This window comes from Schistocerca gregaria, chromosome 2 (assembly GCF_023897955.1).
Source record: "Schistocerca gregaria isolate iqSchGreg1 chromosome 2, iqSchGreg1.2, whole genome shotgun sequence".
NCBI classification, from domain to species: domain Eukaryota; kingdom Metazoa; phylum Arthropoda; class Insecta; order Orthoptera; family Acrididae; genus Schistocerca; species Schistocerca gregaria.
In genome coordinates, this window is record NC_064921.1 from 198,915,037 (window position 1) to 199,059,215 (window position 144,179).

The window sequence follows — 144,179 nt, forward strand, 5'->3', positions numbered from 1 at the left end:
CACAGCGGACACACCAGGAACCGCGGTGTTGGCCGTCGAATGGCGCTAGCTGCGCAGCATTTGTGCACCGCCGTCAGTGTCAGCCAGTTTGCCGTGGCATACGGAGCTCCATCGCAGTCTTTAACACTGGTAGCATGCCGCGACAGCGTGGACGTGAACCGTATGTGCAGTTGACGGAATTTGAGCGAGGGCGTATAGTGGGCATGCGGGAGGCCGGGTAAACGTACCGCAGAATTACTCAACACGTGGGGCGTGAGGTCTCCACAGTACATCGATGTTGTCGCCAGTGGTCGGCGGAAGGTGCACGTGCCCGTCGACCTGGGACCGGACCGCAGCGACGCACGGATGCACGCCAAGACCGTAGGATCCTACGCAGTGCCGTAGGGGACCACACCTCCACTTCCCAGCAAATTAGGGACACTGTTGCTCCTGGGGTATCGGCGAGGACCATTCGCAACCGTCTCCATGAAGCTGGGCTACGGTCCCACACACCGCTAGGCCGTCTTCCGCTCACGCCCCAACATCGTGCAGCCGGCCTCCAGTGGTGTCGCGACAGGCGTGAATGGAGGGACGAATGGAGACGTGTTGTCTTCAGCGATGAGAGTCGCTTCTGCCTTGGTGCCAATGATGGTCGTATGCGTGTTTGGCGCCGTGCAGGTGAGCGCCACAATCAGGACTGCATACGACCGAGGCACACAGGGCCAACACCCGGCATCATGGTGTGGGGAGCGATCTCCTACACTGGCCGTACACCTCTGGTGATCGTCGAGGGGACACTGAATAGTGCACGGTACATCCAGACCGTCATCGAACCCATCGTTCTACCATTCCTAGACCGGCAAGGGAACTTGCTGTTCCAACAGGACAATGCACGTCCGCATGCATCCCGTGCCACCCAACGTGCTCTCGAAGGTGTAAGTCAACTACCCTGGCCAGCAAGATCTCCGGATCTGTCCCCCATTGAGCATGTTTGGGACTGGATGAAGCGTCGTCTCACGCGGTCTGCACGTCCAGCACGAACGCTGGTCCAACTGAGGCGCCAGGTGAAAATGGCATGGCAAGCCGTTCCACAGGACTACATCCAGCATCTCTACGATCGTCTCCATGGGAGAATAGCAGCCTGCATTGCTGCGAAAGGTGGATATACACTGTACTAGTGCCGACATTGTGTATGCCCTGTTGCCTGTGTCTATGTACCTGTGGTTCTGTCAGTGTGATCATGTGATGTATCTGACCCCAGGAATGTGTCAACAAAGTTTCCCTTTCCTGGGACAATGAATTCACGGTGTTCTTATTTCAATTTCCAGGAGTGTACTAAAACGCTATAAAATTCCTTCTCCAATTACCGTTACTGGTTAGTACCAGTTTGTTAACTTCAAAAACATTCCTTTGTACATAAATAGAAGTAACTTACATTCCTTTACATCGTGTTACTGTATGTGCATTTAATGCTTCTGCATTTTATTTTCCAGTCATGCATACATCAGTTATGAGAGTTTAACATTTTCGTAGGGAGAAACAAAGAAAAACATTTACATCAGGATTTTGCGTAGGTGGTTAACTTCGCTTTGGCGGCGCCTCCTGGGTTACGGAGGGAATAAGGGATACTATTCTATTGGGTTATGGATTACTAAAGAAATGCTATTCGTCCTTTCTTAAGTCACTTATCAGGGAACTCCCTTTTAATTGAACCGAAACGTATTAACGACTACTGTACTATATACCATTGTGTTGCTTGTAATGGTTTACGTGTAGTTTCGCGTTCGTAACGCAAAAGTTTTTGCATTACATCATGCTTACCTCTTTACGAGTATGTGGAAATGTCGTTTATATTCGCATGTGACGCGATATGAGTTGGTTAGTTTTATTTCATGCCACATGCCTCCGTGTTTATGTGCACTCTGTAGTCGGTAGGTACGTGTAAATGTTTTGTAGCTGCACTGCGACGATGTATATTCTTATTCATTTGCTTGATGACCAAAATATACACATAGACATACTAATAACTAAATCATTTCTTTGAGGTGCGGCCCGTTTTTTCATTTGGTGCGTATAATGCCCGTCGTAAATCTCTTCTTCTGCGCCGTGTCGATGCACTGGTCGCTGCAATATAAAAAACTTACAACTAACAAAAAACTAATTGTTTTGTAGTTCATAGGCCACGCATATACTCGGTCATCACATTCGTTTGCAGACGTTTTCCGTATTTCATTCTTATTTGTTCATATATTTATCTACTTGAATTTGTATTCCTTTTATTCTTGTACCCTGCAAAGAAAGTTACTTTGACATTTGCTACGTATCTTATCCTTTTGTCAGCTAACACGTCCTGTATGTTTCGTTGTAATGATTTCTTTTAATTCTAGTTACAATGTATATATTTCAGTATTGACGCAACTTCGCATGTTGATATAAACGTAACATTATAGTTCCTCGTTACCTGATAGTAAATATAGTTCTTACGTGTTATTATTTATTTTGAAATTCGGCTTAATACTTGAGCAGCTTCGCGTTTCTATTTTGTTGCCCCGCGAGTTAGCCTGTTGCGCTTGCACAAGGTCAATGTCTTTTCCCTAGTACTGACGTAAGCATACATTGTTGAGCGCGCACCGTTGAGTCGTACGGTGCTCCGGTTTGCATTTCGCTTCGTGTGAAGCTGTGTTTTTACACTTCTTCCCAAACAAATGTTTGTCTTTGCTTACAAAACAAGAAAATAACTTGAGTTTATACACATTTCATTGAAAAATACACTTAATGAAACTATGACATTACTTATAAATATGTTTTATGACAAGAAAACTGCTATGACATTGTGTCACTACTCGTGAAAAGCTTTTAAGTCTTTGTGCGGGTGGAGACCTTTGTCTCTCCCTGTTCCTTCATATACCAACCTATAAGTTCCAGGATAAGGAATTTTTGCAATAATATAGACCACTGAGTATAGTAATTGCCATTTTTTTGTTCAACTTACCGATCTTTATCGATTTGGGATGTGTTCTCAAAAGCGCTTATTGCCCTTCAAAAAAAGTGTAACTCTTTTTAATTTTTTGTTGTATATTCTCTTTCCGTATTCTGCTCTCTTCTCTAGTATAATTACTGCTTGTTTGATTTTATCTTGTAAAGTTAAATCTTTAGTAGGTAATTTTGGTATGTGTGATTCCCATTCGGCAGTTTGCTTTGTGTTAAACATAAGTTCATTAGGAGTGAAACCTGTGGAAGAGTGGGGGAGATTGGTTACTATTTGCATAAATGGAGTCACGTATTCGGTCCATCGTGAATGTTTATTATGAGCCTAAGTCCTTATAAGTCTATTGAATTCTTTAAACACTCTTTCCACATAAATTGCTTCTGGGTGGAAAAACTTACCAAGGTGTGTTTAATGCCCTGTGTAATCATTAATTGTTTCCATTTTCTTCCTACCAGATAGGCTGCATTGTCTGTTAATATGACTGGGTTTCCCTACTCTTCGTAAATAATCCTCTTCAATTCTCCTTATGATGCTACTGGCTGTTGTGGTTTTGAGAACATAAAGTTTGATGTATTTTGTGAAAATATCAGAAAGAGCTATTATGTATTTGGCACCACCTTTTGCTCTAGGATATGGCCCTGCGATATCCAGAGAAACCATTTCCAGTGGAGCTTTGGTTAATATGGGGTGTAGTGCTGTAAACTTCGACATATTAAGTACTATGCAGTTTAGGGAGTACATTTTTGAAGGAAACGCTTATTTCTGAAGATATAAACATATATATGCACGGAATACCAAAAAAGTAATTATTTTCATATGGATGGAAAAAAAGATAAATTAACTGTTTGCTTTCACCAACTTATTCATGTTGCGATGCCAGTATGCTGCAGACACTTTAATATATTTCTTCACAGAGTTCTTTACCCCTAGGTAACGCTTACAGTTTCATTCATACATCCTAACCATGATAGCTATTGTTGGCTTTGCATATTGTTGCATATGGTATATGACCTAGTTGCTCACAGTTATGTATCTTCATCAGTGCGCCCAACAACCTATATTTTTCTGTTGAGGCTGTCTGTTTTGAAGTATCGTATGTTACTGTGTGTGCCAAAATGGCGTGAAATTTTCCAGATTTGAGTGACTTTGTAATGGAAGATATGTACCATGTTACGGAGAACACCCAAAACTCTATACAATGGGCTAGGCAACAAGGTCTTTTGAAGAACGGTATGGTGTGTGAAAATGAGGCACTTACACAGTTTAGGATATATGCTTATATCTTCAGAAATACGGGTTTCTTTCAAAAATAGGTTCTTTTCTCGTGATTAGCGCATGTACCCCCTAAACTGCGTAAGTGCCACATATTGGATGCTTTTGTTCTTGGGCAAATAGCACACTTTTTCAGTATTTGCGAAACACGTCGTCGTACATTAGGGAAGTAACGAAGTTTGGATATCTTGTCTGTACATTTTGTTACTCCGTAGTGTCCCCATACTTCGTATGTGTGTTTGATAAATTCGTCGATATATTCCTCTGGAAGGCATACACACAAATGGTTGAAACTTTCGTGCTTCCGGTGAAACAAAACGCCTTTGTATAACTGATACCATTTACTTACCTTGTGGTTTGCATTCTGGTTAAGATTTTGTATTACCTTCTTCCACTTGTTGTCTCGGTGTTGTATCATTCCCATCTGTTTACAAAATTTTTTGTAGTCTGATTTTTCTGTACTACTTTGCATCAATAATGTACGGATTTCTGAACCGTGTTCAGACAATTCACTGAACTCTTCTAGTCCCTGCGGTAATCTGGATAATGCATCTGCAAAATATTCTGACTGCCCTTTATGTATATTATTTCAAAATTGAATTCCTGCAGTTACAAACACCGCCTCGCTAGTCTTCGGTGTAACAGTTTACATGTTAAGAGAAAAGATAATGATTGGTGATCATAATAGACTTTAGTGTTTTTACCCTAAAGAAAATATTCGAATTTCTTAAACGCCCAAATTACTGCTAAACTTTCCAGTTCTGATACGGAATTTAATCTTTCTGCCTCTGATAAAGTTCTGCTAGCAGAGCTGTATTGTTTTTCCTTCTTCTTGTATTTCGAACAAATATGCCCCCACCCTTGCTTAAGCTGCTGTGGTATAAATTTTCGGATAAAGGAAGTTAGTCCTAGATAAAAAATTTCACTTGTTCTTTGCCAAAGTTAGTGAATCTCTGAAATACCTTTTCTATTATACTGATATGTTCTGCCCAAGTTGATGTGGCTATTAACATTTCGTCATTATAAATGGCAACTGAGCAATTCAGGTCCTAAAACCTTGTCAAAGGCTGATATAAATACGACTGCGCTAATGTTTAAGCCAAACGGTAGAACTTCAAATTCATTAACTCCTGCCATTGCAGACAAATGCTGTGTATTTTCTACTCTCATGTAACTTTATTTGCCAGTAAGATTTTTTCAGGTCAAGGGTGCTGAAATATTTGGTGTTACGAAATTCTAGCAATTGTTCATTTAAATTATCTGGTTTTGTTCTTACCGGTACTAGGATTTTGTTTATGCCTCTAGCATCTGAAACTAGTCATACTGATCCATCAGGTTTGCTAACTGGTAGTATTTGGCTGCAGTATGGAGAAAATGATGGCTGTATGATTCCCCATTCGCACATTCGATTGATTTCCTGCTTAACTGCTTCACGCTTTGCCCACAGTATAGGGTATGACATTACACAAAATCTTTCGTAGGGATAGACATAAGGTTTATGTTCTCAATTTTTGATCACTCCTGGAGTCTTATTAAAAACATTTGCATATTTAAAAAGTAAGTCAGAAAGCTCTTGTCGTTGTGTAGCATCTAGAATATTTGATTCGTTCAATTTTTGTTCTACTAATTCCTGGTTAGCTTCAGTGTCGGTCTCGTGTTCGTTATCACATTTGTTCACAAAATACACGGTGGGATGTGAATACTGTACAGTGACATGGGGTTCTGGGTTTACTTTGTCATACCTCTCCGGTGTGGTAATCAGGCTGATAGAAAATCTTTGGTCCTTCACAAAGAAATGGCACTTACCATTACCTATGTCTATTTGAGTTTTGTAGGTTCTAAATGTGTCCATACCTATCAAGCAGTTGACTATAAGTTTGCCTACTATTAAAAAATCACTCTGCACAAAAAATTGTTCGATGTTCACGAAGAGAAGAGCTTGGTGTTTTACTAATTTGGTTTTGCCGCCTGTAGCAGTTTGTACTTTGCAGTTTTGCACTGGCAGAACAGGAAATTAAGTCTTTTTAATTCAGTGAAAAATGCTTCAGACATTAAATTAGTAGTGGACCCTGTATCAAGTATTAACTGTGTGTCTATACCAAAAATTTTCACTCTGATTACTGCTTGCGCTTGTTCTTCCAGTGTATTTTTCGCCGATTTTGGTTCATGTTGGTAAAGATCGTCCTTTGTCTCCTTGTTCATCGAATCGTACCAAACATGTTTGCAAATCTGGTTTGCCCCATCGCTAAGGTCTATAGTAAGGGGCTCAACTATGCCCGATTCGGGTTTTCCTGCGGTGTAGTCTGATCTACTTCGGTACACGGGACAACTTCTGTCAGTTGTACTGGGTGATTGTTTCTCCAGTGTGTATCATTTCCAGTTCGCAACATGCTTTCTTGTGTGTTCATAACGCTATTGTGAAATGTTGCCGTATTGTGATTTTGCTCCGCAAAGGTTGGCTTCGGTACGGCGTGTTGTGTGTTATTGTTTCCGCGCGCCGGCCACCGATGCAGCCGCTGATTTCATTTACACGCGGTGCATAATTTTGAGAGGAGTGATTGCAATTAGTTTGTGGATGGTAATTATTCCCATTAGACGGAAAGTTTTGTTTAAATCTCTTGTTCCCACCATTTCCATTCCCGTATCCAAGACCACGATTAACGTATCCTTGCGGTTGCGCGTACCAGCTTTGCCGTGTGTTCGTGTCTGGCTTTTTGTATTGACCATTCAAGTTACGCTGTTGTGGTGTTTGACTGTCTGACGCCCTATTTGTTACTACTTTCTCTTCATATATTAGGTCGATTGAATCAAAAATGGGTAGAAAATATTCTGTGCCGTGCTCGGGTGTAGTAATTATTAATTTTTCACGAATGTGTGATGGCAAACGACTTTTTAAAATTTTTAAAACATCCACGTGAGAAATAGGATACGTTCAATAATGTGTTTTGTTGAGATACCATATTTGCTATTAAAAGGGGCGGGCTAAAAACCTCTCGCTTCTGACCAATATTTGTCAAGAAATGCCCGTTCAAATTATAAATATGTGGTACAACGCTCAGCTACCTCGGTCGCCCACAAAAGTACATCGCCTTGCGTGTACACAACAACAAACCTGATCTTTTGTGCTTCCGTCCAATTTCTAGGAAATACATGTCGAAAAGACCTTATACACAAAACAGGATTCATCTTCTGAACTTTTATCGTAAATGCTGGACATTGACGGTGCCTTAATAGACCTTAGTCAAGCAAATATAGAGGACAAGCTGTTTGCATTTTGTTCAGTGTTTACATAGCTGTCACATTTTATAGGGTTTGCAACGATCTGTGTGCATATATTACTTTAGTTTGTTGTGGCTGGCTGTCACTTTATTTATGTGTACAACTTGTGTCTCTGTATCAGTTTCACATAAGTAGTTGCGTATCCTGTACTCTGTAGCCTGCAAATTGGTGTTCACTTTGTCGATAATGTCATTTTCCTTTTGTTGGATAACCCTTTCAACTACATCACTGATTAATTTACACTCCTTCACTGCCTCTTCCTCGCCGGCCGCGGTGGCCGAGCGGTTCTAGGCGCTCCACTCCGGAGCCGCGCTGCTGCTACGGTCGCAGGTTCGAATCCTGCCTCGGGCATGGATGTGTGTGGTGTCCTTAGGTTAATTAGGTTTAAGTAGTTCTAAGTTATAGGGGACTGATGACCTCAGATGTTAAGTCCCATAGTGCTCAGAGCCATTTGAACCATTTTTGCCTCTTCCTCTGCGGTACTGGTTTTGTCTAAAGTTCCTGCTTCAGCTTGTGAAATTATGTCCGATAAATTTTCATTAATTTTGTCTCTTTCGTTTTTGGCTCCCTTTAAAATGAGTTCATCGATAGCTGTTGGTATATTTTCGTAATCCTTGTGCAGTTTGTTTACTACGGTAGAGATGTTCTTTACTGTCGAAGTTAATTATGTTTGTGTAGCTTCCAGGTTCATGTGTGTGTCTTTCATCGCTTTTATTTGCTGCTCTACTGTATCATTCTGCTCGTTAATAGTGTCTAATTTCTGTTTTATACCCGTAACGTCATTGTTTACTTCGGAAAGAACATCTTGTTTTAGATGTTTTTTCATGTCTTTAAATTTTACATTCATCTCCTCGCGAAAATTCTTATTGAAATCACTGATCTGTTGAATGACTGTATACTGAAAATCTCCTAAAACTTGTTTTTGTTCTTGTTTTATGTGGTTCATGTCTTGTGTTACTAAGGTAAGGTTTTGCGACAAACTGTCAAATCTTGTATTTATGTCCGTTCTCAAATTGGTGTTTTTTATTTTGTATTTCTGCACGCAAACTGGTATTTGTATTTTGTATGTCTGCACGCAAACTGGTGTAATTGGTGTTCATACTATCCAGTTTTTGAAATATTACCGCAAGTGCCTTATTTTGATTGCTATTTAATGTACTTTGGTTGGTGACAACTATACTCTGCAAATCAACATTTGAATTTCGTGTGATGAGTGGCGGTAAAGCGTCGTCAAAAAACATGTTATGTGCGCTTACTGTTTTACTGTGGGAACAGAATGTTGGTCGCGGAGATAACGTGATGTAGTTTCATCTATTGTCATCAACGTATCATCAAAGTTAAAGCTCTGTGAAAGCTCACTAGCACTTGTCATTTCGGTCATGTTCACCTCTGAACTATTTAATACGACTAACTGTGGAAGACATGGCGCTGCTACTTTATTATTATTATTATCTTTAATTCCCCATTAAGGAGAGCGTTAAAACACAATCAATATTCACAACGACAATATGGTACGTAAATTGGTACATTTCAAATTCATGGCACTTTTTTCTGTCTCTTTCTTTTCTCTTCCCAAAAACCTCTCATAAATTCACTGTGTTTCTTCTTCCTCTCTTCTGTCCACTTCTTTCCTGCTTTCTTCTCTTTTGGAGTTTCTTCGAATTTCTGTTTGTTGATTTTTTCTCTGTATTTTCCTCTGTTTGATATTTCTTCTGCAGAGATGTTTAGATTTTTAAGGTCTTCCATGGTTTCCTTTACCCAGTTAGTTTTCACCTTATTCGTCACCACTGTGTTAAAAATCTTCTTGGTCAGCCTATTTTCATTCATCCTATGAATGTGCCCATAGAATTTTGCCCTTCTTTTTCTGATATTGTCTGTAATTGTCTCTGCCTGTTTGTACAATTCCTTTGTTGGTCTCTTTATCCAGATCCCCTGTCTCTGAACTGGCCCATAGATCTTTCTCAGAATTTTCCTCTCTTGCTTTTCCATTTCCTTGATTTTAGTTCTTCCTCTGATTACTGTTGTTCCTGAGGCATACAAGGCCTCAGGTAAGACTACTGTTTTGTAATGTCTTAATTTGGCATTAATGGAAATATTTCTTTTATTGTAATGGTTCCATGTAAAACTGTATACTTTTTGTAGTTTTGTAGCCCTTTCTTCATTGACTGTTGAATTCAGTCCTGTTTTCTGCATAATCTCTCCCAGGTATTTGAAACTTTCTACTTGTGTTATTTTTCCGTACTTTGTTATCAATGGGCTTCTGTCTGCAGATTTTGTGTCCACGTACTGTGTTTTTTCATATATTTGTAGTCCTGTTCTGGCTGCGATTTCATGCAATATCTCTAGGGCTTCTCTGGCTTCTTTTCTGTCATTTGTAATGATGGCTATATCGTCGGCAAAGGCCAGACATTTTATGTTGACGGGTCTATTTTTCTCTCTCCCCATCCCTACCCCATTGACTCCTTTGTCCCACGTCCTGATTATTTTCTCTAAACCAGCGTTAAATAAAATGGGTGACAGGCCATCTCCCTGTCTCACTCCTGTCTTGATTTCGAAAGATACTGAGATCTTGCCCATGAACTTCACTTTTGACTTTGTATTTGTTAATGTTTCCATACGCTGGTACTTCAGATGTTCTATCCTGCAATTGTACGCCATCTTGGTTCACTGCACTTTCGCCATTGTCAACAATAATGAAAACTGATTTTTGTGCCATTTTGTTTGAATATTACAATTAAAATTTTTGGAAAACAGAAAATTGAAATATATTATTTTGTGAATTTAAACATACGATTTACGTGTCGTCAAGCGTTATTTATCTACTGTTATGACACACGAAATGCTGTAACACAAAAGAACTTCAAACTTTCCTCTCGTTACTCATTACGAAAAATTTCCGTTAAGTTCACTGCAATGCATTTAGTAAAGTTACTTCTAATTATTACGCAGGAGACGCTACCAAGCATAGCTAAGCAAGCGGTTGCGTAGCGGTCCTACCTGTGTTGCAATGAAACAAACAGCGTATTTCTAAAATTTTCCGTGAATTCCCGTTTCACTCTTGATTCCCTTTTGAGCTGGTTTTCTCCACAAGAATTTTTGATTCTGATTATTTTGCTCCCAGTGGTAATTAGTACATGCAAAAGACCTCATACAATGTAATAAATAATTTTGAATAATTTACACAACTGGTTTCATGGATTTCTCAATGTCATGTCACCAGGTCGCCAGTTGTGCAGATTTATAATAATAAAGGTTACATAAATAAAGAGATCACTAGAAATCAATTATTTTCAATTAATGCCAAAATTTTGAATTTTTAATGTTCTTTCCTGAGAGTCCGTTTAACGTGAACTTACTTCTGATGTACGTGGCTATACTCATCTTCTTTCGCCATGAATGTGGTCCATTCATAGTGACCGGGCCAAATATCCCACGAAATAAGCGTCAAACGAAGAAACTACAAAGAACGAAACTTGACTACCTTGAAGGGGGAAACCAGATGGCGCTATGGTTGGCCCGCTAGATTGCGCTGCCATACGTCAAACGGATATCAACTGCGTTTTTTAAAATAGGAACCCCCATTTTTTATTACATATTCGTGTAGTACGTAAAGAAATAGGAATGTTTTAGTTGGACTTCTTTTTTCGCTTTGTGATACTTGGCGCAGTAATAGTCACAAACATATGGCTCACAATTTTAGACGAACAGTTCGTAACAGGTAGGCTTTTTAAATTAAAATACAGAACGTAGGTACGTTTGAACATTTTATTTCGGTTGTTCCAATGTGATACATTTACCTTTGTGAACTTATCATTTCTGAGAACGCATGCTGTTACAGCGTGATTACCTGTAAATAACACATTAATGCAATAAATGCTCAAACTGATGTCCGTCAACCTCAATGCATTTGGCAATACGCGTAACGACATTCCTCTGAGCAGCGAGTAGTTCACCTTCCGTAATGTTCGCATATGCATTGACAATGCGCTGACGCATGTTGGCAGGCGTTATCGGTGGATCATGATAGCAAATATCCTTCAACTCTCCCCAGAGAAAGAAATCTGGGGACGTGAGATCCGGTGAACTTGCGGGCCAATCCACCTGTCATGAAATATGCTGTTCAATACCGCTTCAACCGCACGCGAGCTATGTGCCGAACATCCATCATGTTGGAAGTACATCGCCACTCTATCATGCAGCGAAACATCTTGTAGTAACATCGGTAGAACATTACGTAGGAAATCAGCATACATTGCACCATTTAGAGTGCCATCGATAAAATGGGGGCCAATTATCCTTCCTCCCGTAATGCCTCACCATACATTAACCCGCCAAGGTCGCTGATGTTCCACTTGCCGCAGCCATCGTGGATTTTTCCGTTGCCCAATACTGCATATTATGCCGGTTTACGTTACCATTGTTGGTGAGTGACGCTTCGTCGCTAAATAGAACGCGTGCAAAAAATGTCATCGTCCCGTAATTTCTTTTGTACCCAGCGGCAGAACTGTACACGTCGTTCAAAGTCGTCGCCATGCAATTCCTGGGGCATAGAAATATGGTACGGGTGCAATTAATATTGATGTAGCATTCTCAGCACCGACGTTTTTGAGATTCCCGATTCTCGCGCAATTTGTTTGCTACTGATGTGCGGATCAGCCGCAACTGCAGCTAAAACACCTACTTGGGCATCATCATTTGTTGCAGGCCGTGGTTGACGTTTCACATGTGGCTGAACACTTCCTGTTTCCTTAAATAACGTAACTATCCGGCGAACGGTCCGGACACCTGAAAGATGTCCATCAGGATACCGGACAGTATACATACCACACGCCCGTTGGACATTTTGATCACGATAGCCACACATCGACACGATATCGACCTTTTCTGCAATTGGTAAACGGTCCATTTTAACACGGATAGTGTATCACGAAGCAAATACCGTCCGCACTGGCGGAGTGTTACGTGATACCACGTACTCATACGTTTGTGACTGTTATAGTGCCATCTATCATAAAGCGAAAAAACTGGTCCAACTAAAACATTCATATTTCTTCACGTACTCCACGAATATGTAATTAAAAAAGGGAGTTCCTATTTAAAAAACGCAGTTAACATCCGTTTGACCTATGGCAGCGCCATCTAGCGGGCCAACCATGGCGCCATCTGGGTTCCCCCTTCAAGCTAGACGAGTCTCGTTCTTTGTAGTTTTTCCGTTTGATGCTTACTTCATGAAATATTTGGCCCGATCACTATCAATGGCCGTGCTGTTTCCATATTGCACCACATTTAAACGTGAGAGTCCTCGAATTACGCTTACGTGATCGTTCTATTTACGTGAGGTATTTCTACAATAGCAGATAATCAGCACAAAGATTGAGTTGAGTTGTTAGTGCTGTACGAGACGCTGTGTGTGCGCTAATCCTCGCCCGAAAGTATTCTTTCCCATACAATGTATTCTGTCCTATTTAGATAGGCAGACTATATACTCCAGTCAGTATTTTACCTAGTCTCGTGGTCACGAACAGAATTTTGATCAGTTAAGTTACTCATATGCATATGGGTGTCACCCCCCATATAGGTGGCACCCTGGGCGCCCCCTCCCCCCCCCCCCCCCTAGCTACGTCATTGCCAGGCAGTCTATTATTCTGATTCTCACATTACTAATCTTTACTCCATTACCCTATTAAATCATCATGTAAAAAACCAATACCTTAAAATTACAAAAACTCTTTCTCAAAGGCAATGCATTCCAGAAGAAGATGGTTCCATTTAGTTATTTCCTGTGTTCAACATCTTGCTTTGCTTATCAAGAGGCTTGTTGTTTCAATAAATCACCCGGAAGTTTGTCTTTGAAACAGAGGTTTCCATTAAGTTTCCTCAGAACATGCATCCTTAGAATTATGCTTACACGATAAGTATTTACAGTACAAGCACATTCACACTGGTCGGTAGTTGCATATTTCCTTTACAGATTGTTACAGATTGTCTACGCCTTGTAAGACCATGCTTTCTCCTACCTTTCCTTTCTACAAACAACTTCCTTGTGCCCTTCAGCACTTCACCGTGTGTATCGAATTTTAGTGAAGCCATACATAGTTTTGGTAATTCTATTTCATGATAATAGACCCTATTGATGATGTAATAAATACAGCTGTCTCTTTTACATGAAAAAATACATCGCTGAGTTTGACTGTGCAATTAAGAACAATTACATGACATTTTCTTTACCATCATTACCTATAACTAGGGCCCATATTAATATGTAAATACATATTTTCATTTTAACTATATTTCATTCACTTTATAGTTTTCTTAAAAAATCATCGCATTTTGAGTCTGAAAATGTAACTTCCATTTTCCGTATTCCATAGTTTAGTCCATATTTTTCCATATTTCAAAGTTTAGTTCATATTTTATTTAAAAATTCCATAAATCCATATTTGCAACATTACGTTATGTAAAACTGATCTTTTTAAAGCGTAACAGCATTTAAAAAATTCGTTAATTGGCCATTCAAATTGCTATGCCTGGCTTCAGAATGGAGAAGCCGAAAACAAATTGCTTCATCTGGAGCAGCCTTGAGGTTTAGATAGCCTGCAAGCCTGTGTTGCTTCCCAGGGATTATGGGAAGAGGGAAACAAGCAAAATCTCTTACGGGGCGTGAACCAGCGAAATGATGATTTCGAGTGGTGCGGAGCAGTTTTTGACTTGGTGTCCACTGCTGTCAACATACCCTTCCATACTAGTCATCTCCTGTGGTGAAAATGTCTCACCAACGTTACAAGCTTTCGTGAAAGCACATTTATAAACACGCTGTTATCAAATGTCGTTTGTAGTAATGAACATTATATTAATTGAGGCAGCTAGAACGCAATTTCTTTCGATGGCTGAGGTTGTCGGTACCCTCGCCGCCCTTAAAATCTACCAGTCGAAACTAGGCTGCAAGGGCTCACTAAGAAGTTTACAAACAGTAGCTTATATGCCGTCTTAATCGCAGGTATGTTACTTGATTTCTCTTGCTGCACGCTTACTGTTTCGTCATTCGATTGTCTTTCGCTTGGAACGCAAAGCAATTAGGCCTTACAATCAAGTGGGCTAGTTCATGCCAGCTATGCGAACAATAAGGTTGCAGCATTAAACGCTTACTCAGTGTTATACTCGAGTGTTTCGTCCAACGCGCAACCTCTGACGCGCACCTCCAGAAGTAGTACACTAAGAGCCGTACGTATAACTTTGCGTCCATGTCATTCACGATTGATAAGGCTGCTGTTTGCTGCTATGCGCCGTTGTGTTATTTGTGCATCTACGTCCTTTCAAGTATAAAAGTTGCGTATCTCTGTCTGTGTGCGTGTGGTTTTATATGCATATACATAAAAATGCCGAAGGATAAGCTACCGTTGTTTCAAATTGCAAAAATATATTGAAGGTTTTCCAAATCAGTCTTAGAGTACAGATGGTAAAGTACTGTTTTGTGATGCTTGTGAAAAATCCGTGTCGACTGAGCAATGGTTTCTAATACTACAAAACATGAGGTATATATTACAAGGGGTAATAAAATCAAACAACATTTTTTTGTTATCTAACAGCCAGTGGCTCCCAAAGCTCTACCTTCTCTAAAGATTTTTGTTATCATAATTTGTGCAGATACAGCTTTATGGAAATTAAATAATACAGTGTTTAACAGCCTCCTAGAGAAATATTCAGGCAAACATATTGCTTATGAATCTAAAAAAAACTATGCCTGCAGCATTGACAAGGATTGTTTGGCACCGATACCAGGCGTAATTCAATATGATCCTATATAGGTTGCAGTCGAAGAGACTGCGGGAACCCAAGGGCGGTGCATTGGTAATGTAATAATTTGCCGAACTCCCCCGAATGGGGCCTCCCGGCCAACAATGCCATACGATCATTTCCATTTGGACGAGTGCTTGAAGATAAATGGAGCAAATCCTTTCTGTCGGCGTGTGAAGAACTTCCTAAATGTGACCACAAACAATCAGCAAAGCTCTTTAATGAAGCTATGAGTGTTTAATGGCCTAACAGTGTAAAACACAAACAAGTTTTCTTGTTAGTTACCGATGCTGCTCTTTATATGGTAAATAAAATGTCGTGGGACTAGGGTCTCCCGTCAGGTAGATGGTTAAAGCTGCAGGTGTCCTCAATGTTTTATATCCTAAAATGATGCATGTATCGCGCTTGGCACACGGACTAGATGGATTAGTTGAATGCAGAAGGATAAATTACAAAAATGTTGATAGAGTAATATCATATATGACAAAAATATTTTTGAGAGCTCCCAGTAGGATCTTAAAATTTAAAGAGATGTATCCCGATATTATTTTGCCACCAGAACCAGTATTGAATCGTTGGGGTACATGGCTATAAGCAGTTGAATGCTACGTTGAGCATTTCGGTGACATTAAAAAAATAATTTTTAATTTGAAGGTGAGTCTGCTTGTATTTTCAATGCAAAAGAACTTTTTGAAAATGATACTCTAGAGAATGATTTAGTCTACATCAAAAGCAATTAATGTTTTTCCTTGCGTCAGATGAAGGCACTGGAAAACCCTTCAACATCATTGAAAAACGATGTAAAGATTATCGAAGGCATAAAAGTGAAAATTAGTAAATCAGGAGGACCTGTTGCTGAGTTCTTCAAGCAAAAATTGAACTAGTTACAGGAGAAGCATAATTGGTATAATAAAGTGCAGTTTATTTGAAAGAAGTAGATTTTTGTTTCCATATTTTTTCAACGTTTTACATTTTGAAGCCGTTATTGTATGAACATATTTTGTCATTTTTAATATGTACTTACCTGAACCCTTTCTATAACATTGCATGTATCATCGACTTTACTTGGATCCTCAGACACACAACCTGAAAAGATCGTGTCTTGTCAGTTTGATCATTAACATTACAATCATTTATACTCTTTTTTTCTTTTCTTCTCACTTTCCTTAGGAGTAGGAAGCACCACCCCCAATTCGTGACGAATCTGCATCCTACAGAAATAAACTTATCTCTCCTACTCCATTATCTACAATATTTGCAGCACAATTAATATTATTGATAGCTTTATGTGCACTCTCTGTAGTATCCATAATAAAATTACCATCAGTACTGCACAAAAACAGCGCCACATGTACTTCTGTGTACAACTGGCCAATGCTCCTTGGCCACAAAGTAACAACCATTATCACCCAATGGCATCGTTGTCATCCATGTTGCTAGTCGCACACTCACTTACTTTAGTGCAGCCAACACGTACTTTGTCTGGTACTACACCTACTGCAGACTTCACATTTGTACAAGATGTTGGAACGGATAATTCTACATTACTCTCCTTAATTCCAGCAATGTTAGTATTGAGTAATCTCACAGGCACTTGCACAATAGCATTACTCTCTTCAGAAATTACCTTAATTTTCCCATTCATGAGATGGCCCCACCAGTCATCAAATTTTGTCCTATTCTCACAGGCTTGACAGGTTTAACTGCACTAACAGTAGCTAGATGTATCGCAGGAACAAGCGAACTAGACATAGGTGTGTTCTTCGTGTCTTAATTCTTTTGAGCGACCAGTTGTGTTGATATTTCGTGTGGGCTTATTTTTGAAGTTTTAGTAAGTGTTAAGTACGCTGTCTATATTTTATTAGGTTTAATTGCGTTCAGTAGTGTAATAACTGTTTGGGGAAGTGAAGATTTTATGTTCAGTGCCTCATTTTTACAGAAACGCTTAACAGCCGTTTTTAGGCCTAAATTTTGTGCGCAAAAGTTAAGTGATTCGAAGTGTAATTAAGAAAGTACATGAATATTATATTTATAGTCCAGCACTATAGAGCATAGTAAATAGGAAATTACCTTTATTTAGCGAAAGCTTAAAAAGTTGGCCTATATTGTAAACAATCATGAGTGTGAAGTGTTTTAGCTGCCGTAGGAAAGTTAGTTCTGGGGTGCTATGCAGTTGTTGTGACAGATCGTTTCACTGGGGAGAATGTAGGGGCATGGAAACTGGGGAACAAAATGAGACTCCTCATAGGTACAATAGTGTGTGTTCACGGGATATGAAAATAGCAGAACTAGAGGGGAAGATTAGAGCCCTTCAGGCTGAATTAGATTTAGCCAGGGAGGAACTAATTAGGTTTGGTGGGGAGAAGAATGAAGAGAAGTGGGAAATGGTAGCAGGGAACAGAGGCCACAGAATGAGCACAGTATCTGACAGTTTCATTGTTGGCGCAAAAAATAGATTTGCCCTGCTGCCACAGTTAAGTAATGAAGAGCCTAATGCAGATGTAGGTGTAGCTGATGCACAGCAGAATTCAGTTAGGAGGCCTGTTGCTTCAAAAAAAGTAGGAAGAAACTTCTGCTGTTAGGTAGCAGTCATGGAAGATGTGTGGGCCAACTTCTGCAGGGAAAATTAGTTGACAGCTACCAGGTCACAAACTATTTCAAGCCAAGTGCATCTCTCAGCCAAGTGATAGAGGGCATAGGATCTTTGTGTAAAGGTTTCACCAAGGTGGATCATGTTGTAATAGTGGGTAGAGCAGGGAACAGTATCTATGGGGACCAGGGCTACAAGGCTGTTAAAAATAGCATCAGCAATGAATCATACTAATGTTGAGTTTGTGCCTGTTTTCAAGCGGTACGATCGACCCCGGTTGATATGCTCTGCCAAGAGGGTCAATATGGAGTTGGATCGACTGCTTCGGGCTGGTGCTGGGTCAGGGATTGATTTGGTTCCTGTGGACACTATTGGTAGGTGGGGCTTTACTTCTCATGGCCTGCATCTCAATAGAGTAGGGAAGGATATACTGGCTAGGCTGGTAAATTCTTTAAGGGGGGACACTGCTACTCGTGGTTGTAGTTATTTTTTAGGTTAAGCTCATTACGTACACATTCAATACTGAAACAAGATGTATCTGAAAATGTTAAGCATAATACTTGCGAAGACAAAAAAAGTAACAGGAAATTTACTACATCAAAATATCAGAGGTTTAAAAAACAGAATTAGTGAATTTCAGATCTGTTTAGATGAGCTACAGTCTACAAATCCTGTTGATATTATTTGTATTTCTGAACATCATTTAGCTAGTGAAATTGAAATGCTTAATATGGAAGGGTATACCTTAGCTTCAAAGTATTGTAGAAAAGAGATGTAGAGAGGAGGAGTTACCATTTACATTAGAAAGGATCTCAATTATAAAAACATTGAAATTCTTAAATAATGTAGTGGTCAGCATTTTGAAGCATGTGCCACATAAGTAGAAATACACATAAAAAAATTATAGTCACAATATACAGGGCTAAAACTGCAGACACATTAAACAACTTTATCCTTTCAGTAGCAGACAGCTTAGGTTTGTTTAGTTCCTCAGAAGACAGCTTAAAATATTTAAAAAATGCATTTCCACATAAGTTTGACAAAATTCAACTCCATCCTAATTAACTAAAAGAGATTTCTAATATTATTAGCTCTTTTAAAAAGAAATGTTCCAGTGGTTATGATGAAATGTTGCTCCTCAGAACTTTGCATTATACTAAGTTACTTATGTAATGAATCCCTCCACAGTGGCACTTTTCCAGATAGGCTTACATATACTATTGTCAAACCATTAAACAGAAGAGGAGACAAATCATCAATGGAAAACTTCTGTCCCATTTCTTTATTGGCAATATTTTCAAAAGTGTTTGAAAGGGTTACGTACAATAGACTTTATAAACACTTAAGCCAGAAAAATATTCTCATTTGCAATCAGTTTGGATTTCAGAGAGGACTGTCATATGATCAAGCTATATTCACTTTTACAGATGATGTATTAGAATCAATAAATCAAAAGTTATTACACATGGAATATTCTTTGATCTGGCTAAAGCATTTGATTGTGTTAAGCATGATATCCTTATACAAAAGTTAAAATATCATGGGATAATAGGAGTAGCAGGCTCATGGTTCTCATCCTACCTTTTCAGTAGAAAACAATGTGTGTCTGTATCAGGCTTACCACATAACAGTCATTCAAAATATGAAACCATCAGACAAGGGGTGCCCTAGGGCCCTATTTTAGGTCCATTGTTGTTACTGTTACATATTAATGACCTTCCATATGCAGTGTCACAAAATGCAAATTTTGTCTTATTTGCAGATGATACAAGTATTGGTATAAAAACAGTACCTGTGACCTCACTAAGCAATTAGCTAATTAAATATTTGTAAGTATCAATGAGTAGTTCACAGCAAATGGATTGTCACTGGATTTTGACAAGACCCAGTACATACAGTTTAGTACCTCACAAAGAATACGTGACCCTATAAGTATAACGTATTGAAACAATGAAATTAAAGCTGTTGACAGTGTCAAATTTTTAGGGCTACAAATTGACCACAACCTCAATTGGAAAACTCAAACTCTAGACTTAATGAAACGTCTTAGTCCAGCTACATTTGCAGTATGCATGATAGAAGAAATAGGTGATTTAAAAATGAAGAAGTTAGCTTATTCGGCCTACTTCCATTCACTGATGAGTTATGGAATCATCTTTTGGGGAAAACTCCTCTCACAAAGAGAACATTTTCAAAATTCGGAAATGAGTCATTAAAATTATATCTGGTGTCAGTCCTGGATCGTCATGCAAAGACCTCTTTAAGAAACTTGGTATTCTAACTACTACTTCTCAGTACATACACGCATTGATGTCCTTTCTAATTTACAACATGTCTCTTTTTATGCAAAATAGTGCAAAACATGATTCTAATACCAGCACCAAAAACAATCTGTATAAGGACTATAAAAGCTTAACTTTAGTACAAAAAGGAGTCAAATACATGGGTACTTATACACTCCTGGAAATTGAAATAAGAACACCGCGAATTCATTGTCCCAGGAAGGGGAAACTTTATTGACACATTCCTGGGGTCAGATACATCACATGATCTCACTGACAGAACCACAGGCACATAGACACAGGCAACAGAGCATGCACAATGTCGGCACTAGTACAGTGTATATCCACCTTTCGCAGCAATGCAGGCTGCTATTCTCCCATGGAGACGATCGTAGAGATGCTGGATGTAGTCCTGTGGAACGGCTTGCCATGCCATTTCCACCTGGCGCCTCAGTTGGACCAGCGTTCGTGCTGGACGTGCAGACCGCGTGAGACGACGATCCATCCAGTCCCAAATATGCTCAGTGGGGGACAGATCCGGAGATCTTGCTGGCCAGGGTAGTTGACTTACACCTTCTAGAGCACGTTGGGTGGCACGGGATACATGCGGACGTGCATTGTCCTGTTGGAACAGCAAGTCCCCTTGCCGGTCTAGGAATGGTAGAACGATGGGTTCGATGATGGTTGGATGTACCGTGCACTATTCAGTGTCCCATCAACGATCACCAGAGGTGTACGGCCAGTGTAGGAGATCGCTCCCCACACCATGATGGCGGGTGTTGGCCCTGTGTGCCTCGGTCGTATGCAGTCCTGATTGTGGCGCTCACCTGCACGGCGCCAAACACGCATACGACCATCATTGGTACCAAGGCAGAAGCGACTCTCATCGCTGAAGACGACACGTCTCCATTCGTCCCTCCATTCACGCCTGTCGCGACACCACTGGAGGCGGGCTGCATGATGTTGGGGCGTGAGCGGAAGACGGCCCAACGGTGTGCGGGACCGTAGCCCAGCTTCATGGAGACGGTTGCGAATGGTCCTCGCCGATACCCCAGGAGCAACAGTGTCCCTAATTTGCTGGGAAGTGGCGGTGCGGTCCCCGACGGCACTGCGTAGGATCCTACGGTCTTGGCGTGCATCCGTGCGTCGCTGCGGTTCGGTCCCAGGTCGACGGGCACGTGCACCTTCCTCCGACCACTGGCGACAACATCGATGTACTGTGGAGACCTCACGCCCCACGTGTTGAGCAATTCGGCGGTATGTCCACCCGGCCTCCCGCATGCCCACTATACACCCTCGCTCAAAGTCCGTCAACTGCACATACGGTTCACGTCCACGCTGTCGCGGCATGCTACCAGTGTTAAAGACTGCGATGGAGCTCCGTATGCCATGGCAAACTGGCTGACACTGACGGCAGCGGTGCACGAATGCTGCGCAGCTAGCGCCATTCGACGGCCAACACCGCGGTTCCTGGTGTGTCCGCTGTGCCGTGCGTGTGATCATTGCTTGTACAGCCCTCTCGCAGTGTCCGGAGCAAGTATGGTGGGGCTGACATACCGGTGTCAATGTGTTCTTTTTTCTATTTCCAGGAGTGTATATTCAGTAACTTACCATAGCATATCAGAGGTCTTGTAAGTGATAAAGATCGGTTTCAGAGTGAATTAAAGAACTTCCTGTTGGCCAACTCCTCTACCCCATCGATGAATATCTTCACAAGGACTGTAGCTCATAACTGTGTCTGCATTAGAATTGTTCAATATATATGTATCTGAAAAAAAAATTTTGTGTCTTTCGACATCCCAGATATTCCTCTCCAAGGGGTCCATGGGAAACGATAAATGTAATGTAATAGTGATTGCTGGGTCAAAATGATGTCTCTTCCTTGGCCTGTGCCCGAAAGAACAAATACCAAATTTATACTGTTCCTCTCTGTGTCAACTTTTTCCTTCTCCCTCCTCTCAGCTTCCTTTCTTTTTATTCTTCCCCTTCTTACCTCATTCCTTGCTGCTTCAATTCTCCTTCGCAAATCCTCTTCATAGCCTGGAGAATTGCGAAAAACTATTTCCTTCTTCCTGGCCAGAAGTGCTTCTTGTCTCTTAGAGGACTTTACACTGTGTGCTCATATCTTATCTACTCCACCTGGTACAATTTTCAATACCTCCTTCATGATAGCCTCCTGAGGTTTTGAAAACGGCTGAGCCTCTAATAATTACATAACTTGCAACAAGCAAAAAGAGAAGAAAATAAAATGACATTATGGACACCTAAATATACCGCCAGCAAAATAATGACCAACATTCGTCTGAATCTCTGCTTATGTCTCCCACTACTCCACATTGAAATACTATCAGCCATACCATTTGCTCAAACGAAAATGCGTAGTCCATTCCAAAATGCCACAAAATAACACGCATAATCCCAGAATATCATTTGTGTTCACTCCATTCATGCTATACATGCAGTTATAATTACAGTTAAACACATGCCATAATACACATTGCAACCCTCTGTAGTCGAACCACCTTTTCCAGAGCTGGTGGTAGTCGATGTTGCTGCTAATACTTCTGACGCCAGATATAACGACCAGGTTAGTGGGACATTATGTTGCACGGCGGTTAAGGGAAGGTCGAGGTCAAGATGCTGTGGACCATTTGCAGAACATGAGCGAATGATCCCATAGACAATGGCGTCAGCTGCAGTGATGCCACGGGGCCATCAGCCTCACAAAGCCAACATGTGGCTTTCATCTACATCTACATGATTACTCTGCAATTCACATTTAAGTGCTTGGCAGAGGGTACATCGAACCACAATCATACTATCTCTCTACCATTCCACTCCCGAACAGCGCGCGGGAAAAACGAACACCTAAACCTTTCTGTTCCAGCTCTGATTGCTTTTATTTTATTTTGATGGTCATTCCTACCTATGTAGGTTGGGCTCAGCAAAATTTTTCGCATTCGGAAGAGAAAGTTTGTGACTGAAATTTCGTAAATAGATCTCTCCGCGACGAAAAACTTCTTTGCTTTAATGACTTCCATTCCAACTCGCGTATCATATCTGCCACACTCTCTCCCCTATTACGTGATAATACAAAACGAGCTGCCCCCTTTTTTTTTGCGCCCTTTCGATGTCCTCCGTCAATCCCACCTGGTAAGGATCCCACACTACGCAGCAATATTCTAACAGAGTTGGGTGACCAGAGCACACATGATCATGCTGTAGAATGCACATGCCGAAGGAAGCCACTGGGAGCAGAGTCTGTCCTCAGAAACAAGAGGTGGGTAGCTGAGACTGCGTGTCCCCACAATGATGGAAGACCAGCGGGTGGATGGTGGCAGCAGTCTTAGTAGGGCCTTCAAATGGACCACCAGTTGAAGGCTCCTACATTCTTCTCATCGGCCTCCTCATGGATGACAGTGCAGTGGCTAACAGCTCAAAGTCCCCAGCGTGGGACTTACATAGACTGACATAGATTTCTCCTTGAGGCCAGTCGCCTGTAGACTAGAATACTACCACTGGAAAAGACCAATATTTATACTGGTCTAGCATGCATCCTTATTCTACTGTGAGGCAACAATGACATCACCTCACCTGTATTTCTTGTCTGATCCGCTTTCCTGAAAACCGCATGAGGTCCTAAGTTTACACTTCAGATGCTTTGGCTGGTGTATATTGCAGCATCAGTGTACTGAATAGTTACACGTGCGTCCAACGGAAACTTTCTCACTTAATCATGCGTGATCTCTATAATGATGATACCTCTCATCCTGTGATGCCGTTTTGCTGCATTCGCAGCTCTGGCTATTCAGCACTTTCTCACTTAATCATGCGTGATCTCTATAATGATGATACCTCTCATCCTGTGATGCAATTTTGCTGCATTCGCAGCTCTGGTTATTCAGCACTTTCTCACTTAATCATGCGTGATCTCTATAATGATGATACCTCTCATTCTGTGATGCCGTTACGCTGCATTCGCAGCTCTGGCTATTCAGCTCATGCAGTGTGTAGAAGTTGGCTCAGAAGTGTGGCCATAATATCTGAGGTATCAATTGTCTCCCGATGTTGAAACTCCTTTCAGCTCTTACAGCTTGACCTGCTTTGCTTTTTCTATTGCTTTTCGAGGTACAGTGTCTTGAATTTTCGCTAGGCAGCACCAATACACTATTTCATGGCACAACACAGATAAACATTGTTAACGATGCCTCTTAAAATTCGTTCCATCATGTCAACAGTGGTAAGGGCCATAACACAGTTTACTTGCTCAAATAATTATCGACATTTAGCGTATTATCAAAAACTTTGGAAGTTCACTTGCATTAAGGAACATTCCAGATTTTTACCCGATCCTTAAGTTACTGACATTATCCTCGAATTTGTACAAATAATCCCCGAAATTGATTTCCCTAGTACAAAAAGTAACTTTACTACTGCTGGCAGCCATGTTTTTGGCACTCACCTTGGTTAACGTGCACACATCCAGACAAAGTTGCCATTAGTGACAGGTCCTGATCTAGGGTGGGAGGGGGGCGGGGATGACGAGAGGGTGTAAAACGGGGGTATCTGCCCCGGGCGGCCATTTTCATACGCTCGAAGAAACAAAACCTTGTTTCACAAAATGCCTAATATCCAGCGCACATTGGTCTATTGATTACACAGGCCACCGAAAAATTTTCTTTGGAAAACTTTTTTTACTTTGATAGGTGATCTTTATAGATTTTTATGAGCTGAATCCAAATCTAGCCTTAGCTTTTTGTATCACCCATAGTTTTCGAGCAATATGCTTTTTATTATGTAGTATAAAAATCCAATGCTGTACAGTAAATGGGGAAATTAACGAGATACTTTGTTACAACATAAACATTGTTTTTATTTACAGTAAGCTACTTGAAACAATGATATGTGTTAATAGAGGTTTCACTTGTCAGCTGGAATGGGTTTGTATTTTCTGTCTCTTTTTTTCCTTTGAAGCTTCTTGTGTAGCTTTTTCTAAGATGAGTCGCTTACTGACCTTCTCGGAGAGGTGACCAACAGTAGTCCCCCATCATGTTGGTGTTCCAGCGGCCTTGGTACCGGTTTTTCCATCACTTTAATGTCCTGGTGAAAACGCTCTCCTTACTCCTCACTAACATCTCCCCTATTGTCTGGGAAGTAATCAAGGTGACTGTTCAAAAATTGAACTTTCATGCTCATTAAACACCCTTAAGTTTTAAACTTCTTTAACATTTTAGCTATAATAGAAACATATGCTGGGTCGTTTTACTGTCCTAAGAACTTTGTAAAGACTTGCTTGAATGATACCCATGCTTCTTCCTCATTTAAGGTCATTGTGGATTCAAAGTTAACATCAAACATAGATTTGCTAATGTCAGGTCCGACAAAGAAGCCTTCTTTTAGCTTAGCTTCTAAAGGATGTGGAAACTTTTGGCAGAGATAGTTAAAACATGGCCCATCTTAGGCAAATCCCTTACAAACTGTTTCATTAGACCTAACTTTATATGTAGACTTGGTAGGAGTACGTTTTTTGGATCTACAAGGTTTTTGTGTAGAATGTCCTTCTCTCCAGGTTTTAAAGACTCCCTCACAGGCCTGTTCTTTCTGCACCAGAGTTGATCTCTAGTGCTACTGTCCCATTAACACAAGAAACATGGAAATTTGGTAAAGCCACCTTGCTGCATGTTAGTTTATGATCGCCACATATCATCCAACCTTGAGCAGAATAGCCTATTTTATTTTGTACTATTCTAGGCTTTCATAGCTTTCTTTCGTTTGTACAAGAGGTATAGATCCATGTTACCATGGTGTAATAAAACAGCCTTTAAACTAGTTTTGGATGAATCAATAAACAGCTTCTAGTCTTCCTTTTTGTATTCAATACAAAACTCATTCATCAAAGTGAGAATGTCTGAGCAGTACACTAAATCACTTTTTGTTGAAAAAACTTGGAAAATTGCTGCTCTCTCTCTCTTTCTATACATATGTATGCTGGTTCCAAGTGCCAGTAAGTTCTTTTCTTTTAATCTAGAGCCAAACAGTTCAGCTTTTTCTTTTGTTAAGCCCAGATCCCTAACCAAGTCGTTACAATCGATCTGAGTAAACAATTTGGGCTCTAGACTTTCTGTATTACAATGGGATTCATCATCATCATCTAGTTCATCTAAATCAGACTGTACATCAGAAAATACTTCTGTAAGAATAGAATTTAAATCTGGTGGTTCAGGAGCCGGCAAATCTACACGATGCCCTACTGGTCAGATGATGGATGGAAGGTTAGGGTAGCTTATTAGCTTCTTGTTTTTTCGGATTATGTCCGTTAACATCAACACTGCAAAAGTAGCAATCATTGGAATGATTTCTTGGGTCCCTCCATATCATAGGAACAGCAAATCAAAAGACTTTTTTTCTCCTTTTTGGACCTTTTTCTCAAATCTTCAACACAAACATAACATACCTTACGTGGCGCCCAAGATTTATCTTGATCACCAAGTTTATATCCAAAGTATGATAGGTAAACCTTTTTCAGAAAGTTTGTAATGTTTCTTTGGTGTTCTTAATCACAAATTCGCCACAAATGTAACAAAAACTCTCAGGAGAGCTTTTACAACCACGATTAGACATTGTGCTGAGCACATGTACAGGAAATGGGAAGGTGAGGTTAGGTTGACAGTAAACAAAACACCATCTGTTAACACAAAAATAGAATCGACCTTTTTTGCTGGCAAATGTTTTTCAGTAGTGCTACCAATGTCATCTACATTCATTACACCTCCTTTTTAGATTATTTTAACTATATAAAAGCTGTTAAATTCTTTAAAAATAGCTTAATTTAATAATTTTAACTGAAAATGTGAAGAAATGGTGGATGATACAGTTTTTTAAGTATCATATTTGGATTTCCCACACTAAAGAACATAAGAATAAGGTATTTTCAGCTAAAATGTTTTTCCGTCGTTGGCCTGTGTTATTCATATGATTGTGAAACGCATTCACGATGGTTTTTGAACATTTTTGAACACATTCTAAGTTGATTTCTGAACGAATCGTAAGTTGATTTTTGAATGCTTAATGTACGTTATATCTATGCCAGGGGAGGCATCTAGAAATAAAAAACTTTCCTGCTGACAAAAGGTGACGGGGATATACGAGCTGAGCCGAATAGATCTGAATGGTTGAATGCTAATCGCTGTTTGTGTGGTTGACTGGGTTTGCGAATGATCAGCATTGTTATAATTATTAGCGAAATCCATAGATTGGGACTACCAGAGTGGAAATAAACGGCTAACAGGAATAACAGGTAAGAAAGATTATGTATTATCTTCTTGGTGTATCCAAGAATATATAATTTTGACCATATCGCTGCTACTAAGGGAAAGTTGTACAGTCCCTGGTTTTCAGCCTCTTAAGTTCAGTTCTTCGAACAGCGCGGAAAACGCGTTTTACGAACACATAATAACGACTAACTGGAGAATAAACGCGGGATAATTAAACCGGTATTTCTGGTAGGGTTAGTGGAGTTAATCAGAGAATAAGTTTCTACGATAGCAGGAATAGTTACAGAATTAGTGATGACAAGATTGTTTGTTAGAATGAGAAAGGAGAAGAAATGGGGACATCACACAAATAGTATGGAAAAATATGACGTTTCCAAATTTATGCAAAAATTTCGCACTACTGCTTTTCGATCTCATGCATGAGAAACTGGACCGTATGAATGAAATGTGAAACTCTTTTCTAACATAAAACGTTTTGCTTGTAGTAGGCCTAATAAGCATTTGATATTGGTACTTTGTGAATTATATACTGTCATGTTATTTATGTAAATGAGGTACATTAAAATGGCCATTTGTGCTGAAACAGCCCCGTTTATTTGGCGTGTGTAACATTGCTGCAATATTAGAAATGCCTATTTCATTTTATCTAACAGACAGTGACAAAATAGACGTAATCAAATCGAGAAACCACAGCAGTCTTGGGTACTATTCGTATTAGGCAACGACATCTTTATTTTTTATGTAGCAAAACGTTTGACTAATTTGACGAGGTAATAGATTCTTTCATGAGAAAGGAAAGCACGACGTGTAAAGCTATAGCAAGATTAGACAGAAAAATATGTTGGGATCTACGGAGTGAAGAAATGTGTACTGTCTTGCTTGCCTCTTGTCTTTACTGGTTTTATGTTTCCTATATTTAATTTTATGTCACACAGAAGAGAGAGTTATTAGCTAATAGGCAACAAGGAGTGCAAATTTTCTGAAGAGTTTTTATTGTCCTGGTTACAAATAATCCCACTTGAAATTAATTGTGTTTAAAGGGGGTAGAATGTCAAACCGACCGACTGGGAGAAGGAGGGGCATCAGCGGACGTTTTATTTGCCATTGTCCTGATTATAGGTTTGATGGCTCCCATTATGTATTTGAATTCCACAGAGCACCACACTTTGGCATACTTAAGACCAAATAACATGTCTTATATTTTCTTGAACATATATATTTTATATATATCAAATTCTTTAGAAACACGTGCGCTGCAAAATGAATATATTTTTGAAAAATCGATTTCTTAAAATTTTTGACTTTATCTGAAATTCTCGAGGGAGGAGGGGTCGCCACTATCAAGTTTTTGCCCCCATTCGGAAATATCGTAGATCTGAGGATAGTTAGTGGAAATATGGAAATAGAAACAGAACTGTGATTTCTCGGTTTATCCAGGACCTATCAACTAATATGAAGAAAGCACATCAACTAAGTCCATAGTTTAACATAATAACTCTGTTACTTGTTGATCATGCCTTACCACTGTTTACAGCCGACGTCTTCAAACTAAAGGTACAGCTACCGCTTCTCGCTTTGTTGTGTAGCTATCAACTAATTTGAACAAGACACATGAGATACAGTGCCATACAATATTTACATGCAATAACGCTGTCCTCGTTGACTGGCACTTGCGAGAGTTTACAGCTGAGGTCCTGATATAGCATCCATAAAGGCCTAAATTTCATTCGGTTAGCCATAAATAGTATCGAAATTCTTCTTTTACGAATTGAGAAAAATGTTACTTTGTATGTAGAAATCCGGTGATTTTTTGGCAAGATCAGTCAGTATCATACCAGTATCAGTTTCTTGTTTCACTATCGACGTCAATGGATGCTAGGAATTAATACAGAATCTAAATTACGAGAAACTGGAAAAAATTATATTGTGTGCATTTTGGTAGTATGGTTGAAAAGTAATGACATTAAGAGCAACATCTACAATACATAGTTTGTTTTATTAAATTAAGAAATACAGCATAGAAGGTACATTAAACACCAGGTTTGACATCAGATTTTTCACTTGTACTGATAGCAAATACAAAAATCACATAAAACATAGATGAACCACATATAAAACGGTGTGTTGTTTTTTTAAATACTACATACTACACTGAGTGAAATAGTTAACATAAAAATTGATAATAGCACGAGGTAGATACGAATCCATAGTACCTGCAGAGTTACGAGAAACATTTTTGTTTGTTGCGTCCTGTTGCTCTATTTGCAGAATTAAATACTGATGTCCATTAAGTTTAAAGGCAGTATAGTGAGTCATTCAGGTAGGAAACTGCTACAGAAAAGTTAACAGGGACAATAAAAGATACTTCGTAAATGATTCTGCAAGAAATGAAGAAATAATCAATGATTAAATGACTGGATGCTAATATGGGTATGAGTACCAAGTGATGACATTTTTACTGTGTTAAGATGGTCTCTTATATGTTTCTAGGATCTGTACATCAGAAAGATATCACAGTATTTCAACTCCGTAAATTGTGTAATATGATGTAAAACAAAAAGTGTTAGCAGTAATGTACTCAATGTTTCACATTATTTGCTCTTTATTCCTGGAAGACACTTGATCTTTATATAATTGGAAGTCCCATGAAGAAGATTAGCTAGCTGATCATATTATGCTCTAGAAAGTCTTATTTCATTTATGTTCGTATAGGAGGGTTCAGTGTTTGACACTAGGATAGAGTTACTCTTCTAGCACTTAATCGTAGCTTATCATGACCACCTACTTCTAATTTGGATACAAGGAAGCACTTCAGCCTGCAAATGTATGCATCGTTCTCTTAATTCACCTTCTCCCAAAGAGTGTACAGAATGCTTCCGAATGTTCCACCAGTTACTGAATTCTCCTGTAAGTTTCACGTGGACTGTACCCTGACAGTGTCTTGTTCGACAGCAGTAAATTTGGGTATTAGGTCTATATTTAAGTCTGAAAAGGAACAGCTAAATCAGTTGCAAACGTGTGTTTGGATGCTTTACCTCCAATGGTGGACTGATAGAGATGTCACTACCATCCCAGATACTTTCACTGGAAAAGCTACCTACACATAGGCGTACCAAATTTAAGCCTTGGTTTTCTGTTTTATTTCTAGGAGCTGCCGCAATAAAATCTGATGAAGCTCTTTGGGTGTTTGTACAGTATCGACATTCTTGTAACATATTTCTTATCAGCGATGAAAGAGGATTGACGTGCTGCTGTTGAATGATCCAGGTGATGCTGGCGGTGGGATCGATGCTGGTCAACCGTTAGGAAATAGGCAGAACTGGCATGGGCCTGGGACCCAGTTTAGGCTTCGTAGTCATTGACCGGAGGCCGCTGTGGTACATAGTCGGGCACCCTGTTCCCTGTATTACAGACTTCTGGGTCTACTGGGATTCCCCAGCGGGTGTGATTCAGCCCAGCCTCCTTCATCCGCCTGTGCACCTGCAACAAGTTATCAGTTATTTATATCGTTTTGACCAGATCTGGAAGCTCTTGCTCCAAGTTTTTTACTTTAAAAAAATCTCACAGTATATCATATTTACAAACCTATATTGCAAAAGAATGTGTTATAATAATAGTAGCGATAATGATAGTAACATGCCTCTTTATTGTTTGAAACTCTGAAATAAGTAATTTATTGTAATTTTTGTTGACTTACAGATGGCCTACGACTCAACTGATCGAGATACTCTTTATCAACATTATGTAGGAACCAAGTTTCGCCAATAAGACCAAAGGAATCACTCAACAGATGCAGATGAACACAGTTTCCAAAACGCAGCTGGAAAACAACTTTTAGACAGATTTGATATTAGTGAGAGGGTGAGGGAAGAAAAAAGATTTTTACCTCTGCTCTTTAACTATGCTCTGAAGAACAGTTATTTGCAAATGGCGTGAAGAATTAACTAGGCAGTGTGTGCAGAAATGAGTCACATAAGGCAAAATGGGAACGAAACTGACATGTTTAGCTTCGCAGATGATCGTGCAACCTTTTCAAATTACTAGCATCTTCGGATGAAATTACTAAAGGATGGACTTTGGATCTCATTCGACAACAAACAGCCGTGCGGGATTAGCCGAGCGGTCTGACGCGCTGCAGTCATGAACTGTGCGGCTGGTTCGGGCGGAGGTTCGAGTCCTCCCTCGGGCATGGGTGTGTGTGTTTGTCCTTACGACAATTTAGGTTAAGTAGTGTGTAAGCTTAGGGACTGATGACCTTAGCAGTTAAGTCCCATAAGATTTCACACACGTTTGAACATTTGACAATGAACATCGACTGGTAAACAATGAGAAAAAGACAAAACGAGAAGTTGAAGTATCTGAGAGAATGGATATAAGAGCAACATCTCTTAGAAATCAGGGCCATCAAAACAGAAATGCCATACCACCTTCGCAAAGATATTGAAACAAACCCCAGTCTCTATTATTATCCAAGCCTAACATTAACGTACACTGGTTCGAGCAGGAGAAATATATGCAGAAAAATTTGTTGTGATGTATTAGAAAGTTCTGGTAGAACGATTAGAAACTGAAGAAGGAAAGATTATAGGAAAGATCTTGGATGTAGCAAAAACGTAGTGAATAGTCCTCCATGTCCACATACGAAGAAAACTATGGAGGTCATTCAGAAAAGTAGTTTTCTTTTAATGGTCAACTGCAGCTAGTAAGATCAAAAGTAAAGGAGTCGGATTGAAAGAAGTGGAAAATGATCTCAAGAAGACACTTGAGGGATGATGAACTTTCCAGCCAAAATCCAATCAAAGGACAGCAAAATATCCGCCAAAGATGTAAAGGAAGTCCTGTAGAAGAATGTAGGACAACTCACCGAAAGGTAAAGCTCAAAGAAAAAAATTGGCAAGAGTGATGCGGTCTACAGGTGGCCGAAACCTAAAAAAAGGAAGAAAAGATATTATTTTAAGGACTACACGGTTGAAGTTACTGACAGCACACCATCCAGTGGAAGTAATCACTTCGTATTGCGAGAGAAGATCTCTGACAGTTAAAATGGGTTTTCACGGCTGCTTCGGGCTCCTATTGTGGACACTCACGTTATGCGACTTTTTTTACTTTTCTATGACAAGGCCTCAGTTTTGCCTCAGTAAAAGAAGACTGTGGCTTTCAGGGACCGTACTGACGGCAGCCTTTTACATCTCGCGCTAGAAAGCTGGCTACAGCTCTGTTATCAGTCAAGAATCTTTTCTCGCCCTACATATTTAATACAATGGTTGTCTTGTTTGCACAACTGACTAACGCTCAAAACAGTTTACTGCCATTTCAAAGCTGCCTGAGCTGCCACCTTATCATATTCTCACCTGAAGCTAGTGTGACCGATCTGGTAAGGAGGCCTGCGTGCCTTAACGACGCACATGGCCGTACCATAGGTGCAGCCACACCACAGGAGAGGCCAGCCAAACGTTTGGCCCCAGAAAAGCTTTTTCAGTAGTTGTAGCTGTAACATTCCGGATGATTGAATGATCTGACCTTGTAATACCAGTCGACGAACAGTTGAAAGTACCCGTCACTTTTCGCGAGGACATGCAGCTCCACCGTAAGGTTAAATGATGGGGCCATTCTCCTGTGTAAAATATTATGGAAGTAAAATAGTACACCATTCAGATCTCTGGGGAGGGGGGGGGGGGGGCTTCTCAGAAGGATGTCATCAACAAGAAAAACAAAATTGATATTCTACGGATTGGAGCGTGGAATGGTGCATTCCTTAATTAGGTAGGTAGGTTATAAAAATTCAAGAAGGGAAATTAATAGGGTGAAGTTAGATGTAGTTGGGGTTTAGTGAAGTTAGTGGTAGGATGAGCAGGCTCTCTGGTCAGCTGAGTACAAGGGTAACAAATGTGAGGGTCATTTGGAAAGTAAAAAATGTTTTTTTTTTACCTACCGAAATTATCTGATACAATTAAACGAAGCTGTATTTTACACACAATTTGACATCCAAGCTACCTTTCTACATAGTCACCGTTCAAATTTAGACAATTTTTGTACTGATTTATCAGCTTTTCTATGCCTTCTCCACACTGAGTTGCCACAAAGCTCTTAACTGCTTCTTTAAGTTCATGAGCACTTCTGTAGCGTCGCCCACTCAAAAAATTTTTTCAATTTGGGTAATAAGTCTAATCACTTGGGGTTAAGTCCGGACTGGATGGCGGATGTTGAAACAGTTCCCACTGAACCCTCTGAAGCAAGTCCTGTGTCACGCCCTCTGCATGAAGGCATGCATTATCGTGAAAGAAGATGGCTCCACTTGTTAACATTCCATGACGCTTATTTGTAATGGCGCTATGAAGTCGTTAAAGCGTCCGACAACAGGCTGCTACGGTCCAATAATAGTGAAACGTCTGTATTCCTTGATTTTTGTTTCAATCCTTGTTTTTAGAACGTCCGTGACCAATGAGGAACCGGCCCGAGTGATCTTCGTCATGACCATTCTTTGTCCATCATTAAACGTGATACTCCACTCCCGAATTGACATTTCGTTCATAACATTACCATATAATTTCGATGAGTCCGACTTTTTGCGGGTTTAAAAAACGGATAACAGTGAACACCTCACACTTGTCAGAATTGTTATTTTTGTCACCTTTTGAAGTCGCACAGCTAAGCATAACCATAGTATTGGATCGTAGTTGCCGCCATACTGGAGCGATGAGTACCAAGGTCAGTTGTCGGTCGCCGGTAGTTGTGGGGGAACTCGGGTCACGTGTCGAAACAAAACGTTGTTTACCTTCCGAATGACGCTCGTACAAAATCAATTAGGGGTGATGCAGGAGTAGGTCTAATAATGAAGAAGAAAACAGGAACTCGTGTGAATTACTATGATCAGCATAGTGAACGCGTTATCGTAGCCAAGAGAGACACAAAGCCAACACCCACCACAGTAGTAAAAGTTTGTACGCCAACTAGCTCCGTAGACGTTGAAGAGGTTGAATGAATGTATGAAGAGATAAAAGAAATTATTCAGATAATAAAGAGAGAGGAAAATTTAATTCTGATGGGCGACTGAAATCCAAAAGTAGGAAAAGGAAGAGAAGAAAAAATAGTAGATGAATATAGATTGGGGGAAAGGGATGAAATAGGAAGCCATCTGGTATAATTCTGCACAGACTGTAATTTAGTCATCGCTAACACTTGGCTGAAGAATCATAAAATAAGATTGTACACATGGAAGAGACCTGGAGACACTGGAAGGTTTCAGATTGATTATGTAATGGTAAGACAGAGATTTTGGAACCAGATTTTAAATTGTAAGACATTTCCAGGCGCAGATGTAGACTCCAACCATAATTTATTGGTTATGAACTGTGGATAAAATTTCAAGAAGCTCTAAAAGTGTAATAAATTAAGGAGATGTACCTGGATAAGTTAAAATAACAAGAGGTTGTTGAAAGTTCAAAGGGAACATTAGGCAATGATTGACTGTAGCAAGGGGAAGGAATACCGTAGAAGACGCATGGATAGCTTTGAGAGATGAAATAGTAAAGGCAGCAGAGGATCAAATAGGTAAAAAGCCAAGGCGTAAGAGAAATCCCTGGATATCGAAGGAGACATTTTATTTAATTGATGAAAGAGGAACATATAAAAATGAGGCAAATGAAGCAGGCGAAAGGGAAAGTAGACGTTAAATTTGAGATTGATAGAAAGTGCAAAATGGTTAAGCAGGAATGTGTAGAAGGCTATAGAAGGACGTATAACTAAAGGAAAGACAGAAACCGCCTGTAGGAAACTCAAAGGCTTCTTTGGAGAAAAAAGAAACAGTTGTACTAATACTAAGAGCTCAGATGGAAAACCAGTATTAAGCAAAGAGGAGAAAGTTGAAGGATGGAAGGAGCATAAAGATGTTCTACACAAAGGAGATAAATTGAAGGCTATATTATAGAAAGGGTTGTTGTTGTGGTCTTCAGCCCTGAGACTGGTTTGATGCAGCTCTCCATGCTACTCTATCCTGTGCAAGCTTCTTCATCTCCCAGTACCTACTGTAGCCTACATCCTTCTGAATCTGCTTAGTGTATTCATCTCTTGGTCTCCCTCTACGATTTTTACCCTCCACGCTGCCCTCCAATACTAAATTGGTGATCCCTTGATGCCTCAGAACAAGTCCTACCAACCGATCCCTTCTTCTATTCAAGTTGTGCCACAAACTCCTCCTCAATCCTATTCAGTACCTCCTCATTAGTTACGTGATCTACCCATCTAATCTTCAGCATTCTTCTGTAGCATCACATTTCGAAAGCTTCTATTCTCTTCTTGTCCAAACTATTAATCGTCCATATTTCACTTCCATACATGGCTACACTCCATACAAATACTTTCAGAAACGCCTTCCTTACACTTAAATCCATACTCGATGTTAACAAATTTCTCTTCTTCAAAAATGCTTTCCTTGCCATTTCCAGTCTACATTTTATATCCTCTCTACTTCGACCATCATCAGTTATTTAGCTCCCCAAATAGCAAAACTCCTTTACTACTTTAAGTGTCTCATTTCCTAATCTAAATCCCTCAGCATCATCTGACTTAATTCGACTATATTCCATTATCCTCGTTTTGCTTTTGTTGATGTTCATCTTATACCCTCCTTTCAAGACACTGTCGATTCCGCTCAACTGATCTTCCAAGTCCTGTCTCTCACAGAATTACAATGTCATCTGCAATCCTTAAAGTTTTTATTTCTTCTCCATGGATTTTAATACCTACTCCGAATTTTTCTTTTGTTTCCTTTACTGCTTGCTCAATATACAGATTGAAAAACATTGTGGAGAGGCACAACCCTGTGCCACTCCCTTCCCAACCACTGCTTCTCTTTCATGCCCCTCGACTGTTATAACTGCCATCTGGTTTCTGTACAAATTGTAAATATCCTTTCGCTCTCTGTATTTTACCCCTGCCACTTCCAGCATCTGAAAGAGAGTATCCAGTCAACATTGTCAAAAGCGTTCTCTAAGTCTACAAATGATACAAAAGTAGGTTTGCCATTTCTTAATCTAGCTTCTAAAATAAGTCATAGGGTCAGTATTGCCTTACGTGTTCCCATATTTCTACGGAATCCAAACTGATCTTCCCCGAGGTCGGGTTCTACCAGTTTTTCCGTTCGTCTGTAAAGAATTCGCGTTATAGTATTTTGCAACCGTGACTTATTAAACTGATAGTTCGGTAATTTTCACATCTGTCAACACCTGCTTTCTTAGGGTTTGGAATTATTATATTCTTCTTGAAGTCTGAGGGTATTTCGCCTGTCTCATACATTTTGCTCACCAGATGTAACGTATCCATTAGAATAGTGAGGCGAAATTTGGCGTTAATGGGCTATGGCCCCCCACGAGCGATGAGAGTGCCTTTGTTTTCAGCACTACGTCGCCTGCAGCGCCTTTCCTGGACTCGTGACCATATCGGTTAGACGCTAGAGGCCTGGAAAACCACGGCCCTGTCAGTTAAGTCGTGGTGATGGTGGTTAGAGTGTGGCGCGGACCGACAAAGCCGTGGATCCAAGTTGTCAACAAGGCACTGCGCCAGCTGTGGATCCATGACAGTGTGGGCTGTGTTTGCATGAAATCCTCTGGTCCAAATGAACCGATCCTTGTCTGGAAATGGTTATGTTCGACTACTTGGAGACCATTTGCAGCCTTTCATGGATTTCAAGTTCCCAAACAACGACGGAATTTTGATGGATGAAAATGCGCTGTCGCTGGACCACAAATGTCCGTGATTGGTACGAAGAACATTTTGAATAACTCAAGCGAATGATTTGAGCACTTAAATCCCCCGACTTGAATGTGATCGAACATTAATGGGACATAATTGAGAGGTCAGTTCGTGCACGAAATCCTACACTGGCGACACTTCTGCAATTATGGACGGCTATAGAGGCAGCGTGGCTCAATATTTATGCAGGGGACTTCCAAGTCGAGTTGCTGCACAACGCCGGGCAAAAAGAGGTCGGACACGATTTTGGGAGGTATGCTATGATTTTCGTCACTTCAGTGTAGATCAGCAGTGTGGACAGCGGCGTGTAGATCAGCAGTGTTGACAGCGGCTGGACAGAAACATTAGCAAACCAAAGTTGAGCGACTTCTGCCGGAGTCTGACGATCCAGAAATAGGGAGGCGTGGTTCAGGAGGTTGTGAACAAATCAGAATAGCCAACCTGCAGCATCTCGGAGCGGCGGTCGCACGCCAATAGGTCCCTGGAGAGCACGTAGCCGAAGCACATGTAACTGCGTGGGCAGACAGCCAGCGACATCACGTCGTGCTCCAGATCCAGCACAGCCAGCTCGCCGCCCCCGGTACCTGCGCACCACAACACAGGATACTTAGAAAGGCGTCAGCAAATAGGCGCCCGCAAGCGGAGCACTGGCCTCCTTCTACAATCTGGGATACAGACACTTTATTCGTTACAGAACTGTCATGCATTTTTTGGATTGGTTGCGATGCTCATGGCGGTCTAAAACTACGCGGGGGCCCACAGCACTGCTGGAGTGCCGGGACCCTATTCAGAAATTTCATGTTATTTAATTTTAAAATCTGTCGGGCTTCCTGCATTTCTGCATTTAAAATTAAAGAACATGAAAGCAAAGATCGATAGAAGAATGCAGCAAACGGTACGTTTATTGTGAACGCAATAACAATTTTATACAATTTCGTAGTAGTTACAAAAGTTGCTAACAGATAGCGCTATAATCACAGTACATAGTACCTACACTTAGTACTTCGAAGTGCACAACCATCAGTTGCATCGCTGAAACGTGTAAAGAGGTTAGTGTACTACCGAAGGAAGAGCTTATATTCTTCTATGCAACTGAACAGAATGTGTTTCCGGTACCGTAAAATTGGGCAACTTTATGTATTAGCAGTTTTTGTAACACAGCTTTTCACAAATATGTACTACTGCATTTAATTTGCACGTGTATGTGGAATATCATAACAAACATCTTTTAATTTTGATAGAAATAAAGTTTTTATGTGCGATAAGGTACACTCCGGAAAAAATTAGTACACGCTTTTAGATGTTACCAATTCACTCAAGATTTATGGTTTCAACAGTGCATATGGACTGCATGAAATGATTACATTTGCAGGTCAATAGGACAAGCGGTTCTGAGGTACCCTTCTTGCAGCTGTGTACCCTAGGTCTCTAGAAGAGCGTAGCGTTCCAAAGGATTGGAAAAGGGCACAGGTCATGCCCGTTTTCAAGAAGGTACGTCGAACAGATGTGCAAAACTATAGACCTATATCTCTAACGTCGATCAGTTGTAGAATTTTGGAACACGTATTATGTTCGAGTATAATGACTTTTCTGGAGACTAGAAATCTACTGGGTAGGAATCAGCATGGGTTTCGAAAAAGACGGTCGTGTGAAACCCAGCTCGCGCTATTCGTCCACGAGACTCAGAGGGCCATAGACACGGGTTCCCAGGTAGATGCCGTGTTTCTTAACTTCCGCAAGTCGTTCGATACAGTTCCCCACAGTCGTTTAATGAACAAAGTAAGAGCATACGGACTATCAGACCAATTGTGTGATTGGATTGAAGAATTCCTAGATAACAGAACGCAGCATGCCATTCTCAATGGAAAGAAGTCTTCCGAAGTAAGAGTGATTTCAGGTGTGCCGCAGGGGAGTGTCGTAGGACAGTTGCTTTTCACAATATACATAAATGACGTTGTGGATGACATCGAAAGTTCACTGAGGCTTTTTGTGGATGATGCTGTGGTATATCGAGAGGTTGTAACAATGTAAAATTGTACTGAAATGCAGGAGGATCTGCAGCGAATTGACGCATGGTGCAGGGAGTGGCAATTGAATCTCAATGCAGGCAATGTGCTGCGAATACATAGAAAGAAAGATCCTTTATCATTAAGCTACAATGTAGCAGACCAGCAACTGGAAGAAATTAATTCCATAAATTATCTGGGACTACGCATTAGGAGTGATTTAAAATGGAATGATCATATGAAGTTGATCGTCGGTAAAGCAGATGCCACATTGACATTCATTGGAAGAGTCCTAAGGAAATGCAATCCGAAAACAGAGGAAGTAGCAGTATGCTTGTTCGCTCACTGCTCAGCAGTGTGGGATCCGTACCAGATAGGGTTGATAAAGAGATAGAAAAGATCCAACGGAGAGCAGCGCGCTTCGTTACAGGATCATTTAGTAATCGCGAAAGCGTTACGGAGATGATAAACTCCAGTGGAAGACTCTGCAGGAGAGACGCTCAGTAGCTCGGTACCGGCTTTTGATGAAGATTCGAGAACATACCTTCACCGAGGAGTCAAGCAGTATATTGCTCCCTCCCACGTATATCTCGCGAAGAGACCATGAGGATAAAATCAAAAAGATTAGAGCCCACACAGAGGCATACCGACAATCCTTCTTTCCACGAACAATACGAGACGTAATAGAAGGGAGAACCGATAGAGGTACTCAAGGTACCCTCCGCCACACACCGTCAGGTGGCTTGCGGAGTATGGATGTAGATGTAGATGTACCAGGTATCGACCTGTGCTGAAACACCCATATATGGTGTAGCCTTCACGGGCGTTACGGAGATGATACATAAACTCCAGTGGAAGACTCTGCAGGAGAGACGCTCAGTAGCTCGGTACGGGCTTTTGATGAAGTTTCGAGAACATACCTGCACCGAGGAGTCAAGCAGTATATTGCTTCCTCCCACGTATATCTCGCGAAGAGAGCATGAGGATAAAATCAAAGAGATTAGCGCCCACACAGAGGCACACCGACAATCCTTCTTTCCACGAACAATACGAGACTGGAATAGAGGGGAGAACCGATAGAGGTACTTAAAGTACCCTCCGCCACACACCGTCAGGTGGCTTGCGGAGTATGGATGTAGATGTACCAGGTATCGACCTGTGCTGAAACACCCATATATGGTGTAGCCTTCACGGGAGGCAATGCACGCGCTGACTCTTGCATACAGTCGATCGTACAGATGGCGAATACTACCCTGGGATTTGTTCACGTAGTTCTGTAAGAGTTGTTGGCTGACGAGACGCACTAGTCACTTCTCATCCCATCATATCCCACAGATGCTCGGTTGGAGACAAGTCAGAAGATAGTACTGGCCAGGGACCGCACGTCTTTCAGAGCACGTTGAGGTCCACGGGCAGTGTGCGGGCGAGGATTACCCTGTTGGAACAACGCTTCACTTTCCTGTTGCAAGAACGGCAAAAGAAAGGGTCTCACAACGTTCTGCGCGTACCGAGCGCTGGTTAGCGTCCCCTCCGGAAACACCAAAGGTGAACCATAGCTGTAGCTCATCGCACCCCAGACAATAAGGCTTGAGGTGAGATCAGTGTGTCTTCAACGGATGCACTCTACGAGACAGTACTCACCAGGTCTAGGTAATGCGTTCAAACGACCGTCACTTGCGTGTGCGCACGATTTGCTTTCACCACTGAAGGCCACAGCGCTGTGGTGTGAATGGAAGGTGAGCTACAGGTGTGCATACCCGTAACGGGTTTGCAGCGGTGCGTGTTGACACATCAGATCTCACAAGCCCTCTTATCTGTGCTGTGGTAGCTGTACGATATGACACTGCTGCCCTTACAATACTACGATCCTGGTGGATGTCTGTCGTGGACGTCCAGAACTTCGTCTACCGGTGTAAGAATGTTCGCGTCATTACTGATACTAGCATCGTTCCACATATGAAACACACCGAGCGAGGTGGCGCAGTGGTTAGCACACTGGACTCCCATTCGGGAGGACGACGGTTCAATCCCGTCTCCGGCCATTCTGATTTAGGTTTTCCGTGATTTCCCTAAATCGTTTCAGACAAATGCCGGGATGGTTCCTTTGAAAGGGCACGGCCGATTTCCTTCCCAATCCTTCCCTAACCCGAGCTTGCGCTCCGTCTCTAATGACCTCGTTGTCGACGGGACGTTAAACACTAACCACCACCACATCTGAAACAGCACGTTTAACTTGTGTGGCAGTTCTCTGAAAGAACGTCCGCCACAATTTTACCCCTTACTAATTAGCTCAGTTGGCTGTAGGAATTACGAATGCGTCTCCGTGGCATCGTTGCCTGAGCACGACACTGAGACTTCGGTCTGTGAACATTACTTATTAAAGGGCAGACACAGATAGTGCTCTGGTAGTTATGCCACTACGCTATCTATTGGCGGACGACCCTGAAACCATTATCAGCACAGTTTCTACCGCCCAGGTGGCATACGCCGTCATCGGATCAAAATCGACGTCGTTTTCTCAGGTGTACTTATTTTTATTTCCAACAGTGGACATAAAATACTAATTGTAACGAATTTTGCAGTGACCACTTAGTGTGTAGTGGGGCAATCACACTCTTGTAGAAATAATTCAAAAGCTAAGATCTTGGCTTTTGAATTATTTCTACAATTGTAACAAAGTTAGCCCCAGCTCCGGTCAATGTTGTGAGATGACTGGGAAAGTAAAGTTAAATTGACCTGTTACAAAGACTGGCCCACCTACTATTTCCTTATAACGCACAGTTATAACTTTATTACAAATTTGCCCAGTTTTTATGACTTTTATAATTCATGCATGGAAGAAAATTAGTCAAAAAGTTTGCCAGTACGGTGAAAATTATTTTTTGTATTGTTTAAAAACCCAAATAGTTACAGGTCCATCTTCACTGAAACAAAATAAGATTGAAAAAAAGCAAACGGCACAAACCTATGTAATTACACAAAAATTTTGCACACTTATTAACTCATCTGTTCAGTGGAACCGTATGTGAATAAAACAGATCACAAAACTTACATTTAACACAACATCCTCTTAGCAAGCTGATTTGTTCAAACTTTTAGACACTTGAATGTTTAATGGTACGAGGAAAAACAAACTGATAACGCATTCGGTACAAAACTATGTTATATTTAGAACCGAAGTTAAATTTCAAAACAAATCTATGTATTTTGTACCAAACCATTCACAAATGCCCTGATTTCATTAATGAGACTTGCTAAAAAAAAAAAAAAAAAAAAAAGAAATCACGCTTGTTTCTGCAGGTATGTGTGCTGGAACAAAGTTGCCCTTATAATCTACAGAAGTTAACTCTTATCTGTACATACAATATTCGAGACAACCTTCAGTAAGTTGGTTTTTCGAAGTTATCGGCAGTAGCACAAAATTTTCAACTGTAAGTTATAATCACGTTTTTCCATTTGCCAACGCAATGGCTTTGTGACCAGCTCAAGAGTCATGCACGAATTTGTAGCTTCCGTCACTACTGGCAGTACTATTCCAGAACACACTGCAGTAGAGCCGTATGTTGAATGTTGACCTGAATTACAGCATTTACCAATAAAAAGCTGGAGCGTGCTGTTGTTACGAAATAATGACTCAGCCACAAATTTGCCCACTTTTACGGTAGCGAAATATCACAGATTATAACGCAGTTTTATGGCAACAAGCTGCAGTTTTAACACGATTTAATATTCTGGAAGGACACGATGTGAAAACCAGTCTCAAGGTCTTCGCCGAATTCGAATGGACAGGCATTGTGTCTGATGATTTAGGGGAAACGTTGGCCCCAGGAAGACTGTTTTATAGACTTTGTCGTTTACATTTACATCTACGTGAGTGATCTGCAATTCACGTTTAAGTGCCTAGCAGAGGGTTCAACGAATCACCTTCGGACTATTTCTCTGTCGTTGAATTTTCGAGCAGCGAGCGGCAAACACGAACACTTCAGTCTTTCAATGTGAGCTCTAATTTATATCATTTTATCACGATGAATGTTTCTTCCTTAAGTAGTCGTCAAAAAAATATTTTCGTATTCGGTGAAGGAAGTTGGTGGCTTAAATTTCGTGAAAGACCTATTGTGTTGTTGTTGTTGTCTTCAGTCCTGAGACTGGTTTGATGCAGCTCTCCATGCTAACAAAACGGGCTACCCTTCTTTGAAATTTTTCAATTTTCTCCGTCAAACCTATCTTTTCACGATCCCAGGCCGCACAGCAAGATGACGGAGAAGCGTGGTGTAGGCAGCCTCTTTATTCCACACATCAACAAAAGTTTTGCATCACCCCGTACGTCGTGCACGTGTGTTGCTGTTGTGGCTGTTCCTTACAAATAACAAGGTCACCCCTGACGTTGTTTGTAAACACACACGTAGTTGCAATGGGCCCTACCTACGGTCAGAACGCCGCAGGGACGCATTAGAGATGTCTATGGAACAGCAGAGTGAAATTCCATCATGCCACGAAGGGCAGTCGGGATCAGTGATGTGGTCCGCATCATCACTCTATGCGCAGAAGACTTATCAAACAAGGAAGCTGATCGCTGAGAGCACTGGACTCAAGGCGATGTTGTGCGGGCGTGGAATCGGTTCCAATTGACATCTAGTGCTGAGCACTTACATTGCACAAGTGTCCACGTTCGACAGATACGTAGGACGATCTACGTCTACGGTTTCTGGTGTGATTGCTCCAGGACTGAATTAGTCGTTCGAAAAGGCTACAGGACGCCATGTACTGTAGTAGTCTGTGAGGAGACGATTGCATGAAGCGAATTTTCATTCCCGACGACCATGATGAGCATCACGTCTAAGACCACAACACTATGGACTCTGTTACAAATGGGCAAGACATCATGCAGAATGGATGTTTACGGTTTACGGTTATACGGTTTGCCCAGCCCCTCTGCATGACTAATTTTTTGTATGAAAGTAGTGTGGGAGAACGATACCCCTATTACCCCCAAGAAAGGGGATGGAGACAAGAACGAGGGTGATACGTAAAAAAAATTTATTAAACTCTCTATTGGCGTTTCTTTCTTGTATTTAGTGGACATGGAATGGTTGTAATGGCTATTTGACCAGGGTGGGTCTTTCCGATCCATTAAGATTTTGTCTAGGGCATATTTAACGATTGCTTTGAATTTTTTTCATTTGTTTCCCATATCTTCGTCCTTATCTCCGAATATTTGATGCTGACTGTTCAGATACTCTGAAATTTGCATCCTGTCACTCTTGCTGACCAAAAATATCTTCCTAACTTTCTTAACATTATTTGCGAGACCTGTTACATTAGATGCTACCACAACCTTGTGATCACTGATACCTCCCTCTACGTTAACTGATTGGATAAGTTCAGATCTGTTTGTTGACAGGATGTCTAAGACGTTACCGTTGGTTCTGTATCTGCTCAAAGTAATTTTCGTACAAGACATCCAGAACAATGTCACACGAATCCCTGTCTCTGGTACCAGTACTGATAGCATGACACTTCTAATCTGTACCTGACAATTTGAAGTCACCCTCTATTACAATGGCCTGACCAGGAAAATTAGTAACGATATTTTGCAAGTTCTGTCTGAAGCGCTCTACCACTAGAACTACTGGCCCAGGCTGTCTATAAAACCAACCGACTACCATTTTTGACCGATCTTTAATACTTCGCCCACATTAATTCACAATCGAAATCTCTGATGACCTCGCTGGATTTTATCGAATTCCTTTCTGGCAATAAACACGCCGCCACCATTGGCGACTAAGCTAGCCTTACCATAAATTTTCCAATTTTAGGATTTCGTTGTCATTAACATGTGCCTTCAATCAATTTTCTGTTCCTAATACCTTTTCTGTTATATGGTGACTTACATTCTCTGAGGTGACTGAGGCTGATTTATCAGGTAGATAGTCTTTGCTGCGAACTGAGGGTTTCTCTTTATCCTAAAAAAAAAAAAAATAATCATGTTCATGCCGCACGTACTGCGCTGCCCTGGTAGCCGCTTCCTGCGTGTAGCGGACGCTTGTCCTATTAAGAGGGACCCTATAATTCTGTGCACGATAGCAGAGGTCGAGAAATTCACATCCGATACCGTCGCAGAGTCGTCTTAGCCTCTGGTTTAGACCTTGCACTCTGCTCAGAATCAGAGGACTCCGATCAACCCTGGGCAAGACGCTACAAATAGACTGCTTACCCTACACCCCGCGTGCGATACTTTGTTGGCTTCACCAAATCATCCATCCACCGAAAGAAGCCGACGATGCCCTCAAAGTCAAGCGGCAGATGTCTTCGTGCCGGTATGTTCCTCTATACACAGCCTGTTGCACCTAGAGCGCTCGATAGCCGCCGGCAGGGCCTTTTCAGCATCACGGACGAGACGCCCTAGCAAACATACCGAGTGCACACTTGCCTTCTTTCCAGCCTTGCTTGTTATTTCCTTGATGGGCTACATCACCCGCCCAACATTGGAGCTCCAAATGAGAAGCATACCCACCCTCTGCACTTGTCCGGACTGAGCAGGAAAATCGGCTGCCGGTCCAACAGGAGAGCCATCCTGTGCTGGCCCAGAGTTATCTTGAGCACTGGGTAGCAGCTCGTACCTGCTTCTCAGGCGCAGAGAGCCAGCAGCGCGACCTTCTCCTTCTTTCGCTTTACGCTCAGTGATACGCGAATCCACCCCTGTTTGCCATCCACTCTGAAGTAATGACGGATCGGTTAGATGTTGCGTATCAGAATATGTAGTGAAACCCGGGTCATCAGGGGATTCCAACGGCAACAGTTGTGTCACGGGTCTCGTCCTCAGTGCCCCGATGTCACCGCAATTTTGAGCACTAGCCAGAAAGTTGTCGACGGTAGCCAACGCTGCTTCCAGCTATTTACGGACAGCAGACATTTGTCCTTGTGTCCACTCGCAAGCACAGTTCCTAGCCATATACAGTATGTAAAAATAGATGTAACATCTCAAATGGTGCTACTGAGTTTACAATATACGTAAAATATTACGAAGAGAAAAAAGGAACACTAAAAACTGCTCTGCAAATTTCTCACTATGCCCTGAGACGGATAGCTCTTAAACAGAAATAAATTCCTCTTCTTAAGTGGATATAGCTACAGATACTTGTTACCAGAATCTCTGCTTACCCGAAAGCTACTGCACGAGATAAGTATGCAAACCAGAATGCACTGATCTAAACTATATGCATCAGAGTGATTTAATGTTGTTACCAGGACTGTTAGGATACGTAAGGGGGACTGCCTGCGTCAGATGTAGAGTGGTCACCGTGAAGGACGCGGAGACGCCGCTTACTCGGGTCAGACAACATTATCAGCACCGACAGAGTTTAAAGGGGATTCGTTGTGGGTCTCCACTTGGACGGCTGGTCGAATCATGCAATATCCAGATTTGTGGGACATTCGGATCTGACAATGGCCTAATGCTGGACCGCTTGGGAACATGACGCAGGCATAATCATCGTCAAAGTTCCGGTTCACACCAAGAGAGGATCTCCGTGTTGTGCACGAAGCACATCGAAATCCCTTCACATCGGCACCTGCCATCCGAAAAAAAGTAATGGACTCCCTGCAACATTCTGAGTAACCCGCACCATTGGCCTGGGAACAGTAGGAGCCGACATAGGGAATTCCAATCCCTTTGCGTGAGCTGCCATTAAACCAACAGCATAAACGACAGCATTTGGTGGTGCTGTGACCGGGAAGCATGCACGTTGATGAGGGTCGTCACAATGTGCTCATCGATAAATCGCTGTGTTGCACTATCCCGGATGATTATCGTCGGCGAGCATGGCGGCGACCTGGGGAGAGGTCCCATTCTGCCAGTGTTTTGGAGAGGCACTGCGATGTTAGTTCTGGTGCCATGGTATGGGGGAGCCATTGGATATGACTTCAGGTCCCGACTGGCAGTGATTGAGGGAACTCTGACGGTGCAATGGTTCGTCACGGACATCTTGCGGCTTATGCTTTACCTCTCAAGCGAGAATATAGTGATGCCATTTTTCAACAGGACAATGCTCTTTCGCAGATGGCTCTCACCTCTATGAACTGTTCAAACGATTCATGTAAAAAAAAATCGTTTGTTCTCTATGTTGTGATGAGATAGTCATGTCATATAAGAATTATGCCACGGAAAATAAGTATAATTTTAATCAGATGTGAGTAAATTGTTAATTTAATTCACTAGTGAAGATTACAAGTAGATGTTACACATTTTTTTAAAAATAAAAGTAGGGAAGCTACTTCTGATGCTCACGTCCTTGTCTTTCTCTCAGCGATCTGTGGTATGTACTAATGCTCTGTGCATTATTATTGAGTAATGACTGTTAATTTTATACTATATGTATCTGTAATTATTTGTACGTTCCTTTTGAACTAAATACTTTAATCTGGTTTTTGAGTTTTAATATTTCAGGTATGTGTATAAGGATTATGCACACGTTGTTTGAGCCCAAGAAGGCCGACAGATTATAGCGTCTTGTCGTTTTACTACTACATACATACATACATAGTCGAAAATCTACATTATTTTTTCACGGCATGGATATCCTGCTGCCTCATTTGTTTCCACCCATTGAACAGTATTGTGGTGCCATTTTTAACAGGACAAAGCTCTTTCACACATCTCACGTGTCTCTACGAACTGTCTGCGTGATGTTGAGCTACTCTCGTGGCCAGCAAGATTCCCCGCCCGATTTGTCCATGATTGAACTTCTGTGCGGCCAGCTCGGGCATCAACTCCGTCTCAGGATATCAAGCACGAGCTGCAATACTTGGACATCAGGTTGCCTGAATAGAGGACACGGTGGCTTTATGACACTCTTCTCAACCGGAGCAGTGCATGCATCAAGACCAGAGATGTGTATCGTCATATTGATAAGTGATTTCATACTGCCTAGTGCTTTGTGAATTTGACTATTTTCTAATCACTGAAAACAAATTACATGTCCTCTGATTTCGCAAAGGCTTGAGAAACAAAATGACCTAATTAACAATTTTACGCTGTCAAAATTTACAAAATTCTGAGGTGCAATTTACACATAAGTCAATTTTATAATTTGTGAGTGCACGAATAAGCTCTTAGCTTAAGAGGGGGAGAGGAAATTAAAAATCTCACTTCCTGTGCATATGCTGTAGGTTATGTGGCTTTTGTTGGCCAATTCGAGGTTGCTTCCTTGGTCGACAGAGCAGAATTGTCTTTAACAAGTTTACTTTTCCCTTCATCACTGTGGTATATTGTAAACAGTCTTTTATATCCTATATACGGCATCCCTTTATTTATACAATAAATTTATGGATTATTAACAGCTCTGTTAGGAAAATAAGACACAAACATCCGCGTCAACGGTGTTCTAACTCTTTGTCTCTCCGTAGTGTCTTGCAAACGGTGTCGCGGTCGGATGACACAATGTTGAACCGTCGGCCCCTACCAGTACAGAGCTAAAATAGCACGCTCCCATTGGAGACACAAGCGGTGTTGATACACACAGCAGTATAAAACATGAATATGATCCGTTGGTGTAAGTACTTTCCAAATTTCAACGTAGGATAAAAATTTCTGTGGAGGAATGAGCGTGAGGTTGGAGGATGAGAGAAAAGTGTAGACACTGTTGGGAATGCAGGAGGAGGGCGCAGATTATTTTCAATTAGAAACATTCCCAACCATCAGTAATAAAATATTTATTAAATATGGAGAAATACTCAAATGATTCTTCTTAGATGTTTGAAATTATTACAAGTCCTCTAAAAAGTAGTACTGCCAGTGTGCCTCTGACTGATGCCTACGTAGAGTCTAGAGCTGGCCTACGATGCCTACGGAGTCTAAGTCTCGGAGACCGTACACGATTCGGCGCACTAAAGAGAGGTATCTGCCGTACTTAAGTGCTCAGGTATTTAACGAGGCATCGACCAATCGCTATCCACACACGTGATACCCGTGGGCTGGCGGCTGCGGCCCCTGGCGGACCTCGGTTTATTTTGTGCTGCCAACCTATACAGTTGCTGCACTGTGTTTCGGGTGCGGCGTATCGACTGCAGTGCGGCACTCTTTGGAGTCGTGAGCACCGTCACCACAAACACGAGAAGACTGCAGCAGCCTCACCAGTGTGGCATCGTGTTTAATAGTCATACGTAACAGGCTTAATGAGCTGAGGGCGTGGTTGGCAGCTGGCAGGTGGCGCCACTGACCGTGCTGGTGCCAGACGCCCCTGTCGAGAACTCCGTCCGCGGAGCGCACAGATTTGTTGGCGCTGCTCCGGTAGTACTCGACGTGGAACAGCGTGGAGCCGTTCTCGTGCTGCCAGAAGTCCAGCCACACGCACGTGTCCGCTCCCCACATCGGCATCGGGAACACCACCTCCACCACATACCACCGGCCAGATATCTGTTAGCAGAGAAAAATACATGAAACTCACAAGATATATGAGAGTAGCAGTACATCAGGAACACTGCTGTACGTGCAAATTACGCTGAGATTCGGTGCGGTGGCTCACAAAAGTGGCGGTAAAGGCATTTCCAATTTATAGTCATTCCCGGCAGTCACCGCGCCGCGTGTCAACTTAGTTTGCGCGTATAGCTATGTAGCAACTTTCACACAGCTGTAAACACAAAATTATTGGGAGTGCTATGTACACCGGACAAAAACATTTGTCACTTCCAGGAGACATGGTCCCAGGTCGGCGAGAAAGAGATTTCACATTACTTCGTGTATGCCACTCATTGACCAAATTGTCGGAAAGAAGATCCCTACTTTTCACGCAGTTTCATGTCGTATCAGAAATTTTCCATCCGGTCGGGAGCAGGCGATTTAGTAGGCCAGTAGACGGATCGTCAAACCAAACATGTCTTAAGTGCAGCCCTGTGAGTATCAATGTTGCCTTCTTGGAAGACAAGAGAGACTACGGAAACAACATGAGTATGTAGGAGGGCTATCCGAAAAGTAAGATCCGGCAGGTCGCGAAGTGGCTACTACAGTGTAAATCAAAAAGATGTTACGTGCAACAGTTTCCTGCCTCTCCGACTTAAGACATTTGTCGTAAAGTTGTACCAACTTCCCAGTGTTCTCGTCATAAAAGGCAGCCTACTGTGCTTTCCCCCACATCTCTACGCTGGTCTGCAGTTCGCTGTCTGTGCCAAAATGTTGTCTTCATAGGTAGTGGTTCACGTGCGCAGAGGTGAACATGAGAGAGAGCCAAGTACGGGCTATACTGTGGGTGATCAAACATTTCCAATCGAAAACACTGCAGGAGCATCCTCATTGTCACTGCAGTGTGCGCAGAAGAAGGAAATGCATGACAGGTACGTTATGTGGGGTTGCAGAAACCAGGCGAAACATCGCAGTGCGTACCCATACTTGAAGGAGACGCTATAGTTCTAGGCACTTTTACGTGCTCACTGTGCGCTCAGAACAGAAAAGAGCGAAGTGACGCGATCGACAGTCATATTAGAGACACTGCCCAACACATCTGTCGTTTCCATTTCATGACCTATCGGACCTTACATTCCTAATAGTCCTCGTAGAAGAAAGGGCAACACTTGATCATTAATAATGTTGAAACAAATATCCTAGTTCGTGTTCGCAGTAACATCAGCGAGTGAGGGCAAATCATGTTACGATAAACACTCTCAAAATATCACGGCATGAGCTATAAAAACTACACCCTCCACACTCCGAGGATTAAACGCCTCACTGCGTCATCTGTTCACTCGACACCTTGTCTCTCTGAAAAGAGACAAATTCGCGCCTTGTTGCACCATGTTACAAGCCTTCTATCAGCTACTGTGTAGTTTCTGTGTTGTTTGACCCACTGAAGGCGTTTTTGTGGTTGAATTTTATAATTGTTTTGATAATAAATGAAGGGACGAGGAGCGCCAGCCGCAAGAAAATGTTTTGGACCATAGTTATAAATAAGAGGGAGTTTCAAGAAGTAAGTTACACATTATAACGGGAGTCCAAATTCAGTAACTTTTGTTGAATGTTACACTGCACTCCAAAGTGACACAAGTGCGCTGAAGAGCCAAAGAAACTGATACACAAGCCGGGCCCCAGCCAGCACGCAGGAATGCCACAACGCGACGTAGCATGGACTCGACTAATATTTGAAGCAGTGCTGGAGGGAACTGACACCATGAATCCTGCAGGGCTGTCCATAAACCCGTAAGAGTACGAGAGGGTGGAGATTTCTTCTGAACAGCACGTTGCAAGGCTTCCTAGATATGCTCAATAATGTTCATGTCTGGAGATTTTGGTGGCCAGCGCATGTGTTTAAACTCAAAAAGAGTATTTCTGGAGCCACTATGTAGCAATTCTGGACGTGTGGGGTGTCGCATTGTCCTGCTGGAGTTGCCAAAGTCCGTCGGAATGCACAATGGACATGAATGGATACAGGTGATCAGACAGGATGCTCACGTATGTCTCACCTGTCAGAGTCGTATTTAGACGTATCAAGGATCCCATATCACTCCAACTGCACAAGCCCCACAAACCCTGATGATATGCAGGGTCCATTGATTCATGGGGTTGGATCCATATCCGTACATGTCCATCCGATCGATACAACTTGAAACGAGACTCGTCCGAGCAGGCAACATGTTTCCAATGTCGGCGTTGACGGACCCGGCGTGTCGTGTCCTGTAATCATCAAGAGTACACGAGTGGGGCTTCGTCTGCAATAGCCCCTACTGATGATGTTTCGTTGACTAGTTCGCACGCTGACACTTGTTGATGGCCCAGCATTGAAATCTGTAGCAATCTGCGGAAGGGTTGCACTTCCGTCACGTTGAACCATTCTCTTCAATCATCGTTGGTCCTGTTCTTGCAGGACATTTTTCCTGCCACAGCGATGTCGGAGCTTTGCTGTTTTACCGGGCCCTGATGTTCACGGTACATTCGCGAAATGGTCGCACGGAAAGATCTCCACGTCGTCGCTACCTCGGAGGTGCTGTGTCACGCCGGCCGCGGTGGTCTAGCGGTTCTAGGCGCTCAGTCCGGAACCGCGCGACTGCTACGGTCGCAGGTTTGAATCCTGCCTCGGGCATGGATGTGTGGGATGTCCTTAGGTTAGTTAGGTTTAAGTAGTTCTAAGTTCTAGGGGACTGATGACACAGATGTTAAGTCCCATAGTGCTCAGAGCCATTTGAACCCTTTTTTTTTTTTTTTTTTTTTTTTTGTCACATCGCTCGTCCGCCGACTGTAACAACACGTTCAAACTCACTTCAGTCTTGGTAACCTGCCATTGTAGTAGCAGTAACCGATCTGACAACTACGTCCGACACTTGATGCCTTATATAGGCGTTGCCGACCGCAGCATCGTATTCTGTCTGTTTAGATACCTCTGTACTTTAATACCAACGCCTATACCAGTTTCCCTAGCGCTTCAGTGTATTGAAGCACTACAGCCTACGCTTAAGAGTATGAGGCGCTCTTAGGGATGAACGAAACTTGTACTCGGTGTAATGAGAACCATACGAAGAAGAAATGATTTAGACAATTCTTGTTCTACACGAGCTTAAGGATAATCAGTTTGTAATTCTATGTCTAAGATGGTAATTCTTGTACAGCGAAACTACGCAACTGTATTTGACTATGGAATTTAAGTCCCTATGTGCTGTTAATTTGGACAATACATTCTATTGATTTCATGTTATGTTTTCCACTGTACTTATTCAGTATCATAAATTCCCACATATATAAAAGTGGACTGCTCATGGATCGTAAGGACAAGCGTAGGTTGGATACTCGTAGACAGAGCCTGCAATCTCGTAACTGCCTTGTTTGGTTGTGTATGTCCTTTGTCGGTATTTTCACATTTAGTACAACACGACGACAGCTCCCATCCAGCTTCCATTGAGAGAGATACTCTGGTCCATGAGTGGACTGCTTACTTTCCACGAGTATTTAAAGAAATTCATTGAACAGAAATGCACATTCTAAAAATTAATATTGCCATATTTAGTTAATCAGTTATCCAATCTTCAAATCCATATAAAATAATAACCAAAATACAACGTGTTTGTGATTTTCTTACGGAAGTATTTGTCTTATTATTAGTGTGGAGAAATCTTAGTTAATTTTGCGAGATATAGTTTAACGTAAATTACATAGTGCAAGATCTGGAATTTTCATCAGTATAGCCCACGTCTGTGCAACCTCGGTCAAACTGTTGGCACCATTTCACTACGGCAGGAGGCAGCATTGCATTTGGCCCGCATACCACCAGAATATCATGGTGAATGTTTGTAGATTTTACATGTTTTGCTCACAAGAATCGTATTGTGCCGCGAACTTCAACTTTGGAGTTCCCACACCATTTCACTTAGACACTGTGCTACCCCTGTTACCTGTACCACAGGAAAACTGTATTTTCAGGAGACCCAGAACACGTACTCTCTTCTGACAATCATGTTGCCCAATGGTCTTACCGTGGAACGACATGTGTATTTACTTTGCGACATGTGTATTTACTTTCTGAAGTGCCTACGTAGTTAACAGATTCATATATCAATAATTAATCTCTTTCCAAACTATCAATGAAATACAGGGTGTGCATAAATGTTTACGTTGATAACAAAACAATGTAACTGTTTATTGGATATAGCAAATAAAAGATACGTTATACGACATATGCCTCTAGTCATTAAGTTTTGAACATATAACAAAGTTAATACAATTATAATAGAAAACGTTACCATAGTAAATATAATTAAAATTTAATCTTGAAATCACGGTGAACATTTATGGATACCCGGTACAACAATAATATGAAAATTAACAAGAAAAAGATTTTCATGGTCGTTGCCAGGGTTTTAAATCGTGGTGACTAAGAGACAAACGGAATTAGCAGTCAGACTTTGATAGTACTGCCGTTGTGGAAATCATTTACCGAGCGCTGGGCGGCCTGCTGGATGCGCGGTTGAATGCACAATGCAGTCGGCTAGCGGATCTCGCGGCTGGCTGGATGTGGCAGACGGTGCGAGATCGTTTAGCAATGGGAAGAGTTGGATGTCCGCCGTTAGTGGCAGTGACGCTCTGAAAACAACTCTCATCAAGGTAATCATCGATGAGACCACTATGACATCTCCATGTAAGGTCCCTACTATATAGTCTCACTAGAAAGTGTAACCTTCGCAGTATTTCAGTCTACTGACTATACACTGCGTTGACAAAAGTCATGGGATACCTCCTCATACAGTGTCGGGCCTCCTTTTGCGTGGTGTAGTGCAGCAGATCGACGTGACATGGACTCAACAAGTCGTTGCAAGTTCTCGGCAGAAATAATGGGCCTTGCTGCCTCTACAACCGTCCATAATTGCGAAAGTGATGCCGGTGCAAGATTTTGTGCACGTTTACTGACCTCTCGATTATGTCCAGTTAATATTCAATGACATTCATGTCGGGTGATCTGGGTGGCCAAATCATTCACTCGAATTGTTCAGAATGTTCTGTAAACCACTCGTGAACAACTGTGACCCAATGGCATCGAGCATAGTCATCCATAAAAATTGCCTCATTGTTTGAGATCATGATGTCCATGAATGGATGCAGAAGGTCTTCATGTACATGAATATAACAGTTTCTTCTCAATGTTCGGTTCAGTTGGACTAGAGGCCCCAGCCAGTTCCATGTATACGCAGCCAACACCATTATGGAGCCACCAGTGGCTTGCACAGTCACTTGTTCACAACTCTGGCCCGTGTCTTCGTGGGGTCTGCGCCACAATCCAACCCTACCATCAGTTCTGACCAACTGAAATTGGGACGCATCTGTCCAGGCCAAGGCTTTCCAGTCGTCTAGGTGCCGACCAATATAGGCACGAGCTCAGGAGATGCGTTGCAGGCGATTTCGTGCTTATAGCTAAGCCATTCGCGGCAGCCGTCTACTGCCATTGCCCATTAACGTCAAATTTCCTCACACTATCCTAACGGTTACGTTCGTCTTATGTTCCACATTGATTTCTGTAGTTATTTCACGCAGTATTGCTTGTCTGTTAGTACTGACGACCATACGCAAACGACACTGCTCTCGGTCGTTGTCCGTGGTGAGAAGTAACGCCTGAAATTTGGTATTCTGGGCAAGTTTTTGATACTGCGGATCTCGAACTACTGAATTTCCGAAATGGAAAGTCCCATGCGTCTAGCTCCAACTACCATTGCAGAGCCTGTTAATTTCTGTCGTGGTGTCATAATCATGTCGGAAGCCTTTTCACTTGATGAACCTGAGTACAAATGAATGCTCCGATAGATCACAATGTACAACATTTTGTGCTACTGTGGGAAATGGCCTGTTGCGAGATACCAGACTCCAAATGACAGTAGCATGCCGTTCCCTTCACACTGTTCTTTCAGAAGCGTGTATACCTTGTTTACGCCATACTACAGCCGTCTGAATATGTGCATGTCAATATCCCATGACTTTTGTCATCTTAGTGTAAATCTCCATCCTAGTGCTCCGCAGAGACTTCTCTGTGAGGATGGACGTGCACCTGAATAGCCAACTGATGTTCTTCTTATGACCAATAAAATTATTTTTCAACAATTCTCTTAACTGTTGCCTACCACCCACAATTCCCACAACAGAAAGAGAACACAATAATCAATGATCTTATTCATAGAACACATATCTTCACTTAGCAAGTCCGTCTCGTCCATTAAATTTTGACATCCCACACCATGTGGATGTATCCATTTGTCACTTCTAACCTGGAAAATCTCCACTGCATCTGCAAACGTATGCTTACACTCCAGCCTGACACTCTTCGTTCGTCTACTTGCTCTCTATCCTGATGGTAAGGATTCGTGTCGATGACTGGTATGTTACATGTCTTGTTCGGGCGTATAGTACAGATCTGTGGAATGCCCCGTCGCTTTCCTCAGCTTGAAACTACTTAGGTATTCGCTGGCTCTAGTGTCACAGGGCTACTGTGTTTGGGACACAGGCTGTGAGTCCTTTATGGCCGATAGATCAAAATGTACAACTTTTTGTGCCACTATGAGCAATGGCCTGTTGCGAGACATCCGACTCCAAGTGATCGTAGCATGCAGTCCCCTTTATAGTGTTCTTTCAGAAACTGTTTGAGATGGACTTAAACATTCATTGACAGTAGCAGTTTCTGTTGGGTTTGAAAATGATTCTCTGTCAGTTTTTTTTACCACCGCAATTCTTGAGCAGTTTACGTGGCCAGCAGAAGCAACCGCCTTTTGTCAACAGACCTCCATGTGCCGACACCAAACCAGTTTTCAGGAAGCCTCTACAGCTTGAACAACTGCTAATGAATTCCTGCCCATCGCCTGAGCATCTGGACACTTGGGGTCTCGGGAATGCGAAGCGAGTGCCCAGCCATCCCTGTACCAGCCATGATATCAATGATGGACTTCCATGTCCTGTGCCGGTGGGCATCATGCTACCTGTAGTGTTCACTGTGGGTTGGCTATGCTGTGCCGCCACGACACAGATCAGGAAATGCCAGCCTTCCATTACTCAGCAGCTGCAGTAAGGTACTGACTCAGCGCTTTTCCTCCGCATCGTATTGGAGGTCAGCGCACTGGCTGACATATTCAGTTTGGTGACCAACCACGCTAGCAGCATCAGAGACCAATAATTGTAAGGAAATTGCAATAAAGAATTTCTTGTATCTACGAACTGTCTTCCCAATTTCATGATTTATGTCGAAAAAACTGCTGAAGATCAAGTCAACAATCAGGTTCCGTAGAAACAACATTTTCAAAGGGGGAGGAGAGTGTCTGGATGAAAGACAGAGTGCTGAAGAATTGTCTAGGACATCAAGATATGTAAGTAGCAGTCTGGATTTACATCGTCAGTCGTGCGCTCCTCTACATCCTTTCCCTACTTTTGCCACAATCTTGGTGTTAGATACAATTATAGTATTCGGTAACGGACCGAGGGCTGAACCCTAAGTTTTGTAACATTCATGCAGTGCACTTTACTTGGGCATTCCACGCCGTGCACCGAGAGTCATCCTGTAGTTTGTTGGGGATATCGAGGGAAAGGGCATTACGCCAGTAAGCGCCGAGTGTGTGCCTGATTAAGGCATGGAAAACCTTGGACATCCTAAAAACTTCAGTTTTTTTAACGATAAGCCAGAATAGGCTTAAGGTTTATGTTGCAAAGAAGAATTGTATAGAGTAAATGTTTGAGGGTGAATAAGAATAACAGGAATAACATGTATATTAACAATTAAAGATTGAAATTATTTGCAACTAAAGGTTATGGCTAAGTTAGGAACATTAGGAGATTTAATCCGGGAAAATGACTCCCCATATAAAGTAGATAACATGTACTACTTGCCTCGTAAAGCCAGGTATAGTGCTGATCAACTAGAACAAGAGTAAAAAGTTGCCACAGTATTGCTTGGTGACTTTGTCTCAGCACAGCAAAAATGCTGAGATACCAGAACGATGTGAGACATGTCATTGCCCATGGCGTTGCCAATTAAACCGCTCCATGCCCTTCGAGAATCAGCGTTCATAAATCACCAACAATAGTCGACGAAGCGAAGTAAGTGAATAGTGTGAAAGTCTGCCAGATGTTAAAAGAAATGTGGAAGTAAAGGAATTAAAGGTTTTTTTTTACACGACACAGTTGGGGGTTATATAGCGTCTGTAGGCAGGGGAGAATTAAGGAGAATTATGGGATTACTATACATCAAAATTGGGACTGGTATGGTGCCTGTAGTTGCGAAAATTGTAGGATTATTGTACAGCACAGGTAGAGTTGGTATAGTCTTGTACCAAGTCCGTGTTACCACTAGATAAATCTCTGAGCGTTAAGAATTATTAAAAGCATTAACAAAGAATGAAAGGAGTAGTAGATTATGGCATTTTGGATACAATCACGAATCACAATGTCTTGAGAACACAACCAAAGCAAAGTTACCATGAATCTCCTGCTATTGTATAAGACGCGATCGAAGAATTTTCATTTGAGGGTGTTGCTGCTACGTAGTGCGACTCCGAAGCGGATATATAAGCACCAACATATAGGCAAGGGATCAGTGTGGCAATAGTGTCTTTCCAACGTGCCTACGGTAAATGCGGAAATTTGAACTATGGCGACGTTATTACCAAATGTGCACAAACAGGACCATCTTGCTGTTATTCGTTTCTTGACTGCCGAAGGACAAACACCGGCAGACATCAAACGGATAGTGAAGAACGTGTATGGGGTAGCATGTCCGAAAAACACCATAGCATAATACAGCGCGACAAGGTGTGCTACTACTTCATGTTAAAGAGCGTCCCCATATTGCAAATGTTGTAAAGCAAAAGTTACGTCAGCTCAAGTGGAGACACTCGAGCACCATCCCTATATTCTTGATCTCTCCACATGCGATTACCATGCCTTCAGTTCCCTAAAAAAGGCCTTAACGGGTCAACGAATCCAGTAGGCCAAGGGTGTGCAACAGGCAGTTACGGACTTCTTCAGGCAGCAGAACACGTGTTTCACCAAACGCGTATCTCCAGCATGGCGTGTCAGTGGAATGATGGCCTCAGTACTCACAGCGATTTTGCCTATTTGGCATACCGATTCTGGACTGTACAGCCTTTGAACGGAAAACTTTCTGATCGCCCCTTATAAATAAACTTTCCAAAATTGCTAATAGGAGTGTTGTCCAGAAAGTAAGTTCCAAATGGTCACCAAATGGACACCACAGTGAAAACCCAATGAAACTTTGCACAGATGTGTTGAGTAGTGTCTCTAGTTTGACCGTCGATTGCATCAAGACGCTCTTTTCAGATGTGAGCGGACTGTGAGCGAGTAAAGGTGCTTAGAACAACGATGTCTCCCGCCAAGTAGGAGGGCCCTCTGGGAGGTTTCGCCTTAATGAACGCAGCCCACCTAACATAACTGCCAGGCACTTCCTTCATCATGGAAATTCTCAGCCGCAGTCAGCAGGGGCAGTGAAGACGCTCCTGCAGCCTCTTTGATGGGAAGTGTTCGATCACCCACAACACAGCCGTAATTGGCTCGTCCTGAGTATCATCTCTGTTCACTTGAAATGAAGACAACATTTGGGCGCAGGCTACGCGCTATAGACCAGCCAGAGAATTATTGGAAAGAATAGGCGGCTGCCTTCTATGACGGTGGTGTTGGAAATGTGGTATAATGCGCCGACAAATGTCTAAGTCAGAGCGGCGACTATATATCTGGAAAGTGTAGCTAACTCTTGGAAATAAAACGTTTCTGAGTTTCACTGTGCTTTCCACTTAGCGACCTATTGGACCTTACTTTCTGGACAACCCTCTTATTTACGAATTTGGAGCAGAAGGACAGTGTGTGAAATGCACAGTCATGGAGGCCAGTAACGCCAAACGATACAGCAATGCACGAACAATTCCGTTTGTATTCTTCAGTTTTGTTCCTCATAAGTTCAGGAAGGATTTAGATAACAATATACGTTCTCTCCTTGTTAGTCGTTAATGACTGGTAGAAGTAAACTTGTATATGGTATACACAGAGGAGTAGATAAAAGCAAGTCAAATTGTACCGTTGGGAAGCAACCCTGATACCTGCTACCACCCACGTAGTGGAACAAAAAACTACATACCGACGAGATACAATCTGACAACGGACAGTATTAAGTGTGAATAAAAAAACTCTAGAGCTAAGTTCTAGTGTGGTCGGAAAAGAAACCATGAGTGAAGTTAAAAAAGTGAAATGTTAATACTTGTGGAGAAATTAGTGGCTATGTTACAGCAAAATTTTCAACGAAAATCCGAGGGCGGATTTCTTTTCTTAGGAGGAAGGAGTTCTAAGAGAATAAAACTATGGTAGAACTTCAAACAGTAGATAGAGGCCAGAACATTAATCAGGCCTCAGCAACAGACAGCCAGCACTGTTCACTGAACTGCGTGATCACCAGAAGTAACCGCATTTGTGTCAACAGAACCCTATGTTCCAGCCCCAGTCTTCAGGAAGTCTCTACAGCCCAGGCCACTGCTAATTATGATAGGTGGTCATTGCCTCTATTCCGGATCGTTCGGCATGACAAACAAACTCAGGTACCACCGCGCAGTCAGTAGCAGCAGCAGCAGCATGTAATTCCGACCTAACCAACTTGTGGTCATCGAACAGGTGGGGCCGTTATGTGACGCCCAATCTGTGACGGAGAGCACTGTGGTGATGACACAGCCGTATCTGCCACCCTCAGGCCACGAGTCCCTGCCCATCTGCTGAGCATCTGAGCGCTTAGGCCCCTCAGCACTTTGCCAATGTCTTGGGAGTACGAAGTGAGGGCCCAACAATTCCCGCCGCTCCTGAGGTATCAACAAGTGACTTCCATGTCCTGCACCACTGGGCGGCCGACCGGGATGGCCGTACGGTTCTAGGCGCTACAGTACGGAACCGCGGCCGCTACAGTCTGGAACCGCGCGACCGCTACATTCGCAACTTCGTATCCTGCCTCGGGCATGGATGTGTGTGATGTTCTTAGGTTAGTTAGGTTTAGGTAGTTCTAAGTTCTAGGGGACTGATGACCTCGGAAGTTAAGTCCCATAGTGCTCAGAGCCATTTGAACCAACCACTGGGCGTGGTTAAGTCTGACTTGTTCAGTGCAGAGCAGCTGCATCTGGCCGACACGACACTAACTGGGAAATGCGAGCCTTCCTTTACGCAGCAGTAGCGGTGGAGGTGCCCGCTCACCACTAGGGTTATCAGAGTCCAGTGATTGTAAACCAACAGCAGTAAAGTAGTTATTGAATGTACGAACTACACTCTCCTGCTCCATCTGCGTCTATCTTTGACAGAGAACCGCCACCACACCCAGCCCTCCTGCAACGCCAGTTAAAAATGTATTCACATTAAGCAGTCCGTGTTGATACGTCAACGAAGTGTGCAACTTCGTTCACGTTGTGGTCATGGACACGTCCAATTCACAATAGTACCTTTTTGCCATTACGTTACATCTTCATGTCGACGCATTTTACTGTGTCGATTCCATAAAATGGCCGGCAGGTGTGGCCGTGCGGTTCTAGGCGCTTCAGTTTGGAACCGCTAGGGTCGCAGGTTCGAATCCTGCCTCGGGCATGGATGTGTGTGATGCCCTTACGTTAGTTAGGTTTAAGTAGTTCTAAGTTCTAGGCGACTGATGACCTCAGATGTTGAGTCCCATAGTGCTCAGAGCCATTTGAACCATTTGAACCATACAATGGACTAATATATACACACCGCCTCTCCGCCATGACTTGCGTCTGGAGTAGACTGGTATCGGTTGAACAACCCTTCCATAACAACCACGGTCGGTTTAATTCAGTATCTTATCTACAGTGACGTATGAGATTGAGCTTCAGTTAGCAGGAATGAGGAGGAACTCAGCCATTGCATTGTTGAAGAGGTCAATTTGAAAGTTGTGGAAGCGAAAAGCATGGCAAAATACGCTCACTAAACAGAATGTTAGTCACCTGTTTAATAGAGAACACTTATTGCTCTCGAGTACTGCAGATGCCGTAGAACTGGTACCGTGCATTCATGTAATCCTCCATCACTCAGTTAAATGAAAACTGATCATAATGTTAGGATAGATATAGATAATACAATTACTTTTACGTTGATCTGAAAGTAAAGAGAAAATCTTGCACCTATTAGAATTTCATGTTGCCATACTTAACTGCATTTGTGCTTGTATTGCCAATATACCAGTTACTTCACATTTCATGAACTGTTTCCTGACAGGCACAGAATATACAGTTATGTCGCATTCTGCCGAGTGAAGTGTATGCACAATATCTAAATTAAATATGACATTTACGACTATAACTTTTAGATAACGGTACAGAAGTTCGTTGAATTTTCATTTTGTGTAAACGTCTTTGGATATCTTTGAATTTACTACATCAAAGATTTTTCTGGTTAAAACTTGACAGTAGGTAGTGGGAAATAACGTTTCTAGGGGGTGACTGTATGACAACCCTATTACACAATTGGCGTCAACTGTGTATTTGGCACAAGACACAACATTATGCTCTAGTTGCTGCCTGAGGGGAATATCTAGTAACAGACGGATTGCCTCCAGAGCTCGATGCGTTCATATGTCAATCAGAAAGGAATGAAATTTGGGTATATAACTTACTGTCGGTGACAAGGTCATTAGAGCCAGGACAGAAGCTCAGATTAGGGAAGGACATGGAAGGTACTGGGCACTGTACTTAATGGAGCCATCTCAGCATACAACTTGAGTTATTTTGGGAATCCACGAAATCCTCAAGTGTGGAAGAGCATTTGAACTCTATTCATCGACAGTGGGAGTTCAATGTCTCAACTATTGCACCACTTCATTGATTTTCATCAGAAAGTATTCTTCCAAACAAGGTATTTTTCACTCGTCTCGCTGCTGTCTTCCTGTAGCACTACCATAAATTTTGAAAGATGGCTATAAGTAAATATAGTGACTAATGCATTTCTGCAAAAGTGTTGTACCTGATCAAGAGCTGTAGTATTCCTGTAGGGCGTCACCAGCTTCGATATCCAGTCCACGCCGTCGTCCTGTGGGTGATGCACGACGAAGGTGTCTGCAGGTGGCCAGGGCTGGACAGCTGCCAGCGCTACAAGCACCAACGCCACCTGGCGGATGGCCACTGTACTCCCGCCATGCGATTTCTCCTGGTCACCAGGCATTGCGCTGGCAGGAACACAGGGCTTCCTTCTCTGTGCCAGGCAGCACGAAATAGTGCCCAGGGCCCAGAGGGGCACTACTATTTATGCTTCTTAGCAGATTTCTGTATCACGGAACAAATAAAATTGATTACTAACGATCCATTATAAAAAGCAGATGACTTAAAACTTTCATCAATTAACAGAAAACAAAAGCAGCATATTTTCCACAGAAAAAAAAATGTTTCTTCCCCTGAAAGTTATGAAATATTTTTCTTCCGGAGTTACATGATACAAACGTTGAACTACCTGTGCCAAGAAATTTCTTTTATGCAAAGTAAAAATAGATTACGGTGTTAGTTGGGTCTTACATGTCGGCATGTTAAAGTTTCATACTGACATTATAACACTATTAAAGTGTACCTTGTTTGCATCAATGTACTTGCTGCTGGGGTAACATATCTGTACAGGTGGTATCACAAAGTTATGATTATCACCTTGAAAGAAGTCGAACCATAAAACTTGGTGCTACTATAGTCCTCTACATAGTCAGGCTACAATGTGCCACATTTTTTTCCAATGACGATGAGATTAGATTAGTTATTCATTCCATAGGCCCACAAAAGAGGGGATCCTCCTGGGTGTGGAACATGTCAGACAAACACATTACAAAAATGTAATTAGAAAAACTTGAGTTTCATTAATTTTAATGATCCTAAGTCAATAAACAGTAAAATTATGTACATTAATTAAAATTAAACTTCTAATATTTACAGGTTTAATACTTACATCTGCTTTCATTAAATCCATCATTCCCACAGAAGCTAGTTACTTGGCTATTACAACTAAGTATTGTCAAAAATTAAAGTATAATAAATTTTCATTAAAATCGTCTGCTGCACTTCTTAAGAAATTCATGGATGGAATAGGTGGAGTTGACCACCAAAAATTCTTTTAATGGTTGCTGGTAACTTATAGAAAGTACGCATTGCTGAATATTGGACTCCTTTCTGGGCAAGAGTAAGTGATTTTAAATCTTTATGTATATTGTTCTTATTCCTAGTATTGATAGTGCGTACTAAGAAGTTAGTTGGAAAAAGAGATTTATTATTTACAACAAACTTCATTAAGGAATAAATATACTGAGAAACTGTGGTTAGTATGCCCAATTCGTTGAATAGGTTTCGACTTTTTCTTCTTTCCACTACACATTACTCTTATTATACGCTTCTGTACTCTAAAAATGTTTTCGCGGTTTGTGGAGCTACCCCAAAATATCATACCAAATGACACAATGGAGTGAAAATAAGCAACATATACCAGTTTTTTATATTTATATCTCCTGTGTCTGATATCATTCACATTACAAAAACAGACGTGTTTAGGTGCTTTAGCTTTTCGTTAGTATGTCGCTTCCAACTGAATTTATTATCGAGTTCTAATCCCAAGAATTTTACACACTCAACTTCTCCTATTTCCATGTCATCATATTTTATACACACGCTATAAGGAAATCTCTAGGAAGTTCTGAACTGCATATAGTGGGTCTTTTCAAAGTTTAATGGCTGTGAATTGGCTATGAACCACTTATTAATGTCAGTAAAAATTTAATTAGCTGCCCTTTCAAAAATTTATATTTGATTTGCTATTTATTGCAATGTGTGTATCATCTGCAAATAAGACAAACTTGGCATCTGTTAATGTAACAGATGACAGATCATTAATATATTATTCTACACAGAGTACGATTCTACACAGAGTACGCGAAAGAACTTGCCCCCTTCTAACAGCCGTGTACCGCAAGTCTCTAGAGGAACGGAAGGTTCCAAATGATTGGAAAAGAGCACAGGTAGTCCCAGCCTTCAAGAAGGGTTGTCGAGCAGAGGCGCAAAACTATGGACCTATATCTCTGACGTCGATCTGTTGTAGAATTTTAGAACATGTTTTTTGCTCACGTATGATGTCGTTTTTGGAAACCCAGAATCTACTCTGTAGAAATCAACATGGATTCCGGAAACAGCGATCGTGTGAGACCCTACAAGCTTTATTTGTTCATGAGACCCAGAAAATATTAGATACAGGCTCCCAGGTAGATGCTATTTTCCTTGACTTCCGGAGGTCGTTCGATACAGTTCCGCACAGAATATCAGACCAGCTGTGTGGCTGGATTGAAGAGTTTTTAGCAAACAGAACACAGCATGTTGTTATCAATGGAGAGGCGTCTACAGACGTTAGGGTGACCTCTGGCGTGCCACAGGGGAGTGTTATGGGACCATTGCTTTTCACAATATATATAAATGACATAGTATATAGTTTTCGAAGTTCCATGCGGCTTTTCGCGGATGATGCTGTAATATACAGAGAAGTTGCAGCATTAGAAAATTGCAGCGAAATTCAGGAAGATCTGCAGCGGATAGGCACTTGGAGCAGGGAGTGGCAACTGACCCTTAACATGTTGTTGTTGTTGTCTTCAGTCCTGAGACTGGTTTGATGCAGCTCTCCAAGCTACTCTATCCTGTGCAAGCTTCTTCATCTCCCAGTACCTACTGCAACCTACATCCTTCTGAATCTGCTTAGTGTACTCATCTCTCGGTCTCCCTCTACGATTTTTACCCTCCACGCTGCCCTCCAATGCTAAATTTGTGATCCCTTGATGCCTCAAAACATGTCCTACCAACCGATCCCTTCTTCTAGTCAAGTTGTGCCACAAACTTCTCTTCCCCCCAATCCTATTCAATACCTCCTCATTAGTTACGTGATCTATCCACCTTATCTTCAGTATTCTTCTGTAGCACCACATTTCGAAAGCTTCTATTCTCTTCTTGTCCAAACTAGTTATCGTCCATGTTTCACTTCCATACATGGCTACACTCCAAACAAATACTTTCAGAAACGACTTCCTGATACATAAATCTATATTCGATGTTAGCAAATTTCTCTTCTTCAGAAATGCTTTCCTTGCCATTGCCAGTCTACATTTTATATCCTCTCTACTTCGACCATCATCAGTTATTTTACTTCCTAAATAGCAAAACTCCTTTACTACTTTAAGTGTCTCATTTCCTAATCTAATTCCCTCAGCATCACCCGATTTAATTCGACTACATTCCATTATCCTCGTTTTGCTTTTGTTGATGTTCATCTTATATCCTCCTTTCAAGACACTGTCCATTCCGTTCAACTGCTCTTCCAAGTCCTTTGCCGTCTCTGACAGAATTACAATGTCATCGGCGAACCTCAAAGTTTTTACTCCGTCTCCATGAATTTTAATACCTACTCCAAATTTTTCTTTTGTTTCCTTTACTGCTTGCTCAATATACAGATTGAATAACATCGGGGAGAGGCTACAACCCTGTCTCACTCCTTTCCCAACCACTGCTTCGCTTTCATGCCCCTCGACTCTTATGACTGCCATCTGGTTTCTGTACAAATTATAAATAGCCTTTCGCTCCCTGTATTTTACCCCTGCCACCTTTAGAATTTGAAAAAGAGTATTCCAGTCAACATTGTCATAAGCTTTCTCTAAGTCTACAAATGCTAGAAACGTAGGTTTGCCTTTTCTTAATCTTTCTTCTAAGACAAGTCGTAAGGTCAGTATTACCTCACGTGTTCCAACATTTCGACGGAATCCAAACTGATCCTCCCCGAGGTCTGCATCTACCAGTTTTTCCATTCGTCTGTAAAGAATTCGCGTTAGTATTTTGCAGCCGTGGCTTATTAAACTGATAGTTCGGTAATTTTCACATCTGTCAGCACCTGCTTTCTTTGGGATTGGAATGATTATATTCTTCTTGAAGTCTGAGGGTATTTCGCCTGTCTCATACATCTTGCTCACCAGCTGGTAGAGTTTTGTCAGGACTGGTTGTCCCAAGGCCGTCAGTAGTTCTAATGGAATGTTGTCTACTCCGGGGGCCTTGTTTCGACTCAGGTCTTTCAGTACTCTGTCAAACTCTTCACGCAGTATCGTGTCTCCCATTTCGTCTTCGTCTACATCCTCTTCCATTTCCATAATATTGTCCTCAAGTACATCGCCTTTGTGTAAACCTTCTATATACTCCTTCCACCTTTCTGCCTTCCCTTCTTTGCTTAGAACTGGGCTGCCATCTGAGCTCTTGATATTCATACACGTGGTTCTCTTCTCTCCAAAGGTCTCTTTAATTTTCCTGTAGGCAGTATCTATCTTACCCCCAATGAGATCAACCTCTACATCCTTACATTTGTCCTCTTGCCATCCCTGCTTAGCCATTTTGCACTTCCTGTCGATCTCATTTTTGAGACGTTTGTATTCCTTTTTGCCTGCTTCATTTACTGCATTTTTATATTTTCTCCTTTCATCAATTAAATTCAATATTTCTTCTGTTACCCAAGGATTTCTAGCAGCCCTCGTCTTTGTACCTACTTTATCCTCTGCTGCCTTCACTACTACATCCCTCAGAGCTACCCATTCTTCTTCTACTGTATTTATTTCCCCCATTCCTGTCAATTGTTCCCTTATGCTCTCTCTGAAACTCTGTGCAACCTCTGGTTCTTTCAGTTTATCCAGGTCCCATCTCCTTAATTTCCCACATTTTTGCAGTTTCTTCAGTTTTAATCTACAGGTCATAACCAATAGACTGTGGTCAGAGTCCACATCTGCCCCTGGAAATGTCTTACAACTTAAAACCTGGTTCCTAAATCTCTGTCTTACCATTATATAATCTATCTGATACCTTTTAGTATCTCCAGGGTTCTTCCACGTATACAACCTTCTTTCATGATTCTTAAACCAAGTGTTAGCTATGATTAAGTTGTGCTCTGTGCAAAATTCTACTAGGCGGCTTCCTCTTTCATTTCTTAGCCCCAATCCGTATTCACCTACTATGTTTCCTTCTCTCCCTTTTCCTACACTCGAATTCCAGTCACCCATCACCATTAAATTTTCGTCTCCCTTCACTATCTGAATAATTTCTTTTATTTCATCGTACATTTCTTCAATTTCTTCATCATCTGCAGAGCTAGTTGGCATATAAACTTGTACTACTGTAGTAGGTGTGGGCTTCGTATCTATCTTGGCCACAATAATGCGTTCACTATGCTGTTTGTAGTAGCTTACCCGCATTCCTATTTTCCTATTCATTATTAAACCTACTCCTGCATTACCCCTATTTGATTTTGTGTTTATAACCCTGTAGTCACCTGACCAGAAGTCTTGTTCCTCCTGCCACCGAACTTCACTAATTCCCACTATATCTAACTTTAACCTATCCATTTCCCTTTTTAAATTTTCTAACCTACCTGCCCGATTAAGGGATCTGACATTCCACGCTCCGATCCGTAGAACGCCAGTTTTCTTTCTCCTGATAACGACATCCTCCTGAGTAGTCCCCGCCCGGAGATCCGAATAGGGGACTATTTTACCTCCGGAATATTTTACCCAAGAGGATGCCATCATCATTTAATCATACAGTAAAGCTGCATGTCCTCGGGAAAAATTACGGCTGTAGTTTCCCCTTGCTTTCAGCCGTTCGCAGTACCAGCACAGCAAGGCCGTTTTGGTTAATGTTGCAAGGCCAGATCAGTCAATCAGCCAGACTGTTGCCCCTGCAACTACTGAAAAGGCTGCTGCCCCTCTTCAGGAACCACACGTTTGTCTGGCCTCTCAACAGATACCCCTCCGTTGTGGTTGCACCTACGGTACGGCCATCTGTATCGCTGAGGCACGCAAGCCTCCCCAGCAACGGCAAGGTCCATGGTTAAATGTAATGTATTGCGAATACATAGAAAGAAGGATCCTTTATTGTATGATTATATGATAGCGGAACAAACACTGGGAGCAGTTACTTCTGTAAAATATCCAGGAGTATGAGTGCGGAACGATTTGAAGTGGAATGATCACATAAAATTAATTGTTGGTAAGGCGGGTACCAGGTTGAGATTCATTGAGAGAGTCCTTAGAAAATGTAGTCCGTCAACGAAGGAGGCGGTTTACAAAACACTCGTTCGGCCTATACATGAATATTGCTCATCAGTGTGGGATCCGTACCAGATCGGGTTGACAGAGGAGATAGAAAAGATCCAAAGAAGAGCGGCGCGATTCGTCACAGGGTTATTTGGTAACCGTGATAGCGTTACGGAGATGTTTTAGCAAACTCAAGTGGCAGATTCTGCAAGAGAGGCGCTCTGCATCGCGGTGTAGCTTGCTCGCCAGGTTTCGAGAGGGTGATTTTCTGGATGAGGTATCGACTATATTGTTTCCTCCTCATTATACCTCCGGAGGAATCACGAATGTAAAATTAGAGAGATTCAAGCGCGCACGTAGGCTTTCCGGCAGTCGTTCTTCCCGCGAACCATACGCGACTGGAACAGAAAAGGGAGGCAATGACAGTGGCACGTAAAGTGCCCTCCGCCACACACCGTTGGGTGGCTTGCGGAGTATAAATGTGGATGTAGATGTAGATGTATACACAAGAAAAAGTAGTGGAAAACCACATGTAATTTCTTCCCAGACAGATGACTGTGGAAGTGTTACGTAATGACACCTTTTTTTCTGTTAGTGAGATATGACTGAAACCACTTTGCAGCACTACCAGTGACGCCTTAATATTTTAATTTACTTAAAAGAATGCTGTGAGTCACACAGGTCACAGTATATGCCAGTTGCCTCTAATTTGTTGTCCAATGAATTAAAGACATTTTCACTATAAGTGTTAATAGCCTTCTCAATATCAGAACCCTTAAGAAACACAAACTGTGACTTTGACAGTAAGTTATTTTCACTAAAGTGCTTAAGTAGACGCTTGAGCATAACGTTTTCAAAGATTTTTGAAAAAGCTGGCAGAAGTGAGATCGGTCGGTAATTTGATGGCGTTTCTTTGTCCCCTTTCTTGTGGATAGGTATAGCTTCAGCATATTTAAGCCAGTCCAGGAATGCTCGTGTGATAAGTGGTTGATTACACAAATAACTTAAGATATGACTAAGCTCACCTGAACACTTTTTTAACCTTGTTGATATGTTATCATAACCACTAAAATACTTTGATTTCAGGGACTTTATGATGAAGTCTCAATTTCATTTTATTGAGATTGCTTGTGTCCACTGGTTCCAGATATTCCATTGCATTATTTACTGAACCTGAAAACCCCATGCCAATAGTAATAGAGGCAAAATAATTGTTTAAATGGTTTGCACCACAACATGTGTTTGTTACCAGGGTTTCATTTATTTTTAGAGTTATTTTTTCCTCCTCATTTCTGGTCCTACCTGTCTCTGACTTAATCATATCCCATATTGTTTTTATTTTATTGCTAGATGTATTTATCTACTTCTCATAATGCAGGGGTTTAGATTTCTGGAAAACCCTCTTCAATATTTTGCAGTAATTTTTGTAATGAGCTATAATGCTAGTATCAAAGGTGTCCCTACATATCAGATAGTTTCCTTTTTGTCTCACGTGATATCTTTATCCCTTGTGTGATCCATAGTTTCTTATTACACTTCTGCTTAATTTCAGTTACCTTCAGGGGAGAACAATTGTAAAATAAGATGCTAACTTTATTAGTGAATGTTTTGTATTTTCCATTTGTGTCCTGGATGCTGTAAACAGCCATATAATTAATTTTTTTGAGCAATCTCCTAAATTTCTCAGTTTTTGTCTGTTTTATTGGCCTTCTGTACTCAGTTCTGATAGATGTTTTACCCTGACAATTTTCAAAATTTATCGTTAGGTGTTGCATGTCATGGTCAGATAGCCCATTTACTACTGGTAATGTGGCTTAGTTGCGTAGAATTGTGTATAAAGATATTATCAATGGCAGTCGTAGAATATTTGTATACCCTAGTTGGGAAATTTACAGTAGAAATTAAATTGAATGACAATGTAACTGAAATCAGTAGCTTTTCACCGAATGTGTTTTTCAGGACATCCATATTAAAGTCACCAGCAACCACTAGTTCTTTGTTTTTAATTTTATATGAGACAATAAATCTTCAAGACCGTTTATAAACAGGTTGAAATTTCCTGAAGGTGCTCTGTATGTGGGTACTATTACAAAGGACCTGTTATGAAATTCTGTCTCTGTTGCACACGCTTTTAAGTACTGCTCTAAGCAAAATTTATTAATGTCAATATCCTTAAATTTAAAACTGTTTTTAACAAATGTGGCAACTCCTCTTTTCTCCATATTTTGTCTACAGGAGTAAGAGGCTAACTTAAATTCTGTAAGGTTTAAAATATCTATACCAGTGGTCACTTGATGTTCAGACAGGCAGATTATATCAACTGGGTTCGATGACTCTAATTCATCAATGCACATAAGTAGTTCATTAATTTTACCTCTAAACCCTCGAATATTTTGATGCACTAAAGACAGTTGGCATTTCACATTTACCGAGATTAAATCGGGTGGAAATAAAATTTCTGCTGATTGCTGTAAATTTTTAACCAACAGCTGTGTTCCCTGATCCGATGTTCCAGTAACATGCTGTATGATTTCTTTCTCAAACTGAAGTTTTGTTTCAATATTTACTTCTCTCAGAACTTGACTTCGTTCTGTCCTACCTTTCCTAAAAGAGAAGTTGCTCCAACACCTATGACCACTGGTATATTACCACTTATGGCTGTGCCTCCCCTCCTTACATTTCCTGCTATTAGCCCAGCCAGTTTACCCTTCCCTTTGCTGTTGAGATATAGGCCATGTCTTGCATAATCCCACCTACTGAGAAAATCAACAGGAAATAAACCAATATGTGAAGCCGCACCCGATCCAAGTAGCTGTTGTAACTCCAAATTAACTCCCCCAAGAGAAGAGTTTAGATGTGGTTGGTCATGGCGTCTCAGAACAGACACAAAGTCAACACTGGTATGTCTCGTTGCTGATGCAATCCTTGTCAGGTCACACTCTATGTTGTACCCAGGACCTCTGTCAATACTATTGCCTGGCCCACCCACAATAACCATAGTGTCTTCCTTGATAAAATCTTTACAGAGTGAACCGAAATCCCCTGTCACCTGACTCAGGCCAACACTAGGTTTAGAAAAAATTGTGACCTGGTATTCTGATCCTAACTGGTCCTGCAGAAGTTGGCCTACACCTCTGGCATGTGAACTACCTAACAACAAAACTTTCTTTCACTCTGCTGACTTCCCCACATTCTTATTAAATTTTCTAATGAAAGTTTTTTGTGCCCTCTCTACACCTACCTCTGTCTGAGGCTCATCAGTTTCTAACTGAAGGATCAGGTCAAACTTATTCATCACATTTCACCAAAAAGCTGTCTGACAAAGTTCTAGGTCTGTTCCTCCTGTTACCTGTTGCCACTTACCACTTTTCTTAACCCTTTTCCCTCCTTAACCTGTTCAGATCTTCCCTAGCTTGCTCTAACTGTGCCTGAAGGACAGCAATTTTCCCCTCCTGTTCCACTATTTTCCTATCTCTACTGCATATCCTACAGAACCACTGATGAGTCTGATCCACTTCCCCATTCCCCACGCCGCTACAGTCACCCGAATGGAAAAAAAAGCCATCACACCAAACCGCGGAGCTAACAATTGTGCGGCACGTCAGGCACTTTTCACTCATAGTAAAAATCTTACTTTAGGGAGAATAAGTCAAATTAAATAACTGAAAAACAAGAAAACGCGTTTACGAAAGATTAGGTCTAGTCTCAATCGTATGTAAACAAACTTACTTCAGTGACAATAAGTTAGATTACCGGAAAAAGAAGAAAAACACGTTTACAAAAATTAGGCCTAGTCGCAACTGTATGTAAACAATGATGATATGGTGCTGGCCATGGTTGTAGAGCTCTGCATTTTGCGTATCCACCTCAGAAAACACCTCATCGTGACTCTGGTTTCTTCATCCGTGAAAAGGGGGAGTCATTAAAGAGGCAGTCATTAACGAGGCATCAGTTTAGCAAGCTTTTTCGGAGCAGTTGAAGAAACCAGAGAGTGACATTTGTCATGTTCAAAATGTGCTAAATATTGACAGCTGATCTTTGACTGATTTTCACATTTTATATACTTTCACCGCAAATATGACACGCTTGTGATCAAGCAGCAGGCGCTCCACTTCTATTGTGATTCCATCACCACAGTGAGATGGTCTGCCACTTGGTTCTTCGTCATTCTGACTTGTTTGGCTACAATGGAAGCGTTTGCGCCACCTAACCACCATGTCATGTAGTGGAGCGTTGTTGCTGTACCCTTCCAACAACTCAGAATGGATTGTTGGAGCGTTGTTCTCGTTCAAGAGCAGAATACAAATCATCGGTTGACGCTTCGCTTTATGAATGGGCCGATTTCGTCCCTCTAGCGTCGTATTATGATGCTGCGATGCGGTGATTTCACAGTGTGTGCCAGAAGTATAGAATGTACTTGTAAATCACAACAAAATTAATTAATTACCTTTATTTCTCGAAGTGATAATAAATACTTTATGGCTACCCATAATAAACAAGGTCAATTTAGTGTGTGCATGGAAAAGCAACAAGTTACCCGTTCCTTTAATAGACTTGTAATTTTGTAATGCTTATTTTAAATGTCTGTTTACCATTTTTTTATTAATTCGTATGTTATAGTATACTTTCCAACCATATTGTCTTTAACGACTTGTTCTGTGTCGTCTCTCACTCTGTGTTCTTCATCTGTGTATCTTTCTCTTTATCTCTCTTTTTTACTCATGTCTTAGGAGTTAGTTTAATGTAAACATCCGTGTACTGCTCTACGTCAATTGTTCTCTCTTGATTAAGCTTGGTTTGTTAGTACGACCTGACATATAGTTGTATAGCATCTTTGTTGCGTTAATCTACACATATTCATTTTACTCTTACTTTTACACTGTTTTTGTTTACACTCTCAGTTACAATTACTTAAATTTGCATGATTTGAGTCAGTACATAATGTTACATACTCTGCAAGTTCCTGTTTTGTTTGTGATTACTTGTATGTAGTGATTTAATCATTGTTTTACATGGTTCACTCTGTGCTACACCCACATTAGTTTCGACACAGTGATATGCATCCTTGTACTGTGCACTGAATAGCTGTTGCAACAATCTACACTAATTTGATTCACTTTGTGTCACACTGTTTACAGTCTTTGTTAGTAATATGTGTTTCAACTCAGCCTTTATTAATAACAAGTTGTAATGGAAAATGGCCCTGTATGCTTTACCTTGTGTGGTAGTACTACTCTAAAAATTCCCTGAAATTGTTTATAAGTCTTGCCTATCGATACTTGCTTCAGAATCACACCTTGCCTTCAGTAACACTCTCGTCTTAACCTTATTAGAAGTCCCTTTGCATGATATTACAAGCGTCTTAATGCTCAGTACGCTTGTAATTATAGTCACTCATCTTATGTTATCTGGATTCCTGAGCAGCTATATGATAACGTTAACAAACTTATGCTCACAATTATTCTTTTATAAATCCTTAGTAAGGTATATTTTGGATCACTTGGTGTATTCAATGTGTTTGAATTGGAGTTAGTGTCCCCTTCAGTGCCATTATTTATGTGATGATGTTTCTATGTCGCCGCGCGGAGGGGCCGCACTTAGTGGCCGCGCGGTTTGAGGCGCCATGTCACGGACTGCGCGGCCTCTCCCGCTGGAGGTTCGAGTCCTCCCTCGAGCATGGGCGTGTGTGTTGTTATTAGCGTAAGTTAGTTTAAGTTACTTTAAGTAGTGTGTAAGTCTAGGGACCGATGACCTCAGTAGTTAGGTCCCTTAGGAATACACACACATTTGACAACTTTTTTTTTTCTTTTTTTTACTGTGTCTCTTGAGCCTACATTTCTCTGCTGAAATTTGCTCTGAGCAAGAGGGCTTTGAAAGACGTATGTTGTTTTTGCACCTCGTTCATTGATTATACACTGAAGCGCCAAAGAAGCTGCTACGGTTACAGGTTCGAATCCTGCCTCGGGCATAGATCTGTGTCATGTCGTTAGGTTAGTTAGGTTTAAGTACTTCTAGGTCTAGGGGACTGATGACCTCAGATGTTAAGTCTCATAGTGCTTAGAGCCATTTGAACTATTTTTTTGTTCCGTGAATATCATGAATCCGGTAAAACATCAAATCTCCGACATTGCTGCGGCCGAAAAAAAGATCCTGCAAGAAGGGAACAACGACAACTGAAGAAAATCGCTCAACGTGACAGAAGTGCAATCCTTCCGTAAATTGTGTTCTGGTATGAAATCCAAGGACCCCGCATATCAGCAGGGGACTGCTGAAGCTGGTGAAAGCTCTCTAATGGCGTGGTGCGTGTGCAGTTCGGGCAATATGGGACCCCTGATACGTCTAGATACGACTCTGATACGTGACACGTACGTAAACATCCTGTCTGATCACCTGCATCCATTCATGTCCGTTGTGCATTCCGACGGACTTGTGCAGTTCCAGCAGGACAATGCGACACCCCACACGCCCAGAATTGCTAGAGAGTGGCTCCAGGAACACTCTTCTGAGTTTAAACACTTCCACTGACCACCAAATTGCCCAGACTTGAACATTATTGAGCATATATGGGCATATATTGAGCATATATCCTTGCAATGTGCTCTACTCTCGTACTCTTACTGATTTACGGACAGCCCTGCAGGATTCATGGTGTCAGTTCCTTCCAGCATTACTTCAGACTAGTCGAATCCATGCCACGCCGTGTTGTGGCACTTCTGCGTGCTCGCGGGAGCCCTACACGATATTAGGCAGGTGTACCAGTTTCTTTGGCTATTCAGTGTAGAATCCATTAACTTAACTAGGAATCATGGATTTTTGGGTAATTTAATTGTATGGTGTGATTCTAATGCTCAGAGGATGTGTCTGCATAACCTGCCGTTTCTGATCAGCAATTTATACTCTGAGCCTGTTCACTGCCTTTAATGACAGTATAAGTTTATCTAGATGTTGGGAGGTTTCCAGAATGAGATTTTCGCTCTGCAGCGGAGTGTGCGCTGATATGAAACTTCCTGGCAGATTAAAACTGTGTGCCCGCCCGAGACTCGAACTCGGGACCTTCTGGAAACATCCCCCAGGCTGTGCCTTGGTTGGGGAGGGCTGGGAGTGTCCGTTAGATTTCGTGATACAATGGCAGGATAGGCGCACTAAAATAAAGGAGGAACGGACAGCGTCACATTCCTGTGTGGCCTACGTCACTAGCAGTGCGTGCACGGATGGGGAAACGGTCGTTCCCCATACATTTTTAGGCGAGGGGTTTCACCGGCTCTTCCGATTTCTCGAGAGCAGCTACTCGGAACAACTGGTAGATTTATCTGTGAGCAAGGGCGCCAGAAGGATGCATTCATGTGCGCTCTACTCGAGCTCTGATTGGACTAGACCGTCACGCCGAAAAATATGACAGGTGATTGGTCAATTAGGACAGCAAAAAACGCAGGCATGGAGCTGTCTTTTTCGTTGGCTAGGAGCTAGATACCTTTGAGGCCTTGGAGAGAGCAAATTCAGATAGCCATGCGATCTCAGAGTGAGCAGTCAGACAGTTATGTTGTTGTATCAAGTTCAGTCAGATTGTGTTAGGGGAGAAATAGAGATGATGAAGAATAGATTTGATGCAAAGAACAATAAGATAACTATTCGAATTTGTAGGGAGTAATTTCGATGCTGAGAGTATCAGACTGGTATTGAGAGCCGCATAAAACAGATTTTTGTGGGCTGCAGCAGGTGGCTGTTGGATGACAACAGTCATTGCTGCAATGTGGAGCTGCTTCAGTCAGCAAGCTGAAATAGTAAGAAAGATGCAATCTTTATGTAAATTGACGGAGGGGGGGAGGGAATGAAAAGGAAGGACCTAATGATATAAGCTGTGAAGGGACTTTATGCGGAATCAGTGGCGACGAGTGAAAATCTGTGTCAGATCAGGACTCGAACCTGGGATCTCCTGGCACTGCGCCACCCACACACAGTGGTTATCGCATATGGGGAGAGTATCTTGGCACGCTCCCTGGCCAGTCATATTCCCACCTAGCGCTACCTATCCGCAATCCCCATAGATATTCTCCATGCTAGCTAATTTTAGATTCCGCTGGAGGTCGAACGTAAACGTGGATCTGCACTGAATGTTGTGGATTCATTGCCCATCGAGGCGAATCAGTTCCATAAATATGTGGTGTCTATTCTTTCAGAAATGTCCAAAAGAACAGACAGTACGCGTTCATTACAGATGTAGTTGTAAGCATAGCTAGAGTAGAATTTTAGGCCCCAGTGTAACTAATATCTTCCTCAGTATATCACCTTTGCTCTCCAGGACTTCACATACATAATGAGTAAATTTAGAGTTTTCCTACAGATCGTGTAAACGTTCGGCTTGCTCTTTCACGAAAGAATGGTCCATCTTGCTGTTGTCTACCAAGGCTTTAATTAGCGGTGCTGTAACTAGCCATTCCACGATTGTATCTTATGTAACGCGCAGTAATTCTCCACAGTTCTGTAGTCCAATACAATGAAATCGTTCTAGAGAATTTTGATAAATGTCATAGTTTGCAATGTTCCTTTTTAATTTGCTAGTCCCAACATCATCATAGTCGGTAGTATAAATCAGAAAGGGGCAAATGACATCCAGTGATCAAGTAACCGTCTCCATAAGGCTGTACCGAGTTAGAGCTACCGTGCACATGGTTAGATTCAGAATTCTCTGCCTTAATTTCGGGGCTTAGACAATTCATTTTGGATAGAACCCAGTATGACCAGTGAACTTATAGTTGATGGCCATTCAAAATTAAAAAAGGTGAGATATCAGATTAGATACGTTGATAATGTGTTATTGTAGGACAGGAACAATCAGCTGTGCTAAGTTACAAATCTTTATCAATGATAAACCCCAGATATTGCCAATGACTTATACTACCAGTAGTCTGATTAAACCAACCAGTACCTTTCAACGTCAACACCACTATCTGATGTACGATAATCACTGTACAATCTAACGCGTTTTCAAATGTATTATTAAAAAGATAAAAACTTAACATACCAATATATTTAAAATAACAAAGTGACTACCATATCTCCTCTACTCTCCCACCTGCGAAGAAAATTATGAACACCACATTAGATCCCCCTTCAAGCTAAGCAGCTTTTGGTTGAAAGATTTTCTTCTATCACTAAAATGGCTTAGTTATCCAGGCGTCCTGTCTTAGTTGCCTCGCCCTTTATAATGTTAATATATTTAACTGAACTGAACTGAGTCGTACTCCAGTCAGCGATGAATCTCGTGGACGTCGGTCGTTGTCCCAAAATAATATCGATGCTGTTCTCAACATGACTGAAGTGCGTTGACATGAGACTTATCGTGAGATAGCGCCAAGGGAGGGCACCATTGGGAAAAACAAGCCTAATCAGGTTGGTCAAAAACAGCAAAGAGCCAGAGCGTATCAAAAACTTTCCTCGACGCAGACACCCGCCAGTGTCTGAAACGTGTTGAGGGAGCTATGTCGCATTTCCTAAGAGGTAAGTACCTCATGATGGTGGCTTCACGTGACCGCCGGTCTCTCCCGAGGTCAGGTCATTAAAATTATTTTTGTGGGTTTACTTCAAAGGACACGTACAGGCAGCAGCAGCCAATGACATTTCTGCTCTTCGTGCACGAGTCAACGAAGCAATTAGAACTTCTGTGTCCTGACTAATCGACTCACCGTCGTACAGCTTAATGCACTAAGGACAGACTATAAGCGTCATTTAAGAAGAGATATTTCGAAATTCAACCTCTAAATAGGAGATGTGGGGTGAAAGGATTTTTGAAAATATGGCGCTATTAAGGCAAATCTGAAGCTAGACATACGAAAATTGGTATTTCATTTCTCAGACAGGAAGATAGAAATAAGTGTTTCAGCATCTTTGGAAATTCAGCCCCTATGCGGGTGCAATAATGGGTGAAAATATTGCGTTATGTACGAATTTTCAAGGATAATTCTATGAAAATTTGAATTCTCGATTACAAAATTAAAAAATGTGCTTCACTGTTTTTGGAAATTTAACCCCTACAGAGGTGAAATAAGAGAAACGGGGTTTTCATGGAAAAAGTTCATTATGCAAGGATTTTTGAAGGTAAATCTATGAAAATTGGTATTTTACTTGTTGCTTAGCAGTAAAAAAAACTTGTTTCAGTGTTTTTGGAAATTCGACTCCCTAAGGGAGTGAAATAGACGACCGAGTGTTTTAAGACAATAATTCATTACATTAAAAAAATTAAAGCTAAATATATGAAAACTGGTATTTCACTTCTTGCTTAGGATCGAAGAAATATATGTTACGAGAGGAAAGTTACTAAGGAAATATCACCAAAAGAATAAAAGAGACATGATTATCAACAAATCTTGGACTCCAACTACCAGAATCGCTTTTTCGTCAGAATTACATTCGGAAAAGACCATGCTTCTATGGACGGTGTTAATTAGAGTGAAAAGTTTTGGAGATGTTGCGATTTGTGAGCAACATAAAATTCGATTAAAGAGAAAGAGAACAAAAAACTGCAAACCATACAGCCTATGCGAGCGAAGGTGCGGGCGCTAAGCTAATAGAGAATAATTCCAGAGCTACTGTACGTTCATATAAACCAGTATGTTCTCTCTCACTCTTTCTCTCTCTCTCTCTCTCTCTCTCTCTCTCTCTCTCTCTCTACTAGTTTTCAAGCTATGACTTTTTTAAATGATAGCAGAACTTCATGAACATCCCGTATTCGTACGTGTTGAGAACTAAGCAGCCATCAACTATTTCTGTGTTCCAAGGTGAACTGAACCTAAAATAAGTTGTTTGCTAGCGAAGCACCTTCAAAAAACAATAGATGGTTGTTTCGTTGACTGCACTGGACATCTCACGAGGATCGGAGAATATTTCATTCTGAATGATATACAACAATTTGTTTACATAAGTGGTCGATCAAATCACGAAAAAGCCCGAAATCGCTGCATCATTCATCACCACAATGCCAATTAGTCAAGAAGTTGATTATCTGACGGAAGTAGAAGGGGAATATATGTGTAACTGTCAGCTTCCCTTCATTTGTCGCATAACGACTTAATTTAGTTCCCTTACGCCAATGGGAAAACGCAAAGACACCGACTTTCATTATATCGAGAAGCTGTTGAATTGTTCTGAAACCATGGGTCTGATATCAGAGTCGAAATTTTTTCCCAGGACTGGTTTGAATGCACGCAAAAGGATACACATTTCAGATGCCAGTGTTCGGCTAAACATTAAAGGGATTCGTCCCAGAAATGTTTCTCTTACATTTATTTTCTAAAATCTCGTTTAATACTTTTCTTAAATTTTAACCGGCTATTGACTGTATGCAAAAACAGAGGGCCCGAATTTCGTGGACTGCACTGACTTGGAGAAAATGCCACAGGACCACTGAAAATTTAATCTGAGTGATGATCAGAGAAATGAACTTAGAGAAACTTAGAAACTTTGAATAACTGGTTTTGCGGATGGAATGTGTGAATATTCTTCAACTTTCACAAGACTTTCCATAGAAATAAAATTAGACGGGGGTAATGAGTAGTCAAACTGAAATGAAAAGGAACCTTAGGACATTATGCAATAACAAGGATTTTTTGCTGTGTGTGATGTGATTGAGCTGCCCTCTGCCCACAGGTTTTATTCAACCACAACAATTTCAAAAAGCATGTATGAGATTTTCGTATTTTCTCGTTCGCTACATGCAAACTACTAATCCTACAGAAAAACTGAACATGACATCTTTGTAGTAAATTTAATGTAGTTAAATTTCGTACTGGGATATGCTTTCTCTTAAGGCCACATTTTTCGAGTTATTCAAGAAAAACGCGTTAGGCGGTAGGTTTTGTATGTTCTTCTTGAATAATTTGAAAGCCATGGCCTCATACCTCAGTACAAAATTGAACTACGTAAAATTTCTTACGAAAAAATCCTGTTCATTTGTTTTTGTAGGACAAATAGTTTATGCAAGAATATCAAAATCTGCATATGGCATTTGGAGGCGTTGCGGGTTGCATAAAAACTTTAGGTAGGGGCAGCTGAATCACCCTGCATAGTGATCTGTACATCTCTGGAGCCATAATCGAACTTAAGAGACTGCCTTGTAAACAGCTCTACGCATCGTGTAGTTACCTCAGTAATTTCGCATTGCCTCGGCTACTATCTAGACTCCTACACAGTACATGTTCCAGAAGTTGTACATTTTGAATAGATTTACTACTGCTTCTTATATGCTGATAATGCCAGTGTATGGTCCTAATAAGCAGTCATTATTTTTCGAACAAGACTCAATTATTAAACAGCTCCTAAAGCTTATTAGTAAACTGGCGTTCTTCCTTCTTATGAAGTGCCATTCTCGCTAACCCCTTATTGTCAATCTGTTAGAGATACCAATCCCTGTGAGTTGCACAGTAATATTGCTGGACCTATTTCTGAAACACGTAAGAGAAGTGGCATTTATATCTTCCACAGTTAGACAATTTCACTTCTTTATTGCGTTATTTCTGTCGGGACTTAATATCGCACCATTTCGTTCTACATTGAATAGGCATGTAAACTGAATAACAATGCCTGTTCGTAATAACAAAACGGTTCAAATGGCTCTGAGCACTATGGGACTTAACTTCTGAGGTCATCAGTCCCCTAGAACTTAGAAGTACGTAAACCTAACTAACCTAAGGACATCATATACGTCCATGCCCGAGGCAGGATTCGAACCTGCGACCGTAGCGGTCGAGGGGTTCCAGACTGTAGCGCCTAGAACCGCACGGTCACTCCGGCCGGCCGTAATAACATGCATTCAGCTTCTGAGATTCGACAGTGGCGCTACATGCAAACTATGAATCCTACAGGGTATTTTCGTTGGCAGTGTAAATGCTGCTTATTAATACGTTTTTTATTTAATTATCTGGCAGTATAAACCTGACCAACAATTATTATACTTCCAGATGCTCTTTATGTGAGAGACTGGAGCAGAACTCATTTCAGTTACATCTACTGGAATTGTAATATTCGCGTTGAGAAATGTATTGACGCAGAGTAAACACTCCGTAAGAAGATATCGAGTTCTTTACGCGTTTTTGCATTTGAAATTAGCCTACTAGCTATTAACGCAAGAGTTTCTCAAGTTTCACAGAAGCATTACGTAATACAACGGCATTTTCCACGGCTAGTTTAAACGTTTCGTTATCTCACAGCTTATTTACTTCGTGGTAATGATCTTTGTTGAAGATTCTGTTTTCTGTTACCCTACTGTACTAAATGTTGAATAATCGACGCGAAAGATGCTGCTAATGCGTAGTTTTAAAGAAGTTTTTTTTTACTGTCTCAGTTATTTATTATAAATGACTGTTGACTGGTTTCGATTGCAATGATAATTAACAGATCTTGAAATAACAATAAATCCCTATTTAAATAGAGAAACAAAACTACAAACCATTTACCGAGCTTTAAAGTTTTACGTTTATCACACGGTTAAGAATTGGTGACCGAAATACTTTAGGTAAAATTAATAGCCCATGAGTTATACAAAAAGAAATTCTACCACACTAACATAGAATCCTTGACAAAAATTTCTGTTGTCAATATGAATCGACTTCGGCAATATGTCGTTTACCATTAGAAACGACCGAGCGATGTGTTGCAGTGGTTAGCACACTGAACTCGAATTCAGGAGGACAGAGGTTCAATCCCGTCTCCTGTCATCCTGATTTAGGTTTTCCATGAAAGGACCTTCACTAATCCGATGAGTGATGACCTCTCTGTTTGGTCTCTTCCACTGAATCAACGCCCCCCCCCCCCCCCCCCCCCGCCGTCCCCACCACCACCATCATTAGAAACTTTTATCAAAGATTTGATGTTGCTGTGGTAGGATTTAATTGTTATAACATTTTGCTGTTTACTTTGACCTAAAAAAATTTCACTGGTCACCAAATGGGGGGATATTAAAATTTCCCACTTCTGTAAGTGGATTGTCCTTTTGTTTATCTATTTAAACAGGATCCTATTGTTACATTATTTTTATTTTTAGATCTGAAGACGATCATTATATGTCATGGAAACTAGATATCCATCATTTATGTCTTGCAACTGGGACTGCAAAAATAAACTTTTCTTAAATATGAAATGTTTTTCTCAGGCTGCCTCTTTTTAATCACTGGACTGAAGTCATGCCTACCTTACTTCTAGATTTTTAAGTAAATTCCAATTTTTTTAACTCGTGTGATTTTTTATGCTCTCCAAAAAAGGGGTTTGATGGTAATCGTGTGTCACAGACATGAATATACTTCGCACAGATGTCGTCACTGAAAACAATTAGACAAGGATTTAGGTTTTTACCTGGACATAGAAGTATTCTTTTGAGCTTAAATCGTGAATGTCTACAGCCAGTTGGTAAGCTGGTCCGGTGGACAAATAACGAACACAACATACTGCGTATGCGAAATTACGCAGATATGTTCGTCACTGAAGAAAAAAATCGCTACAGATTCCAGCATTTTAACACTATACTCTGTAGCCTTTGAGAAAATCGACACAAAAATTTTATGTATTTCGTGAGGTCCAATGGCCACAAAACAAGGTGGGCGAGTGGTGATTGGTTCGTGCCTTGTATTTGCGTATCCGAGCGAAATTGCGCTTTCAGAATTTCAAAAACTCTTTTCCCGGCATAAATTCTAATATTTTTACAAAATAATTAATATTTAAATATCATAAAAGGTTTTATTCATTTCATGAGAAAGAAGTGCCAAAGTGGGTTATGTGCCACAGTAGTCTTAAGAAAAATTCCATACGAGTAGTTGCAAAACAATTGTTTACAGTGTATAATACACTAGTTCCTCGTCCAGGCCCGATCGGCCGCCGTGTCATCCTCTGTCTTGTGGCATCATGTGGATGCGGTATGGAGGGCCAAGTGGTCAACACACTGCTCTCCCGGCAGTTTAGTCGACGAGACCTTGGGGCCGCTATTTCTTAACCACGTAGCTCCTCAGATGTCATCACGAGGCTGAGTGCATCCCTGCAAGTCCATCCACCAAGGAAAAATTTCTAGGCAGTATCGGAAATCAAACCTGGGTCCTCCGTATGGCAACCGTCTACGTTGACCACTTAACCACGGAAGCGCACTGAAGCAAATATTAATTGACAATTGATATTCACGATTTCTTCCACAGCCATACACATTATAAAAATGCATGTACGTTCCACACCACCTCCTAAACTACTGGATCCATTTGAACCAAACTTGGTAAGTATATCGCTTATATCTGGAAAGAAGGGCTGTAGGCTAAGAGGCACCTACCCATCATGGGTGTAGGGGTGGAGATAAAAAGAAGCGTAGCCCACAAGGCGCAAATTCTCGGACTTTAGTCATCCAGTATTTGAGAATGAGAGCACTTAGTCATATGCAACAAACTTTCAAGAAACTTTTTCTCGCTAACACCCTCCATGAAATGATGAAAGATAAAAAAAAAAGCTTATCCCTTACTACATTTTCGCTGTTCGTACAGTAGAAGTATCGTATCAGGCATTGCTTTTCAATTTGTTACTTTGTTATTACTAACTCTGTTTGCGACCCATTTTGCAGGCAGTATTCACATATAGCACTGAATGTATATGAGAAATTATATCATCGTACGACAAATATTCCAGATGATATGGCGTGATAAACACTGAGAGACCTGAAAAACTACCGCATCGCACATGACGTTTTAATGCATTAGTTCGTTACCACTAACACTTTTCACAACACATTTCGCAGACATTATTCACAAATGCCGCTGAATGTACCTGCAAATTTATGTCATTGTACAACACATGGTTTTAGATATTAGACGTCGTAACGAAAACGAAGAGAGAAATGTGTGTACAGACACGTATGAAATATGTTAAATACATGTGAGATGTGTCTGAGCAGGTGAAACAACGAATAAAAAGCTACCTCTAAACCTCTGGATCGATTTCAACAAAACTTGGTAACATGTTACTTATTATCTGGAAAGAAAAACTGCGGAGGTAAGAATCACCAACATCCTACTGGGGTGGGGGAGAGGGACAGATAAAATTGGAGGAGGCGGAGGTGGAGAGAAGAAAGGGGGAAGGAGGAGATCCACACAGATGGGGGAGGCAGAAGATGGACAGAGAGGAGGGGAGGTGGAAACAGAAAGAGATAGGGGGAGGACAAGATGAACAGAGAAAGGAAAGAGGAAAAGATGGGGAGAGGAAGAGATGGGTAAAGAAAGGGAAGACGAGGAACTGCACAGAGAAAGGGCAGAGATGGAGATGGGCAGAGAGAGGGAAGGAAGAGCCGAATAGAGAGACGGTTAGGAGGTGATGGACAGAGAGAGGGGTATGCGTAGGAGATGGACAGTGAGAGGAGGGAGGAGCATGTCATAGACAGAGAGAGGGGGAGGAGGAAGTGAATGGAGGAGGGAAAGAGGAGATGGACAGAGAGATAGGGAAGGAGGAAGTGGACATAGAGAGAGGTTTGGAGGAGAAGGACTAGTAGAGGACTGGAAAGAATACATACTTGGGCAATGCCAGATACTCAGCCAGTAAAACGATCGCAAAATCGGTCTGGGAATCATTAGAAAGGCTGTGGGGCAATTTTTAAAGAAATGGCCCAGTTTTGGGCAAACAAAGGAGATGCTAAATCAGGAAGGCCCAACTGAATCGCTTATTTCAGAAACCAGTCAAGCACCAAGTTTGTGCATTTTGAGAAAACACAAGAACCTGGCTACCATCATACTATATGTTTCGGTAGTGACTTCGGTATTTATTTCTGAAATTAGTATATATTGCAAATCATTATATTAAAGAAAAAATATTTTGGTTTATTAACACTGCTGTCAGTGGAACGAAAAAATTTTTACTTAACTGGTTTCTGCAGTAAACGAGTAGAGCAAACATAGTTTTATGGTATAATTCTCCATTAGGATTTACAAATAAAACTCCTATATTTGGAAAAGGAAAGAATTTTAATGGCATTGAGACTATATTACTGATACACAGATTAAATAATGAACTACTTCAATCATCACGGTAGAAGCTGCACAGTCGTCATCAGCAAATTCCGCAGCACATTCTGCCTCTGTAGTAGGCCACTGTAAAACGCTGTCACAAAATGTTTCATACCGTACTAAGTAAGGTCTTAGGGCATTTAGGTCTCGAGCTTCTGGGTATTGATAGGAGCCTAAAACAACAACGATGGAATAGGGGTTCAGACCTAAACACTAATGGAGAATGGTAAAAAAAAAAAAAAACCATTATTTCAGACTGCACTACAATATTTTAGGTGAACATTTGAATAAAAGAAAATAGTTTCATCTAACAGTAATTTTTGTTTCAGTTGCCTAATGTATTATATTATAATACACTCCTGGAAATGGAAAAAAGAACACATTGACACCGGTGTGTCAGACCCACCATACTTGCTCCGGACACTGCGAGAGGGCTGTACAAGCAATGATCACACGCACGGCTCAGCGGACACACCAGGAACCGCGGTGTTGGCCGTCGAATGGCGCTAGCTGCGCAGCATTTGTGCACCGCCGCCGTCAGTGTCAGCCAGTTTGCCGTGGCATACGGAGCTCCATCGCAATCTTTAACACTGGTAGCATGCCGCGACAGCGTGGACGTGAACCGTATGTGCAGTTGACGGAATTTGAGCGAGGGCGTATAGTGGGCATGCGGGAGGCCGGGTGGACATACCGCCGAATTGCTCAACACGTGGAGCTTGAGGTGTCCACAGTACATAGATGTAGTCGCCAGTGGTCGGCGGTAGGTGCACGTGCCCGTCGACCTGGGACCGGACCGCAGCGACGCACGGATGCGCGCCAAGACCATAGGATCCTACGCAGTGCCGTAGGGGACCGCACCGCCACTTCCCAGCAAATTAGGGACACTGTTGCTCCTGGGGTATCGGCGAGGACCATTCGCAACCGTCTCCATGAAGCTGGGCTACGGTCCCGCACACCGTTAGGCCGTCTTCCGCTCACGCCCCAACATCGTGCAGCCCCCCTCCAGTGGTGTCGCGACAGGCGTGAATGGAGGGACGAATGGAGACGTGTCGTCTTCAGCGATGAGAGTCGCTTCTGCCTTGGTGCCAAAGATGGTCGTATGCGTGTTTGGCGCCGTGCAGGTGTGCGCCACAATCAGGACTGCATACGACCGAGGCACACAGGGCCAACACCCGGCATCATGGTGTGGGGAGCGATCTCCTACACTGGCCGTACACCTCTGGTGATCGTCGAGGGGACACTGAATAGTGCACTGTACATCCAAACCGTCATCGAACCCATCGTTCTACCATTCCTAGACCGGCAAGGGAACTTGCTGTTCCAACAGGACAATGCACGTCCGCATGTATTCCGTGCCACCCAACGTGCTCTAGAAGGTGTAAGTCAACTACCCTGGCCAGCAAGATCTCCGGATCTGTCCCCCATTGAGCATGTTTGGGACTGGATGAAGCGTCGTCTCACGCGGTCTGCACGTCCAGCACGAACGCTGGTCCAACTGAGGCGCCAAGTGGAAATGGCATGGCAAGCCGTTCTACAGGACTACGTCCAGCATCTCTACGATCGTCTCCACGGGAGAATAGCAGCCTGCATTGCTGCGAAAGGTGGATATACACTGTACTAGTGCCGACATTGTGCATGCTCTGTTGCCTGTGTCTATGTGCCTGTGGTTCTGTCAGTGTGATCATGTGATGTATCTGACCCCAGGAATGAGTCAATAATGTGTGTGTGTGGCAGGATGGTTTGTGAGAAGGTTATGTACATGAGAGGTTTAAGATATATATTTGAAATTTAATTTACAATTAATTTTGTAGAAGTTACACAGTAAGTATCAAGGGTGATTTTCTTGCTCGTTATACATATATTTCAGTAATCTGTTGTATATATCAGATTCCGAGCGTAGCTGTTTTACAATGGTTTTTGGTTATAACAGTATACATTTATAGGTGGTGTTGCATCTCTTTCTTGGATATTTTTCATATTGATTGACGTTTTTGATGGTTAAGTGGTTGTTAACTATTCGTGAGAGGCGGTGAACGGTGTTGTCAGGTGTTTGGTGTTGTTTAGATTGTGTGTGTGTGTGTGTGTGTGTGTGTGTGTGTGTGTGTGTGCGTCTGTGGTTAATCCCTTATTCTTTCATCAAGGTGAGTTGATGTTGTTGTGTTTTCAATTAGGGGTTGCAGGATTAGGATTGGGGTTAGGTCAGGGAATGCATTGGCTGTGTTTTGGGCTATTGTGGGTGAGGGCGGTATGTATTTGTACTTAGGTTTCCTGTTTTCTCTTCCATTTATGATGAGCATATCCCCCATGTTCGGCCTGGTGTGGAGTATGTGTTTCCCATATCTCGCCCTGAGTTGGACATTCTGGTTTGTAGCAGTTCTATGTCTGAGATTGTGTACACTTCATTGCTGGGGGTTGTGAGAGGTTGCTTGGTGATGCTGCGTATAAGTCTTCTTCCTGTTTTGTAGAGTTTTTCCGCTATGTGAGCCTGTATTTTCCGGGTGGGGCGACTGTATACTCCAATATTGGTCTTACGAACGTTTTATACGTATGTTGGGCTGTTTTATCGCTGCAGCAGTGGTTGTGCCCTTGCACCTGTCGTATTAAGGTTTGTCTTAGTCATGTTTTGTTTAGTAGGTGGTTCAAGTGTGTTTTCCAGTTAAGGTGACGGTCTAGATGAACTCCAAGGTATCTAGCTGAGTTGTTCAGTGAAAGGGACGTATTCCATAGTGAAAGTTGGATAACGTTGTCGACTTGCTGTCTTTTATTGTCAGATGTCTGTGTTTGAAAAGAACTGTTTGTGTTTTGTTGGGGGGCACTTGCTCCGTCCTTTTAAACCTGTGGACCGCACCACTGCGCATGCGGCCACAGATATATAAGGCGCCAGAGACGTTGATCGGCGGCAAATGGGTCTGACATAGACATAGAATTAGATCTATGGCTGCGCAGTCGGTGCACACGGTGGTATCGATGTATCACTGTGGGCTGCACCGTCGTGACGTCTTTGTGATTGTATTGCAGAAATTGCTGGAGTCCATGATTTGCCCAGGCTGAAGTCGCTATCTCTATTAATTAAATTATTCGCCAACCGAATTTCAATTGCTTCCTTCAATATCTGTGGCCGCATGCGCATGTGTGCGGTCCACGGAACGCCAGTCACCTCGGCTATCTCTGAAGATGGCTGGGCAGTATTCAGCCGAAGAAGTCGAATTTGTGCTGTTGCACGGCCAAAATTTTCTGGATCAGACTTTGCGCCGCGATAATATGAAGGTGCACATACTGAAGGCAGTTTTAACAGAAATCACTTTTTCAGCTATAATGTAAAGTTTGGCAGTGTACTAAAACATGTTTGCAAAAATGTATTGATCGAAATGCATGGTATATCACATAACAGATTAGAGAGAATTTGCCAGTTATTTTCATAATATACCTCTAAAGACATGAGGAGCCACGGCAAGAGTGGCAATGCTTTTCCTGGCAACATTTGCGTACGTATCTACCAACATACTGAAAAATTTGAAGAGCCCCATTATGGCAGGCAACACAAAAAGTATTTGGATGCTCGTTTAAATGTCACAAAACGTCATGAGATGTTCATTAATGACAACCCTGACTTAAAAGATACTGTCAAGTACCATTTTTACTATTCTTATTTTCATGAAAACCTTAGGCACTCGTTCGTTCGACCACACGTTGATGTATGCAGTCAATGTGAAAGCCTAAACTCAAAACTGAAGGATAAATCCTTGAATGATAATGCTGAACGTATGACAACTGCAGAGCTCATTGTACACAAGAGGAGGGCCGAAACGTTTTATAGTGGTATCAAAGAAGCGTCTCAAAATGATGACGAAGGAACCACCGCTTTGTTTTGGTTCTATGCAGAACTTGCCGCTCCGAACATTCCTGTTCAGGAAATTTTTTTACATGCGGCAGTTATGGGTTAGCGTTTTTAGTATCCATAATTTTAAAAGCAACAAGTCCTAAATCTACCTTTATCATGAGGGTGAAGGTAACAAGTCTCCAGATGAGGTGTTTTTTTTATTGAATTACATGGTGACTGAAGTATGCAGTAGAGTAAAGAGACTGACTCTTTTTAGTGACGATCCATCAGGACAGAACAAGAACCACACAATTGTTACGTTTTTGATGAACATCTGTGACAAAGGGCGATATGACAGTATCACCCATAGCTTCCCTGTTCGTGGTCACTCGTATTCAGCGTGTGACAGAGACTTTGGGGCTATAAAGCTATCCTGAAAAAACTGGATCGAATTTATACACCAGAGCAATACATGGAGTTTATGCTGAAAGCCAGTAAAACAAATCCTTTTACTGTACACAAAGTTTCCTTCCAAGATATGGTGGCCTCATGCATACAAAAAGCTTACAAACTCAGACGAAACATCTGACAGAGGTGTACCTAAAGACCAAAAGGAGAATTTCAAGATATCCACACACAAACAACTATGTTACAACAGTAATACAACTGGAAAAGTGACAGTAAAGCAACATATTGATAGAATCATTCAGTCAACTTCCACACTGCTGAAAACAGTATATATATATATATATATATATATATATATATATATATATATATATATATATATATACTCAGTTATTTCCTTTCTTTTTAACGTGTCTTTTGTTTCATTGCGCCTTTTGTTCGTATTTCGTATATTATGTATTTTATTTCCATTATGCTTGTTTAAATAAAAACCTTCTGTAACAAAATTGTAAACGATATGTAACAACGCACTTGCGAGAAAAATAAATTGTATCAAAAATTAAATATGTAAAAACCCTATGGCTGAAAAGGGACGCCAGCATGCCCTCCTTCAGAGGTGGGAATGAAAAGTGCCAAGTAAATAAATAAAGCTGGAGCGCCAGTCACCTCGGCTATCTCTGAAGATGGCTGGACCGTATTCAGCCGAAGTGTTAGAAGAAGAAGAAGTCGAAGTTGAGCGGCTGCACGCCCGAAACCTGATGAATCTGCCTTCAGTATGCCTACTACTTTCTTTGCCTGATCTTTTCTCTGGACCTTGTTTTTCCCGTCGACGCTTAACTTAATTAACCTCAGTCAAAGTCTGAATATAGATATCTTGAGTTTTTATTTTCAAGAGAATGAAAATATATCCACGTTTCTTTAATGACGTCCTGGTTGACGTTTAAATAACAATTTGCATTGCACTTACAATCGATACTACAGGGCTTCTTTTTCGTAGGTACTTCCTTGCCAGAGTAAGAAACATAACCTCGTCCTTCACCCTTGCATTCCGAATACAATTACGTTTGTATGAGTCATCGTTTAATACTCTTCGCTTGCTTTTGGGTTGAGATTCGTCTTTTGAACTTGCAGACATCTCACTTTGTGCCATTAAATCATTCGTTCTGATTTTGGTGCTTCATTGATTTCTGAAATAAACCATTCAATTGGATTTGAGTTCTGCTTCACTTCAACTGAGTGCAAAATATGAGGAACTGAGATTGCTGAAGTCATAACTATGGTATTATTGGCTGAAAGACATCAGGTCTATCTATGTGCATAGAAGTTTCCATTATTCTTTTGCTTGATACTTCATACTACGCACACACGTTCAGCATCTATCAAAACGTTGACTATTAAGGAATAAAACATCCAAAAAGAAGTGTGAAGCCAAGTCTTCAAGTGCAGTGCCAAAGAACAGCAGATACGAGAGAACTTCAAAATGTAAGTTACACGTTATTATGGCAGACCAAATAACTTTTATTGCACGCTACATTACACATCAAAGTGACACAGGTACATGACACTATTTTTCAGCATAGTCACCAAGACTCTGTAAACATTGGTCGAAACTTTCTGTTAGTCTTTCACTTCCTCGAAGGTAGAAATCCGTTCCTGTTCAAGAACTTCTAGGTGGATACCCTCACCGTCGGAAAATCTACGATTGCTGCATATGAGTTCCTCGAGCGCCTGGATATTGTTGTCTATGGTCTAGACGATGGTCTTCCTTTGCGGTCAATATCACCCACATCTGTGCGTCCTTGCTCAAATTGTTGGCGCCATTTCACAACGGCTGGACGCGGCATTGCATTTGGTCCACATACCGTCACACTTTCACAGTGAATCTGTGTCCAATTTGAATGTTTTACGAAAGCGTTGTGTCAGACTCCATGCATTCTCATAACTGATTCCCCTAGACGGTAAATGGATGCGTCTTCTTCATTGCGTCCGGAGCTCGTGGTCTAGTGGCTAGAGTTGCTGCCTCTGGGTCACGGGGTCCTGGGTTCGATTCCCGGTCGAGTTGGGGATTTTCTCTGCCCCGGGGCTGGGTGTTTATGTTGTCTTCATCATTTCATCATCACCACCATCATTCGTGACAATGGCTAGTTTGGACTGCGTAAAAAATTAGACTGTGAAAAAAAGTGGGAGTTCGTACGGGCGCTGATGACCGCGCAGTTGAGCGCCCCACAAACCTAACGTCATCATCATCATCATCATCACCACCTTCTTAACTGCGGGTGCATACGTCTGACGCCCTGCAGGAATCTCAGAGTAGCGATCTTGGAGGAAATGGATAGGGACTGCAGATATGTAGTGCTCGGTGGGAATGTACGAGTAAGTCGGCCGCGAGGCGTGCCGATGTAATCGCGCAGTTACGAGAACACTGTATCCCAGATGGCGCATTGGTTAACGCACATGTTTAGTCTTGCCGGCACGGTATCTCAGCGTGGGCGATCAGAGGGTTAGCTGCCCCCTGTAATAAAAAAGCTGATTGAATAGATCAACGATGAACTTTAACGGCTGTCGTGGGACGTCCACCTATAACAGACGCAACGAACAATAACGTAAAAAATGAGATTAAAATAAAAGATAAGCAGAAGATCCTTGATTCGAATCCAGGTCTAGCACACATTTTAACTCGTCGCCGCTGATTCCGTTAATGTCCCGATTCAGCTGACATCAGTAACTCATTTCCTTTCTTACCCCTCACTTTCAATTTAGTATCAAGTTCGATGTTTGGCCCCAAGAACCCTGCTGTACCGCATACCATCTTTGAAGCACGTTCCCAGTTGCCGTTTCATTTCAATTCCATACTGTAATGCACCTGTTATTCGTAATGCAGCAGAACTCTGTATGCAGGATACTCAGAACAAATACAATGTGCCAAAATGATTCAAATCGCTCTGAGCGCTATGCGGCTGATTCACTTCTGAGGTCACCTAATTAAACCTAACTAACCTAAGGACATCACACACATCCATGCCCGAGGCAGGATTCGAACCTGCGGCCGTAGCGGTCGCTCGGTTCCAGACTGTAGCGTCTAGAACCGCACGGCCACACCGGCCGGCGTACAATGTGCCACTCTTGTTGTGCAATGGTCTTAGCGTGGTACGACACATGTAACTTCTATTTTGAATGCTTTGCATAGAAATGCAGTCGTATGATGACCGAAGTTGATGCCTGTGAGAAACGCTGACTCGGTTCTGCCTTAGGATGTGTTTCTTCCAGCTAGGCGCTTATCGTTGCAAATAAACACACAGAAGTAATTTTTACACTGCACTGCATTTTCTCATACGTCTAAAGTACTACGTGTATTAAATCTTCCGCCATCAAATGGCGTGTTGTTCCCGTGTTTGTCGACCTTATCAAGAAGGCATCGAACGAACTCAGTTACGCTCTGTCAGGACTGTAACAGGTCGATACAGCCAAACGAAAGTGCAGCAGAAATGTTTGGCGACCTTTAATGGGAATCCTTGAAATGATGCACTATCTTATAAATTGGAAGAACCTGTATTCGATGAATACTGTGCGACAATTATGCTACTAGCATAGTATATTTCGCGTTGAGGCCACGAGAATAAGTTCAGAAGATTAAGGCACATACAGATGCATTTAAATATTTCTCCCTCATTCGATACACGGTGTCGTTGTGGTCTTCAGTCTGAGGACTGCTTTGGTGCATCTCTCCATGCTAGTCTATCCTATGCGAGCCTCCTCATCTCCGAGTAACTACTTGTGGTGTCACCGACAGACACCACACTTGCTAGGTGGTAGCCTTTAAATCGGCCGCGGTCCGGTAGTATACGTCGGACCCGCGTGTCGCCACAATCAGTGATTGCAGACCGAGCGCCGCCTCGTGGCAGGTCTAGAAGTACTTCCTAACACTCGCTCCAGTTGTACAGCCGACTTTGCTAGCGATGGTTCATTGACAAAATATGCTCTCATTTGCCGAGACGATAGTTTAGCATAGCCTTCAGCTACGTCATTTGCTACGACCTAGCAAGGTACCATTATCATTTACTATTGATACTGTGAATCATGTACCGTCAAAACCGACGTTCGTCATGAATGGATTAAAGTTAAGTATTCCACCAGCTACGTCCGTTGTTTCTAAATTCTAATTTCCTGGTCCTGTTCCAGACCTCACGCCAGCCTGCGTGAGCTAAAACGCGTGCCTTTCGGCCTCCCTTAGTAACACTGTGTTGGCTCTCCTACCAACCACAACACTACTGTAACCCACATCCTTCTGAATCTGCTTACTGTATTCATCTCTACAATTTTTATCCTCCCCATTCCCCATGTTTCCATCTAGTACTAAACTGGCGATCCTTTGATTTCTCAGAATGTGGCCTACCGAACGATCCCTTCTTCTAGTAAGGTTTTGCCACAAATTTCTTATCTCCCAAATTCTGTTCAGTACTTCTTCATTAGTTACGTGGTCTACCTATCAAATCTTCAGCATTCTATAGCACCACGTTTCAAAAGCTTTTCTCTCTTTGTCTAAACTGTTTATTATAAATGTTTCACATCCATACACTGCTGCACACCATACAAACACTTACATAAAAGACTTCCTGACGTTTAAATCTATTCTCGGTTTTAACAATTTCTCTTCAGAAACGCTTTTCTTGCCGTAGATAGTCTACATTTTATATCCTGACTACTTCGACCATCATCAGTTATTTTGCTGCCCAAATAGCGAAACGCATCAACTAATTTAAGTGTCTCATTTCCTAATCTGATTCCCTTAGCATCACTTGATTTAATTCGATCACATCCTATTATCCTCGTTTCCTTGTTGATGTTAGTCTTTTTTATCCTCCTTTCATGACACTGTCGTTTCCGTTCAACTGTTCTCCCAAGTCCTTTGCTGTCTCTGAAAGAATTAAAATGTCATCGGCAAACCTCAAAGTTTTTATTTCTTCTTCCTGGACTTTAATTCCTACTCAATTTTTCTTTTGTGTCCTTTACTGCTAGCTCAATATACAGATTGAATAACAGCGGGCACAGGCTACAACCTGTCTCAGTTCCTCTTTCTTCTCAACCACTGCTTCCCTTTCATGCCCATAGACTCGTGTAACTGCCATCTGGTTTATATAAAAAGTGTAAATAGCCTTTCGCTCCCTATGTTTTATCATTGCCACCTTTAGAATTTGAAAGAGTATTCCAGTCAAAATTGCCAAAAGCCTTCTTTAAGTCTACAAATTTTACAAACTTAGGTTTGCCTTTCCTTAACCTATCTATGGGAAGTCGTAGAATCAGTATTGCCTCGCGTTGTCCTACATTTCTCCAGAATCCAAACTTAACTTCCCCGAGGGCAACTTTTACCAGGTTTTCCATTTTCCTGTGAAGAATTCGTGTTAGTGTTTTCCAGCCGTAAGATATTAAACTGATAGTTCGGTAATTTTCACATCTGTCAACACCTTTCTTTGGAATAGGAATTATTGCATTCTTCTTAAGGTCTGAGGGTATTTCGCCTGTCGCATACGTCTTGCTCATCAGATGGAATAGTTCTGTCAAGGCTGGTTCTCCCAAGGCTATTGGTAGTTCTAATGGAATGTTGTCTACTGCTTGGGCCTAGTTTCGACTTAGGCCTTTCAGTGCTTTTGTCAAATTCTTCACGCAGTATCATACCTCCCATCTCATCTTCATTTACGTCCTCTTCCATTTCCATAACATTGCTCTCAAGTACATCTCCCTTGTATAGAGACTCTATACTCTTCCACCTTTCTGCTTTCCCTTCTTAGGACTGGGTTTCCATCTAAGCTATTGATATCCATACAGGTACTTCTCTTTTCTCGAAAGGGCTCTTTAATTTTCCAGTTGGCAGCATCTGTCTTTACCCTAGGGAAAGTGTTAGGGAATGATTGACAAGAAAAGGGGAAAGGAATACAGTAGAAGAAGAATGGGTAGATTTGAGAAGATGCCATTGGGATAGCACAGAAAACCGCTAGTCTCAGCTCCCTCTACAGTGCTGCAGTACGTTGTAAACAATGACAACGTTTGATTAATACAAAAAATAAATAACGTTTGAATTAAATTTGTCATATCTCGGCAACTATTCGGAATAGAACATATGCCCTTATCAATTTCTTTGTTCAGAAATACTATCACCCCTCAAAGTACGCACCTTTCCTCGTGACTCACTTTGTATAAATACATATACACCTAAATGGCTGCTCTGCAAATCACACTTAAATACCTGGCAGAGTGTTCATCGAGCCACCTTCGCACCAATTCTCTACTATATCACTCTCAACAGCGCGCGAAAGAAACGGAAACCTACATCCTTCCGTGCGAGTTCTGATTTCCCTTATTTTGTTATGATTATCGATTCCCAAGGTACAGGCCGGCGTCAACAAAATATTTTCGCATTCGGAGGAGAAATCTGTTGATTGAAATTTCGTGAGAAGATCCCGGCACATCGAGAACGAGAAACGCCTCCGCTTTAATGACGTCCACCCCAACCCTGTACCATGTCCGTGACGCTATTTCCCCTGTTTGCCGATAATACAAAACGTGTTGTCTTTCTTTGAACTTTCTCAATGTACTCAGTTAATCCTACCTGGTAAGGATCCCATACCGCATTGCAGTACTCCAAAAGAGAACGGACAAGCGTAGGTAGGCAGTCACTTTAGTAGATGTGTTGCATCTTCTAAGTGTTCTACTAACAAAACGTAGTCTTTGGTTCGCCTTCCTCACAATGTTTTCTATATGTTCTTTGAAATTAGAATTCCTAGGTATTTAGCTGAATTTACAGCCTTTAGAGTTGATTGATTTATCGTATAACCGAAATTTAACGGATCCCTTTTAGCGCTCATGATGATAACTTCACATTTATTTACAGTCAACTGTCAATTTTCGCACCCTACAGATATTTTACCGAAATCATCTTCAAATTGGTTTTGATCTTCTGATGACTTTAGTACACGATAAACGACAGCATCATCTGCAAACAACCTAAGACTGCTGCTAATATTATCTCCCAAATCGTTTATATACATAAGGAGCAGCAGAGGGCCTACAATACTACCTAGGAGAACGCCAGTAATCACTTGTGTTTTACTCGATGACTTTCCATCAATTACTATGAAATGTGATCTCTCAGGCAGGAAATCACGAATCCAGTCGCATAACTGAGACGATATTCCACCAGCACGCAGTATGATTACAAACCGCTTGTGAGGTACGGTGTCAAAAGCCTTCCGGAAACCTAGAAATAGGGAATCAATTTGGAATCCTTTGTCATAGCACTTAACACTTCGCGTGAGTAAAGAGCTGTTTGTGTTTTGCAAGAACGATGTTTTGTAAATCTGTGTTAACTATGTGCCAATAGACCGTTCTCGTTAAGGTAATTCATAATGTTCCATCGCAATATATGTTCAAAAATCCTGCTGCATATCGACTTTAATTATGTGGGCCTGTAATTTAGTGGATCACTCCTACTGCCTTTCTCGAATATTGGAGTGGTCTGTGTACGTTTCCTGTCCTTGAGTACGCCGGCCGAGGTGGCCGAGCGGTTCTAGGCGCTACAGTCTGGAACCGCACGACCGCTACGGTCGCAGGTTCGAATCCTGCCTCGGGCATGGATGAGTGTGATGTCCTTAGGTTAGCTATGTTTAAGTAGTTCTTAGTTCTAGGGGACTGATGACCTCAGAATTTAAGTCCCATAGTGCTCAGAGCCATTTGAACCATTTTTGTCCTTGGGGTACGGATCTCTCGTCGAGCGAGCGGTTATATATGGTTATCAAGCTATTGCATCAGCGTGCACCGGAAGGAACCTAATTGGCATACAGTCTGGAACAGAATACTTGGTTTCATTAAGTGATTTAAGTTGCTTTACTAGTCCGAGGGTATCTAATTCGAAGTTACTCATGTTGGCAACTGTTCTTGATACGAATTCTGGAATATTTACTTCGTCGTCTTTGGTGAAGGAATTTCGGAAGGCTGTGTTTGGTAACTCTGTTTTAGTGTCACTGTCATCGATAGTATTTCCATTGCTGTCGCCCAGAGGAGGTATTGACTGTGTCTTGCCGCTAGCATACTTTACATGCGGCCACAACCTCTTTGGATTTTCTGCTAGGTTTCAAGACAAAGTTTTGTTGTGAAAACTCTCATAAGCATCTTGCATGCATATATAAATTTCTTAGTTATATCACTCTGTTCTCATGTGCTTAATGGTATCCTACGATCAGAGTCTACTCGCACGAATATTGTTAACTTATTCTGTGTATTATTTCCTGTTCAGTGATTCACTTTTTAATAGAAGTGGAGACAAGCTACTTCTGAAGACAGGAAGATCAATAAACTTCATTATGGTCTTAGGACGTCCGTAGAGCACAGAAAATGTTAATACAAAATAGTTTCAGTTGTTACCATCAATTTCATTATTTGTGATATAATGGAAGGTAGCCTGTAAGACAAAACTATTCCTAAGCTTTTAATTTCCTGAGTGATGAGCGTAATTTCTACTAGAATAACGTTCCTGTTATTCCGTGGCTGTGGATGCGAAATCTAATTTCGAAATATTACTGTTGGTCAAAAAGACACGTGAATATGAATTTTCCTTGTGTGCCGGGAATTTCTGTTTCGAGTCGTCGATAACTAACTCAGCATAAGTCTTGCTGCTAATTTCTGCGGTTAAAATGATTATGCTGTTTTACACAGTATTTACTCCATAGGTTAGGGTGAATGGAAACATACGAAACTTCGTAAGTTGCGAATATAGTGAAATAGATCACAAAGCCAAACATTCTGAACTTACAGTTCTAAATTGCTAATTAGCAGGGCTGTTCCTCATCAAAAATTACGAAACAAACAGACTACAAACATAAATAACGTGCTAAACGTTTAAAATGAATCCGGTTCAGCCGTCTTCCATGTTATGCACCCCACGATTTCAAAAGAGATCTCAGCCACGTAATATTGTAAGTAATGAGCGAATGTGTATCGTATAACGGCTTCAGATAAAGAGGTGAAATAGTCGTTGTAAATAGCCCTGTGGTCAGTACTGAGGGACGGCTAAGGCGTTCAGCTGAAGGTCGGGAAGAGATAAGGAAGGCCTTCTCGTGTCGCATATATGGCTCGGTTTCTGAGGATCACGTGATGTCCACGTCTCTGGCTGGTAAAAAGTGAATATCATCGCATTCCAGAGGCATCGATAACATCCTGTTCTTTGATTCAGTAAGATCTTACAATAATTACGTTTGCGCATTGATGTACAGCATGAATTTATTACACCTCAAACGAATTTCACAAAATGTCTTAAGCTCTCAGAGCGTAATCAAACATGACTAACAGTCAGCCAAAATTTACAACCATATTATTACATTTCAGATTCTCCAGTGTGATGTCTTATATCAAATTAACACTATAGATTTACATACACATTCATCTATTAACATCTCTTCTCGATACAAGTGCTGTAAAAAATTCCTGATTGTGTTCGACTTAATTCCAAATTTTTTTCTGGGAAATACACGTGTAACAAACTCTGCTGTTGCGTGAATTTTTCCCTTACTGCTTTACACTTTCTGCATAAGAACAAGAAACAGTTTAAGTCTCTATCCGGCACATTAGGAAGTCACATAACGGCGTTGCCTTGGCAGTAATTCTATGTGCAGTATATTCGATTAGAAATACCGGTCATGAAATTTCATTCTGCGAAGGGCTGGACGATTCGTGTTTAAGTTACGCCCTGTAAACCATCTTGAGGTGACACATTACACTTTGCGCAATTTCATCCCGTACGGGTTTTGGCATGTTCACAGTTCTTATCATTTGTGCACTGCTCTCACTGTCGTAACAGAAACACTTTATTTATTTACAGCTTCTTTTACACGACGGTTATTCGGAAAGTAATATCCGATCTTGTATGGAACACAAACCATCACAGATTATTTTTCAAAAACTACTTTTATTTAATTCCTTACATGTTTAACTATTTATCTACATAGTTTCCAAACTTGTTTAAACATTTGTCATAAAATTGTACATTCTTTTGTATCCCTATGTCATAGACGTCTGCGGCCTGTGAAGATAACCAGTCTTTTAACTGCTTCTTGAACTCATCTGTTGCGAAGCGTTTGCCGCCGAGAACATCCTTGAAGTAGCGGAACAAGTGAAAATCGCTTGGTGACAAGTGTGGACTGTACCGTCATTCAAAAGATCTGATCAGATTTTGGGTGCGAATGGAAAATGGGGTCTCCCATTGTCATACAGTAACAACACTGCAGACGTCAGAAGGACACGTCGCTTATTCTGTATTGCACGTCGAAATTTGGTCTGCGTACCGGAGTAAGTTGTTGCTTTTATTGTTGTCCCTTGCTTCATAAACTAGACTAACAAGACTCCATGTCTATCCTAAAACACTATTGACATAACCTCGTCTGCTTGGGCTTGACTGACGCTTAGGCACTGGGGTCATGTGAGGAACCCACGTCTCGTTCACTGTGACAACGTTCTCTAAAAAATGGTTGCCTTCCTTAAGCCATCGGTCCAAAAAAAATCAAGATCACAAGCTAGTTTTCCATTTTGTATTTCTAGGTAAGTAGCCTGCGAACCCAGCGCGCATACAGTTTGCGAAATGCAACTTTTCAGACAATTTTATGCAGAGTTGTTCTACCCACATTTGGAAATTCCAGTGCTAAAGTTGAAATTGTGAATCGTCTGACTTCACGAATCTTATCGTCCATGGCTTTAACTAAATCTTCTTAGATCACTGATGGTCGATCTGACAGTGGTTCATCATGGAAATTTTCCCGTCCGTCCTGAAAAGCTCTCCCTCACGCACTTTGTTGTCACTCATCGCATTGGGAGCATTCGCCTCACTTACCTGTCGGAGAATTTCCGCAACTGCAAAGTTACTTGCTGTAAAAAAAAAAAAAAAAAAAAAAAAAAACCGAATCGCTGACACTATTTCGCAGTCACCGTGCAGATCAATGGTTTAAAAAAAATTGAGCTGACACTGTAAACAGCACACTGCGACAACACCACTGCAAATGGTGTCGTTTGACGAGCAAGGCATGGCGGAGCAGGTGTGCATGCGCCTTTCAATGTTCGCGCAGCATACAATTAGCTATGGCGGTGCTGACCTTACGTTCAGAATAACCCTCATATTCGAGTTCCTTTGGGAACACTGAGAAATCGTTTTCGTATTAACACGATTTAGCTCGTGATGTAGACTACAGCTTTATACTGATAGTTCGAAAGGTTTCGTCTTATTTTGGCTCTATAGAGATCAACTGTCATCTGTCATGTTGCAATACGCAGAACGATAGCTAAGCGATCGTGGGTAGCGACTCACAAGCAGACTTTCTCCAGCATGGTACATTCACCATCTCATGTCCAGCTTTCATAGAAATTTTAGCGACTGATCGGCAGGTTCCCCATTTCTACCGCGGGTGCTTCAAGTGCGGACAAGTTTCAATACGAATGCGTACAGGGCAGTGATTTCATTACTGTTTATACTACTTCCTCCCTCAACGTAAGATAAGTAAGATGTTCTGGCACCTGAAGAGATATCTAGCTGCAGAAGTAAATACCAAATACAGGATGGGTGAATGGGCATCAGATTATAAATCGTATGGGCGCTGCCTATAGAAGACATGCGAGCATTTTCCTTTCCCGGTCTGACATTCAGTTTTAATCTTCCAGGAAGTTTCCAATCAATGCACACTCCAGTAGGGAGTGAAAAGCTCCTGTTCGACCTCTGGCACATTGTTTTGATCCAACTCCGTTGTTCCTGTCTCGAAAACATAGTGACACCGTTACGTTAGACCGCTCGCTCACAAGTGACTGTTTTTCCCTCGATTGTGTGCACGCCGGTGACGTGCGAGTCCATTTGCTAGGAGGTAAGGTAGGTATGTCAACAACGGGTGTTATCAGCGACAATAGTAGATTCCATTGTATATTGTCTTCACAGCAGTGTTGCCACTATTTAAGTTCCAACCTACGTATGTTGTTAACATTATCCTAGTTCGCCACTATGTTCGAGCATATATTTTCAATGTCCATACAGTTTCAACGAGAGCTGGTCTATACGCATAGCCTCGAGTGTATATCTCCCATTTTTTGTGGACGGTACGTCTTGTTAAGTCAGAAAAGTTGTCATCATAGATTACTCTTTAGTCGTTCCAACATATAAGACAGTTCTTACATTCAGTGATAATTACCAGTACTAAAACAGGATTTGTTCAGTCACATGTCACTCATAGCTGTTAGTGTTTTATGTAAATCAACATGGCATGAGCAATGAAAGCTCCTGCCGATTTGGGAAAGTCATGAATGTGTCCACAATGTTGGCAATATTCATTTGTTTGCTCATCTTACTGTCTCATATTGTCAATTATTTTCGGTGCAATCGGGCAAGCAGCAAGTCTACGAGGTCTTGTATTCTCTTCACTGCCTTCGCTTCGTAAGCCGAATTAATATCATCTCAGCAGTCTATCTATTAAAGATTCGATCTGGTTGCTTGTAGTTTATATGTGTGATCGAGCAGCACACTTCATCTGAGAAAAAGTTTTGGCACTTCCGTTCTCAGTAAATACGTATAACTGCTGCCACAAACGGCTTTCTTCAGTGAAGGAATCCTCGTTTCTTCTCTCGTTACTTTTTCTGTTTATCGTCTGCCTTTTTTATTTGTCCTTCCGTTTCAAATCAGTTAACCCCAATTTACTAGCTTTCTTTCCGTCTTCATCGTTGGATTCTCTTATCCTTCCAACTCGCTGTGCCCCTCTGTATTTTTCGTGCTCACTGCTGTCACATTAACATTATAATAACCAGTCATCACTCCTCAACCTACAGCGTCAGTCCAAAAATTTTCGAGGCAAAAATAAAACTTAAGTTGGTGGTTTTAATGCTTTATATGTTCTACATAGTCCCCTCTAACTTGAGTACAACGCACAGAATGTTTGTGTCATTGCTTCTTTGATGTATGGACTGAACAGTGGGGCCGAAAGACCACATCCCTGTCTTACACCCTTTTTAATCCAAGCACTGTGTTCTTGATCTTACAGTCATATTATTACCTCTTGGCCCTAGTACATGTTGTATATTACCCATCTCTCCTTATAGAATACACCTACTTTCCTCAGAATTTCGAACATCTTGCACCATTTTACGTTGTCGAACGCTTTTTCCATGTCGATAAATCCTATTAGTCTTCCTTCCATTATCAACAATAACGTCAGAACTGACTCTCTGGTGCCTTTACCTTTCCTAAAGCAAAATTGATCGTCATCGAACGCATCCTAAAATTTTCTTATTCACTCTTCTGTATATGTTTCTCTCCAGCAGTTTGAATGCTTGAGTTTTTAGCTGAGTGTCAGCTCTTGCAGTCTCCGGAATTGTACGGACTATATTTTTCCGAAAGTCGGAGGGTATATCACAAGCCTCATATATTCTACACACCAACATGAATAGTCATTTTGTTGCCACTTCCTCCAGTTATTTTAGAACTTCTGATGGAATGTTATCTATCCCTTCTACCTTATTTGATCTTAAGTCTGGCAACGCTCTCTTAAATTCTGATTCTAATATTGGATTCCATATCTCTTCTGCAATGATTCCTGTTTCTTCCGGAACCGTGCGACTGCTACGGTCGCAGGTTCGAATCCTGCCTCGGGCATGGCTGTGTGTGATGTCCTTAGTTAGGTTTAAGTAGTTCTAAGTTCTAGGGGACTAATGACCACAGCAGTTGTCTCATAGTGCTCAGAGCCATTTGAACCATTTGAACCTGTTTCTTCTTCCATCACATCAGACAAGTTTTCCCCCCTCATTCAGTGTACTCTTTCCACTTATCCGCTCTTTTCTCCGCGCATTTAACAGTGGAATTCCCACTACACTCTTAATGTTACCACCCTTGCTTTTAATGTCACCGAAGGTTGTTTTGACTTTTCTGTATGCTGAGTCGGTCATTCTGACAATCATTTCTTTTTCGATTCCTTCATATTTTTCTTACAACCATTTCGCCTTTGCTTCCCTGTACTTACTTATTTCATTCCTCAGTGACTTGTGTTTCTGTATTCCTGAATTTCCCTGAACATTTTTGCATTCCCTTCGTTCATCCATCATTTGAAGTATTTCTTCTCTTATCCAAGGTTTATTCGCAGTTACCTTCTTTGTACCTATTTTTTTCTTTCCAACTTCTGTGATTGCTCGTTTTTAGAAATGTCCAATCCTCATCAACTGAACTGCCTACTGAGCTATTTCTTATCGCAGTACCTAAAGGCTTCGAGAACTTCAAGCGTACTTCTTCATTCCGCCGTACTTCCGTCCCCCACTTCTTTGCGTATTGATTCTTCCTGGCTAGTCTCTTAAACTTCAGCTTCCTCTTCATCAATACTAAATTGCGATCCAAGTTTGTATCTGCTCCCGGGTACGCCTTACATTCCAGAATATCATTTCGGAATCTCTGCCTGACAATGATGTAATCTAACTGAAATCTTCCCTATATCCCGGCATTTTCAAAGTATACCTCCACTTCTTGTCATTCTTGAACAGAGTATTCGCTATTACCAGCTGAAATTTGTTGTGAAACTCAATTACTCTTTCTCCTGTCTCATTCCTTACACCAAGTCCATATTCTCCCGCAACCGTTTCTTCTGCTCCCTCCTCTACATCCGCATTCTAGGCACCCGTGACTGATTAACCTCTCCCTTTACATACTGAATTACCCGTTCAATATCGTCATATACTTTCTCTCTCTTCATCTTAAGCTTGCGATGTCGGCATGTTTGTCAGAACTATTGTTGTCGGTGTTGGTTTGTTGTCGATTCTGATGAGAACAACCCTATCACTGAACTGCTTACGCTAACACACTCTCTCCCTTACCTAGCTATTCATAACGCATCGTATTCCAGTTGATTGGTCGATTTGTGGGAAGGGACTAAGCAGCGAGGTCATCGGTCCCATCGGATTAGGGAAGGATGGGAAAGAAAGCCCGCCATGCCCTTTCGAAGAAATCGTTCCGTCATTGCTTTGAAGCGATTTAGGGAAATCGCGGAAAACCTAAATCAGGATGACCGGGTTTGAATCGTCGTCCTCCTGAAAGCGGGTCCAGTACGCTAACCACTGCGCCACCTCGCGTGGTCGAATCTTACTCTAATAATACCATTTTCTGCTGCTGTTGATATTACACTATACACATCTGAAGAGAAATCCTTGTCTTCTTTCCATTTCATTTCGCCGACTCCCGTTGTATCTAGATTGAGCTTTTGCACTTCCATTTTCAGATTTTGTAGCTTACCTACCTCGTTCAGGCTTCTGACATTCCACTTCCACGTCCGGACTCGTAGAACGCTATCCTTTCGTCGCTTACTCAGTCTTGTTCTCTTAATTTTTATGTATCAAATATCAATGACCGTGCCTTCGGTAAGTCCATCTTAATCTGTAGGCTGCCTACAATTGGCTGGATCAGCCAGCTCACACTTCAGAGCAAGGCAAGGACATATTATTTCCATTAGGTCTATGCCTAATAAGAGACTGACGTAGTCCAACCAACTTTCAGGTGAAGGAGAGCTGCACTCCTTTTATACTATATTAACTTAGCGCCCACTGCTTCGCTCGCGTTTGCGTAGTAATCACAGCAAGAATAATTTTGTAAAGAAATACTAGGCCTACCGAAAAAATAATGTATTAAAGAAGAGTTTCTGTTATAAGCAATTGTGACAGCCGAATCGTCGTGATGACAACTAAATAACTTTCTTTGATTTATTTGAGATATTGCAATACCTTCTAAACCTTTCAAGCTAATTAAGGCCATAGAAGCACGGTCTTTTCAGAATGTACTTCTGACCAAAAAGCCATTCTGGTAGATGAAGTCGGAGGTTTATGTTAATCCTGCCTTTTGAGGTCTTGTGGTCATATTCCCATAGAAGGTTCAAAAATGGCTCTGAGCACTATGGGACTTAACATCTGAGGTCATCAGTCCCCTATAACTTAGAACTACTTAAACCTAACTAACCTAAGGTCATCACACACATCCATGCCCGAGGCAGGATTCGAACCTGCGACCGTAGCGATCGCGCAGTTCCAGACTGAAGCGCCTTTAACCGCTGGGCCACACCGGCTGTCCCCATAGGTTTCATCCCCTAATACACATTTCTTTATTTCTGACTGGGAAGACTAATACCATTTTTCATAGATTTAGCTTTAAAATGTTTTAATGTAACGAAATACTTTCATAAATAATTTTCATCTCCTATTGACACTTTAGGTCCTAAATTTCCAAAAACACTGAAACATTTTTTATTTTTAACAGGTAAGTCACATATCAGTTTTCATATTTGTAGCTCTAAAAATTCTTTAGTAATTCTTTAACAATGATTTATTTTCAAAAATACTTTCATCCCCTATTCCATTTCTCAGAAGTTGAATTTCCATAAGTACTGAAATATGTACTTTTTATTCCTGACAGAGAAACCAAATTCCAGTTTTCGTAGATCTAGTTTCAAAATAGTCTTTAATAGAGAGATATATTCAAAAAAGCCATTCATCCTCTAGTTCACCCGCTTAGGGAAGGGATTTAAAAAAAATATCGTTTCTTGAACGATACCTATGGTATAAGATAAACACCCCCTCGTAATTCCTAGTTTCTGTCCTCAGCGGTTTGCTCTGGGCGACGTTTATTAGTCAGTCAGGGCATTCCTTTTATATAGAGAGACCACGTTGAGTTAAAGGCAACAAAGTATCTAACAACCATAAATTTAAAGGTAAAATAAATTTAAAAAATCATCAGATACGACGAAACTATTCTTAGGGATACGACGTGATATTAATGATGTTATCGATAGTCACACCAAATCTGAAACTGAGGCGCCAACACAGCGTCGTGAGCTTAGGGCGACGTAAACAAGAATAGTAATGCATACAGTCAATAAAATTATACACCATCCCTTTCAAACAAATTTATCAGATTCTGTGAGAGAAACCGATCACAATGGCCCGATGCTTATCGATTCTGGGGAATAAAGAGGTCAGAAGAACAAATCATTTCATCCTCATTAGCATCGAAGCAATCTTGAGCATTGCTTGAGCATTTCCAGTAATGTGAATTAGGAGATTATTGTCTCTGAATGTAGAGTCTACGGTTGGGACAGCTACGTTACTGAATGGATATGGCAAACTAAAATGCTCCATAAACCATCACTGTCCTGGTGTGAACATACCATACAGTGTTCGGTTCTGGAAGCAGACTGATTGCGAAATACGCCAGTCGGAATGCAACCTACTACTCAGAAGAAGCTCAACACTGGCTCAGATTGGTGGGTGGCTCAAGCTACCTTGCGCAGTGGTTCGGACCTTAGACTGGCGAGACAGGGTTCAACTCCCCGTCTGGGGTCGTTAAGGATTCATTTTCCGCTCTTTCCCTAAGTTGCTCAAGGAGAACTCAGAGGATATCCCTTAAAAAAAACCAACACGGACGCTTACCTTACCTATTCTTTCCCCATTCGCTCATGTTCTTCATTTCTGCTGGCATTGTTATCAATTGGATGATATACCGTGATCTTCCTTCATTTCTTCCAACGGCCGGATCACCATCAAATATATCTTCCACCGTAAGATGGTGGTCAGATCCTTGCAGGAAAGAGGAGTAGCGCTTAACGTATCGTTCCTGATGAGGTCATTTGATACTGAATACGAGCTCTGGACTGATAGACAAGGAGCGGTCGTGTCCTGTGTGAAGGTTTCCGGAATCCGTCTCAAGCGATTCAGAAAACCATACAAAATCCGAAACTGTCTTACTCCATACATTTCGCACTTACTTCATATATTTGCTGATGGCTCTCGATGTCAAGTGACTTCCGTGATAGGCTGAGGCCGGGCGAAGTGGCCGAGCGGTTCTAGGCGCTACAGTCTGGAACCGTGCGGCCGCTACGGTCGTAGGTTCGAATCCTGCCTCAGGCATGGATGTGTGTGATGTCCTTAGGTTAATTAGGTTTAAGTAGTTCTAAGTTCTAGGGGACTGATGACCTCAGAAGTTAAGTCCCATAGTGCTCAGAGCCATTTTGACAGGCTGAATATTCCTTGTCTCCAATCAGAAATATTTCAAGCAATTTCGGCTGTCCCCACATCCGACAAACTCTAAAATTTGGCCCTTATTCCGGGCTCCAAAAGCTACGTATAGAAGAACCAGACTGAAAAAGTGCATTTCATTTCATTGAAAACCTGGAGTGGCATACTGAAATGAACATCCGAATTCTGGAAATTATAAGAGAATCACTGCAAAATAAACGAAGAGGAGTGCAAATGTCCTCGATATGATCCACACACTACGTAGAATTCCCCCAGTTGGTGAAGGACACCAGTATTTCTACTATTCTTCGATGTCAGTACACGGATATAGAAGCTTTCTGAGCTTAATGGGGAGTAGGATGTGCATTCCTTGTTCCCAAGCAGAGGTATTCCAATAAGTTTTATGCTCGCATTTTAAGTTATGAATACGGAAACTGTCCTAGAAAGAACGGTCAGAGGATCGGCGCCTTCAGTCTGCCATAAGCTGCGGTTCAATCAGTAACCAAATATTCCCCCTGATTCCGAAAATCTCAGAAAATAACTACCTAGGTATGAAGGCCTATCTTCCTACTTGCGTCATATGGGCATCAGGGATAAGCCTTTCTGCCTCATTCAGATGAAATCAAGAAGATTGAGATCACTATCTGTTTTTTCGAAACACAGCAAAATCACCTTTTGCAACACTCCTTCAAAACCAACAAGTGTTTTGGTTTTATTTTGTCATCAAAATATTCAAAGTTACTAAGCCCTTTTTGATTTGATGCTAGCTAATAACGTGTATACTGTCTGTGGTTACATGGACATTTTACTCTTCAGGTACATGCTCCAAATCTCGGTTCCTTTTATATATTCTGTTTTACACAATAGGTATCATATCAAGATTATTTAGCGGTATGTTTTGTCACCGCATGCGTAGCGTAGGATAATCTTAAATGACAGTTCAAACAATTTATATTGTGATTTATCGCTATAGATGTTTATTATCAAAGTACCAAGCTGTTAGCAGAACTGTTCAGTAAACTCAAGCAACCAACATATACAGTTTTACCTCATTTGTCGGATACTTTTCGTATATTTGCAATGCCAGCGATGACGCACCTTGTATCATCGTACTTGTTACATCACAGTGTCCAATAACTCCGTCACAATAATGAAAAACACGGCTTTTTTCAGCAAAGGAATCCTCGTTTCTTCCATGTTTAGTTTTTTCTTCCTAACGTCTGCCTTACTTATTTATCTGCCCCTTTCAAATTAAATATTCAAAGTTACTACGCCCTTTTTGATTTGATGCTAGCTAATATTGTGTATACTGTCTGTATACATCTGTATTTTTCATGCTGACTGCTCTAACACTAATGTTGCAATAACCAGCCATTATTCCTCAGCCTATATCTATTTCTACTGATATTGTCCGCATTATTATTACCTTTTACAGAGCTTTCGTATACCGTTAGAAAAAGTATACCGTTCCAAATCCGAAAAATCTCGTTTAGATGTCTTTAACGGTTCACGAAACAAAAGGGGTAAATCTGGTTGACCGCGAGGGACTTTAAACTCAGCTCCACCCAAATGCTAGTCTAGTGTCCTGAGCAGTGTGCTCCTTGCCCCATGAGAGATGGTTGTCCATCGTGATGACAGAGGACAGATTAAAACAATTTTCGCAGGGCAGATGAACATCTATATTAGACCATCCTAATGTCAAATGTAATGTAAGTTCGTAGCGTTTTCCCGTAAGTTAAATAAAGACAACAGATAAATATAACAGAGACTTCAATCATCAATAATATGCTTCCCTTCACTGCTTACAATAGCCTGCCAATGCTGTTGTAAGTTTCGATTCCGTGACTGTAGAAATCACGTGGTTTTGAAGAGAACTAGTCGAGCCATCCATAAAGGAAGTTCCTTGAAAGTTCCCAGAATGAGATTTTCACTCTGCAGCGGAGTGTGCGCTGATATGAAACTTCCTGGCAGATTAAAACTGTGTACCCGACCGAGACTCGAACTCGCGACCTTTGCCTTTCGGGGGCAAGTGCTCTACCATCTACCAGTTTTATGGTCACATTTCAAGATATGAATACGGAAACTGTCCGAGAAAGAACGGCCAAAGGATCGGCACTTTCAGTCTGCTGTTGGCAACAAATGTCGGCAGTGATAGTTACACCTCGGGTGAAGCAATTCGTAGTACACCACACAATCGCTGTTCCACCAGATGCATAAGATTATATTTTGTGGATACGCACAGGTCTTTGCACGGGGAGTTGCCGCTTTGTTAGGGTTCAACCATTCCTTTCTTTTCCTTATGTTAGTATAAAGACGCCATTCCTCTTCACCAACAACGATACATGAGAGGACAGGTCGGTGTCGTTCACGAGTCAATTGATGACGAGCAAGCGGAGATGTACAAATGGCCACTAGCTGATTTTTGTGGTTTTGGCTTAGAGCATGCTGTACCCATACACCCGATTTTTGAATCTCCCTCACTGCATTCTAATGTCGCACGATGGTGGAATGATCGCATCACATCTGCCGGTTCTCGAGTACTCTGACGTGGATCCTTGTGGATAATGGGTTTAAACGATCTACATCAAAGCCCGGAAGTTTTCCTGAAAGTGGAGAGCCACTAATGTCAAGACGATAGTTCTTGAAACGAGAAATCCGTTTACTTGCCGTGCACTGAAACTTCCTGGCAGATTAAAACTGTGTGCCCGACCGAGACTCGAACTCGGGACCTTTGCCTTTCGCGGGCAAGTGCTCTACCATCTGAGCAACCGAAGCGCGACTCACGCCCGGTATTCACAGCTTTACTTCTGCCAGTATCTCGTCTCCTACCTTCCACACTTTACAGAAGCTCTTCTGCGAACAGTTTTAATCTGCCAGGAAGTTTCATATCAGCGCACACTCCGCTGCAGAGTGAAAATCTCATTCTGGAAACATCCCCCAGGCTGTGGCTAAGCCATGTCTCCGCTATATCCTTTCTTTCAGGAGTGCTAGTTCTGCAAGGTTCGCAGAAGAGCTTCTGTGAAGTTTGGAAGGTAGGAGACGAGGTACTGGCAGAAGTAAAGCTGTGAGTACCGGGCGTGAGTCGTGCTTCGGTAGATCAGATGGTAGAGCACTTGCTCGCGAAAGGCAAAGGTCCCGAGTTCGAGTCTCGGTCGGGCACACAGTTTTAATCTGCCAAGAAGTTTCATATCAGCGCACACTCCGCTGCAGAGTGAAAATCTCATTCTGCCGTGCACTGTTCAATGGCATTATTCCCAAACGCGGCACAGATGTTTCTGGCTGTCTCCTCTGGTGCCACCCCTCTACTGAGCTCAAACAGAAGAATATGTCGGAAATGTTCCGATTTCTCCATTTGGCACTCAGTTTCCTAGCGTCCACAGAGCCACTCACTACCCCCAAATAACAAAATGACAGGGTGTAAACTCAAATAGCAACAGTGAAAATAAAAAGTGACAATCGATAAAGAAACCCATATCAACTTGTAAAACAATAACGCTACGGACTTACGCACCAACCTAATACAATACGACACCGTCGAACTTCCCGCCTTTGCCCTTTATATGGAGTCTTGTACTTACCTAATGACTGTAGAAACGAGCTGCGGACGCACTGGTGACGCAAACTTTGCACTGAAACAGAATGCGAAAAATAAACCAGCGCAAGAAACGAAATAGCTCCGCTGTCAACGTCCCGTGCGAGAAATAGTTACGGAAGTGATGTGATGAGGCGAGAGTCGTGCACACTGACTGTTATTTCGCGCAAAGCGTCCTAGCTAGCACAAATGGAATAAAGACGTCTGTGACGGCACACGGAAGGCCCTGCCATAAAAGTGAAACCTCTGCAGGCAGTTTGTTTGTTTTGTCGTCGCAGCCGGCCGATATCTGTGTTCTTGACCTCTTCGTAGCGGCTACGCAAGCCGAATCGGCGCGCCGTTCTGCGGCCATTCATGAGAGGCGCCGGCCAGGCACGTGGTGATCGGCCTCTCCCATAACGAAAACGAAATACTAACAACTATAAGGTCAGAGGGTCCTAACAGTAACTGCCGTCTATTTGTATTAATACCAGAAATATACACTGAGTGGGCGACAATCGTGAAAAGGCCAAGGACTCATGTAATCAGGGGAAGTTCCGCAACTATATGTAGAACTAACTCGGTAACCAAATGGAAGACACGTGACTGAATGTTGGGACATACTGGTTTCAACAGATGTCCACCGCTCGCTGCTACTCCGCGATCAAAACAGAAGAAGATAGTTTGCGAGACACTGAAAGTATTTTTGTATGTTTGTGAGTTGTTTTTAACCAGGGCTGATTCTCACGTCTCAACTTCCATAGTTCACGGCCTTCCCACTGCCCGCCGTGGATACTTCTTGGGAGCGTAGCTTCTGTGACGTCTATTGCAAATCTTTATATCTCACATCACGTCATCTTCCACTACCATATTCTTTGAGAGATTTCTCCATTTCTGGTGACGTCTAATCCTGAGACCCCAGCAATTCGTCTCCAGTAATCCATTTCCGTAGATGTTGCACAAGGGAAACGTGTTAGTAGTCGATTAAACTTCTAACCTAACCCAATACAACTCGTAGAAAACATTGAAAGTGTACCAGTATACAAGAAACTCTGTCACTACACTTTTATTCACTTATACATTATGACATTTCGTGTTCTGAGGCCTCATCTAGAGGAGGAAACCGATTCCTAGTTATATTTTATCGTAACAGCTACATTAGAATTTCTAGAATATATCTACACATCTACTCTGCAATTCACTATTAAGTACTTGAGGGTTCATAGAACCATTTTCAGACTACTGTATTTTTCGAGTGTTCCACTCTTGAAAACCACGTAGAAAAAAATTAACACACAGATCTTTGCCTGCGAGCTCTGATTCTTCTTATTTTATCGTGATGATCATTTCTCCCTATGTATGTAGGTCTCAACAAGATACAAATTTTTTTCTTATTCGTAGGAGTAATTTCGTATTTTAAATTTCGTGAACAATCGCCCCGGAACGAAAAACACCATTGTTTTAATGACTGCCACCTCAACTCGCGTATCATATCTGGTACACTACACGCTGCTTCGCGATAGTACAAAGCGAGCTGCCTTTCTTGGAACTTTGCCACCCGGTAGTAACTGAGCGGTCTGAGGCGCTGCAGTCATGGACTGTGTGGCTGGTCCCGGCGGAGGTTCGAGTCCTCCCTCGGACATGGGTGTGTGTGTTTGTCCTTAGGATAATTTAAGTAATGTGTAAGGTTAGGGACTGATGACCTTAGCAGGTGAGTCCCGTAAGATTTCACACACATTTGAATATTTTTGAACTTGGAACTTTTTCAATGTAATCAGTCAGTTCTATCTGGTAAGGATCACAAGTTGCGGAGAAATGCTCCAGAACAGAAGAGACTTACGGTACATGCTGCACTCCGTCTTCAGGCCACAAGTGCCCCATTGGGACCATCCGACCGCCGTGTCAACCTCAGGTGAGGATGTGTGTGGGAGGGGCGTGTAGTCAGCACACCGCTCTCCCGGCCGTTATGATTGTTTTCTTTGACGGGAGCCGTTACTATTCCGTCGAGTAGCTCCTCGATTGGAATCACGGGGCTGAGTGCACCCCGAAAAATTGCAACAGCGCATGGCGGCCCGGACGGTCACCCATTCAAGTGCCGGCCACGCCCGACAGTGCTTAACTTCGGTGATCTGACGGGAACCGGTGTATCCACTGCGGCAAGGCCGTTGCGGTACATGTTGAACAAGTGAAACTACACTGTCCTATCACGTTAATGTGACCACCTGTCAAAAGACTGAAAGAAACACCTTTTCAGCATGGACGGTTGCGAGACTTGTTGGAAGAGAGGAGTCAGTGAGGTTCTGGAAAGTACCGACAGGGAGGTGGAGCTGCGCTATGTCTCTCAGCTGAGGAACCACGGTGCGGACAACCCGATCGAGGTGGTCTCACAGATCCTCGACTGCGTTTAAATCTGGGGACTCTGATGGCTAGGGGAGTACGATAAACTCATCCTGGCGCACTTCGAACCACGCACGTACACTGCAAGCTGTTAGACATCTTGCACTGTTCTGCTGGTAGATGCTATCGTGCTGAGGAAAAATAAAGTGCGTGTGGAGGTGGACATGGTCCCCAAGGATAGGTACAAATTTTTGTTGATCCACTGCGCCTTCAACAATGACGAGATCACCCTGTGAATGCCAAGAAAACGTTCCCCAGACCATGACGTTCCCTCCTCCGCTCTGGACCCCAACGACGGTTGTTGCAGCATGTTTGGTTACACACCTTTCACGCCGTTCACACCGACGGCTCTCTGTCCAATCGAACATAAGACTTGATTCATCTGAAAAGGCCACTTGTCGTCACTCAGCGGACTGCCGGTAGCAGTACTGGCGTGCAAATTTGTCTTTGTCGCTGGTGAACAGCAGTTAGTATGGGCGTATGAGCCAGCACCTACTGTGGCGGCCCATATGCAGCACCGTTCACTGAACAGTTGTCGAGGGACACCGTTATAAAATCACTCAGCTATCTTCACTTACTGTTATTTGTATTTTGCCTATACTGAGCCTTTTATACCGAGATGTTTCCCACACCACCTTGTGTTGTGGCTTTATATGTGTGAGTGATTGTCTGTGTGTGTGTTCTGTTATAGTGAATACATACACTGTTGGTGGGACACAGAGCGATGGGTGAAACTGCTTTCACACTATACCCTTCCGTTATTATGGCGATCTGCTCCTGCTGCTGCAGATGCTGCATTGAAGCTGAAAGTGTTAAAGTTGCGAAGAAATATTCGTCGGGGCCCTGTTGCATAGCAATCAGATTTGTCTTCAGTTAGAAACATTTTGGGCAAAAAGATCATCCGTGAAATCACTTCTTAGAACTGAACTCTCCCATCGCAGTTGTTCTCGAGCTGGTATCCATTAACAGATCACACTTGAGTATACGTCGTTTGTGGAAATAACACGTACCTTTACGGAATGAAAGAAGTTTTATTGAGCTTAGTGTCAGTGAAACCCTTCTCGCGCGTGAATTAGCGATTCTCTATTATATATATATAAAGATGTATATACAAATTTCCTTAAAAATCTCGCTACGGCGTCAATTTGTACTACACAATAAAGAATAGACACCTCTATCATCAAATTAAATCTGAACAAAAACAAGAGCTTACTGTGTAAGACGTGTATATTTCTATTGTCTATTGTCAAACCACAATTTATGAAAGATGTTTATATTTTATCAATAGGATTAAGTAGGAATAATTAATATTTGTCATTCTGGAAATAACTGTGATAGCAGGGATGTCTGCACCAAAGTATTCCTGACGGGAGAGACCGCACATTGATAAAATTTTAAAAAGGGCGGGAGAGACCGCGTATGGATACATTTTAAGAAAAAAGCGGGAAAGATCGCGCATTGATACATTTTGTAATGGTAGCAGGGATTGTCTGCACCAGAAAGCATTGTTGGCGTGAGAGACTGCACTTTAGCGTTCGTAGGAAGTCAGTAGTAAGCGAGATGTGAAGCGAGTCGGTAGCAGGTCTGAAGTGAGGGGCTGAGAGGAGCGGTGTGCCTGCCAGCCAGCAGCTATGATTTACAAGAGATTATAAGCGGATGTACAGACATCAGCTAACTATTATCATAAGAGGAACTCATATTATTGAATTATTTTTTTGATAAACTGAACCTACTGAAGGTATGTTTGCGCAATGCTAGTTGTAAGATTATTATAAAAAGCAAGTCCCATTTGAACGTTTCTAAAATCATTTCATTACCAAGAGTAAATATTTGAAGAATCGTTTTCAGAGTATAATTAACTTTTGCTAGCAATATTGCATTACTGATTACAATCCATCCCAAAAACCATGAACGTAAAACTTTGCAAAATTATATTGTTGCCAAAAAAAGTCTAACAATGAATTACGTAACTTAAGTCAAATTAATTGAATAATAACGTCAGCTTTGCTATTAAATACAGCCACTTACGACAGGCCACCAGCAGCTAATAGAGTATAGTAAAAGAGAGTAAGTGTATTCATGTCGCAGTTCGATGTAGCAGTCATATGGCGACCCAGTAACAGTAAAAAAAAAAAGATAAGGAACAGTTTTGGCTTGTTGCAGGTAACGACTAAGGGACACTACGGCGACACATTCTATGTGTCGGCGAAATAATCAGAAAATCACTTTTAGGAAGTAGCATTTAAATTTGTATGCAAAGATTGCATTTATTATTATTGAGAAAGAGAATTAATTTCAAAGGGAAGGTTTCATTTCTCATTTTTAAGCAAGATACAGAAATCCTAAGGGAGGGTTTCATAGGTTATTGTAGAAGGGAAGGTTGTGTAACAAAAGAGACGTAGAAGAGACGGGAAGGTTTCAACTATCTAAGAATAATTATATAAGCGCACTACGCCACAGAGTAATAAAGAATATCTCTCTCTCTCTCTCTCTCTCTCTCTCTCTCTCTCTCTCTCTCTCTCTCTCACTGTCACATTAATGCATAGGAATCTTATTACATGACACATCATACCGTTCTTAGCCCCGTGGTTCATTCGGGCACGTCTATTCGCCCGCATACATCTCCGCAGTAATCGTTCGTCCATCTGTGGCCCACAGTGCACCACAGTTATCTCGGCGCCGATTTTGGATAGCGTCATTTTGCTATACGCTATATACAGGGTGATCAAAAAGTCAGTATAAATTTGACCACTGAATAAATCACGGAATAATGCAGATAGAGAGGTACAAATTGACACACATGCTTGGAATGACATGGGGTTTTATTAGGACCAAAAAATACAAACGTTCAAAAAATGTCCGACAGATGGCGCTTCATCTGATCAGAATAGCAATAATTAGCATAACAAAGTGAGGAAAAGCAAAGCTGATGTTCTGTAGAGGAAATACTCAATATGTCCATCATCATTCCACAGCAATAGCTGTAGTTGAGGAATAATGTTGTGAACAGCACTGTAAAGCATGTCCGGAGTTATGGTGAGGCATTGGTGTCGGATGTTGTCTTTCAGCATCCCTAGAGATGTCGGTCGATCACGATACACTTGAGACTTCAGGTAACCCCAAAAACCAATAATCGCACGGACTGAGGTCTGGGGACCTGGGAGGCCAAGCATGACGAAACTGGCGGCTGAGCACACTATCATCACCAAACACGCGCGCAAGAGATCTCTCACGCGTCTAGCAATATGGGGTGGTTCTAATAAAACCCCATGTCATTCCAGGCATGCGTGTCAATTTTTACCTCTCTATCTACATTATTCCGTGATTTATTGTTTTGAAATTTATACTGACTTTTTGATCATCCGGTACTTTAGCCACTACGGCACGGGAAACGTACAAGGGAACCTCCCCATCTCATCCCCCTCAGATTTAGTTATAAGTTGGCACAGTGGATAGGCCTTGAAAAACTGGACACAGATCAATCGAGAAAACAGGAAGAAGTTGTGTGGAACTATGAAAAAAATAAGCAAAATATACAAACTGACTAGTCCGTGCGTAAAATATGTTACATCAAGGGTTGTGTAACCTCAGGAGCGCCGTGGTTCCGTGGTTAGCGTGAGCAGCTACAATACGAAAGGGCAATGGTTCAAGTCTTCCCTCGAGTGAAAAGTTTAATTTTTTATTTTCAAACAATTATTATCTGTCCGTCCGATGCGATCACTTTTTTGTCAGTGATTATCACATCCACAAGAAAACCTAAATCTGACAAGGTAGAAGAATCTTTTTACCCATTCGCCAAGCGTATAAGTTAGGTGGGTCGACAACATATACCTGCCATGTGACGCTCATGCCGTCACCAGTGTCGTATAGAATATATCCGACGTGTTTTCCTGTGGAGGAATCGGTTGACCTATGACCTTGCAATCAAATGTTTCCGGTTCCCATTGGAGGGGCACGTCCTTTTGTCTACTAATCGCACGGTTTTGCGGTGCGGTCGCAAAACACAGACACTAAACTTATTACGGTGAACAGAGACGCGAATGAACGAACGGACATATCATAACTTTGCGAAAATAAAGAAAGTAAACTTTTCACTCGAGGGAAGACTTGAAGCAAGGACCTCTCGTTCTGCAGATGCTCACGCTAACAACGGGACCACGGCACTCCTGAGCTTACACTATCCATGATGTTGCATATCTTGCGCATGGACTAGTCAGTTTGTATATTTTGCTTATTTTTTTCATAGTTCCACACAACGTCTTCCTGTTTTCTCGATTGATCTGTGTCCAGTTTTTCAAGGCCTATCCACTGTACCAACTTACAACTAAATCTGAGGTGGGTGCGATGGGGGGGGGTTCCTTTGTTAGTAGTTTCGAAATGTTTCCATCCTTGGCCCAAAAGTCAATGACCATGTCGTTTTGGACGTCAGATAAACTGCTCCTTTTACGCATTACGACAATGACTGCACTTTTTTTCGCGTTCCCCCGCCATGTTTTACATACACTTCACTACTAGTGCTGCCACCTGTCGTCTGTGAGTGGTTATTGCACGTTCAAAATGGTTCAAATGGCTCTGAGCACTATGGGATTTAACTTCTAAGGTCATCAGTCCCATAGAACTGAGAACTACTTAAACTGAACTAACCCAAGGACATCACACACAACCATGCCCGAGGCAGGATTCGAACCTGCGACAGTAGTGGTCGCGCGGTTCCAGACTGTAGCGCCTAGAACCGCTCGGCCACACAGACCGGCTATTGCACGTTGACCTTGGACATAGCCGGTGGTCATATTGATGTGACTGATGCATACTAGCCACAGCTTCTAGCAGGACTCGCATTCGCGAGGATAGCATTTCGAATTTTCACTTATATTTACATGGTTGGAGATAAATGTCGGGATGGTTACGTTGAAAAGGACTTACGCAGTTACCTTCCACATGCCCCCTCCCCCTCCCACCGGCCTCCTGTCCCACCATTCAAGTTTGGGCTACTTTTTAAATAAATTGGCTCCTTGTCAACAGGACGCTAGACACTAATTTTTCTGCAACATGTAATCACGACACAGCTCACACCGTACTGTTACACATATGAATTCCGTTGAATGCGGTCTGGTAATTTACAAGGCCTCCCTCCATCCGGCCTGCTCTGTCTGCGATACAGCAGCGAAGTCTCACATCGGTAAACTACAGCGGCTTCTAAATATGGCGCAGCGGCGCACATCTTACGTACCAAGCAAATTCCCAGCCTGCTATCTCTGCGACGTGGCTGAGGATGAACCAGTGATAAGATGATTCCTGGAATACGGTCGGAAACTTCCAGCACAGCCACGATCTCCCATAATTCTTTGGTATGCCTTCTCGAACAGCGTAACGAAGAAAGAGAACAATGTCGCAGTTTAATAGGCAGTTAACATTTCGAGATGTAAGAAACCAAGTGTTTAAGAATTCATCAGCCTTAAGAAGGTCAAATACGCGAGCAACAAGCACTCCGTAACCTACACTAAACACAGTGCTGTTTCTACCTTTAGGCAAGACTAGGCGGCCACCTAGGGCGGCAAAATTTTAGGGACATCAAAGGACGGAAAAAGTTAAATTACATCAAACAGCGAAAAGATTGAGCAAATAAGAGAAAAAATGGAAAAATTAAAACACCGAATCGTTTTCAAAAGCATATTGAAAAGTTACTTTTAAGTCTTTACTTACTTAAACAGAAGTGAACACATTGGCTCTACAAACCTCACAAATAAAGCAGCTGCTACTAGGTACAAAACGGAAATAAATGTTCAGAACATTCTTCCTGTTTCAGTTATTTTGGGAGATTTCGTAATTTGAAGACGAAAAATAGTAGTCGGTATTGAAGGAATTGAGGGCAAAGCATGAAGTGAGGACTGTCCCCAGAAAATGAGGACCTCTGGTCATCTTAGATTAAAACTATCGCAGGAGATTTCCATTTGTGCCGTGTGATGTTGGTGCTGGTGCAGGGGTGGTAGAGGATGTAGAGGAGACCAACGATAGTAAAAAGAGGGGAATTATTCTTTGGTTCTCGCCAAGAACAGGGAAACACTTAGCAACGGACCTGACTAAAGAATATAGGGCAGTAACAGAAATGTGTGCATCAAACCACTAAGACGAGGTACAATCCTTAAAACAGAAGATCGCCCAAAAACAGGCGAACTCAGTATAGGTCAAATACGCGAAGGACATACCAGATAGGCAGATTTTGACTAGTTAGAGCAGAGTCACAGTTCGAAGATACAAGACATAGCAAAGAATTTGAAAAGATTTGTGCTAGTTTCTTCGACCTCAGAGCTTACAAACACTGTAGATGATGAACCTTCCTGGCAGATTAAGACTCGAACTAGGGACCTTTGCCTTTTGCGGGCAAGTGCTCTACCATCTGCGCTACCGAAGCACGACTCACGCCCGGTCCTCACAGTTGTACTTCTGCCAGCTCAGATGGTAGAGCATTTGCCCGCGAAAGGCAAAGGTCCCGAGTTTGAGTCTCGGTCGGTGCACACAGTTTTAATCTGCCAGGAAGTTTCATATCAGCGCACACTCCGCTGCAGAGTGAAAATCTCATTCTGGAAACTGTAGATGTTACAGCAGAAAATACGTTGATGAACGTGTCTGGTTAGTAAAATATGTAACAATGCCATTCGGCTGTTTGATTGTCTGTAAGCAACGTTTTAGATCTTTTGTCAAGTTATTCTTACTTTTAACTGCACTAGAAAGTAGTTACTGGTTTAAAATAAACAATAGAAAGCGGCTTTCCCTTTATTATAATACCTTTAATCAGAGCGTTCGATTAAGTCGGATATTGACATGACTTCAAAAGTTTTTTTGTTTGCGTACAAAAACAAGTTGCGAGAACGCAATGTACCACACAAGTGGGTCGTAGTGAAATTGCGTGCTTATGGAATATCGCCTCAGTTATGTGATTGTATTTGTGATTTCCTATCAGAGAGGTCACAGTTCGTAGGAACTGACAGAAAGTCATCAAGTAAAACAGAAGTGATATCTGGCGTTCCCCAGACAATCCGAGCAGTCGTCTTCGGTTGTTTGCAGATGACGCTGTCGTTTATCGACTAATAGTCTTCAGAAGATCAAAAGAAACTGCAAAACGATTTAGAAAAGATATCTGAATGGTGCGAAAAGTAGAAGCGGACCCTAAATAACGAAAAGTGTGAGGTCATCCACATGAGTACTAAAAGGAACTCGTTAAACTTCTGTTACACGATAAATCAAACTGATCTAAAAACTGTAACTTCAACTAAATTCCTAGGTATTACAATTGAAAACAACGTGAACTGGAAGGAACACACAGAAAATGCTATGGGGAAGGCTAACCAAAGAGTGCGTTTTATTGGCAGGACACTTAGAAAATGTAACAAACCTACCAAGGAGACTGCCTACACTACGCTTGTCCGTCCTCTTTTAGAATACTGCTGCGCGGTGTGGGATCCTTACCAGATAGGACTGACGGAATACATCGAAAAAGTTCAAAGAAAGGGAGCACGTTTTGTATTGTCGCGAAATATGGGGGAGAGTGTCACAGAAATGGTACAGGATTTGGGCTGGAAATCATTAAAAGAATAGGATTTTTCGTTGCGACGGAATCTTCTCACGAAATTCCAATCTACAACTTTCTCCTCCGAATGCGGAAATATTTTGTTGACACTGATCTACATAGGGAGGAACGATCACCATGATAAAATAAGGGGAATCAGAGCTCGTACGGGAAGATATAGGTGTTCATTCTTTCCGCGCGCTATACGAGATTGGAATAATGGAGAATTGTGAAGATGGTTCGATGAACCGTCTGCCAGGCCCTTAAATGTGATTCGCAGAGTATCCATGTACAAGTAGATGGCTATACAGTGGCGGAAACAGAACGGTTATTATGGGACACAGTTCTTCGCTATTCTGCAACAAATTACAGACGATAAGCTTCTGGTATCGTTTTTCTAAAGTGATATTTAGTTGCCAAGCAAGGAAAAAATTGTGACTGACGGTGAACGAGACGAAAGACAGATGAAAACTTCCATGAAAGAATGGCCTTCATATTCTTATGCAGAAACCGAATTCCAGTCGCATCAATATCGACATACGAAAGCTTGATTATTTGTGCCATAATTCGCACATTTACAAAGAATTTTCTTGGTCCAGTATAAGGCCACAGAACAATCGGCACTGTAGATTAACAAACTTCGTGTCCCCACTGTTCCGGCGTCTCGTAATCGTATTTGCAGTGGTTCTGTACAGGGTGTCCTTCCTAAGAGTTGCCACGCGAATTTACGCTGGCGTTTCAGCAGATATTTGCAATTTCGTTTTTGTATTGTGTAGCTGGGGTTAGCACAAACAGATGCTACCTATCAAGTCTTTCATGCCACGCCCAGTGTCGACGGACGGTGTCCGTTTGTTTCCCGTTACAAAGAAAATGGTTTCTCAGGCGGAATTCTACGTGCTCATTCGACAGGTCGCAGATTAGTCTAGCGTGGAATTTATTTTATCGATATCTGTTAAAAAGGACAGTAAAACTCGAAGAATAGTCAGAACTCCAGCAGTGACAGCACAGTCGTGGCTTCCGCTGACATCTACTAAGTCGCTGCTAGTTTGCTGTTTATTCTCCGTAGTTTACTGTCCTCTTTGATGGATACCAATAAAATGAATAACGGAAAAGACGAATTGTGTTTTATGTGGGGAGATGAAGCGTTTGATGTGGGAGTCAGCGACAGACACTCCAGAAGAGTTGGTTGCCCGTCTGGCTAAAGCAGCAGCCATTATCCGTGAAACAGGTGGTTCTTCTGAGCATGTAGGCAATCAGTAACTCGTAATGCCAGTTGCAAGTAATGTCAACGGACGACATTTCTGGTGAAATTTCTTACACAGTTTTCATCACATACTAGTTTGAAAACTGCCTCTGATAATCTCTAGCGTCAAGCGCTTCAAGAACCCCTATTGGGTAAACGCCGTACCTAAAACTTTATGGTCACATAAATAGTATTTCTTTCTCTCCAGACATTGTCTTTTTATTTGTATACATAGTTTTTTTACAACTCGTTAAGTAACAGATTTCGAAAAGAGATTTTAAACTGTAAAACATTTACAGTGCCAAGCTGTGGACTCTGAGCATATTAATTGGCTATGATCTCTAAGTTAAAACTTAATAGTTTGCAAGAAAGTAGATAATTAACGAAATGTGACCAGGGTAAATTATAAGTACCAAGGATTATTGAGAGATTTTGTAATGCGTTAAGCAAAGTTTTACTGAATCAGAGGAAGAGAATACAGCAGAACAGGAATGAGCAACTTTGCAAGATGAAACAGAAAAGGCAGCTGGATGTCATAAAGTAATCCATCAGTAACACAGAAGATACTGAATTTAATAGACCAATGGAGAAAATATAAAAATACTGCAAATGAAATGGGTGAAGGGGATGATAGACATCTAAAAAATGTGATGATAAGATATGCAAAATGACTAAGCAGGAATGGCTAGAGGACAAATGCAAGTCTGTAGAAGCGTGTATAAATAGGGGAAAAATAGATATCACCTATAGGAGGATTAAAAATGCCTTAGGAGAGAAGAGAAGCGACTGCAGGAATATCAAGAGCTCAAAGTAAAGAAAGGAAAGTCGAAAGACGGAAGGAACGTATAGAATGGTTCTACAAGTGAAATGAACTTGGAGACAGTATTACATAAAGGAAGCAGGAAGTAGATGGAGACGAGATGGCAGAAGTGATACTGCGAGAATACTATTATACTGCGAGAGGACATTGATAGAACATTGAAAGATCTAATTCGAAATAAAGCGCTTGAAATAGCCAACATTCTCTCAGAACTATTGAAATCCCTGGGAGAGCCAGCCACGTCAGCACTATAATATCTGATGTGCAAGATATATGAGACAGGAGAAATAACTTCAGCCTTCAAGACGAATGTAATAATTTGAATTCAAAAGATAGCAAGTGCTGACAGGTGTAGATATTACCGAAACATCTGGGTATAGCATGGCTACGAAGTACTGACACGCATTATTTCCAGAAGAATGGAAAAAAACTGGAAGAGGACGATCTCGGGAAGACCAGTTTGGGTTCTGAAGAAGCGTAGAAACAGGTGAGGCAACACTGGCCCTATGACTTATCTTAGAAGATAGATTAAATAAAGACAAACCTAGTATTTACATCTTGAACGAAAACCAGACTGAAGCTACAAGAATCGAAAGACATGGAATGGCTGAGAAGGGAGTGAGACAGGTTTGCAGCGTATCGCAATTGTTATTGACTCTGTGGTGAGCAAGCAGTAAAAGTGATCAAAGAAAAAAATTGGAGAGGAAATTAAAGTTAAGGAAGAATGAATATAACTTCACGGTTTGCCGATGACATTGTAACTCTGTCAGAGACCGAAGACGACTTGGAAGAACAGTTAACGGAATGCATTCTTTCTTGACATGATGTTATAAGATGAGCATCAGCAAAAGTAAAACAAGAGTAGTCGAATGTAGTCGAATTAAATCAGGCGATGCTGAGGGAACTAGATTAAGAAATGACACACTAAAAGCAGTAATGAATTTTGTAATCTGGACAGCGAAAAAGCTGATTATGGCTGATGTAGGGAGGACACATAATGCAGACTGTTAATGGCAAGAAAGCATTAATGAGAGAGACTAATTTTTTAACATTTAATATAAATTTAAGGGTTGGGGTTCTTTCTGCAGGTATTTTTCAGGAAGTGAAACGTGGGACAAACAGTTCAGACAAGAAGAGAATAGAAGGTTTTGAAATGTGGTACTACAGAAGAATGCTGAAGATGAGAGAGGAATCGGATTGAGGAGAAAAGAAATTTTTGGCACAATTTGACGGAAAGAGTGGACAGGTTGATATATTCTGCGGCATTAACCTCCTCAGTCCTGGTGTCCCCAACGGGGGACATAACACAGAGCATAATTTGAATTTTTGCCCTGAGCTCTTATTATGTTGGCAACAATGAAAAGTGTTTTTGAAGGAAGTCCAGAGATGGCAGCACATCATGCAACAGCAGTTCATTATCATTGTGTTAAATCGCATGGCTGCCAGGCAGAATAGAAAATAGCTGACAGAAGAAAGCTTGTTTTCAGAGGAGAGGCTCTTTGTATGTATTTTATTACGACTTTATTCCATTTTAATCAATATACTCTATATGGGATAATGTAAATGAATATTCAAAGATTAATTATTGAAAATTATAATTTTAATAATTTTACAATTGTCTCTGAAAAGGTATTCGAATGTATCCTGTAGAGGACATCAGGACGCAGCGTAATGTATAACTTGATCTGTCAACAAAATATATTTCATCTTGTTTTTTACAAAAATAATATTTTAATTGTTCATTTTATATTTTGTGGTGAACATTAGATTAATATTAATTATATTTCAGGAAACTGTAATCTACAGGTGAACAATTTCACAATCTTTAGGCCAAATTTCGAAGTTTTCAGGTTCAAAGGCATTTGAAGATTTTGTAAATGAATTATTTGACGGAGATGTTAGTGAATTGGAGCTCTCTGAATGTGGTGGTGGTGGTGGTGGTGGTGTCTGTACAGATCCAGGTTACCATGTTAGTAATGAACAGTAATTAGATATAGCTAATAAAGATGAAGACAAATCTGAAGACAGAAATGATAGCAGATCTGAAACAATCTGCTCTAGTCAGTGTACCACTGAACATGAAGAACAAGTGGCAGTCAGTGTGAACTTATCACCTCATGACTATGTGAGTAAATACCTGCCAGAAAATATTTTTAGCACCCTTATCGAATATACAGACAGAAGGTATCTTAAAAGTACTGGGGAGAGCTGAAATGTACTGTAGATGAAATGGAAAGGTTTATCTATGCAACAGTGATGATGTCGTACTTGTGCTATCCAATGATTAGGATGTATAGGGCCAAAAAGACTAGGGCGGAGGGTATTACTAAAACAATTTGCCGTGACAGATATTTTACAATTAGAAAACATTTGAAACTTGTTGATGATGAGAAACTGCCCTGTAAGTAAAACGACATAATAAATTTTGGAAAATACATTCTATTCTTGAAAGTGTACGGAATGGTTGCAGATTGAGCCCAAGGCCCACTACTGTTTCTGTTGATGAACAGATGATTCCATTTTGGGGTCACAGTCCAGCAAGATAAGTCATAAAATCGAAACCTAACCCTTGTGGACTAAAGAATTTTCTGCTGGCTGCAACTGATGGCCTTCCTTTAGATTTCTTCTTTTGCCAAGGGAAAGGTGAGCCTATAGTGACTGGCACTCAGTACGAAAATTTATATGTAGATGGAAAAGCAGTTATAAAACTGACAGCCACTCTTCCTCCTGGAGGAATCATACACGTGGACCGTTGTTTCACATCAGAGTCGCTTTCAGACAAATTGCACAGTAAAGCTGAGTTTCAAGCTACTGGAACATTACAGAACTCGAGAATTCCAAAAGCTTCCCAACTGTCATTTAACAAGGATATGAAGAAAAATGGTAGGGGATCCATCGATCAGTCAGTGAGAAGTGATTGCCAAGTTTGTGTGTAGTGATGTGGCTCCACAATGACCCTATTACCTTCATGACCAGTGGAAAAGGAGTAAACCCAGTTGATAATTGTCGCCGCTGATGCAGGAAAGAAAAAAGTACATTCAAGTGGACCGTCCCGCAATTGTAAGCACCTACAATTCAAAAATGGGCGATGTTGACTTTTTCGACAGGTTCATCAGCTGTTATAGAATAAGTGCCAGGACTAAGAAATGGACTGTAAGAGTGATTATGCACTTCACTGATTTCGCTATTTGTGCTTCATGGTTAGAATACAGACGTGATCAAGTCGTCTTGGGTGCATTGAAGACTGACGTTCTAGACTGCCTCCAGTGCAGAGGAATATCTATGGCATCCACGTGAATCAGACGTGACATCTGATGATGATCCTGACTTCGAAAATCCAGCACCGAAGTGTTCAAAATCTAGAGATGATCACCCTCCTGATGCACTTCGAACCAAAAATGTTCTACATTTACCAGAATTTCCTCAACCGGTTACCAATATCGATTTCCAGGGTGTTCAGCTAATAAGGCACACATAAGAAGTTCCACCTGCAAATTTTTCCTCTGCCTGCAAAATACACGCAACTGCTTCAAGCTTTATCATGATCTGTGAAGACTAAATGAGTTAAATTTGTCATTAGAAATATATGATTATTATAGACCTACTGTATTTTGAATTTGTTTCTAATTTAATTTTCTCTCGTTCAGTAGATATGCCTAGGTACAATTTTGTAATAATCAAACTTATTTTTGTAGTAATTAAAATAAATAATGCATCAATAAAACTAAAAGTAGTGTTCTTAATGAAATATGATTTGTGGAATTTCGTTACACCTTCAGACCTAACTTCTCCTGTGGGGTACATCCCTTTGTAGGACTAGGAGCAATGAATGATTTTTAAAACATTTTTCTTGTGTGTCTAGTATTGCTAATAAGCAAATTATGGAAGAAAATATAAAAAAAATTAAATAAAAATTTTCTCCACTATTGTGGAAAGCTGCAGCAAGTCAGACTGAAGACTGAAGACCACACACAACAAGTCAGTTAGAAAATAAATAAATATGAAGTGCAGAGGAGCTAAGACGAAATGACTGTAGGAAAAATGTGAAGAAATCGAAAACAATATGGTCATCGATCAGACTGATTCAGCATATAGAAAAGTCAGAACATCAAATTTATGAGTTCAAGCGGAATTTCACTATTGAATCCAAAGAAGAGGGCAGATAGGTCAAGAGCATCCATTGAAATTCTGTACGAGAGGAGGGACTTGCCTGATGACTTGATTAAGGAAGCAATGGATCAATAAGGAAGACATAGGAGGTCCAAGATTAGAGTCGGAGCTTAATTGACTTCAGATAGACGTGAGATCAAATAAGGCACAAGGGACAGATAACACTCTTTCAAAGTTTGTGGAATCATTGGGGGAGGTGGCATTCAAACGTATGTTGTGGTTGGTTTGTAGAATTTATGACAATGGAGATATAATCTCCGACTTTCAGAAAAACATCATCCAAATAACTCCGAAGACAGAGTGGGTAGATACTGTAAATCTTAACAGCTCTTGCATCAAAGTTGCTGGCAACAAAAATATGAAGAAGAACGGAAAATAAAATTGAAATGCTGTTCGGTGAAGATCACTTTGGCTTTAGGAAAGGTAAAGGTACAAGGGAGGCAGTTCTGTTGCTATGCCTGATAATGAAAGCAAGCGTTAAGGTAAATCAAGCTACGATCATAAAATCGGTCAATCTATAAAAGTCGTGCGACAGTTTAAAATGGAGCAAGATGTTTGAAATTCTCAGGAAAGTAGTTGCAAGCTGTATAAAACGACAATTGATACATAATATGTACAAGAAGGAAAAGTAAAAAATAAGCATTGGAAACAAAAACGTAGAGTAGCAAGACAGATATGCAGTATTTCGCCTGCACCGTTCAACGTATGCATTGATGAAGCAATGATAGAAATATAAGGATGGTTAAGGAGTCGGATTACAGCTCAGTGTGAAAGGATATTAATCAGAATGTTCGCTGATGACATTGTTATCCTCTGTGAAAGTGAAGATGAATTACAAAACTTCTTAAATCAAACGAACATTCTAATGAGTACAGAATATGGACTACGAATAAACCGAAGAAATACGAAAGAAATGAATAGTTGTAGAATTGAGACTTGCGACAAACATACATGAAAATGGGCGACCATGAAAAAGACTAAGTGAAAGAATCCTGCAACCTTGGAAGCAAAATGACACTAGATGGACGAAACAAAGGTCGTAAAAGCAGATTAGCATAGGCAAAGAGGGCTTTTCTGGCCGAAATAAATCTATCGGCATCGAATACTGGCCTTAATTTGAAGAAGAAATTTCTGATCGTCTTTGCAGCACCCCATTGTATGGAATGTGAGAAAATCGGGAAAGAAGAGAATTGATGCCTTTGAGACGTAGCTTTACAGAAAGATGATAGAAATTAGCATAAAGAATGACATAATAAATGAGGTGGTCATCTGCAGAAGAAGCGAGGTGAGGAATATAAAGAAAACATCAAAAAGAAGAAGGGCATTAACTGTACTTACTTCCACAGTTTATCTATAAAGGGGTCAAACGTTTGATGTATCCTTTAAGTTATTTGGCTTCGTTAAAGTCTAGGGGACGACCACACATCCATCGCATAATGCAATAAATCTTCTTACTGACACCACCACAATTTAAAGAAATGCAAGTATGACTGCGAATGGTGATAAAATTAAATAATTTTCGCAACCGACATCAATTTTATTTTTAAGTAAATAGATTTAGATAAATTTTCAGATCCTGAATTCACCTGACGACAGAACTAAATGCTTTACAAAAGATTGCTGACAGCAGCGTTAGAGACAATGTCCAAGGGGCTGACTATCGAAAATGTAATAAAACTATATAGCTTGAGTCTAAACGTTGAATCCCAAACCAAGCTTAACTCGCGAGAATTATAAATTCAAGTCAAGTCAACTGGTAAAAATTACAAGTTCAGCGCTTTCTCTTGATCAAGAAAAACCCACCTAAGTAAATTAGTGAAAAATTACGGTAATTTGAAACCATATCACAATTTCAACACTTGCTCTCAAGAGAAAAATTAAAATCCTACATTGAGCTACGTGAAATACTTTAAGTTCAGCGCTGGTGTTCTCGAAATCAGAGTCCTACTCTGACTAACGGAAAACTATCGCGTGATTTTTCCACAGATATCATAAGTCCACGGAACCTAAGTTCACAGTGCTCTAGCACGAAATTATTGTCACCAGACTTTGAGACCAACTCGTCACACATTGGAGTACAGGTCCAACCTGTTCAGGTTCCAAATACTGACTGTCCCGAGCCAAGATGGCGCGGCGGCCTGAAACATACATTTTCCTTATAACCTTTACAAAACTTTCGTCGCGAATAACTTGAAAAGTAATGGTCATAGATAGGGCGCGTTTAGATGCACATACTGGATGCAATTTTCTCTTTAATATATTGTTTGTGATTTTATTGTTTTTAGAATCTGTTCCGGTCTCTCCTTCCATAGTCTATCAACCGCCGAGCGGCCTGGTTAAAGCCCAGTGGCGCGAAACCATCAGGTTACCTGCTGCCCTTCCGGTAGCCTGCTACACGTGGGCCCACATTTCCGCCAGTAGCAGAGTCTGTATTGGTCATGAAGGTATAAAATAATTTCTTACCTCGGTTGAAGACCCGCGACCTCCTTGCTGTCATTACGACCGTGGACAGCCTAGAGTAGCCGAGCCACCTTGGCTGTCAAACAAGGCGTGCACATTTAGCCGTGTCTGGAATAACTTCTTCGTGAAGTCTGAGGGTATTTCACCTGTTTCATACATCTTGCTCACCAGATGGTAGAGTTTTGTCAGGACTAGCTCTCCCAAGGCTGTCAGTAGTTTTAAAGGTATGTTGTCTACTCCCGGGGCCTTGTTTCGACTCAGGTCTTTCAGTGTTCTGTCAAACTCTTCACGCAGTATCGTATCTCCCATTTCATCTTCATCTACATCCTCTCCATTTCCATAATATTGTCTTCAGGTACATCGCCCTTCTATAGACCCTCTACATACTCCTACCACCTTTCTGCTTTTCCTTGTTTGCTTAGAACTGCGTTTCCATCTGAGCTCTTGATATTCATACAGGTGTTCTCTTTTCTGCAAAGGTCTCTTTAATTTTCCGGTAGGCAGTATCTATCTTACCCCCAGTGAGATCAACCTCTACATCCTTACATTTGTCCTCTTGCCATCCCTGCTTAGCCATTTTGCACTTCCTGTCGATCTCATTTTTGAGACGTATGTATTCCTTTTTGCCTGATTCATTTACTGCATTTTTATATTTTCTCCTTTCATCAATTAAATTCAATATTTCTTCTGTTACCCAAGAATTTCTACTAGCCCTCGTCTTTTTACCTACTTGATCCTCTGCTGCCTTCACTATTTCGTCCCTCAAAGCTACCCATTCTTCTTCTACTGTATTTCTTTCCCCCCCCTCCTGTCAATTGTTCCCTTATTCCCTCCCTGAAACTCTGTACAACCTCTGGTTCTTTCAGTTTATCCAGGTCCCATCTCCTTAAATTTCCACCTTTTTTGCAGTTTCTTCAGTTTTAATCTACAGTTCATAACTAATACACTCCTGTAAATTGAAATAAGAACACCGTGAAATCATTGTCCCAGGAAGGGGAAACTTTATTGACACATTCCTGGGGTCAGATACATCACATGATCACACTGACAGAACCACAGGCACATAGACACAGGCAACAGAGCATGCACAATGTTGGCACTATTACAGTGTATATCCACCTTTCGCAGCAATGCAGGCTTCTATTCTCCCATGGAGACGATCGTAGAGATGCTGGATGTAGTCCTGTGGAACGGCTTGCCATGCCATTTCGACCTGGCGCCTCAGTTGGACCAGCGTTCTTGCTGGACGTGCAGACCGCGTGAGACGACGCTTCATCCAGTCCCAAACATGCTCAATGGGGGACAGGTCCGGAGATCTTGGTGGCCAGGGTAGTTGACTTACACCTTCTAGAGCACGTTGGGTGGCACGGGATACATGCGGACGTGCATTGTCCTGTTGGAACAGCAAGTTCCCTTGCCGGTCTAGGAATGGTAGAACGATGGGTTCGATGACGGTTTGGATGTACCGTGCACTATTCAGTGTCCCCTCGACCATCACCAGAGGTGTACGGCCAATGTAGGAGATCGCTCCCCACACCATGATGCCGGTTGTTGGCCCTGTGTGCCTCGGTCGTATGCAGTCCTGATTGTGGCGCTCACCTGCACGGCGCCAAACACGCATACGACCATCATTGGCACCAAGGCAGAAGCGACTCTCATCGCTGAAGACGACACGTCTCCATTCGTCCCTCCATTCACGCCTGTCGCGACACCACTGGAGGCGGGCTGCACGATGTTGGGACGTGAGCGGTAGACGGCCTAACGGTGTGCGGGACCGTAGCCCAGCTTCATGGAGACGGTTGCGAATGGTCAGAGTCCACGTCTGCCCCTGGAAATGTCTTACAATTTAAAACCTGGTTCCTAAATCTCTGTCTTACCATTATATAATCTATCTGATACCTTTTAGTATCCCGGGATTCTTCCATGTATGCAACCTTCTTTTGTGATTCTTGAACCAAGTGTTAGCTATGATTAAGTTATGCTCTGTGCAAAATTCTACCAGACGGCTTCCTCTTTCATTTCTTAGCCCCAATTCATATCCACCTACTATGTTTCCTTCTCTCCCTTTTCCTACTGTCGGATTCCAGTCACCCATGACTATTAAATTTTCGTCTCCCTTCACTATCTGCCATCTGGTGAGCAAGATGTATGAGACAGGCGAAATACCCTCAGACTTCAAGAAGAATATAATAATTCCAATCCCAAAGAAAGCAGGTGTTGACAGATGTGAAAATTACCGAACTAGCAGTTTAATAAGTCATAGCTGCAAAATACTAACGCGAATTCTTTACAGACGAATGGAAAAACTGGTAGAAACGGATCTTGGTGAAGATCAGTTTGGATTCCGCAGAAATGTTGGCACACGTGAGGCAATACTAACCTTACGACTTATCTTAGAAGAAAGATTAAGAAAAGGCAAACCAACGTTTCTAGCATTTGTAGACTTAGAGAAAGCTTTTGACAATGTTAACTGGAATACTCTCTTTCAAATTCTGAAGGTGGCAGGGGTAAAATACAGGGAGCGTAAGGCTATTTACAATTTGTAGAGAAACCAGTTGGGAGTTATAAGAGTCGAGGGGCATGAAAGGGAAGCAGTGGTTGGGAAGGGAGTGAGGCAGGGTTGTAGCCTCTCCCCGATGTTATTCAATCTGTATATTGAGCAAGCAGTAAAGGAAACAAAAGAAAAATTCGGAGTAGGTATTAAAATTCTTGGAGAAGAAATAAAAACTTTGAGGTTCGCCGATGACATTGTAATTCTGTCAGAGACAGCAAAGGATTTGGAAGAGCAGTTGAACGGAATGGACAGTGTCTTGAAAGGAGGATATAAGATGAACACCAACAAAAGCAAAACGAGGATAATGGAATGTAGTCATATTAAATCGGGTGATGCTGAGGGAATTAGATTAGGAAATGAGACACTTAAAGTAGTAAAGGAGTTTTGCTATTTGGAGAGTAAAGTAACTGATGATGGTCGAAATAGAGAGGATATAAGATGTAGACTGGCAATGGCAAGGAAAGCGTTTCTGAAGAAGAGAAATTTGTTAACATCGAGTATAGATTTAAGTGTCAGGAAGTCGTTTCTGAAAGTAATTGTATGGAGTGCAGCCATGTATGGAAGCAAAACATGGATGATAAATAGTTTGGACAAGAAGAGAATAGAAGCTTTCGAAATGTGGTGCTACAGAAGAATGCTGAAGATTAGATGGGTAGATCACATAACTAATGAGGAGATATTGAATAGAATTGGGGAGAACAGGAGTTTGTGGCACAACTTGACAAAAAGAAGGGACCGGTTGGTAGGACATGTTTTGAGGCATCAAGGGATCACAAATTTAGCATTGGAGGACAGTGTGGAGGGTAAAAATCGTAGAGGGAGACCACGAGATGAATACACTAAGCAGATTCAGAAGGATGTAGGTTGCAGTAAGTACTGGGAGATGAAGAAGCTTGCACAGGATAGAGTAGCATGGAGAGCTGCACCAAACCAGTCTCAGGACTGAAGATCACAACAACAACAACTTCTTCTGATCATCAGTAAACTGACACACAATATTTTTTAGCGCAACGCAATCTGACTTTCAATAATCCCTACCAAAGAATGGCCCTGACTAACAATAACCTATACCAGAATGAGATTTCCACTCTGCAGCGGAGTGTGCGCTGATATGAAACATCCTGGCAGATTAAAACTGTATGTCTGACGAGACTCAAACTTGGGACCTTTGCCTTTCGTGGGCAATTGCACTACCATCTGAGCCACCCAAGCACGACTCACGTCCCTTCCTCACAGGTTTACTTCTGCCAGTATCTCGTCTCCTACCTATACCTTTCATGAATGACTCACCTCACAATAATCTTTGTTACTCGAACTACTGCAATACAGCGAGCGCCGGTACTGTCAGCTAAACAAAATATTCTAACTGCTGAAGGCACTAACTACTGATGTGCACAGTTACCAAATGAAAGATTTTGATAGAGAACAATCAATGTATTTACCTTTATAGTATTAAAAACTCATAATATATATATCAGTTCATGACATCCAGTCTTACGAATTTCCTTTTTCTGACGGACACACGTCCAGGTCGTCCGCTCTCAAAATTCTGCCATCTCTCTCCCCACATCCACCACTGCTGGCGGCTCACCTCCAACTGCGCAACGCTATGCGCTGTTCACATCCAACTGCCCAACACTACAATAGCGCATATTCCAACAATGCCAACCAGCTACAGACTGCACACAGCACAGTCAGTGATTTTCATTGGATAGAAGCTTGCTTTGTATGAGAGTTGCAACTTAAATATCGGCAACTACTTATTTACAACTTATATATAATAGATGATGGTTTCAAAGATTTACATGCTTCTGAGTAATCACCAGCATTGTGTGCAACCTGTTGCCAGACATGTGGAAATCATAGGAGATCCTAGGAGCGCCAGTTCTGTTGATCGAATGGAGCGGTCTATTGCCCGACGAATATCAGTAACAGTTTGGAAGCGAATTTCGTGAAGTGCTTCAATGACGATGTCGGTTTTGGACGTCAGATAAATCTCTCCTTTTACGCATTACGACAATTATTGCACTTTTTTTCGCGTTCCCCCGCCACGTTTTACATACATTTCACTACTAGTGCTGCCACCTGTCGTCTGTGAGTGGTTATTGCACAAAATAGTTCTAATAGCTCTGAGCACTATGGGACTTAACTTCTGAGGTCATCAGTCCCCTAGAACTTAGAACTACTTAAACCTAACTAACCTAAGGACATCCCACATATCCAAGCCCGAGGCAGGATTCGAACCTGCGACGGTAGCGGTCGCTCGGTTCCAGACTGTAGCGCCCAGAACCGCTCGGCCACTCCGGCCGGCGGTGATCATGTGTTAGCCAAGTATGGCCGACGCGGAGCCGGCAAAGATCAACGGAGTGCCTGCGAGTGGCTTGCATGGATAACCGCCACACATTTGTTGTCTCCTTGATAACCCGGAGGTTATTTAATGTACTGAGGGTGCGCCATTCAGTATCCCAGATCGCGAAAACTTTCCGGCGGAAGAGCGATCGAAGACCAGTCTCCTGTAGGCCAATCTCCAGAGTTGGTTTACTGGTAGCCTGTGTGGCCAGACCGTCAGGTTGTGACTGCTTTGTTCGATCGATGGGTTTGGGAAATTCTGTACCAACCACAGCATTACGGACTTAGGCGCATGAAACTTCAACTTGATTCAGAAACTGAATGAAGCACTTCATGGTGTACTCTTCACAACTGTTACAGAGATTCGTTTGGCAACAGATCGCTCCACTGGCGCTGCTAAGGGTATCCTACGACTTCCACATCACTGGCAACGGGTTATACACAATACTGGTGACGACTCTGAAGGACAGTAAAACTTAGAAACATGTACATATTTTTTATAAGTTGAAAATAAACAGTTGCCACTATTAAAGTTTCAACTCTCGTGTATGTGAGGCCTAATTCGGTTCTAACTTCAGGTAGTCATTTTTGACAGGTCGAACAGACAGTTATGCCTGGTAATGTAAAGTGAAGAACGTGAAGTAGCAATTTAATTCCAGTCCATATAAAACATGATGAGGACCCTTCGCTATTGACTGGAGCAAAGTTGGCTTTGGTTTAGCCATAGGGCAGAAGTTATGGAAAACTCCGTCACAAGAAATCTTCCTGACACAAGAAATTTTATTTTATGAAGCAGTCATCCAAGGTTACATGACATTTATTTCATTCGTGGAGGTATGTGCCGTCTATGCAACTAAATGAAGGCAGTTTGTTTGTTGCCATACGCGTTTCGCTTCATTTATTTGGGAAGCATCATCAGTGGCCTGAAATACATGTTTCTTTTTATATATACAATAAGCGTATTATCTGCTAGATATAATAGGTTGATATTTTACATTTTGTCGGGTTTTTTAGGTTAGAAGCAACTTTTGTAGCACTAGTTCCGTAAAATGATGTATCTTTCGTTTTACTTACGATTTCCAGCACTGCTAACACATATATGTGTTTCTGGAGATGTATTTGTTGGTCCTCATGCTCCAGTTAGCCGAATAAGGTGTTGTTTAGCCACTTGTCACATCACATTTCACTTTCACTGCCATTTGGCGATCAACATATGTGTGTTTGCAGTGTGTAGTGTTGCCAACTGTTGTTATGTGTTTGTCTTTTGTTTCTGTTGTGTTTTGTGGTTTTCATTTGTTGTATGTCTGTGTGTGTCTGTGTGCGTGTTTGTGTGCAATCTTTTTTTTTTTTGTGATTATTCACTCTGATAACTGTCATGTCACATTCCATGTTCGATGGTTCATGTCCATATGTCCATATGAACCATCGAACATGGAATGTGACATGACAGTTATCAGAGTGAATAATCACAACAAAAACCTCCTGACACTACAAGAAAACTTCCACATACAAAGAGCCATTGCAATGGAAAAGAAGGTACTCAATGACCAAATCCATATAAACAATAACTCGCTGATCATGCTAGCCACCAAAACAACAACAAACTGAAGTGCAACCAGGATAAATAATTAATGAATATCCTTCCCCTCTTCTCTCTCTCTCTCCCTCCTACCCCCCCCCCCCCCCCATACACACACACATAATCACAGACAAACACATAAACCACAGAGAGAAAAAAAAAAAAAAGATTGCACACAATTGCACACAAACACGCACACAGACACACACAGACATACAACAAATGAAAACCACAAAACACAACAGAAACAAAAGACAAACACATAACAACAGTTGGCAACACTACACACTGCAAACACACATATGTTGATCGCCAAATGGCAGTGAAAGTGAAATGTGATGTGACAAGTGGCTAAACAACACCTTATTCGGCTAACTGGAGCATGAGGACCAACAAATACATCTCCAGAAACACATATATGTGTTAGCAGTGCTGGAAATCGTAAGTAAAACGAAAGATACATCATTTTACGGAACTAGTGCTACAAAAGTTGCTTCTAACCTAAAAAACCCGACAAAATGTAAAATATCAACCTATTATATCTAGCAGATAATACGCTTATTGTATATATAAAAAGAAACATGTATTTCAGGCCACTGATGATGCTTCCCAAATAAATGAAGCGAAACGCGTATGGCAACAAACAAACTGCCTTCATTTAGTTGCATAGACGGCACATACCTCCACGAATTTAAAGCAACTAAAGGATAAGACGGAAAACAGTAAAAATGACGATTTATTTCATTACTTTTTTTAAACTTGAGATGTAGAAAATATTGGTGCTGGACTTGGGTTCGAATTCGGATCTTTCCTTGTCTGGATTTTTGACCCCTTCAGGATGATGCAGTTCAAACATTTCACCTGGATTCGAATCCAGGTGTGGCATAAAAACTGCCATCATGCCATTTCAAGCTCTAGCGTACACCCTCATAACTATTGCTGATAAATAATTTAGGTTTTTGATATCTCTTTGTGGGTTGTCACAAGAACGATATGTACAAGATTCGACTCTCAGCTAGGCACGGAATTTTTCATCACATTATTTCAAGTTCAGTATGTACAGTACGCGAATGGCGGTTAATAAATCGCCGTAAAATCTTTTAGAGAGCAAGAATACTTCGAATTTCCATAGAATTGTGGGAGACCAGATATTGCAAAATCTCTTAATAACAAAATTTTTTTAAAGAGGATTATTGAACGGTTTATGCCATAGGCTTGCGGGTATTAATTGTTTCAGATACTAACGAGAGATGGCATTAATGGAATGTTACTTATTGTAATAAATGTGAGCTTACAAGCGTTAATGATTGTCTCATCTCTAATAACGTGTTTCCTGATTTCTGTAAAATCGCGGTATTAATTTATTTCTGGACTGGTTGCCATGTAAGCAGTGTTCTCAGATGGTCACTTGTGGTAGCGATTCCGTGTAGTCAAACTACTGTACCGAAACTAGATTCGTGTTCAAATGGTTCAAATAGCTCTGAGCACTATGGGATTAAACATATGTGGTCATCAGTCCCCTAGAACTTATAACTAATTAAACCTAACTAACCTAAGGACATCACACACATCCATGCCCGAGGCAGGATTCGAACCTGCGACCGTAGCACTAGCGCGGTTCCGGACTGAGCGCCTGAACCGCTAGACCACCGCGGCCGGCTAGATTAATGTAGCCGCAAGAAAGTTCCGTTGTTGTGGGTTGCACGAAAATCAGGCGGAACTCAGTTTAGCTCGTTTGGATACTTTTGAGCGTGATAGTATATTAACTTACGAAATAATTAAATAAATAAAAATATAAATTACATTACATGTAAAGTAATCAATTAAATAAATAAGATGTGCGGTATTGCCTTTATCCAGATTTTTAAAAAATCTTTTTTTCTCACAGTAGTTCTCAAAATACTTTAGACGAAGTATTTACCACAAATTCCGCAGTCATCAAACGCATACTGACTGAGAAAAATATTTTTCGTGAGAAGTTTTTAGCGTTTGTATAAAGACTAACTGAGAGGCACATGTAAAATATTAATTAGCATGTTGCTATTGGGTTCTGATTTACCATGCTCCCGAATACCAAAGAATTATGTCAACCAGGACTCGCGACACTGAACCACGAAACACGAAAATGGGAGGCATTCCTTCGTCGGTAGATGGAGTGTGACGTGAAAGTAAGCTATACTTTTGCAGCTGTACGAAGAAAAAAGTAAAATCTAGCAAAAGTGACTGCCGTATACTTTGGCTGGACAGTGGCATGGAGGCTTCACTGACGCTGCTGTTCACTGAAAATGACACGCAGTCGCATACTGCGGCAGACGCGCAGTTTAGAACAAGCCTAGCAACAGATTCCTTCGATGGAGGCGTCATCTCGTTTGCGCAACAGGTTATGCCAACGGAGACGATCTTATGAAACAGAATGCTCTCGGGGCCAAACAGAGTCACACCGAAGCGTTGCAGTAACTGAGAACACAGGTCGTGTCCTTCTTAACCATGTCACTTAATACTGTGGGTAGTATTGAAACCGACAGCGAAGACGTGGCCGAGAAGTCAGAAGAAACAGTAACGAATGTTCGTGATATGAAGCCATCAACACAGGGGCGGATAGAAGGGAAAAGTGAAAAAAAAAGAGCGGTGACTCCATGATTCTACTGTAAACTACCCTCCAGGTTTTTACTTTTTTTTTTTTCAACACAACCACAACAGTGATAAATAAAAATGTCTGCCGTCACCAGCCACATCTATAAAAAGATACACAATCGAGCCTATTGGTTCAGAAATATTTGAACTTCTTGAAAATAAGTTATTTATCGATTGTTTGTGTACCAACACCCGTAGTGGAATAGACAGAACTCAACACCTCGTTCTTGCCAGAAGAAAATGTTGAGATGCAAAGCTAATTTCATGGAGTACCTTAACGGAGTGTTATAGTGCCGCTGCTGCTTATGATACACAGATAGTTTCAAAAATAGTTTTACAAAATTTGGGGACAGGCTCCGTATGCCAAAACAAGAAAAAAATTCACACAAATATTTGTCAGAAAATCCTTCTTTTTCGAGTAATTAATGACAGTTTACTATGTAAGAGATGGGACCTCGTCAACACATACACTCATGACAAATGCTCGAAATGTCCTGCTCTTGCTTCTAACCACGCATCCGCTCTACGAATCATGGACTGCTGCACCCTTTCAAGTGCTCCATGACAGTTTCGAATGGTATCGCAGGATACCATGACACGTCGATGAAGAGTTTCTGCTTCCGGGTATTTAACCACTTTCAGTTTCTGTGAAGCTAAACGACTTGGTCGAGCATGAAGAGGTAGTAGTGCGCTATAGAGTGCTGCACGGGAGCTAATGTAGAAGCGTGACACGTGATGTCGCGAAATTGTTCAAAAGTTCGATAATCTCCAGTCATCCCACGGATGTCAGCATTTTCCACATGACGTACTAGTTCTGTGCTAGCTACGCTAGTGCCAGTGTCCAGCAGGCGTCGATGCCAAAGGTCGGGTACAAGTGCGCAAAATGATAGATCTGCTCTCAGTGTAGGATGTATGATGTCTGCGACGACAGATTTCCACTCAACCCTGTCGTAGTCCTAGGTTTAACATTAACGTACCGCGCGGTGTAGCAGCGCGGTCTCAGGCTTCTTGCCACGTTTCGCGGGGCTCCCCATGAGTACTCCCTCGGGCATGGGTGTGTGTGTTGTCCCATGCTATTCAATCTGTATGTTGAGCAAGCAGTAAAGGAAACAAAAGAAAAGTTCGAAGTAGGTATTAAAATCCATGGAGAAGAAATAAAAACTTTGAGGTTCGCCGATGACATTGTAATTCTGTCAGAGACAGCAAAGGACTTGGAAGAGCAGTTGAACGGAATGGATAGTGTCTTAAAAGGAGGGTATAAGATGAACATCAACAAAAGCAAAACGAGGATAATGGAATGTAGTCGAATTAAGTCGGGTGATGCTGAGGGAATTAGATTAGGAAATGAGACACTTAAAGTAGTAAAGGAGTTTTGCTATTTGGGGAGCAAAATAACTGATGATGGTCGAAGTAGAGAGGATATAAAATGTAGACTGGCAATGGCAAGGAAAGCGTTTGTGAAGAAGACAAATTTGTTGACATCGAGTATTGATTTAAGTGTAAGGAAGTCGTTTCTGAAAATATTTGTATGGAGTGTAGCCATGTAATGAAGTGAAACATGGACGATAAATAGTTTAGACAAGAAGAGAATAGAAACTTTCGAAATGTGATGCTACAGAAGAATGCTGAAGACTAGATGGGTAGATCAAATAACTAATGAGGAGGTATTGAATAGAATTGCGGGAAAGAGGAGTTTGTGGCACAACTTGACTAGAAAAAGCTATCGGTTGGTAGGACATGTTCTGATGCATCAAGGGATCACCAATTTAGTACTGGAGGCCAGCGTGGAGGGTAAAAATCGTAGAGGGAGACCAAGGGATCAATACACTAAGCAGGATCAGAAGGATGTAGGCTGCAGTAGGTACTGGGAGATGAAGAAGCTTGCACAGGATAGAGTAGCATGGAGAGCTGCATCAAACCAGTCTCAGGACTGAAGACCACAACAACAACAAGCCTAGGGACCGATGACTCAGCAGTTTGGTCCCTTAGGAACTTACCCCAAGTTTCCAATATTTTTTCTTCGGCAGTGGAGACAGAATATCCTTCACCTCCAGCGTCATTTCTTTGCTAAATACTGCCACAACATAACTATATTTTGTGTGGTCCGGGGTGACTTGGGGTAGGACAAATTGGCTTCCCAACTGCTCAAACCGTATCATAGGATTTTACTGGCAGGTCGGTGGTGGTTTGTGACGCGGTTTGTAACAGCATCACCAGGTGCGTCTGCAGCTGACACAGGAACTTGATCCACCATCTTAGTAATATTGCAGAATCAGTAGGCTACAGATGCGTAGAGCGGCTGGTGTGCAGCGCAGAAGATGCGCGACACGATTGGTGTGGCTGTTCTTAGTGCGACGTGACGCGGTACGAGGCGCAAACTTGTGTCGAATTTAACGCTTGTGACCGTCGTATATCACGTCGGGGTCACCAACTATTGAGGGTTAGCAAAACACATCCTTGTCTTTAAAAAACCTGTAGCAGAAAATAACATCAAAGCGACAAAGCTAACTAAATTACAGAACAAAATATCAGGAAAAACAAAGAGTAAACATAGATCATAAATTGAGACAAAGATGATCTTGCATGGAACCTTCACTTGCCTGTAGAGACCACAGACATACATTACTAGATTGGCAAAGACTCATATTTTACTGAAGCCTGAGGTTTGGTGAGGCAAGATGGCGGCTTCCAGAAGTTTGTGAGTTGTACTGCTACGATTCTCTGAAACGAATTGACGTAAACTTTCCGATGTAGTGTAAACAAGTTCTGCAATTGAGCAGATATTTGCGTACTACATGGGTTTTTAGATTAGATTAGATTAGATTAGTACTTGTTCCATAGATAATTAATACGATACTTCGTAATGATGTGGGACGTGTCAGGTTAATAAAAGGTATCTATACAAGATATTACATTACACAAAATATTACATAACACTTAATATTTTTAATTTTTTGTGGGGGTTGGAGAAATTACCCACTTACTATACCCAAAAAAATCATCTAATGAGTAGAAAGAGTTTCTATTAAGAATTTCTTTTAATTTCTTATTAAATGCTATATGTCAGACTTTTGACGCTATTAGGTAAGTGACCAAAGGCTTTTGTGGCAGCATAATTTACCCAATTCTGAGACAAAGTTAGATTTAACCATCAGTAGTGAAGATCATCCTTTCTCCTAGTGTTGTAGCTATGTACACTGCTATTACTTTTGAATTAGTTCCGATTGTTAATAACAAATTTCATATATATATATATATATATATATTATGAGGCTACAGTGAATTGTCTGCAGGATGATCTTGGATGAGCTCCAGCAACTATTCTGATTACACGCTTTTGTGCAATGAACACTCTTCTACTCAATGACGAGCTACCCCAGAATATGATGCCATACGAAAGTAGAGAATGAAAATAGGCGTGGTAAGCTAATTTACTTAGATGTATATCGCCAAAATTTGCGATGACCCTAATAGTATAAGTAGCTGAACTCAAACGTTTCAGCAGATCTTCAGTGTGTTTTATCCAGTTCAACCCCTCATCAATGCATACACCTAGAAATTTTGAATATTCTACTTTAGCTACCGATTTCTGATCCAAGTCTATATTTATTAATGGTGTCATTTCATTTACTGTGTGGAACTGTATGTACTGTGTTTTGTCAAAGTTTAATGAGAGCCCATTTGCAGACTTTCTGAAAAACATCGTTTACAATTTCACCAGTTAATTCTTGAATGTTGGGTGTGATAGGTATATTTATATCATCGGCAAAAAGTACCAGCTTTGCATCTTCGTGAATATAGAATGGCAAATCATTAATATATATTAAGAACAGCAGAGGACCCAAGACCAAACATTGCGGCATCCCATTCTTGATTGTTCCTTAGTTTCAGAAATCACCAGTTTTTTGCATATTATGTGAAGTGCTTATTTCAACTTTCTGCAATCTTCCCGTTAGGTATGATTTAAACCATTTGAGCGCTGCCTCATTAATACCACAGTACTTGAGCTTATCTAGAAGTATTCCATGATTTGCACAATCAAAAGCCTTTGAGAGATCACAAAAAATCCCAATGGGTGACTTCTGCTTACACAGAGCATTTAATATTTAATTAGTGAAAGTATATATAGCATTTTCCGTTGAAAACCCTTTCTGGAAACCAAAGTCACATTTTGTTAAAACTATATTTTTACAAAGGTGTGAAGCTACTCTACATTACATTACTTTTTCAAGAATTTTGGATAAAGCATTCAGAAGAGAGATTGGGCGGTAGATGTTGACATCAGACGTATCTCCTTTTTTATGCAGTGGTTTAACAATGGCATACTTCAGTCTGTCTGGGAAAATACCCTGCTTCACAGAGGTATTACATATGTGGATAAGAATCCCACTTATCTCTTGGGAACAAGCTTTTATTATCCTGCTGGAAATGCCATCAATTCCATGTGAAGTTTTATTCTGGAGAGAGTTTATTATCTTCCTAATTTCAGAAGGAGTGGTGGTTTAACACATACATTGCTGAATCGTGTTACAAGTTTATCAGATTACATGTATACACATTCGAGGCAAACAGTAGTTTTCGTTATTACACTCTAATGAGTAAAGATTATCAACCACAAAGAGTACGTTATAGTTATAGGAGCTTTCTCATAACGACTATACTCTTCGAAGAAGAGTCGATCAAAACTTGTTAAAAATACAAATCTCTCATCTACCTCTGTTAATACTACATTGATTAAACCTCTTAA

The 144,179-nt window shown here is 41.5% G+C and overlaps 1 protein-coding gene and 1 pseudogene across 1 annotated transcript; both read right to left on the minus strand.

Annotated features, from left to right (window-relative positions):
- Positions 1 to 29,436: 29,436 nt before the first annotated feature.
- LOC126336683 (uncharacterized) lies at positions 29,437 to 112,026 on the minus strand. The gene is made up of 5 exons (XM_050000632.1): positions 111,667 to 112,026; positions 62,677 to 62,975; positions 49,434 to 49,629; positions 37,651 to 37,793; positions 29,437 to 30,939 (listed from the first exon to the last, which is right to left on the minus strand). Exons 2-5 carry the CDS (start codon positions 62,872 to 62,874, stop codon positions 30,802 to 30,804), a joined length of 675 nt encoding a protein of 224 aa, XP_049856589.1. The 5' UTR covers positions 62,875 to 62,975; positions 111,667 to 112,026; the 3' UTR covers positions 29,437 to 30,801.
- Positions 112,027 to 113,711: 1,685 nt separating this feature from the next.
- On the minus strand, positions 113,712 to 113,829 carry LOC126337098 (5S ribosomal RNA; annotated as a pseudogene).
- Between the last annotated feature and the right edge of the window lie 30,350 nt (positions 113,830 to 144,179).

Coding starts and splice junctions, on each gene's coding strand:
- LOC126336683 (XM_050000632.1), bottom strand. CDS start 62,874: ATGCCTGGTGACCAGGAGAAATCGCATGGCGGGAGTACAGTGGCCATC. Junction 37,794..49,433: donor GGGCGTCTGGCACCAGCACG/GTCAGTGGCGCC, acceptor TGTGGTGCGCAG/GTACCGGGGGCGGCGAGCTG. Junction 30,940..37,650: donor GCCGCTCCGAGATGCTGCAG/GTTGGCTATTCT, acceptor AACTTGTTGCAG/GTGCACAGGCGGATGAAGGA.